The 128,531-nt window shown below is 51.0% G+C and overlaps 5 protein-coding genes across 9 annotated transcripts in view; 3 read left to right on the top strand and 2 right to left on the bottom strand.

The window, feature by feature from the left end:
* The window catches only part of TPRA1 (transmembrane protein adipocyte associated 1), a 14,876-nt gene extending 13,088 nt beyond the window's left edge, over positions 1-1,788 (bottom strand). Inside the window, exons 1-2 of one of the 2 annotated variants that reach the window (XM_025885395.2) lie at positions 1,640-1,777; positions 1,119-1,421 (exon numbers count right to left, since the gene is read on the bottom strand). The gene's annotated coding sequence lies outside the window, so the exon portion shown is untranslated. Of the gene's footprint in view, positions 1-1,118; positions 1,422-1,639 lie in introns of both variants that reach the window. The other variant, XM_073901737.1, reaches the window with a different exon arrangement.
* Positions 1,789-7,438: 5,650 nt separating this feature from the next.
* On the top strand, positions 7,439-27,695 carry MCM2 (minichromosome maintenance complex component 2). Its single transcript, XM_025885490.2, has 16 exons — positions 7,439-7,563; positions 8,524-8,753; positions 11,812-11,987; positions 12,135-12,395; positions 13,137-13,356; positions 13,636-13,843; positions 15,635-15,769; positions 16,093-16,284; positions 22,409-22,502; positions 23,358-23,608; positions 23,729-23,855; positions 24,435-24,547; positions 24,800-25,048; positions 25,941-26,123; positions 26,305-26,460; positions 26,842-27,695. Exons 1-16 carry the CDS (start codon positions 7,558-7,560, stop codon positions 26,950-26,952), a joined length of 2,712 nt encoding a protein of 903 aa, XP_025741275.1. The 5' UTR covers positions 7,439-7,557; the 3' UTR covers positions 26,953-27,695.
* A 12,427-nt stretch (positions 27,696-40,122) lies between these two features.
* On the top strand, positions 40,123-75,773 carry PODXL2 (podocalyxin like 2). Of its 2 annotated transcripts, none has more exons than XM_025885491.2 (8): positions 40,123-40,253; positions 46,400-46,678; positions 62,346-63,127; positions 63,878-63,952; positions 71,650-71,806; positions 72,360-72,421; positions 74,594-74,773; positions 75,245-75,773. In XM_025885491.2, exons 1-8 carry the CDS (start codon positions 40,184-40,186, stop codon positions 75,455-75,457), a joined length of 1,818 nt encoding a protein of 605 aa, XP_025741276.1. In that variant the 5' UTR covers positions 40,123-40,183; the 3' UTR covers positions 75,458-75,773. The 2 variants fall into 2 exon arrangements, with proteins under 2 accessions (XP_025741276.1, XP_073757892.1); XM_073901791.1 differs by having other exon boundaries at positions 40,149-40,253; positions 46,403-46,678.
* Positions 75,774-75,924: 151 nt separating this feature from the next.
* Positions 75,925-83,046, top strand: ABTB1 (ankyrin repeat and BTB domain containing 1). Its single transcript, XM_025884766.2, has 12 exons — positions 75,925-76,078; positions 77,307-77,369; positions 77,453-77,508; positions 78,555-78,699; positions 78,845-79,004; positions 79,093-79,138; positions 79,485-79,601; positions 79,688-79,806; positions 80,284-80,382; positions 80,490-80,657; positions 82,152-82,352; positions 82,431-83,046. Exons 1-12 carry the CDS (start codon positions 76,023-76,025, stop codon positions 82,635-82,637), a joined length of 1,437 nt encoding a protein of 478 aa, XP_025740551.1. The 5' UTR covers positions 75,925-76,022; the 3' UTR covers positions 82,638-83,046.
* Positions 83,047-88,580: 5,534 nt separating this feature from the next.
* Positions 88,581-128,531, bottom strand: part of MGLL (monoglyceride lipase) — a 129,358-nt gene continuing 89,407 nt past the window's right edge. For all 3 annotated transcript variants that reach the window (XM_025885419.2, XM_025885418.2, XM_073901736.1), the window contains exons 4-8: positions 120,439-120,575; positions 118,946-119,056; positions 108,658-108,747; positions 94,951-95,166; positions 88,581-91,618 (exon numbers count right to left, since the gene is read on the bottom strand). In XM_025885419.2, coding sequence (XP_025741204.1) covers positions 91,493-91,618; positions 94,951-95,166; positions 108,658-108,747; positions 118,946-119,056; positions 120,439-120,575 — 680 coding nt within the window. In that variant the 3' untranslated portion in view covers positions 88,581-91,492. The remainder of the gene's footprint in view (positions 91,619-94,950; positions 95,167-108,657; positions 108,748-118,945; positions 119,057-120,438; positions 120,576-128,531) is intronic.

Here is a 128,531-nt window from a genome sequence, read left to right as displayed (position 1 = left end):
GAATTGTGAAGATCAGAATTGTGAAACGCACAATAGCTTCCTCCTACCTCAGGGCCTTTGTGCTGGCCCTTCTGCAGGTCTCATTCAGGGGGCCTCCTTGGAGCCCTCCTTAACCATCTCTCTCAGCTAGCCCACCCTGTGTTTTCTTCACAGCACTTGGCCTCCATCTGAAGTGAGTGGCCCTAGCTGGGTGTTTATGTGTTTACTGGCAGCCCACTCCAGGCTGCTCATGACCCAATCCCCTAGAATAGCGCCTGGCACAGAGTAAGTTCTCAACAAAATGTTATAATGTGGACAGATGAATCTCTAGAGAGTGCAGCCAAGCCCTTCTGGGGAGCAGGAGAAGGATCACCCCGGAGGACCCCCAGCCCCATCCCTACTACAGAGGCAGAAGGCAAAGTCACTCTCCACCCTCCTTCTCCTGTGGAGCCTCCCAGAAGGTCCCTCCTGCAACAGCAGCCCCAGCCACATAAACAACACCTCCTGCCCCTCTCCGGCTTCTGAAGGCCACGGCAAAGTTGGAGGCAGGTCCTGTCCCACTGTTTGTAGACGGGGACAAGGCCCAGGTGCAGGGCCACAGCCTAGATCTCTTCCTGCACAGCCTCAAGCCACAGGGTCCACCAGCCCTGCTAACTGGCCAGTCCGAGCCCCTACAGCTACATGGGTGTGCTCACTCCCCCTCCCCGAGCGCTCTACCACCCCCATCCCCTCCGGGCTTCCCAATTACCCATCGCCTCTCCCTTTGAGTCCTCACCCAGGGGCCCCTTGGCCCTCTGAAACTTCCCCAAGGGGGTCCTCTGAGGCTGCGCCCTGAGCGGGAAGGGGTCGCTCCCGGAGGAAGGGGCAGCGACAGGTGGGTCCCGGTCCAGCTGTGGGGATGCGGGTGGAGGTCCCGATCACCTCCCGGCTCTCCCGCAGCTGTCTCGGGAAGTCACTAGATGCACCCGGGCTCTGAGAGCTCCCTGCCGGGGAGGGGCTGTAGGTGCGGCGGAAGCCAGGGGGCGTCCCTGGAACGGTGGTCCCAACCGCGGCAGAGGGAGAGCCCCGCGGTAGGGCTTCAGGACGCGCGGCGACGGGGCTCCCCTTCCAGGTGTGGCGGGATAAGGTTCCCTCCTTACCTGAGGGCCCCGGGCCGTGCTCAGGCCCCGCCGCCCTGGCTGCTCATCCGCCACCGCAGAAGGCGCCGCCGACCCGGCACAGGCCCCGAGACTCCGGCCTCCAGCCTTCAGCGCCCCGGGCGGGCGGCGGGGCCAGGGAGCGTCGCGCAAGAGCCGCCGGCAGCCGGCTCCGCAGGAATCGGGGGACGGCGGGAAAGGGAAAACGCGGTCAGCGCGCCGGGCCCACCGGCCCCCAGGACGGCATGCAGCCTTTCCCGGCAGCGGCGACCAGAAGGAAGGCGCGTCCTTTTCGTTCGGCCCAAACTGCGAAAACAGCCACAGCCCCTACTTATAGCACTCAGGCCCGCCCCCAGGCCCCAGTAGCCTATAGAAATGGAGCTACACCAAAAAGAGGGCGCAAGCCGCGGAAGAAGCCAATCAGATCCCTAAGAGGCGGGGCGACCCGCTGCCCTCTTAAAGAGACAGGAAGCTGGCACTGCGGGGGAGAGAAGGAGCTTCGGAGTAGGGAGGCTGCTGCGTACCCTGAAGGCGGCAGGATCGCGGACCCGAGAGCTGAGGACGCTGCCGCCTCTTGGCCCCCGCGCCTGCCAGCTGTCAGCAGCTGTCAACGAACCCTCTCGCTCCAGCCTGCGCTCCTCCTCCCGGGCCCGGCCGCGGCCCGACGGTCCAGGGAGGAGCCTCCGCGGACCGCCCCCTCGCGTGCCCGCCGCCTCGGGCGCCCCGCTGCGGCAGTCGGGGGGGGGGGGGGGGGGGGGGGCTCCCCGTGGGGGGGTGGCCTTTGGGCACCTGGCTGAGGAAGGAAGGGTAGGGACAACCCCTCCCCCGGAACGACGCGTTTCCACAGCACGCCACGCTGCCTCCACGTCCACCATCAAAGCGCACTGGCATCCGGGTTTCAGGCACTAATTTTCACAACAACCTTGCAGGGCGGTTATTATTAGTCGCCTTTTCAGAGGAGGAATATGCGGCTTAGAGACGTTAAATAACTTGCCCAAAGCCACACAACTAGGAAGTGGCAAAGCCTAGACGCGGGGGGTTTGAACCGCCCCTCCTCTCATCTCTAACGTCGACGGTTCTTCAGGCAACTTCCTCTGGGAAGCCTTCCGTGATTGCCCCATCCTTGCGCTTCTGACATCTATGGCTGTGTTCACAGCGGGCTCTCCTTACTCTGGCCCTGCAGGGTACCTCCCGCGTCTGAGTCCTCCTCTCCCACCCATCCCCTCTTCATTCATCGTGCTCCAGCCACAGTGCTTTCTGTTTCTCTTCCTTGAATATACCAAAGCTTGTTCCTGCCTCCCACTCTTTTGCATCTGTCCCGGCTGGCTGGCTCCTTGTCACATGACCTCCTTCTTGACATCGTCGCTAAAGTAACTGTGCAGTCTCTGTCACATAATGCCCCTTTATTTCCTTCCGAGCACCATCTCTTTTACATCATTTTATTCATTTACTTGCTTCCTAGTTCATCAGCCATCCTCCACTAGAATTGTTAGTGTCATGAGGACAAAACCATGTTTGTCACATTCCCGGCAACATCCTGAGGCTGACTTGGTGCCTGGTGCAAATTGTAGACACCCACTTATCACAGTAACCCCAAGACACACACCCCATGATAACACAGCTGCTTCACAGCGGGGCTGGAATGAGATTGGCCCCGTTCTAAAACAGGAGAAGGAAGTCACCACCTCATGACCATTTGGGATTCAGTTTGTCTGGGACTTCCCCAGCCTGGACCGTGGTCAGCTCAGTGTGCACAGTTTCTGTATCAGCTGGGAGGAGCTGTGCTCCACGCTGATGCCTGCCTTCCTGAATGGGCTGTGGGGAGTCAAGGTCACTTCTAGAGTTGCCAGGAAGCTAAGAGCATCACCACGATTCACATTTAATTGGCAAAAACAAGTTCTAGGCCACTCCTAATCTCCAGGGGGCAGGAAACAGTCCCTCCAACCATGTTCCAGGAAAAAGAAATGGAATATCTGTGACCCGGCCAAAAGACTACCCTCCATCTTAATTGTGTGTGTCTGTGTGTGTTTTGAGACAGTACAGACTTTCCAGGGCGGGGAATTTGCTATTACTATTGCAATGGACAATTCTGCATTCTATACTCTGAGTTTGGGACCTCGTGTGTAGGTTTCTGCAGGACTTCATTGGTGGAATAACTGAGGGTAACTATTTCCTCCCCCCCCTTCAGGGCAGAATCAGGGTCTTATTCGCTGCAGTATCCCGTACTCACAGGACAGATGTGGTGTCAGCAAAGTTCAAGAAATGGGAGTTTGATAAACAAAGCAAAACAAACAGCACTCCTAAGTGCTGTTCCTTGCCCTACACCAGGCTCGGGGGTGGCCATGCTCTCTGGGCCACGGCTGTTACAAAGCTGGGCTCCTTGAAAGCAAAAAAAAGGGGGGGGGGAATCTGCAAATAACAGAAACAACACGACAGTGCTCAGCTGTCAGAAGAAAAGTTGGTGCAATTAGATAACCATCGAAGCCAAAGGAGCAGCCAGCAAGGCTGACTAGACCTCTGGGATGGGCTGGCAGAATGCCACACGGGTTCCTTGGTCTGTACGAGGAGAGTTTTCCCAGAGGTGAGGGTCAAGTGAAAGCCTCTGAAACTCGTCCCCACCCACCCACGTCAGCCAAGATAGTAGGTAAAAAAAAACAGCATCACCTAGCAGGGGAAATGCAGAGACTAGCGCTACCCATGAATCTAAAGCATATGGAGTTGGGGGTGGACCCCATCATATCCCTAATGAATTCATCAGTCTGACCTTAAAACAATACAGAGAATGGTAGTGGACTGCTGCAGACTCAACCAAGGAGTAGCCCCAGTTGCAGCTTCAGTGCTGGCGTCCTTGCCGGTATGGATCGGCATGGCCTCAGGTACCCAGCGGGGGCCTGAGATCTGACCATTCGTATCAGGAACTGTTGACATTCACAGGGAAAGACAGCCACTCACATTTATGGTCTCTCCCCAGGCCAGTGGTCCCTCTCCTACCTTTTTCATCTTACGGTCCATTGGTTTACTCTATCAATGACATCCTACTAATCTGGCTGGCTGAACGAGAAGTAACAAGTAAATGAAGACCTCGATGAGACATAGGTGTTCCAGAAGGTGGAGGATAACCCTGTGAAGGTGTGGGTGCTTGCCACCTCAGTGGAGTCTAGCGGTCTGGGGCATACCAGGACATCCCTTCCAAAGGACAAATGATCGCATCTTGCACACCCCATTGCAGGGAAGGAAACACAATACCAGAACCTACTTTTTGGGTTCTGGGGCAGTATATTCAACACCTGAAAATTCTGCTCTGACGCATACATGTCTGGGCAACATAAAAGCTTCCAGCTTTGAGTGAGGCTCACAGCAGAAAGGGGCTGTCCCCTAGGCCACAGGAACCACAGACCCTGTCATATTAGAGCCATATGCGGTGCGTAAAGATGCTGTGTAAAATTTACGGCAAGCCCTCGTAGGAAATCCATAATGTACAACCCTAGGGTTCTAGAGCAAGGCCAGGCCACCTACAGCAGAAAATTATATACAAATTTAAAAAGCAATTCTGATAGGCTATGGGACCCTCATGGAGATGACTAGGGGACATCAAGTGACCATGAGACCAGAGCTGTCCCTAATGAACTGGGTTCTATCAGGCTTGGGCTAAGTTGTAAATTCAGGTGGGCCCAGCAGATCATAAGCGATCCACTATAGCTCCACATCATCTACCCCTGTCACACCAGCACCTCTCCCTCATTCACACCTGTGACCTATTGGGAGGCCCCTCATGACCAGCTGACAAAGGGAAGAGGCCAAGCTCAATCCAAGATGAGCTGGCTCCTTATCTGATACAGTGCCTAGACAAGGAGCAGCCATACAGAGATTTTGAGGATGAAATCCACAGGCTGAAGGTGGCAGACTCGTCCTTGATGACATTCAGTGCTGGATGCCTACTGATGTAAGAAAAATAAAGCCCCAAGGTGATATGCATCCAGAGTGAGTCCAACATGGCTGTTCTCTGGGATCCCCAGTTCTCCACTGGGGTCCCCAGTTGTCCATTCCACGAGCCTGTCCACAGGGCTGCCTGTGTGTCCTCAGGACAATGGCAGCTGGCTTCCCTCAGACTGAGTAATCTGATGTAGAGAGGGGGACAGAAAGGGAGAGCAAAGCCACAATCTTTTTATAAATTAATCTCCGAAATGACATCCAGTCACTTCTGTCATATGCTATTGGTCACACAGACGGACTTTGGTCAGTGTGGGAGGAGATTACCTAAAGGTGTGAATATCAGAAGGCAGGGATCATCAGGGGCCATAAGAGAGGTTTAGCCCTACCCTCTTCCACATTTCCATTTCTCCTACCCTCCTCCCATTAGCATGTAAACATGCCTAAGTATCATCTCAAAAAAAAAAAGCCCTTCCTCAGCCCCACATCCCACTCTAGTTACTGCTCCTCTGCCATAGTCCAACTTCCCCGGAGTTGTCCACCTTCACCCTCATTAACTCCCTGCACCCTACTCCTCTACCCACCCCAGCGTGGTGTCCAACACTGATCCAGCACAGACCCGCTCTCGCCGGGGGCACCAGTGGTTCCTGGGCCCTACCAAACTTGACCTCTTGGCAGCTTGTCACCTGCCAACTCCATCTACCTTCTTGACCCCACTGGCAGCAGCCTCTGAGATGGCCCCCATGATCCCCTCCCCTCAACAGTGGGCTGAATGTAGCCACTTGCTTCTAACAAACAGAAAATGGCAAAAGTGATGGGACGTCACTTCTGGGATATGACTTCTGTCTCATTTGGCCTCTCTCACCCTAGCATTCACTTGCTCTGAACAAAACCAGGTGCCATGTTGTGAGATGTCCTATGGAGAGGACCACATGGCAGGGAAGTGAAGAGGACCCCACCCAAGAGCCAGTGTGAAATTGAGTCCTCATCCAACAGTCTGGGAGGAACTGAATCCTGCCACACAAGGGGGCTTGGAGGTGGATCCTTCCCAAGCCAAGCCCTCAGATGCGACTGTGGCCCCAGTCAGCACCTTGACAGAAGAACTTTGAGAGACCCCGAGGCAGAGGCACTCAGCTAAGCCACAGCCAGATCCTGGACCCATAGACATCTAGATAATACACAGTCATTGTTTTAAGCTGCTGGATTCCAGGATAATTTGCTATGCGGCAATAGATAACTAATACAATCCCACCCACCATCTCTTCTCTGGCTTCTCCTCAGCAACTCCCAGTATCCCATCTCCTGTCCAGAGTCCTCTGTTGGTGCCTTCTATGGGCTAGGGTTTCCCAGGTCTGAGGCCTGGGCTTCTCTTCTCACTGCACTCACTCGCTGAACGGTGCAACCACTCTCAAGATAACCTACAGCGGCAGCCCAAACTCTCTCTCTCAAGCCCTGAACATTGAATGGCCTCCTGGATATCTCCACTCAGCTCCCACGTTCAACACAGCCGGAAACAAACTTCTCCTCTTTCCCTCCTGCACTCCCCATCTCAGAGATGGTGCCATTATCCACCTAGTCCCCCAAGCCAGAATCCCGGTGTCTTCCTGGATGCCTCCCTTTTGCTGTCCTCAATACCCAACACGAACAGATTCTACCTCCTAAATGTCTCTTGGAGATTTCCAGTCCTCACGATCCCTCCTGCACCTACACGGGCTTCCATCCAGAGATGCTTGTTCGCTGCACAAAACTACTGAGGGCTGACTGACCTCCAGTTCTGCCCTGCTCACCAAGGGACCTGCCCTAGCCTGAGGTGCTTGTGTAATTGGAGAAAGAACAGCAGCAACAGCCTCCAGCTTGATGCAATCTACCACTACCCAGGACCAGCCGGAGGGATTCCCCCTTCCTGGGCATCACAAGCTGTTTAACCAAAACTACAGAATTGCTTAGAGATCCCCGCTGTGCCATGCCCTCTACATCTTTACAAATGACATTCTTTCTATCTAGAACGCCTCTGCACCTTTGCTTTCCTCGGTGAAAATAACTCCTACTAAAATATCAAATTGTGGCCTTCTACAATCCTGGAGCTGTGTGGGTGCTCTTAAGTATTCAACCTGGGAGCTTTTGGAGTAGTTGAAAGAGACCTTCTGCTCACGAGACCTCAGAAAACAGGCCTCAGTTGCCTCATCTGTAAAATAGCCACAGGGCGAGCGAGGTCACGCAAGCGGCAGGTGGGGCTAGTCCCCACTGCCCCCACCCGCAACTCCAGCTCCACCCCTTTGCCTGGAGGTCAAAGCCGCGCTGAGCCCGATTGCTCTCCAGGCCGGCAGGCGGGGCGCCTTGGAGGAGTGGGCGGGGCCTCCTTCTTTGGCCCGCCCCCCCGGCACGCAGATGAGGCCGACGTCAGGACGCCATGTTCCTTCAGACGCTTCCCGGGCTCGGGAGGGTCACGTGAGCCGGCTTTCGCGCGAAAACTAGTTGTTGCTGGAGTGGCGGCGGGGAGCGTGGCGCTGCGATGGCGGTGAGCGAGCGGGTGTTCCCCGGCGGCCTGCGCGTCTGCCGTGCGCGGGGGAGGCGCGGGCGTGGGGGGCCGACGGGTGGACCCGGCGAGCCCCCATGTCGGCGTGGGCCCGCCGTGCGGGCGGTGCGGGCGCGCGCCGGGACCTAGGGCGAGGGGCTGCGCACTTCGAGTCCTCAAGGCCCTCGCCCCGCTCCGCCGCGGCCGGATCGGGCCTCCAGATGGGGTTGGGTCTCTGGGCTCTGGTTTGGAGCTGATTTCTCCCCTTTACTCCTCCCTTGCGGGGTCTGCAAAGCCAGCGGGCCCCACGCCGCTCCAGTCCCCTTGGGGATGCCTCCTCTCCCGCACCGGGCTGGGAACTCGAATTCCCCAACCCGAGCTTTATGGCCTACCCGACCACCCTCATTTACTTACTCCGCACCTGCTTGTGGGGCGCCCTCTCTATGCCTGGCGCTGGGAGTACACAAGACAGATAAGGCCCCGCATTTTCATGCACATATTATTGTAGTGTTTTTTGTCTCTTTGTCTTATTTATTGTCTGTCCTCTCCACCAATCTGTGAATTCCAGATCTCTTACGTTTTGGTCACTCTCATGTTCTGTCTCCTGCCTCAATGTCTTGTGTATTGTGGGTGGGAAGCCATGCACACAGGAGAGGAGTGTGGGAAGAGTAGAGAAACAGGTACATAAACAAATGAGGTATCCTTAGTGACTTGTCATGGAGAAAACACAGGGAAATATCAGTGCCTGGAGTATTTGAGGATGTGATATTTGAGCTCGTTGCTGTGTGTTGAGAAGCCATTAGCTCACAGAGCTCACAGGAGAGCATTCCAGGCAGAGGGAACATGAGATGCAAAGTCTTGAGGCTGGAGGGGTTTGGAGTGGAGTGGGGGGGAACAGGGTCACAGGTGGAGAGGGCCACCTTATAGGATGCTAAGTCAACCCTCACCTCGGTCCTCCTGCAGGAATCATCTGAGTCCTTCACTGTGGCATCCAGCCCAGCCCGGCGGCTGCGAAGTGATCCTCTCACCTCCAGCCCTGGGCGAAGCTCCCGTCGCACAGATGCCCTGACCTCCAGCCCTGGCCGTGATCTTCCCCCCTTTGAGGATGAGTCTGAGGGGCTTCTAGGCACAGAGGGACCCCTGGATGAAGAGGAAGAAGATGGAGAGGAGCTTATCGGAGATGGCATGGAGAGGTATTTTCATTCAAAGCGGGGTACTCAGCAGATAGTTTTGCAGAGAGCCCATTGTGTACCCAGTGACCTTGCTTTGGGTACAGGGGAAGCAGAGAAGTCAGTATCCTTGCCTGTGAGTGCACCTTGATGCAGGATCTAGGGAGAGACAGACAAGTCCAAGGAACCACAACATAGGCCCGAGTAACTTGCTGTATCATAGACTGGGCCCTAAGGCCTGGGTAAGCCTCAACTCTGTAAGATGCGCACCTCAGGGGATGCAAGGAGTCTCTCCTGTGGTGGACCACATCAGGGATGCCAAGGATGACTTGGAAGAATAGGAAGCAGGCAGCTGAGTGTTTTTCTGCAACTTCAAAGAAACCGGGGTGGGTGGGCGGAGGGGGCACCTGATTAATCAAGATTTCGTTGCAATTCAGCGAATATTTATTACACCTGATCTGTACCTGGCCCTGAGTTAGATAGTTTCACACTTATTAATAAAAATAGAAACATGTATTAAAGGTTATCAGACTTTTTTTTTTTTAAGATTTTATTTATTTATTTGACAGAGAGAGACAGCGAGAGCAGGAACACAAGCAGGGGGAGTGGGAGAGGGAGAAGCAGGCTTCCCGCTGAGCAGGGAGCCCGATGTGGGACTCGATCCCACGACCCTGGGATCATGACCTGAGCCGAAGGCAGACGCTTAACGACTGAGCCACCCAGGCGCCCAAAGGTTATGAGACTTAATGGTAAGGTAATGGAGTAGGCTCTGCAAGGGAGCAGGGTTCGATTTCTCCTGCTGCTCTACCCCGTATTTACAACCAGGATTTGGTAGATACACTAGTAGTAGAATTATTTGAAATGTCCAGAGCCTTATGAAGACTCTCCTTTGGGGCCTTCTTTTACCCTGACTCAGGAGTTCCAAACATGGTGTCCAGGCCATCCCACAATCCATGGGGTGAGCCACCGGAGGGACTTGGAAGGGCTCCCTGGACCTTTCGGATCTTTACTTTAAGTACCATCACCCCAGATGATGAGAGCGGATGTGCCATATGTGCCACACTATGGAAGGAATTGGGAGCCTTTGGACAAATCAGCCAGCTCTGAAGTTTTTACGTGAACATACGCTTTGAATTCTCTGCGGCATATATCTAGGGATGGCATCGCTGGCTCATATGTTAACTCTGTGCTTCATCTTCTGAGGAACTGCTAGACCTTTTTCCAAAAGAGCTCTACCACTTTACATTCCCACGAGTGGTGTATGAGGGTTCTAGTTCCCTGTGGTTCTTGCAGACACCTGTTATTTTCTGGTTTTCGGTGATAGCCATCCCAGTGGGTGTGAGGCGATGTCTCATGGGGGTTTTGATTTGTATTTCTCTGGTGGTTAATGATGTGGAACATCTTTTTATGTGCTTACAGGCTATTTGTATATCTTTGGAGAAATGTCTATTCAAATCTTTTGCCCATTTTATGATTGGATTGCTTGATTTTTTTTTTTTTATAGAGTTGTAAGAGGTTTTAAAATTTATTCTGGGTACAGGTCTCTTATCAGATAACTGATTTGCAAATATTTTCTTCTCAGTCTCACTTTTTTAAAATTTTATTTTTTTTTAAGATTTTATTAGAGAAAGCAAGCGAGAGAGAGAGCACAAGGTGGGGGAGCAGCACAGGCAGAGGGAGAAGCAGACTCCCCGCCGATCAAGGAGCCCAACACGGGGCTCGATCCCCTAGGACCCTGGGATCATGACCTAAGCCGAAGGCAGATGCTTAACCAACTGAGCCACCCAGGCGCCCCCCCCTTTTTAATGGTGTCTTTTGAGGTACAGAAGTTGTTAATTTTGATAAAACCTAATTTATTAATTTTTTATGGACCAATTAGAATTTCACTGAGGACAGAGGACATCTCATGTGACTTAAAATTTTCTCAACGAGTCAGACAAATATCTTTTTACTGAGAACATTTAAGAATTCAGAAATGGATCAGCCCACACATCTACCTGGCTCCTCTGGGATCGGTTTCTGGCATCAGCAACATGGGATTACTTAGGAGTTTATTCAAAAAAAAGAAAAAAAAGGTAGCAGGTCACCCCCAATCACCATTTACTCTGAAAAAAGGGAGAATTCCAGAGGATCATCTTGGGGAGGTAGTGTGGTATCAGAGAACAAGCCTGCAGGTTGTGGTTGGACTGTGTTTTGACACCCGGCTCTGCTGAGTGGCTCTTGGCAAAAGCCCTATCATCCCCAAAACCCTGTTTCCTCATCTTTCAGATGGAGTAATGATGTCTGCCTCCCAGAATTGCAGGGAGGAAAGCCGTCCTTGCTCTCAGTGGGTTCTTTGTCCACACAGCATTCCCTTTCAGATACCTGACAGGTGACATCGTGGAAAACAAGTCCTTGGAGGTGTTGGAGTAGCTGAGAGGGTTGAGCCAGTGGACAGGCATTTCAGAGAAGCTGGTTTGGCTGATGTCAATAGAAGACCTTCCCAGTACTTGAAGGGGTTTGATGTGGCATTGTCTGGGAGGGGAAGGTGCAGGGAGAATTTCTGCCCTCTTGGGGAGGTAGGGCCAGCTGTCTGAAGGACCTTTCTGCCTGAAGGTTTTCTGGTTCTTCAAATTTCTGTTTCTTTTTGGATGCTCAGAGCTGTCTGGAGTTCCCCTCCCTCTGTTTTTTATTATGGTAGATACACATAACACAGAATTTACCTTCGTAAACATCTTTAAGTGTCCAGTTCAAGGGCATTAAGCACACTCTCCTTGTTGTGCAACCGTCTTCAGAACTTTTTCACCTCCCCAAACTGAATCCTACAGTATTTGTCCTTTGTGATTGGCTTAGTTCACTGAGGCCATTGTCCTCAAGATTCACCCACATTGTAGCATAGTCAGACTTTCTTCCTTTTGGAGACTGAATGATATTCCATTGTATGCATAGACCACACTTTGTCTCTGTTGGAGATCCTTTTGGAGCCTTTGTATTTCTGGCCTGGAGACTCCTCTGGCCTGCCCAGGCTGGAGTAGGCCCAGTTCCTGGGCCCGCTTTTGTTTTGTTTTTGATACTAATGGGGTCTGTTTTGGGGCTCCCTCAGGGACTATCGTGCCATCCCAGAACTGGATGTCTACGAGGCCGAGGGCCTGGCCCTGGACGATGAGGACGTCGAGGAGCTGACAGCCAGTCAAAGGGAGGCAGCAGAACGGGCCATGCGGCAGCGTGACCGAGAGGCCGGCCGGGGTCTGGGCCGCATGCGTCGCGGGCTCCTGTACGGTAGGCTCAAATGTCTGCACCTCCAAGGGTGCAAGGCTGGTCCTAGCTTCCAGAGCTTCGGGGGGGGGGGCTGGAAAAGGAGTTCTGGGGAAGGCAGGTGGAAGGCGGTGGGAAAATTGCATTTGAGGGTACCCTTTTGGCCCCCAGACAGCGATGAGGAGGATGAGGAGCGCCCCTCCCGGAAACGCCGCCAGGTAGAGCGGGCCACAGAGGACGGCGAGGAGGACGAAGACATGATCGAGAGCATCGAGAACCTGGAGGACCTGAAGGGCCACTCCGTGCGTGAGTGGGTGAGCATGGCAGGCCCACGCCTGGAGATCCACCACCGCTTTAAGAACTTTCTGCGCACCCACGTGGATGGCCATGGCCACAACGTCTTTAAGGAGCGCATCAGCGATATGTGTAAAGGTGTGGCTTCCACGTGTCCCCGCTGCCTCTCACCGCAGTCTGCCTTGCAGAATTCTTCCTCAGAGGGTCATTCACTTGGGCCTTTAACAGCATGTTTAATAGAAATATGAAGTGCAGGGAATACTGAGCCACTTGCCCGTTGCCGGACAGGAGCTAGCACCTGAAGCCCGAGATGTCCGTCATCGGGCAGATACAAAAAGCATTGCATGTCTGCACTAGGACGCTCTACTGGCTGTCCAGGGATGACAGCTGAACCACAAAAGTGTCTGACGTGCTTAGAAGGTGGCAGATTTAATGTCGAAGTCTGGATTACTACTTTAATCAGAAAATAGAACATCCTGTATACAGGAATTAAAAGGAGGCACTTGGATCTTGGTCCGCTGCTGTACACACCACTCCCTTTTGTCTTGTATTTGATGCAGTTTATTCACAGGTTTCCTTCCTGGTCCTTTTAGGCATTTTGAATTTGCAGCCTTCCTGCACTTATCGTTTCACTTAATGTGATTTCATACATCGTGTGATGTCCGCATTTTTAGATTGGGAAATTGAGGCTTAAGATGTGTCACTTGCTGAGTCACACAGCTAAAGCAGGGCAGGTTTAGAAATCAGGGCTGGGGTTTCCAGCTCCAAGTCAAGGATGGGGGGCGTGGGGGGCAGGCCTTCCTCCTTGCACAGGGAGAGGGAAATTGCCTGCTGTGTCCCCGGCTGAGCTCTGTGCTTAGTCTTTCTTCTCGCCTCCAGAGAACCGCGAGAGCCTGGTGGTGAACTATGAGGACCTGGCGGCCCGGGAGCACGTCCTGGCCTACTTCCTGCCAGAGGCGCCGGCAGAGCTGCTGCAGATCTTCGACGAGGCTGCGCTGGAGGTCGTGCTGGCCATGTACCCGAAGTACGACCGCATCGCCAGCCACATCCACGTGCGCATCTCCCACCTGCCTCTTGTAGAGGAGCTACGCTCGCTGAGGTGAGCCAAGGGCAGGCGAGCCTGAGGCCCTGCATCCTCAGCACCCCGTGGCTCAGCTTTGTTCAAAGGAGCTCCAACGGGGCCATGGGTTTCTGGGCGGGCTGGCTGTGGCCAAGCAGCGCCCTCCCCTCCCGGCACTCTCGCTTGGACCAGGTGCGATGGTGTGGAGCTGGTGGGATCCAGGTTTTCTGGATCCACCTCACTTAGAGTGCTGATCTCTGGAGGGCATGGGTCAGTCATCAGCCTGCAGGCCTCTGATAGGCCCTCTCGTCCCTGCAGGCAGCTGCACCTGAACCAGCTGATCCGCACCAGTGGGGTGGTGACCAGCTGCACGGGCGTCCTGCCCCAGCTCAGCATGGTCAAGTACAACTGCAACAAGTGTAACTTCGTGCTGGGGCCCTTCTGTCAGTCCCAGAACCAGGAGGTGAAGCCGGGCTCCTGCCCTGAGTGCCAGTCGGCTGGCCCCTTTGAAGTTAACATGGAAGAGGTGAGAGTCTGTTCCTGCTGTTGGCTGCTCTTCCTGTCTACGCCGGGCCTTCCCCACCTCTAAGACAGTTGGATGAGCGTGGCAGCCTCGGGAAACAAGATGGACTTGTGCACTGGCCACACCCTGAGGCGAACCAGATCTATCTGGCCAGCCTGTTTAGTTTGGCCCGTGGGGTGTTCTTCAAGAATTCAAGCCAATATTTTAAAACCAGGACATTTTGTTTAAAATGTCAAAGTTGATGGTTTTTCTTTAAAAAAAAAAAAAAGTCTGGTAAAACTGGACTCACTCCTTGTTCAGCTATCTCCTTAGTAAGGCACCTGCTTTCCCATCCCTCACTCCCATGGGGCTTTCCCTTGGCGTTTCTGGTACTTGCCTCGCTGTGGGCCTCTCGTTGGCGGGCCTCTAGATTATAACTAGCTTAGACATTGCTGTGCTGGATTCAGGAGGCCCTGCTGAAAGCTTCTGGGCTGTTTGCCTTTGTATTTGAATGACTTGATCTGTAGAGTCGGGGTCATCGCAATACCTTTGGGGGATGCCCAAACCCCGTTTACTGCCTTGCTGCCGTGCATGCTGGCGGCGAAACTCTCAGCACTGCACCTTTGAGAAGTACCCTAGCTGGGACCCCTTTACCAGAAAGCGCCTGAGAGTTTCTGCTTGTGGCAACCCACAGCCGAAAACACCTGCTCAAAAGCTCAGGTGCACCTTGCCTTGGGGAGGGTGAGCCTGTGCCTTTGCCCAGAGTCTTCCCCTGCCTGTTTAGCTCACCCTCTTTAAGAGTCCGCTTTCCCGGAAGCTCCTTGAGAAAGAAGGCTCTTACATAGGAGCAGGGTTTCAGGCTCTGCTTCTGCACGAGTAATAATTACAGCTGAAGTTTCTGGAATACTTGCAAGGTACCTAGTGGATGGGTGATGTATAATTCAGTTTTCATCACACTTTTTGAGGCAGGTGATATTATTGACCCCAGAGTCACCCAGCTAGAAAGAGGCCCAAAGGATTAGAACTCAGGATCCAGAGCAACTGCTTTTAACAGCTCTATTATGTGGTCTCTTTTCTAGACAATAAGTGAAGTAATGGACATTAAATTGCATAGCACAACATTGGCATGTGACTTTTGGCCATAGAACCCACACTTAGTGGAGCTCACTGTTGGGCATTGATTTGAGTGCTTTGGATGTATGACATGATTTTTTTTTTTTTAAGATTTTATTTACTTAGAGCTTGCATGAGTGGGGCAGGGGGAGCTCCCTGCTGAGCTGGGAGCTCTGTGTAGGGCTCACTCCCAAGACCCTGAGATCATGACCTGAGCCAAAGGCAGACGCTTAACTGACTGAGCCACCCAGGCGCCCCTATATGACGTGATTTAACTCTCACTGTGAAGTTGCACTCGGAGCCTTAGCATCCCTATTCTGCAGAGAAGGCGTAGAGAGGGGACATCACTTGCCCAGGATCACACAGCTTAAGCCATGGAGCTAGGGTTTGAACTTAGCATGGCTGTGGCGTTCATATGCACCAGGGCTTGGCTGCAAGCAGGTACTTGACTGTCTGGCAGTAAGGAAGCATCCACAGGAGTAGTGGTAGGAGTGGGGACCATCCGTGTGTCGGTCACAGCAGTCGCGTTCTCTGCTTCAGCTGTCCGTTTTCTGGTCCGCTGGTGGAGATAGGAGTCCTGTCTGTTCTCCTTCCTCATGGGGCTGTGGCCAGGGTCAGGTGACATAATAAGTCTGTGCTTGGAGGAGTGTGAAGTCGGCCATGCAGAGACAGGCCCCTGTGACCTCTGTTTGTCCCACGCAGACCATCTATCAGAACTACCAGCGCATCCGAATTCAGGAGAGTCCCGGCAAAGTGGCGGCCGGCCGGCTGCCTCGCTCCAAAGATGCTATCCTCCTTGCTGATCTGGTGGACAGCTGTAAGCCAGGAGATGAGATAGTAAGTGGCCCAGGAGCAGGCCAGGCAGCCGAGTTGCTAAGGACATCAGCATGAGCATCTGTAGTGCAGAGAGGGTTGCTGGCAGCGGGAGGGGTAGGCTGAGGTCAGTTCTTCAGTCACTGGGAGGAAGAGCCTTTCCTCCTTTACTGGCCGGTTGGAATGTGGGGGGTAGAAGTTTTGCTTTGGTCTTCCGGGTTACTCATCTCGCTGTCTGGTAGGGAGGAGTTGAGGAGGAGAGATCAGACAGTGGAGGCAGCGGGGGGAAGACCCCGGCCCTGAGTCTAACCCCGGCCCGGCTCTCTGGGTTGTGCCCCCTCTCCCAGGAGCTGACTGGCATCTACCACAACAACTATGACGGCTCCCTCAACACAGCCAATGGCTTCCCTGTCTTCGCCACCGTCATCCTAGCCAACCACGTAGCCAAGAAGGACAACAAGGTCGCTGTGGGGGAACTGACGGACGAAGACGTGAAGATGATCACCAGCCTCGCCAAGGACCAGCAGATCGGGGAGAAGGCAGGTGGAAGTCCGGGTGGGATTGTCGTGCTTCCAGAGGAGGCCGCAGAACCACGGTCCTAATTCCCGGGTCTTGGGGTCTGGGTTCTGCTTCTTCATTCTTTCCCTTCCCAGCATCAGCTCAGTCAGTTTGCCTTGATCTGGGGGGAGGGAGGGGGGCTGCGCTCTGGGGGAGGAGCTGGAATACTGGCTTCGGAGACCCATCCCTCGACAGGATGGGGCTGTGATGAGGAGTCAGTGGATCGAGTCGAGCCCAGGCTCAAGGCTGAAACAGGTGGAGCAGTAGGAATAACTCATCTTGTGAGGGTATCCCCTGGTGTCAGACCAGGGGAGGACCCAACACCCGTTTCTCTGGGAAGAGTGCTACCCCAAGAGGGTTTTAGGGTTTTGGTTTTTTTTTTTTTTTTTTTTTTTTTTTCTTAAATTGTAGACATTTTTGCTGAAGGTTGGGGAGCTAGGGATTTAAGAGCCAGACTCTCAGTTCAGGTCAATCAATGCAGGCTCCATTTGGCTTTTTGAGCAAATGGAATCCTTCCCTTGAGGGCAGGGCCACATCTGACACACTCATTTCCGTCACCTTCACCTGGGCCACCAAGATTTGGGGTTGCACCAGGAGAGGCAGGGGTCTCCCCAGCCTCGGGAGGACAAGAACTTCATTCTGCCAACATAGCCAGTCCTTGAATACCTTGTAGGCCGTGTTCTAGGATCGTGGTGGGAAGTCCGACACAGTCCGTCCTTCCCTTCCTGGGGCTCATAGTTATCAGAATCCCCAATAATAAGAAAACAAAAACGTAGCATTTTTTCACTTAATCAGTAACATGGGAAAAAAGACGCAACCCATGATTCTTCCCAGAGGAAAATTAGTAGTAACACGATGGACATGTTTTCAGAGTTTTCACTAGTATTCGAGCCAGTTTCTGTCCAGGGCTGGCAACCTTGGCCCTCGCATGCATCAGCTGTGTGCACGTGTGCCCGAGCTGCCGAAGGAGCAGTGTGCTTCTAGAACAGTTCGCTAGTGCCCTCTTTCCCTCTGCTGCAGTTATCAGCCACTGCTCTTCTGCTCTGTTGAGGAGACAGGAGCGGCAGCAGATAGAGCGTGGGAGGCAGGATTTGCTTGACTTCAGGCTTTGGACAGGCCAGTCCCTGTGTGTGCCTTGTGCCCCAGATTTCCCGAACTGCCCCTAGTGGCCCTAACATGGAGGGTTGTGCCACACTTTGGTGCGGTGATAGCTGCTGTTTTGTCTGCCTCTGTCCACATAGCTGACTTTGCCAGGCAGACATGTCCCAGTATCATGGTAGTGACTGCTCAAGGTCAGTTACACCTGCACGCTTACACTGTGACTCCCTCAGGGTTGGAGACGGTGACATCTAAACAGAGGTTCTTTAGAAGGATCCCCAGGATCCAGAGGGGATCCTTCTAGAGATGATGACATCTCTAGTACACCTTTCTGAGTCCCATCAGGGAAGCAGGGCTGGGTGATACGAGGGAGTGTTGATCTGTACTGACCCCTTTAGCCCACTGTCAGGGTGGATATTTTTACCAAGAACTCGGACAAAGAAACCACATGGCGGTTTTGGGGACAAACTGAAAGGATGACAGGCTTGTCATGATGGGGCTCATTTGAACTATTTAAGCCAGAGGTTTGCAATTTGGTGGCCTGTGGACCACATGCAGCCTGCTGATGGGTTTTAGTTGGTTGGTTGGTAGGTGGTTCTGTGTTTCCTTTTCTTTTTTGTTCGCTTTTATTTTTGAATTGGTTATCATCTTTAGGAATTGAGATTGCACATAAAAATCTGGAAGCCCTGGTTTTTGGCCGTCCAAGCGTCTGTCAGTGCTAGGTCTTTGTTTCTCTCCAGTGATGACTGATGGGAGAGCTAAGGGGCAGTTGCCCTTGCCATTGGGGCACGCTCCCTGCTGTCTGTCCCAGCCACCCCCTGCTCTGTCCTCTGCAGCCTGATGAACTCAGCTTGCCTTTCGGCCCATTTGGTTTTGTGGGCCGTGGCCGCTGACAGGTGGAAGTAGTCAAGGGATGAGTGCTGTGTCTAACACTTAGATTTTGTTGTAAAGAACTAACAGGAGAATCAGTTTGGGGCCAGACTCCTTAGGTTTGGCTTTTGGCCTAATCATTGGTGTGATCAGATGAGTTGCTCGCCTCTGTACGGATGAGCTGATGGTACGTAGCACCCACGGGTAGAGTTGTTACAAGGATTACGGGGATGTGCTCGTGTGCTGCATGCTCAGCAGCCAGCTGTTTTGCACGTCGGTACAAAATTTAGTTGTACAAAAACTGGATGGGCGTGCCGCCCGGGACAACGGATGTTAAAAGCATAAAGGTCCGTAGGAGGATAAAAATAGCTTAGCTTTAAGGCACGTTCTAGACATTTCCTGTTCATTGTCTCGTACTCACAGTAGCTGTGTGGGTGGGAACTTGGCCACACTTCGTGGTGGGCTGTTCTGAGCGGGGTGAGGGGGGCAGGGGATAGGGCAGTGTGTATTGAGAATTAAGAGCATGAGCTTCAGATTCAGAGGAATCTGGGGTCAGGTCTTGCCTCTCATTTAGGAACAGACAGTTTGACCAGAGCCTTGGTTTGTTTCCTTTTTTTTTGATCTGAGAGAACCAGAATCATTATGAGGGTTAAGTGGAATACTTCATGGCAAGTGTGTCATTCCTTGGCAGGTCTGGGTTTGAGTTTACCTTTTTTTTTTTTAAGATTTTATTTATTTGAGACAGAGGGAGAGAGTATGCATGAGCGGGGGCGGGGGAGCAGAGGCAGAGGGAGAAGCAGACTCCCACTGAGCAAGGAGCCTGACATGGGGCCCGATCCCAGGACCCTGGGATCATGACTTGAGCCGAAGGCAGACGCTTAACCAACTGAGCCACCCAGGCAGCCCTGATTTTTCTTTCTTCCTAGCCAGTACATCTGCCCATTACTGTCTCAGACCAGCTGGGTCAGCGATGGCAGCGTTAGCCTTAGTGTGGTTGCTTCCCTGTCCTGTGTAGTCTATAGGGAGGCCCATCTGGATGCAGCAGGTGCTTTGCAGGAGGGGAGCTGAGCCTGGGCAGCTGTGCATAACAGGCGAGAAGGGGGCCTCTGCTCTTGGTCCTGGAGGGAGACATTACCTCATCCTTGCAGGGGTGCCTGCTATGGGAACAGCCCTGAGAAACAGTCTGGGTAAAGAGAGGTCAGGGACGGGCAGCCTTGCACACCCACAAGACGACCAGGAGGATGAGACATCATGGCGGATTGTCTCTCCTGACATTCCCAGCACAGGTGAGGGTGCAATGGAAGAGTCCTGCATATCGAGCCCTAAGCATCTGCTTGACGCTGTGTAGGTAATTTCCAGATAGTAATAACAGTAACAATCCTATAATGGAGGTGTCATGGGTGCCCATTTTATTGATGAATAAATGGAGGCCCAGGTTCAGTAAGCTGCCATGCAGCATAGCTGCTAATGGCAGAGCCAGGATCCCTGTTCACACAGTCTGGTCTGAGTCTGCGCTCCAGGGACTGCTCTCTGTTCCCTCTCCCTAAGTTACTGCAGCTCGGGAGGACGTGTGTGTTCAGGGGGTACTTGGTTATGGTGAGTTCTGTGGCCACCCACGTATAAGTCCTGGTCTGAATACTGAAGCCTTATTACAGAAACTTGCAGACATACACATGGAGTGGGTACAATGAACCCCGTATGTCCTTCCCCTGGACTCCACCTGCAGCTGGAGTCGGGCCACCCCTGTGTCCTCTATACTCGCGCCCAGTTCCCTCAATGACTGCAGCCAGTTCCCCACACAGTGTTTGACCTACAGCCGTGGATCTGTAACAGGCCCTCTCTACTGCACCAAACCACAGCACCGGGGCCACACTTTAAAAACGAGTTCGTGGTTCCGTGGTAGCAAGTATTTCCTTGGTGTCCACATTTCCCTGATTATCCTACTTTTTTTTCTTTTTTTAAAAGTCTCTTGGAATCGATGTCCAAGTAAGGCCTGCACATTGGAACTGGTTGATCTGTCTCTTAAGTCTCCGTCTTCAGGTCCCCTCTCCCTCTCTTTTTGTGGAAGAATCTGGGTCATCTGTCCTGTTGAGATTTCGACACTCTAGGTGTTGCAGATGGGTCTTTGTCGAACGTATTCCTGGGCCATCTGTTTTCTGTGAATTGTCACTATGATGCACACACATAATCAGTGTCCAGACTGATTTCTTTTTGGGTGGGGTCCGTGGCGAGATGGGCTAGAGGTCTATCCCACCGCAGCACCTGGCATCTCCTTGTCTTTCTGTGATGTTAGCAGCCACTGACAATCCTTGGCTAAACCCACTCATTCATTAGGGGTCACAAAATGACGGTCTTCTAACTCCAAATCCTTCTTCATTTATCTTCTGGAATGCTTCCGCATAGAAAAACTTTTCTTTATTAACTATTGGACTATGCCTAGGTAGAGGTCCTGTAGAAAAAGCGGATTGTGCTTGATCCTTTCCCTTCATTTACCAGTTTTCAAAATAATGAACAGTTCCCCTCCCGTGGTGACCACTGAGTGTCATCACAGATGAGCAGACTTAAATGACATCGAGGCTTCAGCGTTGCAGTGGCCATCCGGGTGATGCCCAGCGGGTCCCTCTAGTTGCCAAGCATGAAGCCCATCGTCCTGAGTCCTATTGGTGTGACCCTGGGTCTCTGATAGCTTTTTTCTTTCTTATATAAGACACGGCAGGTTCTTTTTGCACATTTCCTGCCGAGACATGGGATCAGCCATTTCTCCAAGTATCCCCATGGGGAGTAGAATTTTCTTTCAGTGGGAAATAGTATTTAGAGAGGCCAGCCTCTATAGACATCAGCCTTGGACCACCGTGCACCAGTTAATGCAGTTCTGTGTCTCCTTGAGCTGGGTTTTACAGAAAATGTTAGGGCCAAGGAAAGAACCAGCAAAAGTGTCCAAGTGGAAACTGACCTCCATTCCTGACTTATTATATAAAGTAACAGCAGGAGGCATTTCTGGCTCAGTACCAGTGGTACTGGCAGATCCTCTTTCCAGAAGGACCTGCTAGTCATGCCGCCCCCTGGCAGCAGTGCAGAGTGGCCATCCGCAGGATAAGCTGCTGACCCCTGACTCCAGCTCTAAGAACGGGACATCTCCCACCTTCATGCTTCAAGGGAGCCCCGAGGGAGCGGTTCGTCCGTCTGGCTGGTGGGCAGGCAGGACAGCTGGATCCAGCCCAGTGGCGGGGCGGGGGGTGCCCTCCAGATTTTCAGCACTGACTTTCCTGCTTTGGTGCTCCCTTCCCCCCAGGCCTGCGGTACAAGCCGCCTTGGTATAACCTGTAAGGGGGAAGGAGGGGCATGCACTGCTTCTGTGGAGTCCCTCCATGCAGATGGCAGAAAGGTCAAGAACAGTAAAAGCGCGCAGGAGATGGAAGCTGCTTCCTACTGGCAAGACATTTCTTTGTTGTCTCTGGTTTCATCTTTAAAAGTCATTCAGATTTTGAGATTCTCTCTTTTCCTCTTCTCTCTCACACACAGATAGATGTCTCCGTGACTTACCAGTTGAAATGATGACTTCCTGGTGGGCCCATCTCCTGAATGTTCCATATTTATCATATTTGGCTACCACAGCATAGCCGGGAGCCAAGCACTTGTATAAACTTGTATAAACCTCTCACTTAGGGCCCACCCAGTCCTCTGAATTGGGTTGTGATACCTGTCTTCCATTTGAGGAGACTGAGGCTCAGGCAGCCACAGAGCCCGTGGGAGGTGTCTTCCTACATCTGTATTGTCAAAGCCCACCCTCTTCCCACACATGGCACTTGTTTCATGGGCCTGGGTCTTTTCTCCTTTCTGTGACCTTTGGGTAGTCCTTTCTGAAATATGACCAAAAAGGGGGTCCGACTGGCGTTCTGTTAAGCTCTAAAGTTCTGTGATTCTCAGGAAAAGCCAACTAAGGCCAGCCCAAGGTCAGAGGGCAGGGCTTGGTGCTGGGGCCTGGTGGGATTGCAGCAGCCGTGGTGTGGGCACTCTGGGGCTGGAGACATCCCTGTTCCCTAAGATTGGAGCTGGTGGGGGACCTACCGTATGTGGGGCGTTGGCCCAGACTCAGAGCAGATGTGCCCCTTCTCACTGGCTCTCCCTCCCTTGCAGATCTTTGCCAGTATTGCTCCTTCCATCTATGGGCACGAAGACATCAAGAGAGGCCTGGCGCTGGCTCTGTTTGGAGGGGAGCCCAAAAACCCAGGTGAGTGGTGGTGGGCGCCACCCCCTTTCCCTCTGCATTGCAGGTACCAGACAAGGCAGGATTTTGCATTTAAAGGTTGGGTGCTTGGGGAAAAAGTACATGTTAGCAGATGGCCAGACCATGTGTGGCATGGTCATTGTAGGGAGAGCGTAGCCTGTGGCTATGGTGCCTTGGGTGGTTTTAACTATAAAAATAATACATGAATATGTAGAGATAATTACATCCTCTTCTTAAATTGTTAGAAGTCACAGAAAGATGGAAGTCCCCGCTGTCCATGGTTTCTAATCCAGTCCCCTCCTGGTGGGTCACTCCTGATCAGTGTGGTTGGTGTGTGCACTAGTGGACCATTGCGTGGCCATTCACATAGACTTACACGTGTACTTACAAAATAATACAATTCTGTGGCATGCATGTATTTCTGTTTATAGACACAGTATTTCCTGTACCTGTGTGTAAGTGGTTGCGTAAAAATACTCAACTTACCTCTTCCTGCTCATTAGCATGTGTGGGGCATCTTTTTGCACTGGTGCATACTGAGCAGATTTATTCCCATAAGAAACTGTATCAAGGTCCCTATAGCACAGCGTACAGAGCTGTTCTTCTCAGTGGAAAACATCTGCATTGCTTCTAGTTTCTTACCTTTCCCAAGAGCGTCTTTATAGTAGCGGCCCTGTGCCCCCATTTCTCTGGGTTCAGTTCTCAGAAGTGGGATGGCTAGTCCTAGGGTCTTGCATCCCTTTCTAGAAAATATGCTTTGCAGTTGGCATAAGCAGAATGAGAAATTAGAGATGACCCGGCTATGTTTGGCACCCCTCCCCTCCCTTTCATCCCCGTCTCCATCCCTGCCTCCTTCAGGGGGTAAGCACAAGGTGCGAGGCGACATCAACGTGCTCTTGTGTGGAGATCCTGGCACAGCCAAGTCTCAGTTCCTCAAATACATTGAGAAAGTGTCTAGCCGAGCCATCTTCACCACTGGCCAGGGGGCTTCAGCCGTGGGCCTCACGGCATATGTCCAGCGGCACCCCGTCAGCAGGGAATGGACCTTAGAGGCAGGAGCCCTGGTTCTGGCTGACCGAGGAGTATGTCTCATCGATGAATTTGACAAGGTGGGTCCTTGGGCCCCATGGCGATAGGTTTCGGGTTGTGTTGGCTTAGCCCTGAGTGGGGAAACAGGTGTTAACGGGATAGCGGTCGGGGCAAGCATCACACATTTGAACCTCCTGCAGATGAACGACCAGGACAGAACCAGCATCCACGAGGCCATGGAGCAGCAGAGCATCTCCATCTCCAAGGCTGGCATTGTCACCTCCCTGCAGGCCCGCTGCACCATCATTGCCGCGGCCAACCCCATAGGTACACCGGGCACGACAGCCACGGGGGTTGGGGCCTGCCACAGGGAGGCCTCACCTTGCGGGGGGGAAGCCTGCAGCGTCCCTCGGCCAGTCCCGAGGTCTGAGGAAGGAACTGAGCATCAGGAAACCTTTCTCTCTCCCGCAGTTCTTGCTGGGGGTGCATGGAAGCAAGACTTGGGGTCTTTTAAGCCATGTTCTTAGAACCAGTTTTGGACATTTTCCTCAGAAGACAAGAAAAATCTAGTGCATTATCTAAGTTCGGGCGGAGTTGGTTGTTGATCCAGTCAGCATGTGGGCAGGGAGCTCAGGCACTACACCCACCTTATTCTAGGCTTTTCCTGCTGGGAGTTGATTAGACTTTTAGTCTAAAGGCTCTTTCAGGCAAGTGCTCCAGGAAAGCCCTTTTCCTTGTCTTGTCAAGAATGCCTGGCAGATGCAGGTACTGAGCATCCTTCCTTTTCCAAAGTCTTCTTTCTCTTCCGTCCCTGAAGCGACTTGAGGTTGGCAAGAACTTTGTGCTCAGAAGAAGAGCAGATCGAAGGAGCATAAACCCTGATGGAGAAGTGCCTTTGTGTTACAGGAGGCCGCTATGACCCCTCGCTCACCTTTTCAGAAAATGTGGACCTCACGGAGCCTATCATTTCCCGCTTCGATGTCCTGTGTGTGGTGAGGGACACGGTGGACCCAGTCCAGGTACACAACCCCATGTCCTGGGGCTCGTGCAGTAAGTTCCGGGGACCTTGAGTGAGGCTTGGGGCCTTGTCATGTGCACCGGTGACCCCCAGCCACCCACAGCTGCCTGGCACATAGTAGGTGTCGGATGATACTGTTGTGGGAGTGTCATTTTCCAGCACCTGCAGCTTTCACTTCTTCCAGCAAGCCGACTTACTCCAAGCCAGGTCATGAGACTCACCCTGTGACTTGCCCTCTCCCCCCTTGTCTTAGGATGAGATGCTGGCCCGTTTTGTGGTTGGCAGCCACATCAGGCACCACCCCAGCAACAAGGAGGAGGGCCTGGGCAGCACTGGCACCCAGGAGCCCGCCATGCCCAATACATACGGTGTGGAGCCCCTGCCACAGGAAGTGCTGAAGAAGTACATCATCTATGCTAAGGAGAGGGTCCACCCGAAGCTCAACCAGATGGACCAGGACAAGGTGGCCAAGATGTACAGTGACCTGAGGAAAGAGTCCATGGTGAGGGCCCAGGGTGCAGCTGTGGGGTGCAGTGCAGGGAGGGGAGCTCAGCAGAAGCTTCTTTAGTTGTGCAGTTCGTTAATCTAAGAAGCGCTAGAGCTGGAATGCCTTTGAAAAATGATATGTAAATACTTTGGCCATTTTGTTTCAGGTGGAACGTAAACATGCGTGCATTTGTCTACCTGGGTATGGGGCCAAGGTCCCTTGAGTGTTGGCCGCTGGTTTTAATTTCTGTGCTGACTTTGTGAATCTCACCCAAACATGGTCTGAACAAGCATCAGTTCTTTCATGGTGGAGTGAAATACAAAGGCAGCTTGCATGCGGCTGGAATGCAGAACTTTTTTTTTTTTTTTTAAGATTTGTTTGTTTATTTCAGGGATAGAGAGCTTGAGCCAGCGGGGGGAGGGGCAGAGGGAAAGAGTGAATCCCCAAGCTGACTCCCTGCGGCAGGGCTCGATTTCACGACCCTGAGATCACGACCTGAGCTGAAATCAAAAGTCGGCCACTCAGCCGACTGAGCTACCCAGGCACCCCTGGATTGCAGAATTCTTGCAGATTGGTAGGTCTCACCCACCTAACCCAGACAGCAGCTTCTTTGGTTTTTTTGTTGGTTTGATTTTTTTTTTTAACTTTCCAACTTTATGAGGTTCTTGGAGAGCATTTGACTTAGTTTTTATACAAACAGCTTTTTTCCCCACTTACGTTGCACAGGTGTGTGCAGCACTTTCGCATGACAGAAACAGGTTCAGCTGGCCACAGACATCTCGGACTGGGCTGCCCATGTGAGCCTGGGGGAGAGAAGGTGCGGCGGGATGGCGGCAGGCCGCGAGTGTGTGGCCGCCATAGGAGCCGCTGGCCGTGCTGACAAGACCGGACACTGTCCTTCCTGCAGGCCACAGGCAGCATCCCCATCACAGTGCGGCACATCGAGTCCATGATCCGCATGGCAGAGGCCCATGCGCGCATCCACCTGCGGGACTACGTGATCGAGGATGATGTCAGCATGGCCATCCGCGTGATGCTGGAGAGCTTCATTGACACGCAAAAGTTCAGCGTCATGCGCAGCATGAGGAAGGTGTGTGAGAGCTGTGTGGCGGCCACGGTGGGCATCCCGAGGCTCTGGATCCGGGCTCTCTTGTCCTGCCTGGCTGCTCAGGCAGGTCGTGACGGGAGCGTGGCGGGGACTGGTCATCCTCTAGTAGCCTTGAGGGTCCTGGTGAGGAAGGGCATCATTTGACTTTGGCTGTTCTCTGCAGACTTTTGCCCGCTACCTTTCATTCCGGCGTGACAACAATGAGCTGCTGCTCTTCATCTTGAAGCAGTTAGTGGCAGAACAGGTGACGTACCAGCGCAACCGCTTTGGGGCCCAGCAGGACACTATCGAAGTGCCTGAGAAGGACTTGGTGGACAAGGTACGGGCCCAGATGGGAGGGCGGGCTGCTTCCTGGGGAGCTGTCCGGCATCTTTGGGGGCAAGAAGTCCTTCAAGCTCCATCATTAAGCGGGCAGGCCTCAGATGGGAGCCACGTATGAAGTGTTCATGATGGGCTGAGCCCGGTTCTGTGCAGTTACACTTGACCATGGTGAGTCCTATTACTGCCATCCCATCTCACACAGGAGACAGACACAGGCAACTGGCAGAGCTAAGGTTTCAAGCCCTGTGTCCCGACTCCAGACCCTGACTCAGTTTACCACCACCACGAACGGGTCTTAGACATTGCACCGGCACAGAGGCTCTGCTGCAGACCAGCGGAGGCTCATTTTCGTGGCTCACTTGACGTTTCCTCTTTTCAGGCTCGTCAGATCAACATCCACAACCTGTCTGCTTTTTATGACAGTGAGCTCTTCAGGATGAACCGGTTCAGTCATGACCTGAAACGGAAAATGATCCTCCAGCAGTTCTGAGGCTTGGGGCCGTCCACAGTAGCTCGCTGAGATGCTGGTGGGACCAACTCCACACTCTCAGGCTCACAACCCAACTGCTGAGGGACTCGGAGAGAGCGTGCAGGGCCCGAGGCTGAACCATCCAGCTCCCCCCACCATTTCCTGGGCTCAGGCTGGGCTTGGAATGAGGCTGTTTCTTTCTTCACCTCCACTTTCTGCTCCTCGTGCCATCTTGGGTGGGCTCACTTTGCCGGTGTTCTTCTTTCCCCTGCTCGGCAGCCCACCGCCTACAGGAGATTGGTCCCCACTTTGTTCCTTGGGCCAGAGTCCCTTGTGTTCAGGGTACCGCAGTCCGTCTTAGATGACCGAGCACATGAGGGTGTTATGAGAACTTGTTGCCCTCTTGGTGTGAGTTCCGGTCCTGGATGCTTCTACCACTTTGGCCAAAGAGCAAGTTCAAGGTATTCGTAGTGTTTTTCTGAGCTCTGTCCTGCAGGTTTCTCTGGGCTTCTGTGAGCGGAGAAAATGTGGGCTGAAGAGCACACAACATGTGGCCCAGTGCCTTCCGCACCCCCAGGGCCAGGGATTGCTGTGGTCGAGAGACGGGAATGAGGCTTATTCCTGGTACCAGTTGTGCCTAACCAGGACTGGCTGTCACCATTCCTGTGCTCCTTTGTTTTCTCCTACTAGCCACTCCCCATTCTCTCGTTGTACATTCAATTTTTGTTCCTGTAGTTTTTATTTTTAATAAAATCTAAATAGTGGTGGCTGTTGGCCTGGATTATATCTTCATGTCATCACACAGGCTCTCCACTCCCCTTGAAGGCCTTTCCCATCTTCCATTTCTGGTGTTTGTTGGAGGTAGATTGGTCTGTAAGAGCTGTCTTGTTTGTGGGCGTGCAAAAAACAAAAATGTTGTGGCTTTGCCTAGGGAATTCAGTTGGTAATTGCTGCCTCTGTGATGTCTATGGAATCCATGAGAACAGAGAACAACAGACTTGTACACCTGGAGGGACTGAAGGTAATCTGGCCCTGCCTGCAAACGGAGCTGTGGTGTTCATCTCCACAGCATCGCCATCTAGCCTCTACCTGGAAATGCCCAGCTCTGCTCAGCTGCTCTCGGGGTGGGTGGACACCTTCAGTTCTTAGTGTTTCTTAACCTGAGATGAAGCAGAAATGTCTCCCTACGGCTTCTCTCTTGTCCCAGTTGTCCTTTCTGGAAATTTCCAGGATGAGTCCTTCCTGTGTGAGTCCTGCAGGTGTCTGATGAACCTCGTATGTTTGATTTCCTTACTCAGTTCCTTGCACATACCCTGGAGAGTCCAGTAAGGGGAAGGCCCTGAGGAATGTGGGGAGGTCTCTAAGGAAGCAGTCAAGTACTGGGAAACTGGATGGGGGACAAGAGGGATGAGGAGGTGGCCCTTGTAAAGGTGAGCTCTTTAGGAGGAAGAATGGGAAGGAGCCAGCCCCAAGCAAAGAGCAGTCCGTGTGGCTGAAGCTTGAGGGTGGAGGGGAAGAGCTGGGGCAAGAGCGGGGCCTTGCAGTTGCAGCCTGAAAGGAAAGATTTTCTTTACACAGCATATTTCTGACACCAGATGTGTGGGTTCTCCACGCCACTCAGTTTACTTTACAGTCACACGCTGGGTGGCCCACAATTTTTTTTTTTTTTTTAAGATGATTTGAGAGAGTGCATGAGGAAGCGGGAGGGACAGAGGGAGAGGGAGAAGCAAACTCCCCACCAGGCAGGGAGCAGGGAGCCCCAGATGGACGTGGGACTGGATCCCAGGACCCCTGAGATCATGACCTGAGCCAAAGGCAGATGCTTAACCGACTTAGCCCCCCAGGCGCCCCTGGGTGTCCTACAATGTAAGGCAGCTCTGACACTACCTGGAATCAGCATGCAGACCCCACAGGGTAAGGGCTTAGTCCCATAGGACTGCACCCACTTCAGACACGTTGCAAGTAGTGGGGCCCCAGGTCTCCCACACTTAGGTCCAACTTGCCTGCAAATCAGAGATTCCCATGACCCCGTCCTCAGGTTTGATAATTTGCTGTAACAGCTCACAGAGCCCAGGGCAGCAGCTGACTTGCTATGACCGACTTACTATGTACTGGGGTGCAAATGATCAGTCGGATGGGGAGAGAGACATAGGGCGGGTCCCAAAGTGTACTGTGTGCAGGAGCTTCTGTCCCTGTGGAGTCTGGGGTGCGCCACCCTCCTGGCATGTGGCTGTGTTCTTGTTCACCAACGCAGAAGATCCTTGAACCCTTTCAGTTAGGGGTTTTTCTGAGGCTTCATTACATAGGCATGATGATTAAATCATTGGCCATTAGTGATTAACTCAACCTCTAGCCTTACCCTCCCCAGAGGTCAGGGGCTGGGGCTGAAAGTTCTGATCCTTTCATTCCAAGGTTGGTTCCCATGGCAACCAGCCCTCATCCCTTAGGGGTTTTCCAAAAGTCACCTCTTTAAGCTCTGGTGTAGTTGAAAGGGCTTGTTAGGAATAAGGAAAGATACTCTCTTCACCTTTGTTACTTGGAGCTTCAGGAGCCAAGATAAAACCAAGAAAATAGAACAAAAGATGCTCCTATCCTCTTATCACTTAGGAAATTACAAAGACATTAGGAGCTCTGACCAGGAGCCCGGGGGGAAGACAAAATATATATACTACACATTGTCCTATTCTTTAGAAACCAAGGTGAGAGATCTGATTTTTTTTCATTGAGATATAATTGACATATAACCTATTAGTTTCAAATGTACAGTGTAATGATTTGATCTTTGTACATGTTGCAAAGTGATCACAGTAAGTCTAGTTAACATCCATCACCCCACATAGCTACAGATATTTTTCTTGTGATGAGAAATTTTAATGACTTTCTTCCCCTTAGCAACATTAAAATCTACCACCCAGCACTGTTAACTGTAGTCACCATGCTGTGTACTGTATATTTTTACAACGCTACCCGACAATATCACACAGACCTAATAAGGGCTTGAGTCTGACTGCAGGAGCCAGCCCTTGAGGGGTGGTAAGCAGGGGAGTAGCAGGGTTTGGCGTGTTTTACAGGAGCTCCTGGCCCCTGTCGACTGCAGGAAGAAAGGAGGAAGAGGGGAGTAGAAGGCTCTGGTGCCGCCTGTAGATGGCAGTGGTCTGAACTAGGGGGCGGGGGAAGGTGGATGCAGTTTAGATGGATGTTGCAATTTCAGCAAAATTCAGTGATGGATAAGAAGTGGGAGAAAAGAAGAAACTGTGGATAATGATAACCAGGTTTCTAGCTTGAGAAACAAGTTGAGGTTTAGTGGGGGGAACCAGGAGCTTCACTGTGGGTGTATTGGCTGGAAATGCCTTGTAGACATTAAGTAGCAGTGGAACTTTGCAGGCAGATTTGAGCCTGGACTGCTGATAAGAGTTTCGGGCATGAGCTATACTCATCTGACAGCCGTCATGGTGGGCTGGGTGTAATCATCCAGCAGAGCGCAATGAGAAATGAGCACTGAAGGAGACTTGAGGGCCCATTATCTGAACCAGCAAAGGACACTTAGGAGTGGGCAGAAGGCGGGAGGAAAATGAAGGGAGGGGTGCTTATGGAAGCCAGAAGAAAACAATTCAGAAAGGTTGAGGTCAGTTGGGGCCAACATAGCTGTAAGTTCAGGTAAAATGACAAGCCTGTCCACCGTACTAAGTTTCATTGCTTCTAAGATGCCATCTACTATAAAAATCACCATTATTTTATGTGCTAAGACAAAAATGCTAACATTTAGAATGATTAGATGCCATCAACCATAACACATCCCAGCTTAGAGATGCTGGGGAATTGTTTCAGATACGCATCTTGAGTGGAAATGGGGTATTTGTGGTAACATGGAGGCTGGTGGTGACCTTGATGAGCACTGTTCATAGAATAAGGGGGAAGTAAGTGGTAAGGCAATAGAAGTTGCATATCTAGAAAAGTCTTGAGAAGTTTGGCTTTGAAGGGGCAGCAGGGAAATGGGCAGCTGTCAAGGTGTATAGGATTGAGGGAGTTTATTTTAGAACTGGATAATCAAAACTTGTATTCATGCAATAAGAGTTTAATGGATTAATCTGAAAGAAAACAGTGAAAAAGTAAGATGTCAAAGGATGTGATCCCAAATACGTAAAATTTAAAAGTATACTGATACTACATACTGTTAGTGTGTGTGCATGTGTTAAAGATAATACAAAGCAGGGGTTCCTGGGTGGCTCACTCCATTAAGTGTCCGAGCCAAAATCATGATCTCAGAGTCATGAGATGGAGACCCATGTTGGGCTCTATGCTCAGCATGGAGTCTGAGATTCTCTCCGCCTGCCCCTTCCCTCTCCCTTGATCACGCATGCTCTCTCAAAAAAAAAAAAGATAATACAAAGTGTACGTTTATGTTCTTGTGTTTTTTTACATAACAGGTTTATTGAGATAAAATTTATATACCATATGATTTAAAATGTCCAGTCCAATGGTGTTAACATATTTAGAGTTGTACAACCATCATCACAATCAATTTTAGAACATATTCATCACCTCCCCAAAACCCATACCTGTTAACAGTCAACTCCCCTCCCGTTCACTCCCCTCCCCAGCCCTAGGCAAACACTAATCCACTTTCTGTCTCTATGATATGCCTATTCTGGACATTTCATATAAATGGAATCTTAACAATACACCTTATTGTGATGGGCTGTTTCCACTGAGCATAATGTTCTTAAGTTCTATCCCTATAGTAGCCTGTATGAGCACTTCATTCCTTTTCATGGCTGAATAACATTCCATTGGATGGATACACCACATTTTAGTACCTACTCATTGGTTGATGAGCATTTGGGTTGCTTATGACTCTTATGAGTCATGCAACCATGAACATTCCTGTAACAAGTTTTTGTATGGACATATGTTTTCTGTTCTCTGGGATCTGTACCTAGGACTGGAATTGCTGGGTCGTTAGCAACTCTAGGTTTTAATCTTGTGAGGAGCCACCAGCCTGTTTTCCAAACAGCTGCATCATTTTGCATTCCCATCACTAGGGCATAAGGGTTTTGATTTCTCCACATCCTGCCTAACACAAGCTTTCTTTTTTTATTTTAGTCATCTCAGTACAGGTGGGGTACTTTCTTGTTGTGATCCAGATTTGCATTTTCCTGAGGCTAATGAGGTTAAGCATCTTTTTCTGTGCTTATTGGCCATTGGTATATCTCCTTTGGAGAAGCACCTATTCAGATTTTTGCCCATTTTTAATTGGCTTGTCTCTTTATTAATAAATTATAAGAGTTCTTTATGTATTCTAAACACAAGTCCCTTATCAGATTTATGACTTGGTTCCAAATGTTTTTTTCCCATTCTGTGGGTTGTTTTCACTTCCTTGATGGTGTCCTTTGAAGCACAGAAGTTTTTAATTTTCTCAATTTCCAATTTTTATATCTTTTGTTGCTTGTGCTTTTGATGTCATCTCAGAAACTATTGCCTAATCCAAGGTCATGAAAATATACCCCTATGTTTTCTTTTAGTAGTTTTAGTTTTAGCTCCTACATTTAGGTCTTTAATCCATTTAGAGTTAAAATTTTTTTAAAGATTTATTTATTTACTTACTTGACAGATTGACAGCAAGAGAGGGAACACAAGCATGGGGAGAAGCAGACCTCCTGCTGAGCAGGGAGCCCAATGCAGGGCTCGATCCCAGGACCCTGGGATCATGACCCGAGCCGAAGGCAGATGCTTAACGACTGAGCCACCGAGGCACCCCTAGAGTTAATTTGGGTATGTAGTGTGAGGTGTAGGGGTCCAATTTCATTCTTTTGCATGTGGATATCCCTATGTCTCAGCATGATTTTCTGGAGACTGTGTTTTCTCCATTGAATGCTTTGGCACTCTTGTTGAAAATCGATTGACCATAGTCAGGGTTTATTTCTAAGCTCTCAGTTTTTTTCAAGGATGTGTTTATCTTTGTGCCAGTGCCAACTTTGTTTTTCTTTCTCAAGATTGTTTCGGTTATTCTGGACCCTTTGAATTTCCACATGAACTTTAGAATCATCTTGTCAGTTTCTACAAGAAAGCCAGCTGGAATTTTGATGAGGATTGTGTTGAATCTGTAGATTAATTTGGGGATTGCCATTTTAAAGGCTTAGTCTTATCCATGAAAATGGAATGTCTTTCCATTTATTTAGGTCTTCTTTAATGTCTTTCAGTAACATTTGTAGTTTTCATAGTAAGCTTTGTATATTTGTTCCTAAGTATTTTATTCTTCTTGATGCTATTGTAAATGGAATTATTTTCTTAATTTCATTGCAATTTGTATTAGTTTTCTATTGCTATTGTAACGAATTACTGCAAACTCAGTGGCTTAAAATAACACACATTTATTATCTCAGTTTGGGAGGTCAGAAGTCTGGCATGGATCCCGCTGAGCTAAAATCATGGTGTCCATAGGTCTATACTCCTTCTAGAGGCTCTGGTGGGAAAATTTATTCCCTTGCCTTTTCTGACTTCTGGAGGCTGCCTGCATTCCTTGGCTCATGGCCCCTTAGTCCACTTTCAAAGCCAGCAATTGCATCACTCTGTGCTAGGCTTCCATCATCACATCTCCTTCTCTGACTTTGACCCTCTTTCTTCCTTCCTCCTTCCTTCCTTCTCTCTCTCTCCTTCTCTCTCTCTCCTTCTCTCTTCCTTTTCTTTCCTTTCCTTTTCTTTCTTTTTCTTTCTTCCTTCCTTCCTTCCTTCCTTCCTTCCTTCCTTCCTTCCTTCCTTCCTTTCTTTCAAGTTTATCTATTTAAGCAATGTCTACACCCAATGTGCGGTTCAAACTCATGACCCCAAGATCAAGAGCCACATACTCTACTAACTGGGCCAGCCAGGCACCCCTCCTTCTTCCCTCTTTCAATTGTAAGAAACCTGTCATTATATTGGGCCCACCTATATAATCCAGGATACTTTCCCATCTCAAGATCCTTAACTTAGTCACATCTGAAAGCCCCCTTTGCCATGTGAGGTAATGCATTCACAGGTTCTGGTGATTAGGATGGGGGACATCTTTGGGGGGCCATTATTCTGCCTACTACACCAGTATATAGAAATACATTTTATTTTGTATATTGATCCTGTATCCTGCTGAATGCATTTATTAGTTCTGATAATTTTTTACTCGATGAATCTTTAGGATTTTCTATACACAAGACTATGTCATCTACAAATGAAGATGGTTTACTTCTTCCTTTCTAATCTGGATGCCTTTTGTTTAATTTTCTTGCCTGATTGGCCAGAACCTCTAGTACAATATTGAATAGAAGTGGCAAGAGTAGACATCTTTGTCTTGTTCCTGATCTTAGCAGAAAAGTATTCAGTCTTTCACCTTTAAGTATGATGTTGCTGGAGGTTTTCATAGGTGTCCTTTATGAGATTGAAAAAGTTCCCTTCTATTCATAGTTTAAGTATTTTTTCTTTTTATCATGACAGGGTGTTGAATTATGTCAAATACTTTTTATGCACCTATTGAGATGATCATGTGGGTTTTGGCCCTTATGCTATTGATATGGTGTATTGCATTAGTTTATTTTCAGATGATTTTCAGATTTTGAATTACCCTGCATTCCTGGGATATATCTCAGTTGGTCACAGTGTAAAATTATTCTTATCTGTTGCTGGATTTGGTTTCCTAGTACTTTGAATATTTGTGCATCTATAATCACAAGAGATATTGGTCTGTAGTTTTTGTTTTTGTTTTTCTCATATCTGTGCCTGGTTTTGGTATCAGAGTAATATTGGCCTCATGAGCTGACAAGTATTTCCTCCTTTTCTTTTTTTGGAAGAGTTTGTGAAAAATTGGTATTGATTCTTCTTTAAATGCCTGGTGTTTATTTTTATGTAGTTGTAAAGCTCAATCACTTCATTTGTGCATTTTATGATTGATTAATATATTTCCCATATTACTTACCATTACTTAAAGTAGCTTTTAAAGATTATTACATTCAGTTCTTCAGTCTAACTGATACGATGATATGAAGTATGGATCTAACTTCATGTTTTCAAGTATAATTGACACAACACCATTTACTGAGTGAGTAGCTATTCCCCACTACTTTGAAAAGCTTGCTTTTTTTTTTTTTAAAAGATTTTATTTATTTATTTGACAGAGAGAGACACAGCGAGAGAGGGAACACAAGCAGGGGGAGTGTGAGGGAGAAGCAGGCTTCCTGCAGAGCAGGGAGCCCAATGCGGGGCTCGATCCCAGGCCTCTGGGATCACGACCCGAGCCGAAGGCAGACGCTTAACGACTGAGCCACCCAGGCACCCCGAAAAGCTTTGTTTATCATAAATTTCCATGTGTACTGAGGTTTGTTTTTGACCTCTCTGTTTTATCTCATTGATTTATGCATCTATTCTGCTTTTAATACCACACTATTTTAATTTCTATATTTTATACTATGTATTGTTAAAAATTTCCTTGGCTCTTCTTGGATGTTTTCTGTTCTAGATGAATTTTAAAATCATCTTGTCAAGTTCCATAAAAGAGTATCTTAAAATTTTTTTGTTGGCATTGCATCAAATTTTATTAATCTGACATCTTTACAGTATTGAATCATCCTATCCAGGGACAAGATACATTTTTGCCTTTGTGCTGGTATATGAAGCTCTAGCATTTTTTCCATTTTGTTCTCATACACCTAGTTTTGTTTATTCTTGGCTTGTTGTTGTTGTGAATGGGATCTTTCCTCCTCCTATTTTTCTAACTGGTTATTGATGATACATATAAAGTTATTGATCTCTGTACATATCTTGTATCCAGAAATCTTGCTGAACTCTTTTTTTTAATTATTTATTTGTTAGAGAGAGTGGGGGAGGGGCAGAGGGAGAGAATCCCCAAGCAGACGCCCTGCCAAGTGCAGAGCTTGACATGGGACTCAAACCCATGAACCATGATATCATGACCTGAGCTGAAACCAAGAGTTGGACACTCAAACAACTGAGCCACCCAGGCACCCATTGCTGAACTCTTATTAAATGTTTTCAATTAGTGTTTATGTTGATTGTCTTGCATTTTCTCAGTATACTTGCAAATAATTAGTTTTACCAAATTTTCCCCAATATTTTTAATCCATTTCCTTTATCATGCCTTATTGCATTGTCTCTTACTTACAAATACTCAATATTTGTGTTAGTAATGATTATCCTTTCCTTATTCCTCGCTTAAATGGGAATGCCTCTGATGTTTCTTCATTAAGTTTGGTGATTGCTGTAGGTTTCTGGGAGATATCCTTTTTGAATGAAAGAAGTTTCCTTCTATTTTTTGTTTACTTCTTAAAGTTTTTGTTTGTTCCTTTTAAAAGGAGTAGGTTTTAAGTCTCATCACATGCCCCTTTTGGGGGCATCTCTTGAGATTTTTTTTCTTGACTCTTAATGCAGAGAACTATATTAGTGACTTTTGCTAATACTCAACCAATCTTATGTCCCTGGGTTAAGCCCTATTTAATCATAATATATTTTTAGTACATTGCTGCAATCAACTTGCTCATATTTTCTTTATGCAAGTTGCATCTGTGTTAAGGAAGTTTGGCTTAGGGTTTTTTCTATTTGTATTATTCTTAGTTGGTTTTAGCATTGGGGTTACACAAACCTCATAAAGTGAACTGGGACACTTTCTAACTTCGCTTTGTAAGAGTTTATACATTGAAGGTTTGACAGAATACACTCATTCCAAAAGGGGCTTATGTCTTTTTTAATGGTTGATTTTTTACTGTCTTTTAATTTTCTCCACTGTTATTTCTTTGTTTAGCTTTTCCACTCTTTGAATCAATTTCAGTAATTTGATCCTTAAAGGTATTCAATTACACTTTAAGTTAAATATCAAGTTTTGCTTATAATTTTGAAATCTTATTTCTAGTTTTGTTCCCTTTTTCATTCTTAATGGTATTTACTTATGTCTTCTCTTTTTTATCTTATACTAAAGCTTTGACTGTTTTATTTATCTTTTCAAATAACAGGCTTTTAGCAATCAGTTCTACTGGGTTTCTGTTGTTATTTTAACAACAATAAAAATTTATTGATCCCTGTGTGTGGAGTGTGTGTTTTTGTGTAGCTTAAAGCTTCTTAAATTGAATTCTTAGTTCATTTACATTTAGTACATTTACATTTAACCTGTGTTTTTTTCCCCTAATAAATGCATTTACAGCTATAAAACCTCTGTGAATTGTTGGCTATATCCTATGGATTTTGATGTGCAATGTTCTCACATCATCATTAATTTCTAAATAGACTAAAATTTATATTGTGATTTACTCTTTAACCTAAGATTATTTAGACAGGTATGCATTTTGGATTGTGGTTCCCTCCATCAGTTAAATCTCACTTGCTTTTTATCTTCCAAGCATTTCTTCCTCATTTTAGACCACCAATTGATCCCATCTTGTTTTCTAGTGCTGTTTTGGACTTAGGTGTATATATTTATCTTTCCTATCATTTCTAGGATTCAAGAGCAAGAGGGGAAAGCAGGAACATGTATTCAGTGTACCAGCAGCATGATTTCACATCCCTCAGTTTTTTTCTTTTTTCTTTCCTTTTTTTTTTTTTTTTTTTTTAAGGTGGAGGTTCTGGATCACATTCGTATCTAATGAAAATGATTCAGAGAAAGAAAAACTGACACTGTCAGAAAAGGGATACCTTAATATGGAAGTCCTTGAAAAGGAGATAAAGAATACAATGATGGAGGAGACTGGCCAGTGATAAAGAGGGGATGTTTCCTTCATTGTAACAGAGGAAAGAAGGAGATAGATGACAGGTCTAGATGCACCCTAGTTTTCTCTTTTCCAAGTTAGATACTTCCAGTTTTAACAGTTGGTTTTCATGACATCTTTCTGGATTTCTCTTCTGTTACTTGGTTCTTCCTAAAAACAAAAAGGTTATTATAAAAATATAATGTTAATGAAGTTCAAACAGTTCAGAATAATAGGACTATTAACTTCCTTGTTCTGGATAATGTACTCATTTTAAATCCAAAATTACTTTACACTTTGTAGCCATTACCTATTTGTGGGCTTTTTGTATAAACTGCTTTTTTTAAAAAATATTTTATTTATTTGACAGTGAGAGAGGGGGAAAGAGAGAGAGCGTGCACAAGCAGGGGGAGCGGCAGGCAGAGGGAGAGAGAGAGGGAAAGGGAGAAGCAGGCTCCCCTGCTGAGCAGAGAGCCTGACATGGGGCTCAATCCCAGGACCCTGGGATCATGACCTGAGCCAAAGGCAGATGTTTAAATGACTGAGCTACCCAGGCACCCCTGTATGAACTGTTATAAATTAGGTCTCCTTTAACTTGTACTTGCATAGAAAATAGCACCCCAAAACACAGTCAACATAATTCATTCTCCAAGTTCTGTTGGTTGCCTCTGGAGTGTTTTCTCAAATCTGCTATGCCAGCCCTAAGTCAGACTACCATCTGCCACTGAGACTACTGCAGCATTCTCTCCACTGGCCATTTTGCTCTTCCTCCCTGCTGCCCTCAGAATTCTCTAAAATACGTGCCTTCTGTTCCTACAGAAGAAATGGAAGCCCAAACTTAAGATGTTCAAGATCTTTTACTATCAGGTCCTCACCTACTTTTCCAGAGCCCATCATGTCCATTGACTCAAATGGCCTATGGAGTTTAAATTGACCATGGGCTAAATAAAATGATGTAGTCCTGTTAATTAAATGAGAATATCTTTACCTAAAGTTTCTAATTTTATGGTACTGCTTTTTATTATATTCTTAGACCAGTCACTTTCTCCTTGTGTTTCACTTCCTCATTTATAACGTGAGGGCTTACTACTTCGTACAGATTAACCAAGAACTCAACAAGATATTTAGCTCATAAGTCATCTTTCTAATCTTCTCTCCTGACCCCATGCTAATCATGAAACTCAGTATCCCCCTAAGTATGATATGCTATCTATTACCATACTGTGCTACATTTTCTTCATGTTCTTTCCTTTGCCTGGGATCCATTTCTGCCCTATCCCTCTCCTCCCCAACTCCTATTTCTCCTAAGTATTTAGGGGAGTCCTTTGGGATCATCTACAATACCTAGTGATATACCCTTAGAGGGATGGGAATATAATTTGAAAAAGCAGGTTCAATATAATAATTTATTTTAAAGCAATGTTTTCCGAGTATACTACACATAAAGTAAAACTCCAGGAAATTATCGCTGCTGCAGATGTTTAAATTTCACTTATCCCCAAAGGCTCAGGACTTTTTTCTGTTCCTTAAAGAGGCTGAGCTCCATCCTAACTCAGCAATTACTAATGGACTTTTCTCTCTGCCTGGAAGATTCTCTCCCTAACCCGACTTCCTACCTGATACTGATTCATCCATCCAGGTGCCAGCTTAAATGTAGTTTCTTCAGGAAGGCATGTGTAAAGGCTCTTTTCTATACTGTCTCATATTCCCTTATACTTCTTAACAGACCTTACTACAATTTAATCATGCAATCATATGTGTGTCCTGTTGGTCTTCTTTAGGTTTGTGTTCTCCATGAGACTAAGCCCTGAGGATAAGGGTTGTGGCTGTTTTGTTCACTACCATGGTACCTGGCACATGAATGAACTTTAGTTGCCAAAAGGGATCAAACACTTCACAAAAGTTAAGAAACAGTGCTCTGATAGTGGAAAGTCCATAAAAAACAGTTGAGGCAACCAAGGCGCAGAGAACTTGCCCAGCTCAAGTGCCCTTGAGAAGCCTTCCCTGACCCCACTCCTCCTAGAGTCCCTATTCAGCCTCTTGATGTAGGATTAAAGACACTCTTCGTGTCAACAGAGTCAGGGGTCACTCCTGTTTGATCAGTGTCCTTCCATGCAAGTGACCACCCGCGGCCTTTTGGGCACTCAGGAAATGTTTCCTGTGGACTGGGTGACTAGATGGCTCCGACGTGCCCTCCTCCTTCGCTGCACCTCGGGCAGGTGGCCTCTGCTCCCGAAGCCGGGAGGTGCGAGGCCGGGACCTCCAGGTGGTCGCAGTCGCGGCCCCGCCCCTCCAGGCCTCTGCGGTGCTGATTGGCCGGCTGGGCGCCAGGGACTAAGCAGAGGGGAGGCCGCCCGCGCGCCCGCCTCGTCTCCGCGGGGGCGCGCCCGCGGCACGCGGCTGGGAGGGGCCGAGGGTGAGTGACAGCCACGCGGGCCAATGGGGCGGGCGCGCGCCGCCGCCGCCGCCCGCGCGGCCCCTGACGCCGGCCGAGGCGCCGCGCCGCTGCGGCTGCGGGCGGCGACGGCTGCACCATGGGCTGGCTGCTTCGGGCCGCCGGGCTGCCGCCGCTGTTGCCCCCGCTGCTGCTGCTGCTGACTGGGGGTGAGTGCGCGCCGCGCGGGCGGGCGGCAGCGGGGCCGGGACAGGCGGGTGGCAGCGGTGACGGCGGGCCGCGGTGCTGGACAGCTCCTCGGCCGCCAACAAAGGGGCAGGCGCGCGAGGCGCGGGAGCGCGGGGCTCGGCTGGGCTGCTGCGCGGTCCGCGACACGCGCGCTCCCAGGGCCGGGGGGGCGTGGGGCCACCGCGTGTGCCTAGTGTGAGAGCGGCTCCCTGGCACGGGGGCGTGCGTGTGCCCACACAAACACACATACACACACACGCAGGGGAGGCGCGCTGAGTGTGGCGGCGGGCGCGCCTGCACGCGCTCCCTGGGGGCTCTGCTCAGGGGGCCTTTGGGGAGGGCGGGAGCACTGGCGAGAGGAGGGCGGACCCTGGCTGCCAGCTCCGCGACAGCCACACAGGGATGGGGAGACGGAATTTACAGGTCCCGTGTGGTCACCACAGCGAGCGTGGGCGCGGGTGTCTTGCGGCTCCGAGGGGGAAAGTGCCAAAGAGCCGTACACACAGCTGCTGCGACAATGAGGGGGGTGTGTTTACGCGCGTGTGGTGCTACCGGACAGGAGGGAGGGTGTGTCATTGTGAATGGCTGTCTAGACTGCTTGGGCAACTTTATTAGGAGCTGACAAAAAGAAGAGGTATGACAGCAACCAGGTCTCTGCTTGTGACAGTGACACTGCTGGATAGCCTGCGCAGCTGCCACGCAGGGATGAGTGTGAGAGACACTCTGAGATGTGGTTTCCATTCAGCAGTGCACAAGGGCAGTGTGTGTGGGCGATGACAGGTTGGGAGGGGGGGGCAGGTGTGAAATAGATGTGCCTGTGACAGAGCCTGCTGAACACCTTCCCAGCGGCAGACACGGAATTCAGGTGTGTGCCTGGAAGGTGGGCACAGGGTATGTGGCAGCCTCCCGGATAGGCCACCACCATTGAATGGGGATGGGTAGAAGTGCTGTCTGCAAAGGTGGGTCAAATAAGGACATGACTGAACAGCTTCTCCCTGTGGCCAACACAGCAGAGGGGAGAGTATGCTATGAGTACATATTAAGGGGCGATTGCTAATTGGTGTTGGTGGAAAGACACACTGAAATGAGTGTGTGCGCCCATGTGTGTGTATGGTTTACATGTTCACTTATCAGATGGCCTTGAGTGACTCCACTTCTGATGGACACAGAGGAGTATAATGTGTGTGCGTGTGTACGTGGGAGTTGACCTGGGACACTGGCTACTTAGTCACCTCCCGTGAAGTTAACCCCCAAAGATGCAGGCACAGGTGTGCATCTGTGTGAGTGAAGGAGAGGCCTTTGAAGGGTCTCTGCCCGAAGGGGGAGAGTGGTCTTTGCTTGATGGTGGCAGTGAGATGGGCCATTGCCATGGGCCCATAGTGACAGAATCCCAGGGAAAATGACTGGGAGGGGAAAGGGGCCTCATGCTCCTGAGCATGCCCTGGGAAGGGTCAGTTCAACGAGGGTACGTTTTTGCCACCATCAGTCCAGAGATGGGTAAGGACCTAAGTGGTGTGCACAGAAATATGTCCATTGGTATTTGTCTCATGCACTCACACACACCTATGTCTATGTTTGCATAGCTTGAATCCTCTCTGGAAGAGGTGAGATTGAACAAATAAATTATATATTGATTAGTCTGCTATTTCTTTGTGCAACAGCCACACCAGAACTGGCAAGCAAAGTGTGTTAAGACCCATGCCCAGCTGTGGCTAGCCATGGATGACTGTGGGCAGCTTTACTCCTTCTACGTTCCCTCCCACCTCCTCCCTCCCCTACACACTTCGTGATGTACATTATTACCTTCCTCTTGGTGACATATGTGTCTGTTAGTATGTCTCTTTCTTATATACCTTTCTGTAGACACTCTTCAAGAACCCTTGGGCATTGCTTCTCGGACACATCCAGACACACACATGAGTGTAAGTGTGTGTGTGTGTGGTAGGGTGATTGTTCTAGACAATTTCTGTTGTAGCTGACACTTAAGGGTGTGGGGGCCGTGTGGCAGATGCTGCTGGGCAGCTCCGGTATTGGTGTCTGGCAAGGGCTTAGGGAGAGCTGTACTTCAAAGCTGCTGATGAGGGGAAGGGTAGGGGTGCAGCTGATGGTGGAAATCAGAAAAGGATGTTTGGATCAGGAGCAGATTGCAGGGGAGATAAAACATGCAGATTACTAAGGCCTTGTTTTTTCACCCCCTGAGATATAAGCCTGCTTTCTTTATCTCTTTTTCTGAGTTGGGGTCAGATTTTCAATTCTTTGAGGCTGGTCCCCAGATTGTTTTCATGTGCCTTCTTTTTCTCTCCCTCTCTCTGTTGGGAGTGACGAAGTATCAGAAAATTATAGGTGCTAGAGAAAAAAAAAGAAAATCAGGGGTGCCTAGGTGGCACAGTTGGTTAAGCGTCTACCTCTTGGTTTCAGCTCAGGTTGTGATTCTGGGTTGTGACATTGAGCCCTATGTTGGGTTCTGTGCTCAGCATGGAGTCTACTTGAGATTCTCTCCCCTCTCCTGTCTCCCCCCCCACTCGCGCATGTGTGTGTGCGCGCGTGTGCACACTCTCTCAAACTAAATAAATAAATCTTTAAAAAGAAAAAAGAAAATCAGTCACAGAGAAGGTAATTCTGAAATTTTAAATCAGATGGAGTCTCAATTAAGGCAGATTAATTATCAAGTTCAAAAGCAATTATACACAGAATGCTTAGGGTTCAGCTACTATTTTGGTGGGCAAGTTTGAAAATAAGCAACCTCTCGAAATTACCTAAATAATTACCCATTGCCAAGGTTTTTGAAAATATCAAGGTCTATATAAAGAAAAAATAATCATCACAGGGAAAAAGAACTTCAAGAAAATGGAACTATTTACTGGAGAAGGAATGAAAACCCAGATTCCTTTTTTCACACACAGCTTTTCGGCAAGATTATCAAAATCTCTGTTCATTCATATCGGATGGTTGGGAAAGGAAGAGAAGGAGGGAGGGGGGAGAAGGTGGAAGGAAACGGGGGCTTCTCTGCCTGACAGGTGGAGGAGAGACGTTCAGAGAATGGAGAAACTCACCTCATTGTGGAAATGGTAGGGCGTGGTCCCAGTGAACTCACCAGACCTCACTCAGTCCTCTGCACAGAGAGCTTCACTGACTACACAGTATTTGATTTCCAGAGGTGGGAAATCAACAGGACTCCTGGTCGGACTTCCTTTGAGAAGGCTGAGGCAGTTTCCTCAAGATCCACGCTACTGTGGAGGCCTAGAAGGGACTGACTTCTCTCCCACCATACCCCAGTTCAGCTCTGAGAGAGGCAGCTCTCAGGTTTTTGAAGAAGCAATGCAAGTTTGAGCCTCCAGCGGCTAAAATCCCAAGAATTCCTAAAGAAAACCAGTTTGCACTTTTCTAAAGAGGCTGACATAATGTCTTCCCAAACATACCCACTAGAGGCTGGTGTCTGTTGATAAAGGTTTTCACCCAATGGCCCTTTCAAAGATTGGCTGCTCAGGTGACCTGGAGATCTGTAAAATGTTTATATAATTATTACAAACATTTCTTGTCAGTTGACTTTTTTCTTTGTGAACTGTGTTTTTTCCAGGTAAGTTTATCGCATTTGGCTCCCACAATCTTGGGGGTACCACTTCTACAAAACAGGGCTGTTGTATTTGCTGGTATCACATTTAAAACTTACACTACACTTTTCAAACAATGGTCATTTTTGAGGTGAGAAACCAGCTAATTACAGCACTTCTGTTAACTAGCTATTTGACCTTAGGTCCTGAGCTCTCCCTTATTTCACCTATGAAACAAGACGGTTATTTGTTCATTTATTCAAACACCTATTGAGTTCCTATCATTTTTCAGAGACTGTCGAGGCACTGGACACTCCAAGTTGACTCAGACACGAGACACAGTGAGTGAGGAAAGGAGGCCGTAGATGGCCTGTTACAGTTTGAGAGAAAAGTAATTGGTTCAGAAGGCTGTGGTACTAGGTGTGGTGCCTAGCCTAGACGGGGAGTGGCCACGGAGTAATTCTCAGAAGCCGGGGCCGGAAGCAGGAGCAGGAGCTGGGCAGGTGGGCGCAGGTAGCCCTAGGCATTACCTCTTTCTGGTTAAAGGCTTTTTGAGGTTTGGAGGCTGTCCCATGTTTCCACCCATCAGTCCTTGTTTTGTTTTGGATTTTGAAGTCACGTAGAATAACTCTGGTCTTTATCATTCACATAAACCTTTTATTTTAATATATTTGAAGATACTGACCATTGTCTCTCTTGAATGTTCTTTTTTCCTGGCCAAGAATGTCCCAGTTCTCTGTTCTTTGTGAAGGATAATAATACTTAGATTTCGGAAGTCTGCTCACTGGAGCACTGTTCACATAGAGCTTACCTCGTTTGAGACCCCTGCCTCCCTGAGGGCTGTGGAATTTTTGCTTTACAGATGAGGACACTGGGACCCCTGATGGAAAAGCAGCTTACCCAGAGTGGCTCACTCAGGGAAGGCAGAACGCAAACCTGCTTCCCTGGCCCAAGCTCTCTCTACTAGAACATCCTCCTGTGTTTGATTTCAAGACCTGTTTATCTTCATCCACACCTTTTAACTGTGTTAAGCCCCTTTCACTCGGAAGGCTTTCCTTTTGATCAGATGTTGTGTTCATGGTCCCGTGTTGTCCGACCATGCATACATGGCATGCTCAGTCTCCACCATACTCTGGGTGCCGAGTTTAGGGCTTACCACGACTTCATAGGGTGGTTGTGAAGAATCAGTTTCAGATAACGCTTGCAGAGCATTTAGCACACAGCACCAATAGTGTTAGCTCTCATTTTTTATTTATTTTTATTTTTTTTAAATATTTTATTTATTTATTTGAGAGAGCTAGAATGAGAGAGAGAGCACATGAGAGGGGGGAGGGTCAGAGGGAGAAGCAGACTCCCTGCTGAGCAGGGAGCCCGATGTGGGACTCGATCCCGGGACTCCAGGATAATGACCTGAGCCGAAGGCAGTCGCGTAACCAACTGAGCCACCCAGGCGCCCTCTCATTTTTTATTTTAAGCATCGTGAAAATTTTCCATAAACTATTCAGGCCAGGGCACAGTGCATAACAGGGGGAGAACAGGACGTAACTCTTTACTGCATCGTTGAACATTAGTTTTGGAAAAGAAAATTTGGAGGTCATTTCAACCACCTTCCTTATTTTTTGTGATGAGGAGATAGACCCAGAGGTTTTAAGCAACTTTCCAGAAGACACAGAGCAAGTTAGTAATATTTGTGTGACTAAGCTAGCAATTAAGGTGTGAAACTGGCCAATAGTGCTGTCTTCCTCTTCTTAGTGAATGGAGGTAAGAGAGACAGAAAAAAGATACCCTTTAATTTATTGGGTTTTGTTCGTTTGTTTTACAAATTAGGAGAGAGGGATCCAACGCTGGCTGAGTCTGACCTGCAATCTCACATAGTCTTTAAAGACTGTTCTGGAGATCGTATTGCTGAAATACAAATCTCATTCTTAATGCAGTTTTGGAAAATGTTCAGCTTAGGACAGAAGCCTGGGGAACAGAGTGCACACAAGGTCCTTCAAAGCAGGGACTTGTTCTTCACTGCATTTGTGCCCTGAGCACCCAGCACAGTTGTAGCGAAGATGGGTGCTGGTGGCCATTTCTGAGTGAACAAATGCCCAGCAGGTGCTGAGTCAGATGAACCTCACTCTCTCCTGCCCACCTCCCTTGGTCTCTCTTTTGCCCCTGCCATGGGGAGGGCTAAACAGCTTGGCCTTTGTGGAGTAAGAACAGCATCTCACAATCCCCTGGCAGCCCCTGGGTGTCAGGAGTGTCTCCCCACAAGTCCCCACCGGCACCCTTGGGTTCTTTGCTGTTGGAGACATGTCTTTTTTTTTTAAAGATTTTATTTATTTATTTGAGAGAGAGAGACAGAGGTAGTGAGAGAGAGCACGAGTGGGTAGGAGAGGGAGAAGCAGGCTTCTTGCTGAGCAAGGAGCCTGACGTGGGGCTCAATCCCATGACCCTGGGATTATGACCTGGGCCGAAGGCAGACACTTAACCGACGAAGCCACCCAGGTGCCCCTGGAGACGTGTCTTGACCCTGTGGCAGGCTGGCCTTTCCAGCCTCTCCTAACTATCTGGCTTTTATGTCTGTGCAGGAGTGTCCCTGGGCACGTGTGCAGCTGGGTCCGATGAGCCTGGCCCAGAGGGCCTCACCTCCACCTCCTTGCTGGACCTCCTGCCACCCATGGGCCTGGAGCCACTGGACTCAGAGGAGCCCAGTGAGGCCATGGGATTGGGAGCTGGCCTGGGAGCCCCTGGCTCAGGTTTTCCCAGTGAAGAGAGTGAAGAGTCGCGCATTCTGCAGCCACCACAGTACTTCTGGGAAGAGGAGGAGGAGCTGAATGACTCCAGTCTGGACCTGGGACCCACTGCAGGTAGCTCTTCTCACCTAAGAGTAGGTGCTCATTGCAGCAGGGAGTGAGGCTGGCTAGGCAAAATGCCAGAGGACCATTTCCTTGCTCCGATCACATCTCTTGTCTCTTCCCGCCAGCTTTTACCATGCTGCTGCCCGCCTTGTACATGAGCCAAGTCTCTGGGACCCCTAGTATCTTACTGGTCCCAGAGGCTCTTTTCTCTTTAACATTCGCTTCTGTTTAGGGAGCCCACGTTCTGTGCTCATGTAACTCCATATAATGCAACAGCCTGGGAGTGAAACTTTCTCCCCATGTAAACATGCAAAAACTGCTGCTCAGAGCGGTTAAAAGCCTGCCTAAGTTCATACAGACGCTCGTATGCTCAGCCATGATCCAAGCTGAGGCTTCCCAAGGTCTAGGGGTGCTGTTTCCCTGCTGCGCTGTATCGTCCCTGTCGAAGGTTCCTGTGCCCCTCCTGCGGTCTCTCTGACTGCCAATCAAGGCACCTCCCTTCTCTCGGTCACGCCCCAGAGCTGGTTCGTGGGTTTCCAGAGCATGGCTGATGGACCTGTGGAGGCCAGCCACCTGAGGCCTGGGGCCACGCTGGAATGCATGCAGTTAGGGGCTGGATGCAGACGTGGCGGAGCACGCTCGCCATGCTCCTGGCTTCAGCAACTGTGCACGTTCTTGGCCAGCAGGAGCCTGTTTGTAAATGCTGGACCGCCACATGGTGTGTATGCTCACCCGTGCACACAGTGGCAGGCTGTTACAGAATGTAGTTCAAATTTTTCTCTTTAGGGTATATAATATTTTGGATTTATGTCCTCTAATTATGAAAATAATCCCTGGAAATTGTAGAAAATACGAAAAATGCAAAGAAGGAAACAAAAGTCACCCATAATCTCACAACTAAAAGAGAATTACTATTAATAGTTTGGGATACATCCCTGTAGTCACTTATGTGCCAAATTGGAATCATAATGTTTTCACTTAAATATTTTTTTAAGATTTTATTTATTTGACAGAGAGAGACACAGCGAGTGAGGGAACAAAGCAGGGGGAGTGGGAGAGGGAGAAGCAGGCTTCCCTCTGAGCAGGGAGCCCAACGTGGGGCTCGATCCCAGGACCCCGGGATCATGACCTGAGCCGAAGGCAGACGCTTAATGACTGAGCCACCCAGGCGCCCCTCACTTAAAATATTTAATAAATGTATTTCCACATCGTTAAATATTCTTTTTAAACCTGATTTTTGATGGCTACATAGTATTTCATCATGTGGCTCATCATATGTATAAAACCAGCTCCCGGGCGCCTGGGTGGCTTAGTTGTTAGGTGTCTGCCTTCAGCTTGGGTCATGATCCCGGGGTCCTCGGATCGAGTCCCACATCGGGCTCCCTGCTCGGCAGGAGGCCGGCTTCTCCCTCTCCCACTCCCCCTGCTTGCGTTCCTGCTCTCTCTGTCTCTCTCTGTGTCAAATAAATAAATAAAATCTTAAAAACCCAGCTCCCTATTGTTGTTGAATATTTAGGTTGTTTCCAGTTTTAATGTTGCTAAAACTATCATTATGTATTTTTGCACTTCTCTGTTTCCTCATGATAATTTCTAGAATAAAATTGCTAGGTGTAAAGACGTATCAATCGGCATCCCACCCGGAAAAAGAAGACACAACCAAACTAAGATAGTCCAGGGAGGTTTTATTTGTAGAACAAGGAACTTAGAAAGGCATGGGCAGGTGATAGGCCAACCACAGAGGAGTCCAGGGCCTGTGGTAGTGGAGCACTCAGTGCCCCTACACCCAAAGGGACTGAGGGAGGGATGGATGAAAGGAACCAGGAGGGACAGAGAGTGGTGGAAAGCAAGTGATCCTGGCAAGAGCAGTGACCCAGCAGGGGAGAAACCAGGGGAGGAAATATCTGATCCCCTTTCCTCCCATCTTCCAGGATCCCTGTCTCTCTCTCTTCCCCTGCCTCTGTTGAGTCTGGTCGGGAAGCAGGGACATGGCCTGTTGTGGTGACTCTTGGGGTCCATCTCCTGGGGCAGAGGACAGGGTAGAGAAGGGTAGAGAGAGGATCTGGAGGGGATGGAGCACGTCTGCCACAAAGGATAGGAATCTTTCCATAGGCTTTTGTTAAATATTTCCAAATCAGCCTCTAGAAAGGTCTTTCCAGTTTGCATACCCACTGGAGGTGGGATGAATGCCAGGTTGTTGGACCCTTCACCCCACTGCATTTTGTCATTTAGAAATCTTGGTCAACTTGATAAGTAAATTAAAATGGCATTTGATTCCTAGTGAATGTTAGCATATATGTGTGTGTGTGTATATATACATATTCTGACCACTTACAGTCCTTTCCAGTTTGAGGCATAGTATAATGAAGAGCAGGCTCTGGCGTCAGGCAGATTCCAAGGTTTCAGCACCAACAATTAACAGCTATGTGATTTTTGGCAAGGAGCAACCTGAGCCTCAGATTTCCCATCTAGGAAATAGTATCATAGAGTTGTGAGGTTTAAATGCAGTAATTCATTTAATGCACTTAGCACAGCACTTGGTACAACATAAGTACTCTGTATTACCTATTATTACTTTTCCATTTTTTTCTATTGAGGCTTTAATTTTTTCTTACCACTGTACCAATCCTCATATAAAAAGGATACATTCTCTGATATATATAGAAAGCATTTTTCCAGTTTATCAATTACTTTTTTATTTTACCAATTTTTGACATAACATTAATTTTTTACAGACTTGACAGTCTTTCTTTTGAAATGTATGAAATGTTTTTATGTGTTATTCTTTGCTTTATGTTTAGAAAATCCTTTCCCTCCCTGAGATATATGCATCTTTATTTCCTTTATTTTTTTCATCTTAAATTTTTGCATCTAACCCTTTATTCTAGCAGTAATTTACTTTGGTTTGTGGTATAAGATAGGGATTTAGTTCGTTTCCCCCATAAAGCTAGCCTGTTACTGCAGCAGCACAGATACATAGATAAATCTATCCCCTCGTCATGGAAAAGAAGCACTCGACAATTAGATGTACTTGGGTCTTTTTCTGGGCTTTTCTTCTTGTGTAGACTCTTGAGATTCTAGTCTGGGACAAACAGTCGTTCCGAGGGCCTCGGCCAAGAAAGCCATGGCGCTGAGCCTAGGACCTTCCTCAGGATCACAGTGGGATGGCCCTGAGGCTTTAATGAACTCAAATTTTCTCTGCCTCTCCCTTCCCTTTGCCTCCTTTTCCTCTCACTTCGTCTCTCTTCTCCCATTAGCCTCTCTGGGTCTCTTAATGGTGAAAAGAGCTGCCATTCATTGAACATGTGTTCTGGGCACTTTGCATCCATTCCTCTCCTTGTGCCAGCTCTACGGTGTGGTCTGTCTCCTCATCTCTACTAGACGCCCTGAACGACTGTGAGATGGGGACTCAGGTGCCCTGCATGAAAAATGGGCAAGAGCCCCGGAGGAGGGGGTGGAAGGAGGGCTGCTTTTGCCAGGCTCCCTCGTCACTCACCTTCCCGCTGGGCCCTGGCCTTTCCTCGGGTCGGTCTTTTCTCTGTACACCCCCAAGGCAATTTGTGAAAACACAGTACCCACAGGATGAAAGCAAAGCGTCTTAGTACTGCAGAAAATGCTCTTGGTGTTCTGGCCCAGCCTTCCCCTTGGCCTCATCTCCTTCCCTTCTCCTGCTTGCATCGGTTCGTTAGCCTGTTGTCATCCCCACTTGGCAGATGTGGGACTGATGCACAGGGAAGCTAAGTGCTTTAACAAGGTCACACTTGGTATGTGACAGAGCTGGATTGAGAATCAGTGTCTTCTCAGGCCTATTCCCTGAGCCTGTGGTGCCCTTCCTCCTGTCCTGTCTGCCTGGAGCACTCTTCTCAATCCCAAATGCCTGGCAGACTTGTCGTCATCATCCTGCAACACCCAGCTCAGAAGACACAGTTTCTGAGAGGCCTTTTCATCTCTCCCAAGTGGGCAGGACTGCACATGGTTGTGCGGGTGTTGCCCTGTCCAAGGGCACCTTGCCAAGCAGGGGAGTTCGGGCTGAAGTGCATCCTGCACACTACTCACCGGGTCAGGGGCTGGATGGAAGGAGTGCCTTTTTCTAAGTCATCTGCCCGGAGGGGCATCTCTGTGAGCTAGCAGTGGCCCTGACGTGAAGCTAGTTGTTCCTGCTTCTGCACCCTCACAGTACCTTGATAATACGGTGTGAGGCCATAACAGAGGCAGAAAGTGTTCCAGGTGTGAGGCTCATTTGTACGGGGACGTAGCCCAGAGAAGACAGTGTCCTGTGCCTCTGCCCTCTGCTGCTCCTCACCCTAAAAGTCCGAGGCTTCCATCTAGGGTTCTCTGGAAGGAAGGAGGGCATTACCTCTTGGGGTTTGCTCCTCAGGTTGGAGGAGACTCAAGGAACCTTCAAAGGGTCTGCCTGGAGGAGGAGTCTGTCCAGAGGTCAGAGTGACCATGCTAAGTGCCGTTCTAACACACCCCTTGGGGACATGGATATATCTGTTCCCAGGAGCAATGACTGTTGAAAGCCATGCTGTGGATGGGCCTAATCTCAGACCCATTACCTTCCTAGTAATTATGATATTGACCCATATACGAACACCTGGCATGTGCCAGGTGCCATATTAGGTGTTTCAATATATTATCTCATTTAATCTCAACAGAAACAAGTATATATTGTTACTCCCATTTGACCAGTGAACAAACTGAGGCTCCAGGAGTTTGCATAACAGTCTAGCTACTAAGTGTAAGAATCAGGAATCAAACCTGAGTTCTCAGACTCCATAACCTTGGCTCTTTCGATTAGGTTGCCTCTCAGCTCAACGATTTTACTAAGGACTAGCAGTAATGTCTTATATCTTATGTAGTAAATATCACCATCTTTTTCCATAGAATTTTCTCTTTGATAAGCTCATTTGAACTTCACAACCACTCTGTAGGGTCCACAGGCAGGAGTTGTCACTGCTTCACAGATGCTCAAACCCAGGCGCAGAGAGGGTAAGAGCTTTGCCCAAGGCTGCACAGCTTGCTTACGGGTGGAGCTGAGTCTGGAGTCAGTGGCTCCTGAGCGCCTGGGCCTGGCAGCCTGCTGTGGGAGCACAGAGATGGTATGTGTTAGAGAGGAAACCATGTGTCACGAGTACTTTGCTATACGTCTCATTGCGTTTGTTGGACCTAAAAGAGCCAGAGCTGGAGCCTTCCTTCTCCTCCAGTGACAATCCTGAGGTCCCACAGCAAAAATAATCACTTGTCTTTCTGCTTGGCTGGTGACGAGCGGTGTGACCTTGAGCAGGTTCTTTGTCCAATCTTGGCTTCAGTCTCTCCTCTGTAAGTGAGGAATGATAGATCGAAGCCTTTTCCAGCTTTAAAATACTATGGTTTTCTTTTTTTTTTTTTAAAGATTTTATTTATTTATTTGACAGAGAGAGCGAAAGAGCACAGCAGAAGGAGAGGAAGAAGCAGACCCCTTTCCGAGCAGGGAGCCTGATGCGGGACTCGATCCCAGGACCCTGGGATCATGACCTGAGCCGAAGGCAGATGCTTAACCATCTGAGCCACCCAGGCGCCCAAAATATTATGGTTTTCTGACATTTCAGGTGAAAAGAGTGGTCTCAGCCAAATAGGGAGAAAGAAATGGAATGTAGATTGCCGCTCCACCAGCTAGCATCAAGCCAACTTAAGACCTGATCGAGTAATTCAGGCAAGATTGTTAATGATTAAGAACAGTTTCCCAGGTTACCCACTCACCCCAGGGCTGTCTCTCCTGTCACCCTCCACCCTTCCATTCTCCAATATCCTTAATAAAATTCTCTGCATGCAATTTTAATTTTCCTAGTGAACAAACTAATAAGTGTTCTACAAGAAAAGCGATAACTCTTTGGGGTTGGCAAATTCTAGAAACGCAACTCAAACAGGCTCACAGGCCTGTGTGAAAAAGGGGGTGTTGATTGGCTAGTAACTGCAGAACCCAGGCAGGTGGGATCCAGGTGTTGAAACGGGACATCAGCACCTGCCTTGCTCCATCGTGCCTCGCCTTCCCCAGCTGGCTTCTTTCTCAGGCACGTTGTCCCTGTGTGGTGGCTCAGAGAGCCCCCAGTCACTCCAGTGTCATCTCCTTTCACTCAGCAGCCCCAACAGAGAGAGAACTCTGCTTCCCCAGCACTTTTGGGAAAGTCTCAGGATGGAGGCTCGTTTGTTTGCCCTGGGTCATGAACCCACTTACGACCCAATCCTGAGGCCAGAGGGACTGGGTTCTCTGGTCCAGACTGGCTCTCAAGCACCCCTGGAAGCCAGGGGGTAGTGCCCCACAGTCCTGGACCAACAGGAGGGGAGTACATGCCAAGTGATGGTTGGGCATAAAGGAACATTCATGAGTGCTTATATTATTATATAAATCATATTCACATCATTTTTTTTAACCTCACAGCAGCCCAATGAAATCCATAAAAGCAGGCATCATTAGGATCACTGTTTTATAACTAAGGAAACCGGCTCAGAGAGGTTTAAATGTGGCACTAAATCACACAGGTAATGAGTGGCAGAGTGAAATCTCAAATTTGAGATTTCTACTTTAAGATCTGCTACCCCTCCATGTGAAATCATTCATTAGACCCCTTAAATTACTATTGCCTGTGATGAATTTTGTAGAAAGCAGATCATCAAAGCCAGTCTGCTGGGACCTGAAAATGATTCCTATGCATTGATATCGTAACTGCTGTTGAATGATTTGACCTTCTGGGTCACTGCACACACATCAGGCATGTTTGCTAAGAAGGCCAGCTGACAGAAGCACTTGCACCTAGATTCCAAAAAGAAAAAGATCTCTGTACTTTTGTTTTACACTAGTAATAAGTATCATTATGTGAAAATTTGAAAATGCAGAAAAGAAGAAAGTAAAAACCACTCCTAATCCCGTCAGCCAGAATTGGCGAATGTTAACATTTTGGCGTATATCTTTCTGGAAATTTTTCCCATATGGGAAATACGTAAAAGATGCTTTTATAAAAAATGGAATTACAGTGCACAGGTCCTGCTGTTTCACGCACCAGCATCTCTCCAAGTCAGCTAACGGAGCTGTCTGCCCTCAGTTTTAAGGCGGGAGTAGTCTCCCAAGCCTGGCCCAGCTACCACCCCTTCAGTCGGTGGCCTGCTGCCTGAGCGCTGGATGGCCTCCAGTCTTTTGTTCTGTGAGCTGTGCCATGTTGGGAATCCTTGAAACCCGAGTCATTATGAGCATCTTCATTGTTTCCTTAGGGTGCATTTCTAGGAGTGAAATGACAGCTTCAGAATGTTTGTTCTTAAAGCTTTTCATTCATGTTAACCCCCCACCCCCAGTGGGGCCTGATTTCCATTCCTGTCAGTAGCAGATTGAGTACCTGTTTCCTGCACTTATCCAATACTCGGTATTATCTTTAAATAAATACGTATATTGTTAAGTTGGCAGCCCCAAAACTGTATCATTTTGTTTAATTTACATTTCTTTGATGACTACTGAGGTTGACCATTAAAAAGTCATTTTTAATTATACTGAAAGCTTCCCCCCTTGCACCCCTGTTTTATGCAAGTCTGTTGTGAATTTCGTGAGTGTTTTATTGGTTGGATAGCTGGCTTGAGTGTTGCACTCGGGGCAATTTTCAGTGATTTGACATTAAGCAAAAGGGACATTTAAAGTGATCTTCCAAGGCCACTGGCTTGGTGCCTGTCTTAATTTCACGTCTTAAACAGGGGAGTCAGTTCATTAATATTTCAGCGGCTGCCAGGGGTCATCCATGAGATTATGGCTACCCTGGAAGGCAGAAACGAAGTCCAGTGTGACCTTGATGAGCTGGGGAAAGAGACTTACAAAACTGATGAAACATAGGAGAGAGGAGATGCAACACGATCTATTTAGGGGACAAAAGCCAGCCCCCAGAGTGAGATTAAAAGAAAAAGAAAAAGCCTGGAGAATCCAAGTTGTCCAGAGGTCTGGAGCTTCATCAGAGTGGCCCCCTGCTGCCTCCAAGCCGCCAGATCATGTCCAGCGGGGAGTTGCTGTGTTAAATTCAGACCATGCTGCCTGAGTCAAAAAGCCTTACTTTCCAGCTTGCATCAGCTAGCTTCTAGCTCGTGAATCTTGTTCGCTTTTCAGCAATTCACTCAGCAAAAATTTATTGTGTACCTGCCAATTTTGTAACCACTCTTAAAACTGTGGTGAATCCAGAGTTTCCACAAGAGATGAAGAATGACAGGGGGAGGGGGTTGAGAATGAGGGATAATCCCAGTTGTTGAGCCCCAGGCAAAGGAGGCTCAATTGGAGCAACTGAGAAAATATGTAGGTTTTTATCCCCAGGAAGATGCTTCCCAGAAGTTCCTCACTTAAGCAGATAAAACAGAAATGGGTTTAAGTTGTAGAGGAACCACGGCAGTTGGGTTAAGGAATTTGGGGAGGAAAAAAAAGCCACCAACATAGAAAAGCCTCTTTAAGGAGGCATCTTCTTGAAGAGGGCGGCAACCCATCTTACCTAGACTTAGCCATTTCCTATCCAGATGACCTCCCAGGTGCCTTGAGCTAGAACCCCTAGGTCCTTGGAGTCCCATTGCAGGAACACCTGCCTGCAGATTCACCTGCAGTGAGCTCGGGGTGTGGAGTGTGACAGCAGCTTGACTTTAAGAGATGGCCTCAGGGAGAAGAGCATGTTTTCTGGGCGAGGTGATTTGAATGCATCATGTCATTTCACCTCAGCCTCAAGGTCCCAGAGGGGTGGTGGGCGGGCCTAGAGGCTGGTCACCCAGCATTCTAGCCCCTGGCTGCAGAACCTTGAAGCTGAGCCTTGAGTCCTTACCTGTCAACTAGTCTGGTGATTCAAGCCCAGCTTCCAAGAGATGGGCCATGGCCTGCAGTGCAGATGGACAGGGAGGGGTGATGCTCCTGCTGTCAGTTTGCTCCTCCCTGGCGTCTGAAGCCAAGTCTGGGCGTTGGCCTAACTGAGCAGGCATGTCTTCAAAGACTGGCTTTAATCATGTACAAGCCTGAGTTTTAAAACTTTACAGCTGTGATAAGTGTAGTTTCACAATTTAGAGCAAGTGTCCTCCCCTATGTGAGCTTTTCTTTTCCTTATCTGTAAAAGGAAGGCTGTGTCCTTTGGAAGCCTGATTTCCCTCGGACTCTGGGGAAGATGTAGTTTCCAATGAAGGCCACCAGGGGGTACTGCAACTTCACAGAGCTGGCACCCTGTGTTCAGGGAGGGAAGCTGTGGAGGCAGGGGGGAGAGGTTGGCGGAGGTTCCAGGCATTCGTCGGCTGTCTGACCGACAGCAAGGAGACTGAGCTGCCCGTCTCCTGAGTGTCCTTGCAGCATAGCCACTCCCTGACCTTCCATGCTCTGAGGCCAAGCCGGAGCCCCCTCTGGAGGGTCTGAGCTGTGGGGGACCTTTCACCTCTCTTCAGTGTCCCAGCTGTTGCTACCCTCCTGGGGGCAGGGGACAGGCTTTGACCGGCTTTCCTGCTGTCTTGAGCATGTCTCCTGGGCATCGCTGCTTGTTCACACTTGTGTCCAGGTATGGGGTGTGCAGGGAGTGCTCTGCAGGTACACCTTTGTCCCAGACAGGTTTTGGGGTTTGCGGGACCCTCCTGTCCTGACTCTAGATGCTGAAGTAGGTGGGATAGGAAGCAAAGCCTAGGGCACTAAGCAGGACAGGCTCTCCCCGTGTGGAGTCACAGCTGTTGGTGACAGCAGTGGACAGGGCTCAGGACATACCACTGTCACTGCACTGGGAGACCAGGGGCTGGGGCAGCCACCTGCCTTGCCGGGCCCATTGTGCCTTGCCTACTGTGGTGCCATCCTCTCCGGCATCCCTCTCCTTTTCCATCCCCCTGCTTTTCTTTTCTCCCTCCATTGCCAATTCACCCCCTTATCCCCTCTCCAAAATGACTGCTCCAGCTTCCTCTCCCAGGCCAGTGTTGCAAGTCTCTGGAAGCCTGGTCTTCTTTCCTTGGACACCTTAGTGGGAAAAGCACGTTCTTCCCCATCCACTAAGATCATTCACCTCTCACAGCAACTGTGTCCCTTCCTCCTGGAGCCTTTGGAAGCTCCTAGCCCAGGATGACCTGCCCTGTCCCCTGCCATGTTTCACTTCTCTTCTGGTGGCCCTAGCATGTTCACTAGCCAGTACTTAAAGTGATGCATGCTCTCTCCCTCTCTCTAATTCCTTATTTAAAAAACAATTTCAAATTTACAGAAGATTTGCAAGAATAATCCCCATACACCCTTCACTCAGATTCCCTCAGTGTTAACATTTTACCAAATATGTGTATATACTTAGAGACATACAATTTTATTTCTAAACCATTTGACAGTAGGTTATAAACACAGTGTCCCTTTACTTACACTACATACTTCAGTGTATATTTCTTAAGAACAGAGACATTCTCTTACAGAATCACGGTACAGTGACCATCAGGAAATTAACATGGATACAATAGAGTTTGATGACAAACTGTATTCAAACTTGCCACCCCCCCACCCCCCAGTGTCCACTGTAGCAAAAGAAAACAAAATTATTTTTTACAGTTCACTGTCCAGTCCACACTCATGTACTATGTTTGTTTTCATGCCTTATTTGCCACTTTTATTCTGGAAAATTCTTCAGTCTTTCTTTGTCTTTCATGACCTTAACATTTTTGAAGGAGATAGGCTAGACTTTTGTAGACTACCCCTCAATTTTGTCTAGTGTTTCCCCATGATTAGATTCAGGTTCTACATTTTTGGCAGGAATATCACAGAAGTGCTGTTGTATCTTTCTCAGTTCATCAGACCATGGTTCTACTCTTGGACTGAGCATGGTTTCTTTACTTGTTAGTCTACACTCATATTTGGATCTAGTCCCACTACCCACTCTTCTGGCATCCCCGTTTTCATCCCACCTGGGTCTGTCCCCCAGCTACTTAGGTTCTACTTCCCACCACACCTCTGGTTCATAGTCTTTGTCCCCACTGGGTCTCTCATTAAATTCTTGTTCCTGTGTAAGCGACCTTTCTGATACTCAGATCATACCTAGGCTTGTCAGGAAAGCATCGATCCTTTCCTGCCCTGCCCTCTTCCCTGGATTCACTTTGACTTATTTACCACTCAGGTGCTTATCCCGCTCCTCAGCCTGTGGAGCAGACTCCCAAAATGGTGCCATTTTTCCTATTATGATTTTACAATATAAAAATTAAATGATAATAAGAAAGAGGAGGAGGTAGAGGAATACTTAAAATCAATCAGGCATTTGCTGTGTAGTGTGGGCTGTGCCCAGGTTTTATCTCAGTGCATCCTGACCATAGCCCTGGGTGCTAGGTACTGTTGTTATTTTACAGATAAGGAAAAGGAGACACATGGAGGTCAAGTGCATGTCCAAGGTCACACAGTGGCCAAGCAGTGGAACCAAGATCACACAGTAAGAGAGGCAGGAATAACTTTGGATGATGAGAGGTGGTTAAAAAAAAAAGTAGGAAAAAAGTCCTGCTGAGTCTGAGTGCCAGGGTGTGGCATTTAGTGATTTGTCAAGTCTCTGGAGATGACAGGGCTGGATAGGGTAAAGGCTTGGTGGGAGATGTAAATTTGGGAGTCTTTAGCAGAGAGGCAGTAGATAAAGTCTTTGGGATCCGTGAACTCACTGAGAAAGGAATGCAAAAATGATGAGTCAGGGGCTGGCTATCTGGGAGTGATCACAGGTAGGGAGCCTAATGAAGGAGAAGTCTGTGCCATTGGAGGCTATTTTTTCTCCCTAAAGGGACAGGTCCTGGGTTCAGGAGGCAGAAGGTGGCAGGGTTCACCAAAAACACATTGCTCTCTTTTCTGCACTGGGTCAAGCAGGCACTGTATTAGGTGCTGGGAACGTAAGGATGAATAAAATCACCTTGCTCAGCAATCAGAGTTTGTAGTCTCGTAAATCCTATATTATTCTTATTTAGGACAGTAGAAGAGTTGTTGTTTTTAATGCCATTGGTGTGTAAGATACATTTGTCAGAACTATCTCCAAAACGCAGAGTATCAGTGCTAGAAAGATCCTTAGAACTCATATATACAAGCATCCATTTGTCCTATGAAAAACGGAAGCCCAGAGAAACCCAGGGACTGACCATCACTTAGACACGTAAGTTGGTGGCTAAGTCTTCTGGCTGCAGATCCCGCCACCCACAGCATGACCCCTGTTGTTGTCCAGCTTAGTTGAGGGAATTCTGTTGGGAGCCAGGCTATCTCTGGAGGGATAGAGAGCTCAACTTGTAGAAAGTCAGCATCACATTGAGTAGAGGGATTATTTAGTCAGCTTGCCCTCTTGGGAACTCCCCTACCTCAGTGGGATTCTGGTGGAGTGCACCACCATCCACCATATTCCTGGCACATTCTAGGCTTTACTGAACCTATTGGCTAGTTCAAGTACTCTTGAGGGTTTCCCATGCACTTTGCCTCTAGACTTGACCATTTCTGCTACAGGCATGACTGCCCCCACAGTCAGCCAGAGTGCCCCCTTCTTACTGTTAGTCAACCAGTGCACACAGGGTATCAAGTCTACCTTGGGGTCATCTCTTGAACCTGTTCTCTCATCATTCCCAAAGTCATCACCTGTGTTTATCTCTCCCGGAAATTGCAGCAAGCCCGCAACTCTTTTCTCTGCTTTCATTCATCCCCTCTCATCAAATTCTTGCACATTGCTGTCAGGACAATCTTCTAACCATAAGATCTCATGATTGTAAGGGATTGTATATGTCCATTTCCCCAGCATCCATGTGACATGCTATTATATCATCTTCCTGTCAAGTGGCCATCCAGCCCATTTCAATTATGTTTTTATGCATTGCATTTCAATTTTAAACAGAAAGCGCTTATTTCTATTGAAGTAAAATATTTTTATTCTTTTATATACTTGTTTTATGGGTGTAATTTCCTCGAGTCTCTCTGGAGGTGTTAATAAGAAAGGTTTCTAAGTTCCCTTTGTTTACTAGATTAACTCTTCTCTCAGAGATGGGTTGCTTTGCTTTCTCTCCTTCATGCTTCTTCATGAGCCTGGCTTTCCCCTAATGTCCTGTGAATCTTGATCATTCTTTCATGTTTATAAAGGTGATACTAGATTTCTCAGTATTAGAGGCTGGTGTGGGTCTCCGCAGTATTCTGTGTTCTCTGTTCCATGAGGATACCTCTCCCCTGAACACCATGGCTGTTTGCTTTGTGTGGGGAATAGGTAAGCTTCCCTACAGAGTGTGTGCAGGGGATGAGGAGTGGAAGATGTTACCAGTCACTTCTACTCAAAAATAGTATGCTTAACAAAAGAATATTTTAATTATTCATTTAAATATTATAGTGGGTTTTCAATTTTCACTAAGATCATTCAGCTTCTAAAAATTGTACTTTTTCTTATAGGGAGTCAGTTTTTCTTTTTGTAATAATTCTCAGAGCCATATGGATCCGTGTTCTAATTTGAATGCTTATTCTCTAGGCCCATTGCACAGCTTCCCTCTAGAGATTTATTTTCATGACTTCCTCTCATATTTCTTGATTCCATATCTTCTTTGGGTTTCTTGGAGAACTTCCTTAAGTACTTCTCTCAGAATCCGTGGATTGAAAAACCTTCAAGTCTTTGTATATATGAAAATGTCTATTTTGTAATCACACTTGAATGATAGTTTAGTTGGGTATAAAATACTGGCTTCAAAGTACACTTCCCCCAGAATTCTGAATGCATTTTCAATTTCCTTCCTGCAGTCTAGTGTTATGAATTAGAAGCTTGGAGATAATTTGATTATCTCTTTATTATTACTTTATAGTTAACCTGTTTTTTCTCTGAGAGCTTTTAGGGTCTTATCTTGCTCCTTAGAATTCTGAAATATCATGAGGATGAGGCTAGGTGTGAGTCTTTTATCTTTTACCTCAATTATATACCCTTTCAATGTGAAGATTCCCGCTGCTGGGCGTGGGAGATTTTCTTCTTGTTGGTTCTTCATTCTCTCCATTTTAAGCGTTCTTATCTTTTTGGAAATCATGTTAGTTAGATATTAGACCTCTTGCACTCTTTTAACTTTTCTCTCTTGTCCTCTTACTTTTGCTCTGGTGGCTTTTCCTTGACTTTTTTCTTCCAGCTGTTCTATTGAATTTTTATATTTTGACAATTTAATTTCAGTTTCCACAAACTTTTTTTGTTTACTTGATTCTCTTATTAGCCTGTTCTTATTTTAAAGATTTATTTATTTATTTATTTATTATTTATTTATTTATTTGTGAGAGACAGAGAGAGTGAGAGAGAGAGAACACGAGTGGGGTGAGGGGCAGAGGGAGAAGCAGACTCTCTGCTGAGCAGGGAGCCCAATGTGGGGCTCAATCCTGGGACTCCAGGATCATGACCTGAGCCGAAGGCAGACACTTAACCGACTGAGCCACCCAGGTGCCCCATAGCCTGTTCTTATTTTAGGGATGCAATATCTTTGGGTCTCTCTGAGATACTAACTGGAATTTAAAAATTATCTGAATGTTCTATGTTCTGTGTCCTCGCTGCTCCCATAGTTGTTCTTTCTCCTTAATTCTGTTGGGAAGAGAGCCTCCCTTCTCCACTATCTTTCCTAGTGTTTGTCTTGGCTGAGCTGTTATTTGGTCCTTTGATCTCATCTGCTATCCACATTCCCAGAAATTTATTTAAACCTTTAAAACTTGAATTTGACAGTTGAAAAGCCATTCTACCATTTGATAGAAATTTTGAGAGAGGCCCTTAAACTGCCTCTTTCATGTCTAAAGAGTATTTTGAAACAGTCTTTGATGTTTATTTTGCAACAAATGGCAGCCAATTAAAGTTGTTACCTAGAAATAGCTTCTGTGTTTTGAATGAATCTCCAACAGAACAGGCCCATGACTTTGCTATGTTGTTACCCTGAAGACGCCTAGGCTTCACTGAGAAGCCAGAACAAGTCCTGCTGTCCAGGAGGCCTCCTAAATTCTGCACTTCAAGATATGATTCCCAGGAATGGCAGGGAGGATAAAACTCCCCCCTATCACCGCCAACAGCAACCCTGGCCATTTTGGGAGGCTCTGGGCTCAGCCAGTGGACTCTGTTGAGCTCTCCTGACATTTTTTATTTCCCAGCCAGAGCTTAAATCTCAGCAAAAGAGCACAGTTTAGGAACAATTGTCATAATCTCTGTGTCTCGTCTGTCCCTGTGATCAGAAGGTTCTCAGACCTCATTCGAGGGTTTTGCTAAGAGGCCTCCTATTACAACCATTGGGAAAGAGATAAAGGGAACCTTTTCTAGTGAGTTGTCTGGGGTCTTGGCAAACTCCCCAGATGAGGAAACACAAATGCATTATAAGAATGATAGAGATGTTAACTTCTCGTCGTGGACTGTTAACGAGGGCTATCTCCAAGGGGTGCGGTCATACATACTTACTTTCTACTTTATACATTCCTGTACTCATAGAATTTTAGTGGCAGATTTGTGTCATTTTTTTCATCATGAAGGAAACAGGGACTAGCCTGGCCCCTGTCTACCCCACAGTCTGCCCCCCACTCCCACACCATCCAGCCTTATTTCCTACTCCTTTCCAAAAGGACTGGTAATCTGACTCCCCACTGTTCCCCTGTGGGTCTCATGGTTGCTTTATATTATCTGCTCAGTGAATACTGAACAGATCAATGATGGTTGATGAAACTAGCGAATGAGGTTTCTGTCTCTGTCCTTAGACTACGTCTTTCCAGACTTGACTGAGAAGGCGGGTACAATAGAAGACACCAGCCAGGGTCAAGAGGTGCTGAGTCTGCCCTCCCCCTTGCCCAAGATGAACCTGGTGGAGCCACCGTGGCATATGGCTCCTGGAGAGGAGGAAGAAGAGGAAGAGGAGGAGGAGGAAAGGGAAAAGGAGGAGGTAGAGAAGGAAGAAGAAGAGGAAGAAGAGGAGCTGCTGCCTGTGAACGGATCCCAAGAAGAAGTGCAAACTCAGGTCCACAGCTTTTCTCCCACCAGCAGCAGCCAGATGCCAGGGGCTGCCAAACACAGGCATGAAGAATCTGGGGACCAGGCCTCCTCAGATGTGGAGGTGGGGAGCAGCATGGAGCCCAGCCTGTCACCACCTGCAGTCACCCCAAGTACAGTGACCCTGGGGGGTCAGGACTTCATCGGCCAGGAGGCAGGGGGCGCAATGCTACAAGCCGTAGGGCATGGAGTAGAGTTTGAGGCCCCTCAGGAAGCAAGCAAGGAGGCCACTGTGGGAGCAGTGGGGCTGGCTGGCAAGCAAGGGGAGGTGCCATCCTTGGCATCATTCCCTCAAACAGAAGCTCCCAGTGGGGCTGAGAGCCCAGATGAAGACCCCCTTTACCTTGGAGCCTCAGCCTCTTTCCCTGTGGCCCCCCGAGATGTGGAACTGACACCTACCTCTGCTACCTTGGGGCAAGAAGACCTGAGCCAGCAGCCCCAGGAAGGACAGGCTGCCGAAGCCCAGTCCAGAATACCCTGGGATTCTACTCAGGTAAAGTGAGGGCACATGAAGGCCATCTGGCTGCAGCTTTCTCTAAGGAGCCTGGTCATCCCCTGGCTGCACAGTGGGGCTGAGAGGGTCTGCCAGGCTGGGGTGGGAGGCCCCTGTATAGCATGTAGAACCCCAGCAGAACTTTTGGGATGCACACCTCCTCGCCCTGCATGGGTGTTCTCACCACACTTCCATGCAAAGTTCCTGGAAGAGCTCGGCTTCCCTGGCCTGGCCTTGTTCACAGCTACTGCTGCCACCTGGGGCCTTCCCACTGCCTGACCTGTGCCCCCACCCCCATCTCCACCCCACCCCTGTACGTGCGTTGCCCTCTGCTCTCCTCCTCACGCCTGCCCAGCACGCACGCCCAGGCCAGTGCTCACACCTGGGAAGGGACAGAAGGGAAGGGAGGCCCAAATTGCCAGCCTGTGCATCTGGCCTGCAGGCCTGTTTTCGTTTGACCTACGGAACATGAAACCCCTGCAGGGTTGCCACTGAAGGCCTGTAGCTGGGGCAAGCCCTGTCAGGCCCCTCCTCTCATTGAAGACATCCTCTCTGTGGTCCCTGGAGACATCTGGGTTTGTGAGCCTGGCGATGCCACCCTGCAGAGGCTGTCAGCTCCCATCTAGCTGTCATGAACCTGCAGCTGGCCTTCCCCTTCCGGCTTCTCAAAGGGTTTCCATCTGTGCTTTCTCTGGATGCCTTTCCTCGTGCCTTTGTAACTGTCGCCCTTCTTTTTGTTTCACTGTCCAGGTGATCTGCAAAGACTGGAGCAATCTGGCCGGGAAGAACTACATCATTCTGAACATGACGGAGAACATAGACTGTGTGAGTGCCGAGCGAGGTGGGGACCATAGGGAAGGATGGACGTGGGTGGGCCGGCGGAGTGTGGGCAGAGGGACCTCATGGGGCATGGGGAGGGGCTTAGCCTAACCTAGGGGAAGAGCCAGCCCCCACCCTTGTCTAAAACCCATGTTTAAATTCCTAAGGGCTCTTTTATTCTTGCCCTACTCTGTTTAATTTCAAGGAATAGTTTTGTTCTCGTGTGCAATGTCTTATCTCCTGGAGGATATTGAAACAGTCTTTAAACAGTTGCTTTCCTTATTTGTTAGTTTTGGCCTTGGTTTTCTCACATGTCTTTGCTCCTCAGATGTCTGGTGGGTTCTTTCAGAGCTATTTAAGGAGGGCCATCAAAAAGCTGGTTGAAGCTTTGAGCTTGGAGTGGGGTTTGTTAACTGTGGCTTCTCAGGTGGGTGGACTGGCTGGGCTATTTGACAGTTTTTAATGTCAACATTTTTAGGTCCTTCCTCTTGGGCGACTAGATTCTTTGAAAAAGGAACATCTGTCCTACTGGGAGCATAAAGGGCTGGTTGCCAGTGTTCTGGGAGCCAAGGTGGGGATAGGGCTGTTCGCCTCAGTGTTAGAGCAGGTGCGCATGGATAAATTCATTTACTCCCTCTTTGAGTGTGAGCCCCCTCCCACAGTTGTGCCCCGTGTCCTCTGGGTCAGAGGGCCTCTATTTTACCCTCTTTGCAAAATCAATTTTCAGTCTTCTGCCAGGGGACAGGGACATTTGTCAGCTCTACAGTGCTGGGGAGAGGAATTAGGGATCCAGCTGCTTCTTAAACGGCCTTTCAAACAGTTTTCCTATTTTTAGAACCATTTTCATCCTCCCTTCCAAAGGTAACCAGTGCTGCTTATTCGAGAGCATTTTAGTTGGGAGTTTGACAATGTAAGTGTGATTGCTTCTCAGCTTGTCCCATTTTGGCTTAGGATTTGGCTCTTTGGGGCTTGCTAGATTAGGAAATCCTAACTCATCCGTATGCCTCCAGTGCCCAGACTTTGTTGCTCTTGTTTCCTCTTCCATTTTGTTTTGTTTTTGTCTTTGTGGTTTTAGACCTTGAAAAAATTCTTTACTCTCGTTTAGTGGGTTTGGGGAAAAGTGAAAGTCCGTGCGTGTGTTTCATTCAAAAGTGACCCAGGAGGTTGTTTTCTTTTTTCCCATTATAAATAAATAAACAAGTGGATTTTTTTAAACATGATTGATACATTTTAATCTGTTGCAGTGATTATTTATTCTTCTTGATGCTTACATGCCCCATCTCTGGCCAGTGAGAGCCTCTTTGAGTTGGCTTCTAAGTCTTTTTGACCAACCTGTTACTGTTTGATAGCTTCCTTGCTTTCTGGTGTAATAAGGTGTTTGGACTCATCTTGTCCTTTCCTTCCCCCAGACATGAAATCATCATTTCTCCAAGCCCTCATTCCTTTTATTGGGAAATGGTACTTGGAGACCACAGTATGGGTCCTTGAGACTCTTAAATTTTGTATATGCATATTTGAACAATAAAGTCTAAAGATAATGTCTATCTTTTTTCCAAGTAACACATACATATATAAAAATGCTTTCATTCTGCTTCCCCCCCCTTTTTTTTAAAGATTTTATTTATTTGACAGAGAGAGACACAGTGAGAGAGGGAACACAAGCAGTGGGAGAGGGCGAAGCAGGCTTCCCGCTGAGCAGGGAGCCCTGACGCGGGCCTCCATCGCAGGACTATGGGATCATGACCTGGGCGGAAGGCAGACGCCTAACCACTGAGCCACCGAGGCGCCCCGCTGCTTTCCCTGTTTTTGTCTTGTTAGTTTTTCTCATTTACTATTTGACCTCCGCCTAATTAATCATTATTTTTTTTCATGATGGATTTTTTTTTTATCGTGGTAAAAAATCTAACAAAAATTGATCATCTTGACCATTTTTAAGGTATTACAGTGGTGTTGAGTATGTTAACATTGTTATGAAACATATCTCCAGAACTTTTCATCTTGCAAAACTACACTCTGTGCCCATTAATCACTCTCCCAGGCCCCCAGCCACCACCATCCTACTCTCTGTCTCTAGGAATTTGGCTTCTTGCATGTCTTACAAGTGGAATCATACAGTATTTGTTCTTCTGTGACTGCCTTATTTCATTTAGTAGAACATTCTCAAGGTCCATCCATGTTGCAGTGTGTGTCAGAATTTCTTCCTTTTTTAATTCTGAATAATATTCCATGGTATGTATAGACCACATTTTGTGATCTGTTTGTCCATCAATGGATATTCATGTAACTTCCCCATCTTGGCTATTGTGAATAATGCTGCTATGAACGTGAGCCCACCAATATCTCTTTGAGACCCCATTTCAAAACCCGTACACACCCAGAAGTGGAATTGCTGGATCATATAGTACCTCTGTTTTTGATTTTTAAAGAAATCCGTATTGTTTTCCACAGTGACTACACCATTTCACATTCCCACCAGCGGTGGACAAAGGTTCCAGTTTCTCCACATCCTCACCAACAGTTGTTTTCTATTTTGTGTGTGTGTGTGTGTGTGTGTGTGTGTGTGTGTGTGTGTTGTTTTTTAAAGATTTTATTTATTTGAGAGAGAGACAGTATGGGAGGTGGGGGGGCGGTGGGGGGGAGGGAGAAGCAGGCTCCCCACTGAGCAGACCCTGGGATCATGATCTGAGCTGAAGGTGGCTGCTTAACTGACTCAGCCACTCAGGCACCCCTGTTTTCTGTTTTTTTTTTTTTAATAGTGGTCATCCTAATGGGTATGAAGCAGAATCTCATTATGGGTTTGATTTTCATTTCTCTGATGATTAGTGATGTTGAGCACTAGTCATTATTATTAACAGTCAGTGATTATTTTGCTTTATCAATATATTCGTTTCTTTGCTTACACATCTTTTCACATCCCCATTCCTTTCTTGTGAATTTAATTGCCTTCTTCCTGAAATATACCCCTTAGCAGCTCTTTCTACAAGGATATATCTGTATCAGCCCTTATTAGTATAAAGAATGTCTTTAATTTTCTCATGTTCTTTTTTTTGTAGCTTTTTGTTTTGATATAATTTCAGAAGACTGGTACAAAGAAATCCTGTGTATCTTTCAGCCAGAATCACCAGCTCTTAGCATTTTCCAAACCATCTGAGAGTAAGTTGAGACACATTCGAGATATAGTTAGGTTTATTTGTTTCTGTTTGTATTCAGTTTTGGATTTTTTCCCCCTCACCCTTGTTGATTTAGTTGTATTTTTGAGCATGTAAAACACTACTATGGCTCTAAGTATCTAAATGACACAAAAATGTATGCTTAAAGAAACACCCCTCTCCCCCATCATACCTCTTGCCCTCCATTCCCACCCACTCCCGCTAGGTGACCAATCTCATTAGTTTCCGGTTATCCTTCTGGGTTTCTTTTTATAAAAATAAGCAGATAGATAGATAGTTTCTTGCAGGAGGGGTAGCATACTATTTATATTTTTATTAGTTTGCTAGGGCTGCCATAACAAAGTACCACACTGGGTAGCTTAAAAACAAATTTATTCCCTCACTGTTTAGAAGGCTGGAAGTCCAAGATCACGGTGTCCGGAGGATTAATTTCTCCTGAAGCCTCTCTCCTTGGTTTGCAGATGGCCATCTTCCCTCTGTGTTTTCACATCATTGTCCCTCTGTGCTTGACTGTGTCCTTAATCTCCTCCTCTTGTAAGGACCCCATCAGATTGGATAGGGTCACCCTAACGACCTCATTTTAACTTAATTGCCTCTTGAAAGACCCTGTCTCCAAATACAGTCACAGTCTGAGATACTGGGGGTTAGACTTCAACATATGAATTATTGGGGGGATACATACTCAGTCCATAACATTATTCTTTTGTATTTTGCTTTTCTTGCTTAACAGTATATGCTGGAAATCACTTTATGTTAGTGCATGGAGATTATTCTCAATCATTTTAATTTTACAACTGAATAATACCCCATGATGTGTATGTATTATAGATTATTCATTAAATTTCCTTTGTGTGGGCATTTGGGTGGTTTCCAGTATTCTGCAGTTACTTACAAGGCTGCATTGAATAACCTTGTGTGTATGTACTTTTGTGCTGTTGGGATGTATCTTCAGAGTAAATTCCTGGAAGTGGGATGGCATATGCAGTTTGTTAGATATTACCAATTTCCCATTTCTCTCTCATTCTCATTAGAAGTTTATTGGGCCTTATTTTTCTATCTATGATGTCTCTTAACACTTTTATGTTTTCTCTTTTTAAAATTTCTCTGATGAGGGGTGCCTGGATGGCTCAGTCGGTTGAGCATCCAACTCTTGGTTTCAGCTCTTCGGAGTCCTGGGATTGAGCCCCACGTGGGGCTCCATGCTCAACGGGGAGTCTGCTTGAGGATTCTCTCTCTCCCTCTGCCCCTTCCCCTGCTCATGTTTTCTCTCTCTCTCCAAAATATTAAATCAATCAATCAATCAATCTCTGATGCATTCTGAGTGATTTCCTAGCTTTAGCTTCCAAATTAATAACTCTCTTCAGCAGTGTCTAATCTTCTGTTTGATCCATCCATTGAATCTTTAGTATAGATAACTGTTTTATATTTTTAGAATTTCTCCTTGGTTCCAAATCCCTCCCTTTATTCTTCATTTTGTTCCCTTCTTTCATTATGGTTTCTATTCCTTCATTTTCTGAATTATTTTAAGTATATTGATTTCATGATCTCTTTCCTTTTGTTTTAGTAACACGACATCCTGGGATGTCAGTTCTCCTGTTTGGCTTTGTACCTTGTTTGCTTGTATGGATCGTTCTTCATTATTGTGATCTCCTCTTCAAACCCAGGTTGTAAAAGAGTTCCAACAGAGTGGTTTCAGGGAAACTTTGGGAGTTCCAGGAGTCCTAGGTCAGCTTTCATATTAATCTCTTGGCTTGAATTTTTATATCGTGAAGGACTGCCATTTGGACTCCAAACCCAGGTGAAGCATAAGCCTGGGTTTTTAAGTGATCTTGGATAACCTTTTTCTCCTACCCATGGACCCGGGTAGATGGCAGAGCCCATTACAGCTCCTCCAGGAGATCAGGAATATTTTTGAATCCCCATTTCACTGAAAGGGCTGCTCTTTGGGGCTTCAGGCTCCATCCTGGTAATCTGCTGTAGTTCTTCATCTCACGTGGGCCAAGAGCATGTAAGCATTTAAAGCCAAGTCTCCAACTCCTGGGTTCCATTTCTAGGCCCTGGACCCCCACGAATTGCTGCAGCTTTAGCACCTGCTTACTCTTCTGGCTTTGAGTTCCTCTGTTTCTGCCTATATTTCCCCCCGCCCCACCCAGTGTTGCTCTGTGTTTGTAGAAGGTGGAAGCTCTACATACAGCTCTATTTGCTGTATTGCCACAAGTCAAAATGATGGACTGGGTCATATGTCCCTTCCTGTTTGCCATAAGAACCAAACCAGACACTTGGAGGAGTTGCATATAACTTCAGCGTTGGAAATGGGTGCTTGGACAGTAGCAGGAGAGCTGGAGCCCTGACTGTGGGAGAAATGGTGTGATGTGAGGGAAGGACCATCCACCCAGGAGTCAGCAGGGAAGATAGCATTGCACTTAAGAAAAGTTCTAATGACTTAGAGTATACATCCAGAAAAGCACACAGATCATAAGTGTGCAGATTGATGGATCATCACAAAAGGACGTAATCAGCCCCCAAATCAAGATACGGAACATGATCAGCACCGCCAAAAGCCCTTCTCATTCTCCTTTCCAGACACTGTTCCCTCACGGGAAACCATTTTCTTGATTTGTAACCCCATACATTGATTTTGCATAGTCATTTAGTAGGTAGTACTTTGTGTCTGGCTGTTTGCCCTCAATGTTCTGTCTTTGAGATTCCTCTAGATGGCTGCATGTAGTGAAGTTTGTTCATTGTGCTTCTGTCTAGTGTTCCATTTATGTATCCACTCTAATGTTGCTGGGCCTTGGAGTAGTTCCCTGCTTCAGGGGGGGAAACAGGCTCAGAGAGGTGCAGTATCGTGCTAAGGTTCACAGAGCTGATGAATGGCAGAACTGGGATTTGAACCCAGATTTATTTGATTCCAAATTCAGGGCTTTCTCCCCAGGCCACTGACACTCAGTTCCCATCTACAGAATAAATGGCGTGAAATATGTAGTCATCAGATGCTGCCAGAATGGACATTGTGGGTCTGTGGGCTTAAGCCAGGCAGACATCTTGACCCAGAGAATGTGGGGTCTGCACACATGGGGGATCACAGGCCTGTGGCATGGGGGGAGGCATTGCCTGTGGTGGGAATGTGCTTCTTTTGTAAGCAGGGAGGCTGCTGGGTACAGTGTCTGCTGCTCAGGCAGATGCAGGTGTGTACCCCAGCCCTACACACATATGCACACATGTGCACATGAAAATGGTAAGAACTATTTTGGGAACAGGGCTTTCCTAGCTGCACGTGGCTATCTCCAGGTACCAGTTTTCTCCCAAATTCAGAACCGAGTTGGCTTTCTGTTCAGCCAGTGAATGCCAAGGCTCGAGCTTGCACCTGGCACTTGCCATGGTAACAAGGAACTTGAGCCCCCTTGGTGGCCTTTAGGTTGGGATGATGACCAGGAAGCCTCGCTAGCTTGGGCTCTACCAGAAAGGAGATAGGAATGTCAGGGCCCCACATGATCTGGTGAGATGCCTGGATCTTGCAGGCAGCCCTGGCTCAAAGCTCTAAGGCAGGGCACTCAAGAGAAAGCTCAACAGCGGGGATAGGTGCATTGCTGGAAGATTTGGAGACCAGGAACAGGGGTCAGTGAAGGGAGAAGGCTGCTGGAGAGGAGCCTGGGGGTGGGGAGCAGCCGCAGGGCCAGTGGAGGGTCTCTTCCGTGATGGGAGTAGGTCAGTGGCCTGCCTGGGTTTCTGCCACTCACTGAGTTCCTGGCCAGTACCTGACTCTTGTTCTTGTTTTTTTAAATTACATAATCATATATACACAAGGTTGGGAAAATCTAAACAGTACAAGAGAGTGTCAGATGAGAACAAAATCTGCTTATATCCCTCCTCCTGCCCCGGCCCTACTTCCAGGAGTTACCATTTTAACCATATCTGTTTTAGTTCCTCTGGTCACCAGTGCCACCATAAGAGTACTCAGATAGCTTTCTTGACTCCCCAACTTCGGGCTGTATCTCTGCAGTGACGGGCAAGAGGTGAGCATGTTACTGCTCCCCACCTCCGCTCCTGGGTTTGGTGTGTATCTTTGGTCTGTTGCACGCCTGACCTCCCAGTATATTCATCCCTTGCACTGTACACTTGACTACTCAGGCCCGGCCAGCAGACTTCCGTAGGCCTTCACACACTGCACACCCACTTCCCAGACTTGTTGCACGTGAGTGTATCTGTCCCCAAGCTCAACGGTGAGTATCCCCAGGCAGGCCCCACACCCTCCTTACGTGAGAGGGCCAGGCTGGAAGGAGCACCTGGATGCCCAGTGGATATGTGTCTTGGTGTTCCCACAGTTCTGCCCAAAGGCCAAGCTCAGAGTCTCTTGATGGTCTCCAGATCTGCAAGAGCAGTCCCCTCTGGAATAGCTGGATGGTCTTTCCCAGTGTTTGGCCACTGGGAGGTTGGAGGTTGGAGGTTGGAGTGGGGACTAGACCTGGAGGTAGGGGCTCAGTAGAGCCCTCACCCTCACTGGCTTGGGGGGCTCTCTTTCCGTCCTTGTAGGAGGTGTTCCGGCAGCACCGAGGGCTACAGCTTCTGGCCCTGGTGGAGGAGGTGCTGCCCCGCCATGGCAGTGGCCATCATGGGGACTGGCACATCTCCCTGAGCAAGCCCAGCGAGAAGGAGCAGCACCTTCTAATGACCTTGGTGGGCGAGCAGGGTGAGCGGGGGCAGCACATGGAAGGGAGGGCCCAGGGAGGCAGTGTTAAACCAGCACCATTTCCCGAGGGCCATGGGAAGTCTGCAGAACCACAGGAAAGCACACAGACAGGGCTTTGACCTTGGACCCTAGGATAGCAGGAAGAGGTAGTGGTTGGGCCCCTAGTGTAGGGTTCAACTGGAGTTGAACTGAATTTCTGGAAAAGAGGAGGAGGGTGTAAACGTCGGGACCAGGAGGGGAAGAGGTATGGTTTCAGCACCAGAGGAGACAATGGGCACTGCACACTGGTGGGGTGCGGAGGGGGCGAGTTCAGAACGCAGCAGTGTGGGGCTGTGGGGTGACCGCCCGGTGTCCCACCTGTCACATGGCAGGCATTCACTCATTCCTTTGCAATGAGGCCGCATAGGAGAGAGGGGGAGTGCACACACCATGGGGTCTACTTGTGGTCAGGAGGGGGAAAGCAAGCCTCTGGAAGCTCAGGCCAGAAGCTGTCCCAGGGAGATGGGGGCGCCCCAATGGCCAAGGCTGTGCTGATGATGGTGTCTCCCCCCAGGGGTGGTGCCCACTCAAGATGTCCTTTCCATGCTGGGTGACATCCGAAGGAATCTGGTGGAGGTAAGAAGGCAGGGAGCTCTGGGAGCAGGGCTGCCTTCCCTGAGGGTAGGAGATAGACTGCATGGTGGTGCAAAGGAGCAGGAGACAGAATCTTGCTCTGCACAGCTCCTCCTTTCAGTCCTCCTAAGACACAGTTGCCGTGGGAGAGACCGAGTGCACGAATGTGTAGGAATGTGTGTGCACCACCGCACAGTTTGCGAAAGGGCCCGGAGGGGGTGGTGGTCAGGATAGGACTCAGAGGGAAGGGGACCTCTGAGGGGGATCTGGACAGGTAAGTGGGAGTCTTGTGGGTAGGTGGGAATTGCCCTAGGAATTGGGCAGAGGCCTGGTGGGCTAGGAGAGCGTGATGCAGTTTCAGAAACCACAAGAGAAAGCACGACAGGTATAGGTATGCTCTGGAAGCCATCGACCAGGCACATCTGGCGGGACAGGGCTCGGGCTCAGGGCATGGCCCTGCCATCTCGAGGAGCACCTCTGACTCAGTCCAGTTGGCCAGCTGCATGGCCAGTCCTGGTGACATGGGCTGAGGAGCAGGCTGGCCAAGCTGTCTTCCTGCACAGCCAGCCACCCCTGTGTAGGGCTGAGCAGAGCCAGGGTCTGGGAGGGGAAGGACCCCCTTGGTCCTCCTCTTTGGTCCTCCTGCTCCTTGTTTTACTTTCTCTGCTAGGGAGGACCTTGGGTTCCTCGCCTCCTTTCTTCAGGACAGCCACCATGCCAGCTCCTTACTGTGAAACCCAGTGACCTGGTATCAGTCCTCTCCCTTCTCCAAGGTTCTGCAGTGTTTCACAGCTGGGAAAGATGAGCTGTGCATGACCGTGCGTCCTATCTCCTTATCTATCACACACAAGGCGGAAAGGTGGTTGTGCTGGTGGTTTGGGGTTTTTTTGATAAGCACACTGAATGCTTACTAAGTGCCAGACTGTGCTGGGTTCTCTCACTCAGCCCTCAGTGCCAGCCCGGGCCTCGTGAGGATTAAATAAGGTACCTGGTTGAGTAGTGTTGGTGCCCTATTTAAGATGAGAGCTGTAGCCCAGAGAAGGGAAGTGATTCACCCGAGAACGCACAGCCGGGAAGCAACAGAGCCAGGCTTTGGACCAGGCCTGAATGACTTAAGAGCCCAGGCCTTTAAGCATGATGCTGGCCTTACTGCCTGGATGGCTACCAAGGACCTTTCCAGTTGTGAAATTCTGGGTTCATGAACACGGGGTGGTGGGGGGTGGGCAGGTGGAAACTTGGGCTGGCCTTCATCTTTTTCCCACAGAAACTTCCTGCCTCTCCCGGCCCCTGGGTGTTCTAGCTTTGCTGGACACTATTCAGACTGACCTGTTCTGGCATATTTAGCAATTTCGTTGGTGGGTGAACCTAGCAAGAGAAACTGATCTTCGATAACTAAAAAGTCAATAGAGAAAAGTACTGGAAATAGGATGTTCACAGACACCCAGGAAGAGATGAAACCTGGCCTCAGATAGGGGAGTCCTAGGCAGAAAGGGAGGCTCCCAGGTCTCTGCACTGGGAGCTAGTAGACAGCACCCTCACCCTGGCACCTGTCATCTGATGAGGATGGCACCTCCCCTTCCCTGCTCTCTGCTTGAGATGCTGATTTGTGGAGAGAGCACCTGCCTGGCCCAGTATGGGCACAACAGCCTCTAGGCTTGAGAAGACCAGCCCACCCAAGACAGCTTGCAGTGTGGCAGGGGTACTGACCAGCCAAATGCCATTGGTGACCACCCACTCTTATGGGAAAAGGGAGGAAGCTGGGAGGCTGGTGGTGGCCCAGGATGTGGGCTGTCCCCAGCATCCTGTATAGCCCACAATGGTCAGAATGATGCCAGAACACCTCCACGCCCAAGGTGGAAGCTGTGTTCCAGGGACCTGAATCAGTAGTGGAGTCAGACTTCTGCCCCAGCAGGGACACGGTCAGGGCAGAGCCATGGGGGGATGTGAGCAGAGGTTGAGAATGGGGGCATGGGATCGAGAGGCTTGGGGCTGCTCTCAGGTGAATGGATGGGGATTGGGCAGAGACAGGGAAAGAGCCCCAGGTGAGCACAGGTCAGGAGTATGCCAGCTCTTCTCAAAGCCTGTGCCCTGTCCCTGAGCCCCAACCCCACAGCCCCACGGGGAGCCCTGACACCCAGGACCTCAGCTGAGGAAACCGGCCCCTCCCACCCCCAGATTGGCATCCAGAACTACTCCACTACAAGCAGCTGCCAGGCACGGGCCAGCCAGGTGCGCAGTGACTATGGGACGCTCTTTGTGGTGCTGGTGGTCATCGGTGCCATCTGTGTCATCATCATCGTGCTGGGCCTGCTCTATAACTGCTGGCAGCGCCGGCTGCCCAAGCTCAAACATGTGGTGAGCATGGGGGCACGTCTGCAGGAGGGCTTGAGCTGGGGGTGGTGCCTGTGGAGGACAGAGTACCCAGCAGGGAGACTCACTGTCCTCACTGCCAGGTGGGGTGGCAGTAATGGTCCTGGGACGAGGGGGTCTGTGCCTGAAGCTGCTTGTCCCAAGCCTAGCCCCCAGTTTGTGCCTCCTGTCTGCAGGGCACCAGCCCCGTCATAGGTGCTAGGGGTGCAGTGGGGGGCTGTGGGGAGGGATCAGATGATGTCAGGGTTGTTTAGTGCAAAGGATCATCAGGAGTTTGGTTATGGGAACAGAAGGGAATGGGCATCTATCGAGGGTCCGCTGGGGGTTCCCTGTGTAGGGTTTCACAGACCGGGGAAGGAACAGTGAATGGTTCCGGTGCCGTGCGCCCGGAGCTGTTCGGGCAGGTGGGGGCCTGGGTCGGGGCGCTAGCCCAGCGGCCCTCTCCCACCGCCGCAGTCACACGGCGAGGAGCTGCGCTTCGTAGAGAACGGCTGCCACGACAACCCCACGCTGGACGTGGCCAGCGACAGCCAATCGGAGATGCAGGAGAAGCAGCCCAGCCTGAATGGCGGCGGGGCCGTCAACGGCCCGGGGGGCTGGAGCGCGCTCATGGGGGGCAAGCGGGACCCCGAGGACTCGGACGTGTTCGAGGAGGACACGCACCTGTGAGGGCGCCCGCCCGCCGGCAGCTCTGGCCCGCTGTGACCCCGCGACCGTGCCCTCGCCCCGTTGGGGCTGCGCCGGGACGAGCGGGGCGGACCTGGAGCGGACAACCGCGCCTCCCCTCCCCTTTCGGCCCCGGCCGCTCTCCCGCAGCCCGGCCCTCGGTGCGGGGTCCTCCCGCTTCCCACCGACTCACGGAACAGTCTCGGCACAGCCCTCCCCATTTCCACCTGACGCCCCGAAAAGCCGGTCCCGGAACTGCCCCGCTTCCCCGGCCACGCCCTGGGACCCCCATTAAAGCCGCCCGGAGACCGCGCCGGGCCCAACCCGCTTGCCTGCCGGACTCGTTCTTGCTCCGGGGCGGGGCGGGGCGGGGCGGGGCGGGGCGGGGCGGGGCGGGGCAGGGGCGGGCGCGCAGGGGGCGGGGCGGCGCGGCCCGGGTAGGTCCTCCGGGCGCCAGGCGCCGCTGCGGAGCGGGGCGGGGCCGCGTGTGTTTACATCCGGCCGGGGCGCGCCGCCGCCGCCACTGCTGCCTGGGTTCGTTCGGCCAGAGGTCCGAGCCGCCCGCACCATGGACACCAGCGACCTCTTCGCCAGCTGCAGAAAAGGGGATGTGGGCCGAGTGCGGTGAGGACCCCGCAGCCCCCGGGGCGGGGGCGGGGTGGGAGGGGCGCCCTCGGGGCGCCGCCGGCCCCGGCGCGTGCAGTGGACAGGAGCACGCCTGTGCGCCGCCGCAGTCCTGGCGCCGGACCCACCACAGACAGTCCCACGAGAGCGCCTGGGCGCCCAAGCAGGCGGCCGAGGCAGCTTTCCCAGCCGGGGTGCGCCAAGATGGAGTGCTGGGGGTGTTTTGCTCCCTGGGGTCCAGGAGGGCTTCTCAGAGGAGAGGACTGCTACGCGGAGCCGCGGAGAAGTGGGCGGAGAGGAGGGTCGTCCTCTGAGCGCTCGCGACCGGGAGGTCAGACCCCGGGGCGGGCCTGGGACTCCAAACACCTAGGACCCAGAAGCAACCTCTGATCCCCCGGGATTTGGAAACTCCTAAATGCAGTTGAAGCAAATCTGGCGCTGAAATCGCCGTAGAACAGGGAGTGACGGGTGCCTATTTGGGATGTGGGGCATCTCACTTCGTGGGCCCTTCCCTCCCTATTACCTGTATCTGACCCACTACTAGCTCCCTTGGGCTGGTCCCAGGCTTCCTGACTCCCACGGCGTCCCTGGTCCCTCCCCAGCATCAGGTGTCACCTAGGAGTTAGCTGATAACCCCCAAAGCTGAGTGCAGCTCAAGAGCTCTCCTGGCCCAACTTGGACATCTCTCCCAGGCTTCCTGCCCTCAGTGATGGCTTCATCACCATCCGTGATGACCGCCCCCCTTGCCTCCCACGTGTCATCAGCTACCGTGTCTCCTGCCTTCTGCCTTCTAGAGTCCGTTCGCCTCTCTTCCCGCTTTCGCACCACCAGGACACCTGCAGCAGCCTTGTCCTGGGTCTCCCTACCTCCAGTCCCCCTGTCCGGTCTGCTGGTCCAAGCAGCCAGCGGGCCCTAGCAGAACAGATGCGCATCACCACCTCCTCTCCCCCAAACGCCTTCAGGCCAGAATCTTGGCCTCCTCTGCTCTGGGGTCCACTTCTGAGGCTCAGCGTTTGCCTTATGAGTTCCCGTCTCTACAGCTCGTCTGCCTGGTGCTGGTCCCTTGGCTTCGAACGCCTTTCCTGCTTTGGTCTGCCTGTCACCTGCCCTCGCCTGGGGGAGACTTCCCTCAGCCAAAAGGGATGTTTTCTTTCCTTCCCCATCCTGTGGGTTTCCTCACAGACAGGGAGCCTGTCCTGACTCAGGCTCTGACCCCCCCCCCACCTAGGTACCTGCTGGAGCAGCGGGACGTGGAGGTGAATGTGCGGGACAAGTGGGACAGCACCCCCTTGTGAGTGCCGGGTGGGCGGGGGCGGGGCGGGGGGCTCTCAGGCCTCTCGGCTGCCTCCTGTGCTCCTTGTTTCCCTCCCTCAGGTACTATGCCTGCCTGTGTGGGCACGAAGAGCTAGTACTCTACCTTCTGGCCAACGGTGAGAGAAAGGGCCGGGGCTGTGTGTGTGTGTGTGTGTGTGTGTGTGTGTGTGTGGTTTGCATTTGCAGACGCCCTCGAGTCCTGTCTTTGCATCACCCCTGCACACACCCAATCAGCAAGTCCTGCTGGTTCTGCTTTTAGAACCTATTTTCTGCCTTGTCCACTTCCCCATCTCCACTGCCACCACCCAGCCCAATTACAGCATCTCTGCCTGGCCCCAAAGCCAGCCTCCTCTGGTCTCCTGACCGCCCCTTTTGCCCCACCTACAATCTGTTCTCCATAATGCGTCCCAGTGGGTCTCCTAAGTCTGATAGGCTTAAAGTACTCCAAAGACTTCCCGTTGCATTTAGCGTAAAACTAGAGTGCCTTGCCAGTCTTTGTGCTTCTAAGTGACCTGCTCTTCCCCCTCTGGCCTCACCTCCTTTGGCTCCCCCATGTCCTCACTCTTCAGCCACACTGGCCTCTCCGGTGCTCCAGCACTTGGGCACTCCAAGTTTGCTTCTACCTCAGGGCCTTTGCACTTGATCTTCTTTCCATTTAGACTGCCCTTTCTCAGATCTTTGCACGGCCGACTTCCTCATTCCATTCAGGTCTCTGCATGTTGTCACGGACCCAGGGACCTTCCATGGTCTCTACGTGGCAGTCACAACCACTGTTACCATTTGCTTTGCTTTCTTTTGCTTCATAGCACCTGACATTTATTAACCTGTTTATTGGCGACTGCCCCACTAGAGAATCAATTTAGTCAGCACAGGTATTTGTCTGTTTATGGCTCTGTCTCCAGGGCATAGAACAGGGCAGTCTCTGAGCCTGCTTTGTTTGTAGTCTGTGGTACCCAGATGTGCCTGTGTGCCTAGGCCCTGGCAGAGAAGATGCTAGTGTCGGTGTGGGCCCAGGGTATTTGGAAGGGGCTCCAAATTCCAGGGCTGGGCCCTACATGTGGGAAGGTTGCAGGGGGAGAGATGAGGATTTCCCCCAGACCCTCTCCCAGCCGTGGTGTGCATGTTCCTGACCCTGCTGACTGGTGAGCCCTGCTGCCCCTAGGAGCCCGCTGTGAGGCCAACACCTTTGATGGGGAACGCTGCCTCTATGGGGCACTTAGCGACCCCATCCGCCGGGCCCTGCGCGATTACAAGCAGGTGACAGCCTCCTGCAGGAGGCGGGACTACTATGACGACTTTCTGCAGCGGTGAGATGGGGTGCAGGGCTGGGTGTGTGTGGAGGGGGGCGGTGATGTGGAGCTGAGGGCTCTCCGGCAGGGTGGGGTGGGAGCCGCTGTGGTAAGACTGGGGAAAGGTGCATGCTGAATACCCCCTCCACCTACCCCTCCCCAGGCTTCTGGAGCAGGGCATCCACAGCGACGTGGTTTTTGTGGTGCATGGGAAGCCCTTCCGGGCACATCGCTGCGTCCTGGGCGTGCGCAGTGCCTACTTTGCCAACATGCTGGACACCAAATGGAAGGGCAAGAACGTCGTGGTCCTGAGGCACCCACTGGTGCGTCCCTCCCAGGGGCAGAGGGACAGCAGGGGCTTGTGCTGGGTGGCCGCCTCTGACCTCCCCTCCTGGCTATCTCTGCTTGCAGATCAACCCCGTGGCCTTTGGGGCCCTGCTGCAGTACCTGTACACAGGTGAATCTCTGGGCCCAGGGTGGGCGGGCAGGGGGGGCGTTTCTGTACAGCAGCAGACTCAGCTGTAGCCTTGGGCCCTCCCTTTACCTCCTGGTACTTACCCCTGCAGTGTGGGGCGGTTCCAACTCCCTCCTGGGTGGGCTGGGAGACAATGAGCTGGTGTGTCTGCTCAGGAAGAACTTGTCCCATCTGCAAACTGAGCCCTTTCCTGTCTGTCCTGGGGCCTGTAGAACTCAGGCAGCAGCTCCTGAGGGGAAAACCAAGGCAGCAAGTAGACCTAGGAGTCCCAGTGCTAGGGACAGCGGAGGGCTCCTCTCGGGCCCTGAGCCTCCCATGCCGCACCCAGGCCGCCTTGACGTCGGTGTGGAACATGTTAGCGACTGCGAGCGCCTGGCCAAGCAATGCCAGCTGTGGGACCTGCTCAGCGACCTGGAGGCCAAGTGCGAGAAGGTGTCCGAGTTTGGTGCGTCCAGACTTAGGGTCCAGGGCATCGGGCGGGAACTGGCGGGGCCCACTTGGCTCCCTGAAGCTGTACTCTCCCCTCCACAGTGGCATCCAAGCCAGGCACGTGTGTGAAGGTGCTGACTATTGAGCCCCCCACAGCAGACCCCCGGCTTCGGGAGGACATGGCCCTGCTGGCCGACTGCGCCCTGCCCCCTGAGCTCCGTGTAAGCACATGGCGTTCTGGGATGGAGCCCAGTGTGGACATAGCTGTGGTAGACAAGTCCCACTCTTGGGTTCACCCTTGTGTGACCCGGAGCCAGTCACTTCCCTTTTCTTTCTTTCTTTTTTAAGATTTTATTTATTTGAGAGAGAGCGTGAGCACAGGAGCAGTGGGAGGGACAGAGGGAGAGGAAGAAGCAAGTTCCCCTGCTGAGCAGAGAGCTCCATGCGGGGCTCAATCCCAGGACCTGAGACCATGACCCAAGCCACAGGCAGATGCTTAACCAACTGAGCCACCCAGGCGCCCCGGTCACTTCCCTTTTCTGGGCCCACTTTACTTTTGTTGTTTGTGTTGTACTCAGATCTTCAAATGGGGCAGCAGTCCACCCTTTGGGGATCAAGCTAGAACAGGCTTTAGACTGGGGCTGGCCCCTCTCCCTTGTCCCACCTGCTCTGAGGGTATCTTTTTTCCCATCCCCCAGGGTGATCTCGGGGAGCTGCCCTTCCCCTGCCCTGACGGCTTCAACAGCTGTCCTGATGTCTGCTTTCGGGTGGAAGGTTGCGGCTTTCTCTGCCACAAGGTGCCGTCCCTCCCCCCCCACGCCACCACCCCCTTGCCTTAAGTCCCTGGCCAGCTGTCTGGGCCCGGGCCTTGGCCCTCGCCCTTCCTGAGCCCAGCCTCCCCCAGGCCTTCTTCTGCGGCCGCAGCGACTACTTCCAGGCCCTGCTGGACGACCACTTCAGAGAAAACGAGGAGCTGGAGGCCTCAGGCGGCCTCCCGGCCATCACTCTCCACGGCATCTCACCGGACATCTTCATGCACGTGCTCTATTACATCTATAGCGACCACACAGAGGTGCGGGGCTCAGGCCGCATGCGCTGGGCTGGGGGGCATGACATTCGGGACAGGGCCACAGCCCGGGTCTCCACGGGGCTTAAAGGGAGGACCTGGGTCCTGTTTGGCTCCGTGGGGCTGGTTTTCTGGGAAGCTGGAGAGGAAGTGTGGGACACATTTGGATTTGTCTTTCAGGCAGAGGGGACCTCAGTAGATTCCAGAGCAGGGATTAATGGCAGGAGCCACATCATGAGCGCATGCCACATGGGGTCCCCGAGTTCTCCAGTTGGTGGGAGGGTAGGGAGAGTAACCCTGAATTACCACAATAGTGGGGAGCCCTGAGCTTCCTGCCTCTGGATAGCAGCCCATGCCCAGGGTTCTGGATTTCTGTCTCCTGTTCGCTTGTTGCCTCACTGGGTCTTCAGCTGCCCCAAAGCATCCCTAACGTGTGGGTGATGGGGCAGCTGGAGCTAGTGCCGAAGGGGTGTGTGTGTGTGCGCGCATGTGCGCGTGCGTGTGTGTAAAAGGCCACTGTGATAAAGTAGAGAGAAGTTTGTTTCTCCTTCATGTCTGAGGTGTGTGCACCAGGGCAGGTGGCGTACTGGGACCCAGGCTACCCCCTCCATCTGTCACTGTGACGTGGCCTAGGGCAGGGGTCTGCAGGCCCTTTCTGAGGACTAGGCATAGGTGTCGTGTGCCTGAGCATCTTTGTCGCGGCCTTTCGGCGCGGCCGTCGTGCAGAAGCACCATAGCCGGGGTAGGAGTGAGCGACTGTGGCCGTGTCCCACTGGCGCTTCGTGACAAAATACAGAGCGGCCCGGACCCGGTCCACAGCACCTGAGGTGGTATTCTCCTCTGCATCTGGAGGTCGGGGTACAGGCTGACTCACATGTTAGGAAGCTGAGGAAGACGAGGCAAGCAGTTTCTTTTGTCCTAGGCCAGGTGGAGGCCACACACACCAGTTCTCCTGTGGCTCTGGAGAGAACTCACTTAGTGGCCGTACTTGCCAGCAACGCAGGCTGGGACATATGGCCTCTGGTCAGGAAGAAGGCACAGGGGACAAGCTGGGCTGTGATGTTAGCCCTGTGCTTGGCTCATGTAGCGCCCCCATTCCCATCTTCTGTTTCCGATGACAGCCTTTTGAGACAGGCCTGGTTGCACCTCCCAGAGAGGAGGAAACAGGCACACAGAGGTGAAGTGACTTGCCTAGGGTCCCAACAGAATTTCAGAACACGGGTCTGGGTGATTCACAGCTCAGTCTCTTTACCCTGCTAAGGCCCTGCCTGCACCAGGCCTGCAAGCCTGCCTGAGGCCTGGGAACCCCAGTCTCCTCCAGGCTCTCTGGTCCCACAATGCCTGCAGCAATCTGCACCACCACCACCACCACCCCCCACCCCGAGGCATGGGTGGGAGCTCCTGCCCTGCCTGCAGCCTCCACCCAGCCTTGCGGCCGGGACCCTGAGTGGCCTTGGTGACCTCGGGGCACACCCTCCCTCACCCCTTCTTTCACTGCAGCTGCCCCCCGAGGCGGCCTATGATGTGCTGAGCGTGGCCGACATGTACCTGTTGCCAGGCCTGAAGCGGCTGTGTGGCCGCAGCCTGGCGCAGCTGCTGGACGAGGACAGCGTGGTGGGTGTGTGGCGCGTGGCCAAGCTGTTCCGCTTGGCGCGCCTCGAGGACCAGTGCACTGAGTACATGGCCAAGGTCATCGAGAAGGTGGGCCCGCGGGAGCCGTGGTGGGCGGGGCAGGCTGAGGGCGGGCGGCAGGCGTGCTCTGAGCTGGCCTGTCCACAGCTGGTGGAGCGGGAGGACTTCGTGGAGGCTGTGCGGGAGGAGGCGGCGGCCGTGGCTGCCCGGCAGGAGACGGACTCCATCCCGCTGGTGGACGACATCCGCTTCCACGTGGCCAGCACGGTGCAGACCTACAGCGCCATTGAGGAGGCGCAGCAGCGGCTGCGGGCGCTGGAGGACCTGCTGGTGTCCATTGGCCTGGACTGCTGACTGTCAGCTTGTAGCACGTGTGGGCCGCTGTGTGTGTACGCGCGCGTGCGCGTGTACAGCTCGTCTTTCTGTTCCTTGTTACGTTGAGGGCATCGTGGTGGGCTGAGGGGGCTCCGTGGGGTACCCCTCCCACTACATGCCTGTGGGCCCCAGGGGAGGGTCAGGATGAGCCCCCTCCCCCAACACAAGCCAGCCCCCAAGGCCCTGGGGCTGGGCACTGCTCAGGGAAACCTGGGGTGGGGGTCTCTTTGGGCCTCCCTCCCCCAGGCCCCTCCACACCCCCGCTCTCCTGGCCCTGGCTTGTTTGCTTCCAAGCCAAGCCAGCAAGCAGGCTTCTCTGAGGAGCCGAGGTGGCCCACAGGGAGCAGAGAAGTCTGTGTGTGGTAATAAAGCTTCATTTGCCGTGGGAGCCTGAGCCTGTGTCTGGGGTGGGCACAGGAGCAGGAGTTGGGGAGGGCCAGGGAGGAAGCTCTGGATTTGGAGCCCCTCGTCCAAGCTGGGAAGGCCTCGGTGCCCAACAGGGGCTTCTCGGGGGCTGGCGGGGTGTGTCTGTGGGTCTGAGTAGGCAGGCCATCTCTGCAGGGGCCCTGAGCTTCCCCAGCTGGGCCCAGCCTCGCCAGTGGTGGGACTCCCCTCTGGCCCATCTTTTGCCTTGAGCTCCTCTTGGCGAAGTCCGACCCACCTCCCTGCCCTCAGTGGTCCTGGGGGAGGTTTAGTGGGAGGCTGACTGAGCGATCACAGAGGCTGCTTCCCCCTCAGACAGGCAAGGACCGGCTTCCAAGCCAGACATATTTCTAGCACTCATTTGTTGAGCACCGCCTGTACACCAGAGGCTGTTCGTCTAGCTGTGGTCTCACCACCAGCACCTGCATTTTACAGCTGTCAGGACTGAGGCTGGGTCAGAGGGGCGAGGCCCCGGTCAACCCTGCAGTCCCAGGAGGAGGGCCAGGGAGGAGGGGTGGAGCTGGAAGGGGTTGGAGGAGGCCCAGTGACCCCAGCTAGCCCCAGCCTGGTTCCCTCCACTCCCCAGCCCACTGGCTGCTGGCTGTGGGGACTAACCTCCATCTGCCCTCAGCCCAGGGCCAGCCTCCTTCTTGGGGCGGCCTCCTGGCCCCTGCCACAGGGGCCGTGACATTATCAGGGATGTCAGAGGCAGCTTTCTCAGGATACCCTGTAGGCTGCCCCCCACCGCAGTCCCTTGGGTCCTGCGGCCCAGGCAGCAAGCACCCTGAGGCCTGCCCCCTTCTGCCCTGGGAACAGCAGTGGGTGTCCTGGCGCTCCCTGCAGTTGTTCTGCCCTTTGTGCCTTTTTACTCTTGTCAGTTCCAGAACTTCTGGGATCTTTTCCTTAAGCCCCTCTGTGCTTTTCATCCATATTGGTCTGGCATGTTGCTCACATGTGGTCAGCTGTAAGATCATTTGGGTCAATTGAACAAGGTACCCAGTAGGTAAGAGGGTGATTGGTGTGGAGGAGCGGAACTTGCCAAGTAGACAGCGGGGCCTGCTGGGTGGAGGGCAGGGCTTGGGCATGGGCCTGGGAGCCTGAAGAGGCCCAGGATGAGCCTGGAGGAGGTCAGCATGGCCAGGGCCCAGGCCCCCACTGCGGCCAGAGTTCCCACCCTCGCTCTACTTCTTACTGCCTGGTCACAGCTCCATGCCTCAGTTTGCCCAGCTGCCTCCCTCCTCGCTTGGGGCATTAAAAGTGAGTTCCTGCTATTTGTGGAGGGGACCACACCGGCCCAGGGAGTGAGCTTGTTGTGTATTTGTGAAATGCTGGGCTCCACCCAAGGTGTGGAGGGAGGGACAAGGAGGGTGCAGCAGGGGCTGTCTTCAGCTTTGCAAGGTCATTCCGCTTGCTGTGGGCACCCAGGCAGGAAGGGTGGGGCCAGGCTGGTGGCCTAAGAGCCACAGGTCCCACCTGAGACCGCACACTAACTCCACGTGTGCCAAGGTATGTAGTAAGAAGTTTAAACATTAAAAAAAGTTTTTTTAATTACGATGCATTTTTTCAAAAACGATTTTATTAGAAAGCAAGCATGAGGGGGGGAGGGGCAGAAGGAGAGGGAGAGAGAGAATCTCAAGCAGATTCCGTGCTGAGGACAGAGCCTGACGTGGGGCTCGATACCACGACCCCAAGATCACGACCTGAGCCAAAACCAAGAGTCAGATGCTTAACCGACTGCACTACCCAGGCACCCCAATTACGATGCATTTTTTAAAAATAGATACTAGGGATGAAAGTGAACTTGCATAGCAAACACATCTTTTTTACAGCTATTACTTGAAAGCGTATTTGTTTTATAACAGATTGTAAGTAAAAACCTAAGTGAGGAGGTTTCAGGGGAAATGCTCTGGATGTGGTACTTTGCAGGTCACCGAGAGAGCGAGTCTGGGGAGCTGTGCTGGCCAGGGAGGCAGTGGGGCCGGGGGAGTCCATGTGCCTGGGACCGTGGCCGGTCCCCTCAGCCCCTGGGCCACAGGGGCATCCACCAATTACCTCATCACACCTTCCTCCTTTTCTCGGCTACTTATGGTCTACGGTGGGGAAGGTGTTCAGTGCGGTGTTGCAAACAGGAAACAGTGAGAACAGCCTCCGGGAGCCCAGCGGGGAAGGAAATGGTAGTAAACCGGTGTGGCCGAGCTTCCGGTGGTCCTGAGGATGCTCGGTGGTGGCCTGTGTACACACGGGGGGTGCGGGGGCTGTCTGCCTGCCTGGCGGTGCTCCCTGGAAGCCCGGGCACAGAAACACAGGGCCGGCTTCCAGAGTGAGAGCTGAGGGTTTCATCTGATTTCTATGTTTCCATAGTGTGGCTGTATTGCATTTAGAATTAAAAAGCACATCTGTCCCTCAGGTAGCAACTTTAATTTCCTGCCGAGTGAAAACATATGTCCATGAATTTTATTGGGAAAGCTAAGCATTCTATCCCAACTCAAGATACTCACACATTTTTCACAGAAGGAAAAATAGATCAGCTGAGCGCTGACCAAAGAAGCAACAAGCACAGCTTATACGAAGAGGTAATGTGGGGATGGCTTGTCGCACCCCCAGGGAGAGAAAAGGAGCCACGGCGGGCTGTGCGGGGCAGGCGAGGCACTCTCTTCTCAGGTGTTGTGTGCCGAGTCGTGCTGGAGCTCAGAGAAACATCAGGAATCCCGATCCTGTCTTTATTTAAAATGCTATTGGGTTCATCATGCATTTTTTATGTTACTTTTAATTTAAATCACATGAAAGTATGACTTACCTTGTTCATGAAGATTCTTGGTGCCCCTTTTACATTGTGTCCCAGGCAAGTGTCTTACTTGGCCTCACCCTGGTCCTGGTCCTGACCCAAACAGTCATTACATGAGGCAGGTCTATGATGAATATATAACATATTTTCTCAACCATCGATTAAAATCTTCCCCACTTGCAAAGAAATAAAAATTTAAAAAAAGAGAGTGATGGCTCTGCATATGTTCTTTCATCCACCTGGAAAACGGCACAGCCTTTAGTGCCCCGTCTCACTGCCAGGACCCAAGGGCTGCCGCTTGTGGGGGAAGGCTGCCATCTGGGCCCTGGCATCACATGGTTAGGGGTGCTCTTGCTAGCACTAAGAGCAGCCTTCGTCCCTGAGCAGACATTTTGAAGGCATAAAAATTTCTCGCTTGGGAAAAGTCTCACCGGCAGGCCTCAGAGGGAGGGCTGGGGCCCTCAGGCTTCTGGGAGTTTCTACTTCTGAGCCAGGAAGCCACCCTCAGGCTGTACCAGGTCCTCCTGGTGGTTTAAGATCTGAGCATTGCATCTGCGGGCCCTGCAACTGGGGCTTTGTTGCCCGCCTTCCTCCTCTGGCGGGGAGGGGGATCCTGCACCAGGGTCTAGGACACCTGGGCTGCGGCCCCGAATCTGCACTGGCTTTGAGCCAATCACTGAATCCCTCAGAGCCGCAGTTTGCTGACCGGTCTGAATGAGGTGAACACTACCAACCACCTAAAGCTCATGTAAAAATTCTGTGGGGCGCCTCGGAGGAAGTTCCCACCAGGAGTGGCAGCTCAACCAATGTGAATTTCACTGTGAATTTCCATTCTTTCCTGGAAGATAGAACAGGGACAATTTGGGGCATACTTTGTAAGCTTTTCTTATCTGTAGCATGTTGGAGATGTGCATGTGTTCTTTGTTCCCTCCAGATCCCTTGGCCCTCAAGGGTCACCAAACCTTGTTGATTTAACCTCTTCAGTAGCCACCGATTCCCTTCTTTGCCCCCTGTCCGGGCCCCAGGACCGGGCCTCACCTCCAGCTCATTCTCGCCCCCTGGTGGCATCTTCCAGGCAGATACTGACCCTGGGCCTCCTGTCCCTGAAAGCCTCAGTGCAGGCACTTTGTTCTCAGGTAGAGTCTGTGTGCCCCCTGATGCCGGAGCCTGTCCTGTTCTGTGGGCACCTGGCCCACCACCTCCCGGCCTCCCATGCGTTTCTGTGGGCACCTGGCTGTGCCACCGGGTTCTAGATGTGAGCTGAGATACTAAGTGCGGTCTGGCTTATTCTGTGAAAGGTACATGCCTGCCCCTTTCCTTTCTTACCCTCCTATGGGCTGGAACAAGGGCGCAGTCGCAGGAGCTGGAGCAGCCATCTTGGACCATGTGCTTAAGACTTCCCTGCAGTGAGAGGGGAAGGTGGGAAGAGAAAGGCCAGGCTGCCCCTCCCTGCTAGCCTCCATTTTGTTCATGGCTGTGCCCTCTACCTGAGGCCACAGCCTGACAGGTGGCCGCCCCTCTTACAGGGGCAGCACTGTGCTCCACCAACAGCCCCTCCATTCAGGGCTGTGGGCTCCCTGTGGCTGGTCCTGACTCTGCACCAGCCCCAGTGGACACCTTCACTGCACTGTCCTTGGGCGCTGCTGTTGGTGCCAACCTGAGCTCCCTCCGCCCTCAAGTCCTGTCCTGAGCCCTCTTGCCACAGGACCTGTGCACCCCACTGCCGTTCATCTTTCTGCTCTCCTGCAGGGCCGCCTCCGGGCTGGTCCCCTGTGCTCTCATCGCCCCTCTTCCTGCCCCAACTGTTGGGCACTGGCGTGGCAGGTTTGTGTCCATCTGTCCTCATCTTGGGGGGCAGCCCCAGGGCCTGCATCGTGCCTGGTGCAGCAGGCCTTCCCTCCCTCAGCCCCTCCCTCCCTCATTGAACAAGTTTGGAGACCAGAGGCCTAATGCAAGCCCACACACACCCTCCTGCATCTCAGTTCTGGTGGAGGGACAGAGCTACTGTGTGGTCAAGCAGAACACAGATCCTGTCAGATACAGCAGGTGGGGAAGGAGCCAGGGTGGGTGTGCTGGCTTTAGGAAAGGCCTCCGAGGTGGCCAGGAGGGACTGTGGTGTGTGTGGGCTGGTGGACACGGGAGGAAGAGGGTGAAGGCTGGGAGGCCACGGGCAGGTTGTGAGCGAGAAGGGCCACCTCGGACTCAACATCCCCTCCTGTGGCTGTGTGGGGAAGGCAGGAAGGGCAGCCCCTGAGGAGGGCGCTGTCGCCCTCTGGCGGGAGGGGAAGGAAGTAGCAGTAGGGCCGGAGGGAAGTGGCCTGTAGCCCTACCCTGGAGGCGGAGGTGGAGGCAGAGCTGACTGCGGACACAGGAGTGGAGGAGGGCGTGCAGAGCCCTGGGTCCCGCAGCAGGAGAGCTGAGAAGGGCGGGCAGCCGAGGGGGAGCCGCCTGGGTGGGGCCACAAGGGGGGGGCAGCAACCATGGAGTCTAGAGCTGGGGGCGGCCCCAGCCAAGTCGGGAGGAGAGAGCACGCATGCAGTCTACTCCGGGCACAAGTCCCCGAGAACAGAGGAGGGAAAATCCAGTCCCTACCCACAGGCTTGGGTCAGATGACTGGCTCAGCCCAGACAGCAATACTGGCCTGCAAGAGGGCCTGCTGTTCTCTGTACAAGGAGCACTGCGGTCTCGGATCGGACAGACGGACACCACCACCGTGCAGAAAACACCCGGTTTATTAGGATTAACTGTGGCATACATGGTTCCTTTGATAGTTCTGAACTGATCATGAGTCCCCAGTAATGGTACACACAGAGGGATGCGGCTGAGCTGCAGAGACAGTAACTGGCAAACTGCTTAGAAGATCACGGTGACCCCAACGGGTTTATGTTAGTGATTGGTGAAAGAGAGAAAAGTAGCGTGGGACCTTGACACGGGTGCAGAGCAGAGCAGGCGGGTTTTCCTGGCATCCTTCAGTGCTCTCAAGGCACGCCCCGGTGCCCCCCAGAAGCTGGGCGGGGTAACCAGTGACCACCCCGATCCCTGCAAAGGAGCAAACCCTCCCATTCCCGCTGCAGGGGGCATCTTTTCCTAGAGAGACTGTCAGGCATGAACCCCATGGTTTCTGTATGGACCAGCATGACTCCAGAGGAAGGTGATGCACCCACACCAGTGCTTGGGCCTAGGGTCCCGATAGGTGCGCATCTCCTGGGTCCTTCCTCTCACCTTCTCGAGGCCGGGCCAGGTATGACCTCGCTTCCCTTCCAAACTCAGCTCCTCGTCGTGGTGAAAGCCTGACTCTGAAGCTCCCAGTGTCAGCACGGAGCCGTCCACACTGAGAATGAACTCAATTTGAGACTTGCACAGCTCCCCCAGGACAGGTGGGCCCATGGCCCTGGTGTGGCCCCAGGTGGGACTTCACACCAGCTGGTGTGTGCCTCCCACACCTGCTCCCATTCACAGCCAGTGTGGCCACGTCCCCGTTCCCTCCTATATTAGGAGTCAGTCCTGTTTCCAAATAATTCTTTTTTCTTTTTAGTATTGGCAATTTTTTAACCTTTAACCAGATATGTAAAGGTGACTGAATTTGTCTCTGTCAGAGCTTTCATATAAATAAATTCATGAATCCAAATGATTCCCGGTCAAACCATGTGCCTGATATTTAATTTGAGAAATGGCCGAGCCGGCACATGCTCTGGGAGAGGCGGCGGGGGTGGGACGCGCAGTGACTTTGCGTGACCCGCGCTATCACAGCTCTGAGCGAGAATTCTGGGTTCAGGGGCGTCTCGAGGTTTGGGGGTTTGTGGGTTTGTGGGTAGCATTTCTGCTTTTCCTCAGCTGAGGAGCAGAAACATTCACACAGTGGCACAGCTTGAATAGGCGGGGGCTGGCCTTCTCCCTCGGTGCATTTTTTACATTTTTCTCATCCAAAGAGAAGCCAGAGAGGTGAGATGGGGCAGTGAAAGTCTCTTTCTGTGGCCATGGGCCCTGCCCGCCCCCGCCCCCACCAGAGGGCCAGGGGAACACAAACCTCAGCCCCCAGGCCTGCAGGACTTTCCGTTGGGGGCCGGGGTCTGCCCGCTGGAGGGTGACTAGCACTTGGCTACACCATGGTGTGGTCAGGGCCCCTGGAAGGCAAGCAGGGGGACCCCTTCTCTGGGGACCCGGAGCAAGCCCCAGAAGAACAGGGCGTGGGTGAAAGGCAGCAGTTCCCACTGCTGAAGGAACACGGTGGGAGCCCCAACTCCCAGCCTCCAAAGTCAGAGGGCCTGGCAGGAGAGCGGCCGCCTCATCCCGGGCCTTGAGGCCCCTGGACTGCACCCCGCGGCCGAGCAGGTGCCCCCTCGTGGTTCCACCCCCTCCCAGGGTCATATGTGCACTAAGGAGCCTCCTGAGGTAACAACAGTCCCTTTTGAAGGTGCAAGTCCTCCGGCAGTGGGCGGTGATCCCCATTTATTGCTGGCGCTAAGTGAGGGCCCGGGGTGGGCAGGGTGGTGTTGGCCCCTGAGAAAGGCAGGCCAGGCGCTGCGGGGCCCTCTGCTGGGAAAGGCGGGCCCATGCGGCCATGGCCTCCGGGGCCTGCAGCCCTGGGCAGGGCCCCCGCGTCGGGACTCTCTCTTCTGCCACCAGAGGTAGCTGTGCTGCTGGCACGGAGGCTCCCAGGCAGCTACGGGCCCAGGCAGGGATAGGCCCGGCAGCGCCCACTGCCGCCGCTCGGGGCCCCACTTCCCGGGGCTGCACCCCAGCACCTCAACCTTGGGCCCTGCGGCCAGCCTGTCCCCGTCTGTGCAGGGGCATCAGGCTCCAACGCCTTCAAGCCCCCCGTGGTCCCACCCACCCACCTAAATAGTCTCTGCTTTAGAAGATACATTATATACTAGACACTTCATCTTCAACACAGTTACCCTCTCACGGTGTCAGGTACTGTTAGTCACGCAAGGAAAGGCAGTCTCTGAATATATGTAAAGCACTCGGTGGGCAGCCTCAGGCTCCCTGGCAGCAAGGAGGGGGTTCCCGCCCAGTTCTCTTTCTGGGCCAAGCCTCCTCCTGTCCCAAAGCCCAGCTCCAGGCTGACCAGGAGCTGACATGGGTCACAGGTGGCTCCTCCTGCCAAGGAAGCCCCGGGCATTTTCTGGGCCTCGGAGGGCACGTGCGTCTGCCCTGGGGGAGCTGATACCTGCCACCTCGTCCCGCGGCCAGAGAAAAGCCACAGAGCGGGGCCAGTTGGGGAGGGTCCTGGGGTGGGGGCTGGCGGGGAGGGCAGGAGTGGAGACTCCTCCAATTATTGCAGTCAGGTGTCTGAGGAACACCAGGAATTCCTGGGAACCTGCGGGGCGGGGGGGGGGGGGGGGGGGGGGCAGGGCAGAGGCTTCGCTTGGTTTTAAGGACATTGGAGCACATTCCGTCCCCGGGAAACTACCTGTGGCCCTTCTCTGTTTTTACACAAAGTGTCTACCCCTTACAGTAGACCCAGAAGCAGACAGCCTGGTATAGGACAAAATTGTGCTAGGGATTCCTCCAATTTGTGATTTCCTCCCCCCTCCCCCTGGCAAGCCACATGTGAGAAGCCAGCTTCCGCCCGTCCTCTGCCCACTTCCCCGACCGTGGGCCGGCCACAAAGCCGGTGCGCTCAGGGGGGGGACCCTGTTCCCGCCGCCCCTGTCCTTTGGGAGACCCACAGGTTTATTTCATGGAAGACGGAGTTGGTTACTTCAGGAAGCTCTTTGTGGAGAACATGGTAGGCACCTTCGTAAATCTGCAATCAGGAAAGACAGGAAGTCAGGGCCACAGGAGGGGACAGTGCAGGCAGGGGGCCGGGGGCAGCACGGCCAGTGCTCCAGGTGCGCCCCGTGCACCGAGGGCTCCCTTCTTTATGCTGCCATTGCCTTCTGATCAGATGATGGTTCAAATACATTTAAATGTCCCATCATGTTCTAGTGCTCCCTTTCTTAAATCAACTCACACCCTCCCTTGACTCTCTTTCTCTCTCTAGCTACAGACCCGTCTATGCCTCCATCTCTAAAGGGTGATTTCTACTCTCTGTCTACACATCCCCGCCTTCCATCTGGTGCTCAGCTTATTCCAACCTGACTTTCACTCCCACCAGCCTTAGCGAATGTTCTTGGCACGGGCTCCAGTGACCCTCACATCGGAGGAGTGAGGGAACACTGTTTGCTTTCATATGATTTAACTTCTCAGCTTCATTCAAAAGTTGACCAGAGTTAACCTTCTAGAAACACTCTCCCCTTGTGGTTTGCACTGCGGCTTTCTACCCTCCTGGTTGTCTACCTGCCTCGGTAGCAGCCCCGTCTCAGTCTAGGCTTACCCATGGCCTTGCTGACCTCTGCAGGCTGGCGTGGCCCACAGGCGTGGCCGTGGCCCTCCTTCTCCCTCCCTGGAGTAATCTCATCCGGTCTCGTGGCTTGAAAACCATCCATGTGCTGGTGATTCAGGAATTTCTATCTCCAGCCAGACCTCTCTCTGAACTCTAGATGTGTGTATCTGACTGACTGCCACTTCCAGTGGGACTGCTAAGAGGCACCTCCAAATTTCCTTTTTTTAATACTGTGGTAAGAAACATAGCATAAAATTTGCCATCTTAATCATTTTTAAGTGTACAGTTCAGTAGTGTTAAGTATATTCATGTGGTTGTGCAATAAATCACTAGAAATTTTTCATCTTGCAAAACTGAAACTCTGGCCCCGTTAAATTCCCTGTCCTCATTCCCCACTGCCCTGGGCAATCACCGTTCTACTTTCTATTTCTACGGTTTTTTGACTACTTTAGATATTTCACACAAGTGGAATCATACGGTACTTTTTCTTTTGCGATTGGATTATTTTGCTGAGCATAATGTCCCCAAGGTTCATCCATGTTGTGACGTGAGTCAGAATTTCATTCATTTTTAAGGCTGAACACTATTCCATTGTTGGTCTAGACCACATTTGATTTATCCACTCAACCACTGATGGACACCTGGGCTGCTTCCACCTCTTGGCTGCTATGAATAATGCCTCTATGAACGTGGGTGTGTGAGTATCTTTAAGAGACCCTGCTTTCTTTTCTTTTTCTGAATTCTCTTTCTTTTCTTTTTTTCTCTTTCTTTTCTTTTATCTCTTTTCTTTCTTTCTTTCTCTTTCCTCCCTCCTCCTTCCTTCCTTCCTTCCTTCCTTCCTTCCTTCCTTCCTTCCTCTGGAGAGAGAGAAAGAGTGGGGGGGCAGAGGGAGAGGGAGAGAATCTTAAGCAGACTCCACACTCAGCGCAGAGCCTGATGCAGGGCTCGATCTTACAACCCTGAGATCATGACCTGAGCTGAAATCAAGAGTCAGATGCTTAACTGACTGAGCCACCCAGACACCCTGGTCTTTTTTCAAATTTCTAATGGGACTCTCTAATAGGTAGCTCAAAATGGAATTCTCAATATTCCCTAGCTCTCTCTCCCAGTGTTCCCCATTTCAGAACACATGCCGCGAAGTCTACCACCCGGAGCTCGCCCTGGTCCCTCTATTACCGTCCCTCCCGGCTGGCCTCCGCCCTCCACTCCTGTCTCCATATGGCAGCTGTGAGGATGCCTGGAGAACTGAAGTCAGCACAGGCCGCTCTCCAGCTCCAGACGCTCCTGCGGCCCCCATGGAACGGAGAGAAAACGTCCTGACTCTCCGGTGACACAGGCCACCACTCCCTTGACTGGCTCACAGCGCCCCCTGTTGGCTGCTTACACACACCGCGATCTCGCCAACCTGGGGTCTTTGGGCTCGTTCTCCCTTGGTCAGGAATGCTCTTCTGCCGTTCTCCCCGTGCACCCCATCTGAAGTAAGAGCTTCACCATTCCCTCTGATCACCCAGCCCACCCATGGCACGACACCCTGCATCATCATCCTGGTCAGGTTTCTGTTTATTGCTCATCCTGCTGGGACACAGGCCGCACGGGAGAGTCGGACTTGGCCTGTCGGTTCCCCCGGCCTGGCACAGAGTAGGTGCCCATGAGTAGCTGAATTAATGATAAACTGAGTGGTCTTCCTGGAGGCAAGGCCAAGGTGGGCAGCGGGAGGCTCCCTCCCCGGCTGCAGTTCCGCCTGCCTTTTCACGACCTCCGCCACTGACACCAGCCTGCTTTCCTTTCCCTTTTCTCCTTTCTCTTCATCCACGAATTTGCATCCGCTGGTTGGTGTGGGACGGGGTCTGCACTTCCTAATGGTACAAGGGGAGCACTTGATGGTTGGCAGGGATGCGAGCACCTTTGTCAGCGAGGTGCAGGGTGGAGAGGGCCGGGGGCTCGAGCAGAGGACCTGAGTTCGAATCCCAACCCCATCACTGAGTAGGTGTGCACTCTGTGCAACTTGCCTGCTCTCCTTATAACCGAGCAGGAAATGGCCATGGACGTAGGGCCCCCACGTGTGGTTGCTCAGGCTGTGGCGGCAACGGTCAAAGACATGTCTGCTCAGGAAGGCGCCCCGGGGCTGTGTCTGCCCAGCCAGCCACACAGAGCCACCTTCAGCTGTGTCGCTTGATGGGTACACAGCAGGTGCTCCTCCAGTGGGGGCTCTTCCCCGTTCCACCAGGCAGACAAAATGGGCACATCTTAAGCCCACGACTACATCTGCCATTGCGAAAGGCGCTCCGAGATGGTCCCTTGCAGTTTGTTGTGTCTGACACGGCCACAGGTGCCGTCCCCTCTGCGGGACATGCTCTTGAGTCCCTCGCAGACCAGATCCCACCAGGGCCCCCGCACCTTTTTGCTCAGAGCCCCTGGTGGCAGCAGCTGGGCTGCAGCTGTTGCTGCTGGTGCAGAAGGTCAACGTGGGGCGGCAGGCAGAACGCACGCCCTTGACCCTTGGTCACGACAGAGCTGAAGACATGCCCTCGGGAGGCCTCTTTTGCTCAATGCCCGGCTGTGGGTGCTCTTCCTGACCTGACAGCTTCTCAGTGTTGTCTCCTTCAAGCTCGGTCACGAGAACGGTCAGCTAGTGGCTCACGCACTCCCTTAGAATTAACAGATGCCTAGGATTCCTGGTGCTTATTCCCCAGGGGGGCCCCACGGGGTGCCACCCTCCCCCTGCCTTGGGGGAGTGGGGGGCAGCTGCTCACCTTAAGTGTCTTGTCCTGGCTCTTGGCGGACTCCATGAGCAGGTAGGCTCCTTTGCTGTCACAAAGGCCATCGGCAGAGCCCTGGAGCAGCAGGAAGGGCAAGGTCAACTTGGGGAGGGCCCGCTCCACCCGCGCGATGGCGTTGAGCAGCTGGATGACGAAGCACACCTTCAGACCTGCCCGGCAGTTGAGCGGGTCCGAGTTATAAAGGTCCACCTGCAGGTAGAAGAGAGAGAGAGAGTTCCATCAATCTGTGGCTGGGGGGCAGGGGGGCTCCCGTCCAGAGGCACAGACCTATTCCCTGGTAGTCTTCCTTCCGCTCGGGCCTGAGTGGCTGATTCCATTCGAGTGAGCTTGGTCTGGGGTGTGGGTGCCGAGAACGGACAGCATGGCCGGCCCTTCCAGAACCCGGACCTGCACAACTTCTGGTGCCTCTTCTTCCGGGCTCTACTGAGTTCCACATTCACACATGTGCCCACAGACAGCTCCAAAGCAGGCGTTTGTCATTTAAAAGATGTGAGCAGCATCATATTGTTCGCTTTGATGATTTCACTCAGGAATAGCTTTGAAGATGTTTTGGTGTTAGTTTGTGTGGATTTTGTTTTCTTCCTTGACTTAGTGTCTGCCTGTTTGGAGTGGGTAAGGAGCCCACACGAACTGCTGGAAGGCCCAGGGCTGGCAGGAGGGGTCCTGAAGGCACACAGCAGGGCCTTGCCCCACGAACTTTAGGAGCAGCAAAGCTCACAGCAGGCCTGGGCTGCAGAGGTTGCCTGCCACCCTGACAAGGAGCCTGTTGCCACCCTCGGGCATGTCTGCCCCCTCGTGGGATGTGCCTGGAGGCACGTCCTCCCTCCTAACCATCAGCCCACTGGACCTCTCCCTGACACTGTCCCTGTTCGTGGCTCATAAGCCCACCCAGGCTGCCCTGGCAGCCTGTCTTGCTCTCTCTAGCCCAGATTAGTTTCTGCCTTGACTCCTCCTGCCTTTGAGGGGACAGTGAGCTGCCCACTCACTATAGCCTGAGACGGGGCATCTGTCAGAATCTGGATAACAAGTTTCTAGAATTCTCTGAGGCTCATATGGGCAGGTGTGAGACCACAACGCCGCTTCACCCACTTTCCTCCTCCTTGCCAATGGGTTCTTTCTTAGGTAGTTGGAGAAGTGCCCTGTGGTGTCGGGACCAGGTGAGGGAGCAGAGAAGCCATGGGGACAAGGTATATGGGAACAGCTGTCTCGTGAGACCGCCAGAGTATCCACTGTGTTCTGACTCTGATTCTACGAATGCAGGGCCTCCATCTCCTCTTCTTCACTACCCCCTACAGGGCCTGGGCCAGAATCCTAGATCCGTGCCAAGAGGAGACTGGCCGTCCTGGGTCACCCCTGCCATCCCCAGATTCCTTCCATGCTGGGGGACTGAGCATGGCAAACCAGACCATTCGAGAAAAGCCACACGAGAGGGATTCGCCACTCCCTGCAGCTGAGCTGGCGTGACTCCTGCAGGGCCGGACCATCTGTCTGGGGGCTGAGAGGTTGGGACTGGAGGGGGCAGTACGGTGGCAGCGCGTGGCCACAGCAGGAGATCACTCAGGGTCTGTGAGGAAACCTGCTTGGGGAGAGGGCTATAGAGTCTACGAGAGAGCCCTGGGCTGGAAGTCTGTCGTAAACTGACTCCAACAGGAACAATGGCAACTGCAGCACCCATGACCCGACACATACTTTGTGCTCAGCATGGGGCCAGGGTGTCACATGCAGGATCTCATTTGGTAAAAAGAAATAAGGATAGCTAACATTTATTCTGAGTTCTCCTACAAGTTTGGCACTAAGTGCTCAACCTGTTTCACCTTCACGACCTTCATAAACATGCTATATGAGGAGGAATGGCTCTCGTGATCCCTGTTTTGCAGAGGAAGAACCTGTCATTAGTTTCCCCAGTCTTATTCTCCCCTATAAAGCCCTGGGTGTTTAGTTGGGAATACTACCTCTCAGAATAAAGGACTACACTTCCCAGCCTCCTTTGCAGTGGTGTCATCATGTGACCAAATTCCAGCCAATAGGAAGCGAGCAGCAGTGCCAGGCGCACCCTCTGGTCAAGGTTTGTCATCCTGTTGCCCCTTTCCCTCCTCCCACCGGCGAGGGCAGAACACGGGTGGAGTAGGGAGAGAGGTGAGACCACATAGACGAGAGCTGAGCAAAAAGATGGGTGCCGGGGCACCTGGGTGGCTCAGCCATTAAGCATCTGCCTTCAGCTTGGATCATGATCCCAAGATCCTGGGATCGAGCCCCGCATTGGGCTCTCTGCTCCGCAGGAAGCCTGCTTCTCCCTCTCCCACTCCCCCTGCTTGTGTTTCCCCTCTTGCTGTCTCTCTCTCTGTCAAATAAATAAATAAAATTTAAAAAAATAAAATTAAAAAAAAAAAAAGATGGGTGCCACTGGCCATGAGAAGTCACTGTGCAGAGGAATAAGCCTCTCTCCTGTTAAACCCCCATTGTGTGGTCTGGTCCCAGCAGGATGGTGAGCCTGGGCTAACAGTGCTCCATGTGAAGCTGCAGGGCCCTGCTTGCCAGGAATGTGTGCTAATGAGAGCACAGGGCCAGAGCCCATTAAGTCCTGCCTGAAGCCACCCGACACCTTGCCCTGCTGACCCAGACCTACCCGGGCATGCGAGGGCCCTCCAGGAGTCTGCTCCTGGGTTTAATTGCTCTGACAGTCCAAGTGGCTCCCTGCCATGTCTTCCTGCTTCCTTTTTCCATGTCTTGATCACGTAGGCCCTGTTTACACAATGGTCTATTACGGGCTTGGGGAAGGAACCAGCAGATGTGTTGGGGAAAGGGCAGGCCCTGGTGTGAACCTGGGTGGAAGGCAAGGGGCAGAGGGAAACTGGGACCAGCAGGGAAAGGAGGGCCGTACCATGTGGGAAAACTGAGGCTCAGAGGGCCCAACCCTCCCTCCCCCCGCCAAGTAACCCTTCTGGCCTAATCATGGCAGACTTTGTTTTTTGAGAGCTTAAGATCTAAATCTGCCCAAAGTCCTTTTAGGGTAGGGATGTGTCCTGTCACCCCCAGGAAGGAGATGGACAGGGCTCTCCCTCCTAGCCAGGTCCAAGCCCCGATCACTGGTCAGCAGAACTAGCCCATTCAAAACCAGAGACCAAAGAGTCAGTCCCAACAGATGACTTACTGTATGATCCCATTTCCATGACATTCTTTAAATGACAAAATGAGAGAACAGGTTAGTGGTCGTCAGGGCTCGGGAGAGGTGAGATGGGAGGGAAGTGGATGTGGCCATAAAGGGCAACATGGACAGATACTGTGGTCATGGGGATGTTCTGGGGCTTGACTGTATCAATGTCAGTATCCTGGTTGTGATACTGTCCTAGGGATTTGCAAGATGTCACCACCTGGGATCCCTCTGTATTATATTTTTTTATAAGTACATATGAATCATAATTATCTCCAAATAAAAAGTCTAATTAAAAACACATACCAAAGAGCCAGTCTTTGGTACTATCTTTCACACCCAGCTCCCTCCATTTTTTGGACCACAGCTGGTCCCTCCAGCTGAGAACAGTGTCTGCTGGCAACACACCAGCCAGAGGCTGATCTGAGTCCAGGCGACTGAATTCTTGCTCCAGCTGAATGACTTCTGGGGCACCTCCACTGGCTGAGACTTGAAGTCCTTTTTCTTGGGGTAGTCGACTGAACGATATGAGGAAGACCAGAGGAGTGAGGACCACCAGCCCTGACACCTCCTAGCTGTGTGATCTGGGCAAGGCTCTTCTCTTCTAGATTCAATTTGCCAATCTGTGAAATGGGATAATAGTGGAAGTGCCTCGGGAGATTCAGTGAAATGATAAAGCCCCAGTGCCAAGCCCAGGTCTGGTCCACAGTGGTGGTGATGATATGTGGGTGCATCTGAGCCCAATACTGGGAAGCAAGGGGAGGAGAGCCACTCTTTGCTAGAAGTAGAGTGGAGTCTGCTTCAGAGACCCCAACCCACATGGCCTCGGGTAAGGCCCTTCTCCTTCCTGGGCCTCAATTTCCCCGAGAATCAGAGATTCTCCTTGGGCTATAATCTCATAAACTATGAGTATTTTCCTGGCCTCCTGTGTGTGTTTAGCGATCCTCTAGTACCTCATTGTTTTCTGAGGCTCTGAGGGCTGTCAGCAAAGTTGAACTTGTGCCAAGCGAGGGATGTGCCAACTGGGACTTCTGACTTCTGCCCCTGGTCCCTCTATGGAAAGAAAACTTTGCCCTAAAGCACAGTAAATATAGCTGCAACCCACAGCAGGGAGTTTTCTTAAACTTTTGGTTGAGCAAAATATAGGCCCCACCCCTACAGTCAACTCTCTTGACGCATTTTTAGAAAACCAGTCTGTGATGAAAAGCAAAATTAATTTTTGATTTGAATTATATTAAAAATAACTCACATACTGAGCCCTTAACTCTGTCCCAGGTGCTATATTAAGTGCTTTACTTGTATTTGCTCATTGAAACTTCTCTGGAACCCTATGCAGGGACTAGTATTATTACCACTGTTCTATACGTGAGGAGCCCGAAGCTCAGAGGGGCGATGTGACTCACCCAAAGTTACACAGCAAGTAAGGGGCAGAGCCAGCATTAAGAACACAGGTCGTTGGGCTCCATATTAGCCTTCTTAACCACTCACCAGGCTATGCTCCCTGTCCAGAGAAGAGAAAGTAAAGGTGGGTCTTGTGCACTCAGATGGCCAGGAGCTGTGGAAGTGGCCCTCCCCAGAAAAGAAAGGGATGGATCCCTGGTGAGGACCAGAAACATCTGGGCCTGACAGATAGTGAAGTGACCTGGTGGGTCCCAGAGGTTGCTTTCCTTCACAAGCTGCTGAAGAGGATGGGGGCACCCTCGGGGCCCAGACCCACAGGACATGGTCTCCCACTTCACAGAGAAATGTAGCCCTGTAGGCCTAATCTCCTGTGATTTCCCCTGAGTACCCATAGATGTGCCTACGGCTGGGGCTTTTTGGCCCTCCTTCCCTCGGAGCTCTCCCCGTCCCTCTGGAAGCCTCCCACGTCCACCTGTGCTTTAGAGCCCGTCCGTCCTGGGGTCCCCACCTCCTTCCTCCATTGTTTAGTCTCTGTTAATCCAGCTGTTCTCTTCACGGGAAAAATCAGATCACCTTCTCTGGCCTGCAGGGGAGAGGGGGGGGGGTGGCAACTCTATCCAAATGATCTTTGGGAAACCCTGGGGGAGCCTAAAATGGACTGGCAGGTCTTTGCAGAGGCAGTCCATTCATGCTCCATCTTTGTCTTGAATGGTGGGAGAGGCGATCTGTAGTGGTGACAACGCCGTCCTCCGTGCACCGGCTTCCCTCTCCCCCCTCCAGTGCTTCTCCGTCCGGCCTGACGCTCTTCGCCTCACTGATGTCTACTCGGCTTTCAGGCCTCCGGGCCGACTTCACCCCTTCAGCGAGGCCTTCCTCCCCAGGCTCTCAGGCTCGCGGCCCCCCACCAGCCCCACACAGGCCCCCCGACGGCGGTTAGGTGTTTGCGCGCCTTGCACTCAAGCCTCGCCGCCCCCCCCCCCCGCCCCCCGGGGCAGACACTGGGCGGCTGAACGCATGAGCAAGCCGACCTTCCTCCACCCGCCCGAGAAGCCACCCTCTGGGCCCTGGGTGGCCCCTGGGAACCTCCGCAGCAGGCTCGCTGGCCCACAGCTGGCGGAGGGGCTGATCACAGCTGGAATGACACCAGGAGGCCTAGAGGAAAAGGTCCCTCTTTACTTCATCTCACGAGGAACGGCTGGGCATGACAGAGGAACCCCCACCCTCCACAAAAGGTCAGCTCTCTGGAGCTGCTGGCGGTTGCTTTCCCTGGGGCTCGTGGGGCTGTGTTCTCATGACTGCCAGGCTTGTGGAATATTCTAAACGCAAATAAGAATTTACCATCAAAATTGGCCTGAATACGGAACATACTGAACGTGGAAGACAGCCTCGCCTGGGGCCGCCAGTGCAAGCTTGCCTGTCCACGTGTCCTCTCCTGTGCCATCTTCTGTACCTACAGACTGCGGCTGCCCCTGACATTTCCAGTTTCCGGAATGCCCCTTCCCGTGTCCTTCCTCCTGTCTACTGGGGAGGCTCTGCTCCCTCTCGGGGGCCAGTTCCAGTGTTTCCTCCCATTGACCCATGCCCAGACACCACTGGGGAAGCTGGCACTTCTGTCCCCAAGGCTCTGGTATCTGTAAGGACAGATGTGGTAATGACAGCCCCCATCTCTGTGGCGTCTACACCGCACCGGGCTGCAGCCTGGCCCCCAAGGCGCCCGAGGACCAGTGACACTGAGTGTGGTTTCCAAGGTCATGCTGGGGCACAAAGAAAGAGACAGAGTCGGGGAGCTGGGTCTGGACTTAGGCCTTGTTGCTGCAAAGCTTATGCTCGCCCCACCGAGCCCGCAGCCTACCTCTTTGTCCTCTACCAGAACCACTGGTGTCTCTTTCTGTCCCTATGACCCTGGAAGACAGGGTGGCTCATCAGGTATTCCCAGCCTCTGGCTCAGGGCCTGGCCCGAAGCAGGGGTTCCATGAAAGTTTGCTGACCTGATGTGCCACCTGCAGGATGGCAGAGGGGAAATGAGGGTCTTGCCTAACTTGGCCCAAAGTCTCCCCAACTCGGTCAACTGAAGGCAAGCCCTGTTCACCAGGAGCCCCAAGGCTATGACTACCAGAGTAGGTGCCCAACATTGGTGCTTGAAATTCTTGAGCTAGACAAGAACCATCAGAAATAAGGACACTGCAGTTCCCTTCTGGATATAAAAAGGATTAATCGGGATCAGCCTACGTGTATGAGTTACCACTTAATCAAGAGCATGTGAATTACTTAACATTCTTTCCCAAGAATTACTTTTTCTATTAAAGCTTAAACTCCTGGACATTCTGGTCTCTGCCTTTTGGAGCCATGAGCTGGGCTGGCACGTCATGACCCTGGGCACATGGGCGCAGGCGGTTTGCACAAACCCACAAGTCTCTGGGGCTTCTTTCTGGAGGGCTGAGGGTCTTCACAACCACAAGTGATGCAGACAGGCAACCCTGCTTGCTCCTTTGGAGTGGCATTCCCTGAATTGTGACCCCAGACTCACATACAGCTCCTGAGTGGTCACCAAAAGAAGGGGAAAAGCAGCCACCATATTCTCCACCCAGTCACACCACAGCCACCTCTTCAGAGGCCCGGGAACTGAATAAACAGTAAGGGGAACAGGAAAGCATTACAGGGATCTTACAGGACCACCTCCCTAACTGCTGGTCACAAAACAGCAAGATCACATGATCGCAAGTCTTCAAACCAAAATTTGGTGGCAACTAAGGAAATCAGAATATGGTCTAGATAGAGAATGGGGTAGGAAATTATTGTCACTTGTCCAAAGTGTGATAATGGCATGGGGTTACATGTAATTATCCTCCTCTGGGTTCCTTCCTCTTGGGCAATACACGCTGAAGTATTCAGGAGTTTAGGATCCTGGTGTCTGCAACTTTATTTTGAAAAGGTTCAGCCAAAACAGTGTATCTACTTCATGACATTGGATTGGGCAATGACTTCTTGAATACGATATCAGAAGCATAGGCAACATAAGAAAAAGGTAGGTAAGCTGGACTACATCCAACCTTCTGTGCATCAAAGAACACTACCAACATAGTAGAAAGGCAAGCCACAGAATGGGAGAAAATACTTGCAAACCACATACTGATAAGGGGTTAATATCTAGAATATATAAAGAGCTCCAACAACTCAACAACAACAAAACACAAAAAGCCTAATTAAAAAAACAAAAAGGGCTTGAATAGACACTTCTCCAGGGAAGATACACAAATAGCTGATAAACACATGAAAAGATGCTCAGCATCATTAGTCATTAGAGAAATGCAAATCCCTTTGGGGCATAAACCCAAAAGTATCAAAAACAGGGTCTCGGAAGAGATATTTGCACACCCATGTTCACAGCATCATTATTCACAGTAGCCAAGAGGTGGAAGCAATCTAGGTGTCCATCGGACATGCTCAGCTCAACGGCCCTTACAAAAGCAGTTCTGACACATGCTACAACATGGATGAGCCTTGAGGACATGGTGCCAAGTGAAATGAGCCAGTCACAAACGGACACATACTATATGATCACACTCATATGAGGGCCCTAGAATAGTCCAATTCATAGTGACAGAAAATAGGATGGTGGCTGGCAGGGGCTGGAGAGGACGGGGAGCAGAGAGTTACTATTTACTCAGGACAGAGTTTCCGGTTGGGAAGATGAGAAAGTTCTGGAGACGATGGTGCATATGGCTGAACAACCCTGTGAATGTACTTCATGACCCTGAACTATACATTTAAAAATGGTTAAGACGCTAAATGTTATGTTCTGTGTATATTACCACAATAAAATTTAAAAGAGATAAAATAGATATCCATATTGATATTTTCATATTTAAGCACGGATTAAACAAGCATGGCAGAATATTTCCAATCGGTGCATCTCAGGGAAGAGCATAGGGGAGGGCATTGTACTACCATGATGACTTTTCTGTAGATTTGAAATTTTCCATAATTAAAGCTCGAGGAGGAAACTCCTTTCCCTACACTCCCGGTTTTCAGGTTGGCCAGTGGGAGCCAAACATCCCTTGGGTAGGCTTAGGGCAGAGAGACCCCTGTGGGCAGAGTCCGCTGTTTGGGGCTTGTGTCTGGCTGGGCCATTTATGCCAAGGCTTAGCAAGTCAGCTGCATCCAATCCTCACAAAAATGGGGGTCCAGATCTTAGCTCCCAGGTGGCTTCGAGGTGACGGAGGGTGTCTTGAGAGATCTTGGCCCAGATGGTATTCCCATGTAAACCCAGCCGAGCGCGCAGTTTCTTTCTTCTTGGATCACATGAAGGTACTTGGGAGAGAAGCTACAGGGCAGGGAGAGCACCTCGTGGTCGTGGGTCTGGCTGGCAGCTGGGACTAGCCCTGACGGTCTCCCTACTGACTCAGTGGCTTGCCTGCTGCCTGCAGGAACCTGCCTCTCTCAGAGCTGGTGGCGGGAGGAGAGCTGTGAGCAGCAAACATGGGGGGGGGGGGGGGGGGGGCGGGTGCACAGACACCTCTCATGCAAGGCACAGGACCAAGTTAGACCCATTCCTGTGCTCCCTGCTGGCCACTCCCATATGGAGACAGACATGCCAAGAGACATTCTAACGGCCCGTTATTTTTTTGTTTTTTAAGGTGTTAGTAAATTATTAGCTGCTTCAAATAGACAAGTCCTCTGCGGGGAATGTAAGCTAGGAATGATGGAGAGTCACTAAATAAAATCAGCAAACCAAACCGGGCATACTGGAAAGTTAATAACCGGTTCTCAGAGGGGATTTCTGTGGGAGGCTGTGTCCTGGGGACAGAGTGGGAGGCTGAGGCCTATCTTTAGCTGTGGTGACAATTAGTCAAAAGCCTCAGCGATGGCCGAGCTTTCCAAGTCCTGGCAGGAGCCTTCTGAGGGCCAGGGGCAGATACAGCCTCCCCGCAGTGGGGCTAGGAGCCATGTGGGCAAGAGGGGCAGGCGAGCCTCATCCTCAGCGCGGGGCACCTCTGAAACGCTGGGTGGGGGTCTAGGGCGGCGCCCCCCTGGAGGAAGGAAAGGAAGAGAGCTGGCCACTGCTCACAGCAATGCGGGTGCCTGGATCTTGCCATATGGCCTCACCGGCAGGAGTGCCAGCAGCCAGGATGTGCTCAGAGGGCAGCCAGCGTATTTATAGAACACAGAGACGTGGTCCCAAAGACACACTGCCTCAGTGTACACACAGCAGATGCCCCTCGTAGAGGATATGATCATAATCACAGCCCTGTCTTCCTCCCAGTCTCTACCCAGTTCACAGGCTGGCGATCAGAGAAAGCAGTGCCTTCTGTGCATGTGGAATTGGGTGGTTATCAGTGGTTTGAGGGTGTGAGGAGATCGTCAGCAACCTCCCCCCTTCGCCTCTTGCCCCAGCGTCCTTGGCCGGAGAACTATTTAGAACATCCAAGGCTTCTCAGAGTGGGAGGGATTCATCATATTGTGAAAACCCCACGGTTGAGGGTGGAATGGTGAATACGTCAGCACTCTAATGTTCTGACCAAGGATGCTAAATGTGTAGACAAACATAAAAAATGCCCGAGTGGCAACTTCTTTGTTCTCAGGATTTTAATGCCAAGGGCACTTGGCTCAGAGTAGAGAGATCTGGGCTCAAATCCTTACTTAGTAGCTGCGTGTCCTTGGGTAAGTGACTTGCTCTCTCTGGGCCCACGCTCCACAAATGCAAATAGTGGTAGTAAGACTGACTTCCGGGAGCTGTGGCAGGACACAAGGGCTAGGGTGTGTGACTCGGAAGAAGGGTACGGCAGTGGTGCACTGGCTGGTGCTGGGACAATGTAAGGCATCTCGGCCTGTATTCCTGGAGGCTTCGCACGTGCTGGGAGAACGGGCCTCCATGGGCTGGTGGCCATGACGCCTGGGTGGGTTGTGAGAACACTTGCCACAGTAAAGCCCAAATGCAGGTCGGGCTTTTGACATTTGGATGACAGAGCTAGCCTACTTCCCAGAGACAGACTTCCAGATCTTCCAAGAGCCTGAGGCCCCTTCCACCGGGTCCTGCTTTAGTGAGCTTGTTAGGCGAATGTCTCTTTTCTTTTGGGGGCTTTTATAGCTGCAGGCTTCCATGGGAAATATCTTAGCTAAAGATGGGCCTTAAGACACCCTGATGTTAGATCCGGGGAGGTGCCTTTTCTGAACACATTTTCCCCCTGGGCGTTGCTATTTTTAAGGCTCAGGCAGAATGTTCAAAGGACTCGGAGTCTCAGAGCTGCAACAAGCAAGGGGCTGATTCTCTCCACGGAGGGATGGGAACTCTTGCTCCTTGTTTATTCCAACTGGAGTCCAGCCTTCCCTCCGAGTCTTCCCAGCAGGGAAATGGATTAGCATTTCTAAAGATTCACCCCTTTCGCCTGACCGCTCAGAAACCCGAGAATGCGGGTGCGCAGCGGAGGGGTGCGGGCTGGACGGGGCGGGGGGGAGGGACAGGGAGGGGAAGAGCCTGCTCGCTCTATGTTCACACCAGACTCCTGTTTTCTGAAGGCCTTCAGTGGAATTTTCCATTATCTCAAGAATTAGATACAAGCTCTGAAATTTGCTCCTTTTAAACAAAGAGGGTTTGGAATCACGTCATTATCTTTTCTTCCCCCTTCCTTTTTGCCCAAGTACCTTCAGGTGTAGGATAAACAATTTGAATTTGCACCTGGACGTTTCATCTCAAAGATGTCAAAGGGAGTGTGCGCGCTCTCCCTCATTGTTGTGCTAGCACAGCTGAGGCAAAGGTAATTGGTCTTACCAGAGATTGCACATTCAAGCCAGAGCCATTATTCGGGACACCGGCAGGTGGAGAAGCCTCCGTCACAAAGTGAACCCCGCACACGGGCCACAGCCCACAGCCACGGGCTGTGTGCACCTGCTCTTGTAAGGCAGGAAAAAAAGCTTAGTGATTGTCCATGGTAGCTAGGAGGAGGCAGCCAAGCCTGGCTTCTCAATCAGATGGGTTCAGCTCTGGCCCTGAGGAGTTGTGCCCCTTGGACAACGTAAACCCCCACTTACCACTGAGTCCCAGTCTCCTCATCTGTGAAACGGGGTTAATGCCGACCTCATTCACACACATCAGGATTAGATCGAACAGCACTAGTTTGACTTCAGTGTTTCTGGGTCCTAAAGTGGTGCCTTTTCACTGTATAGATTGGCCTTTTGAAATGAAATTTTTTTTCTTTACTCACATATTCTTTGATCCTGGGGGGTCAAATTTGGCCCCAAAATGTGGCTTTGGGAGGTATTGTAGATTTTAAAAGTGGATTAAAAGTTTCAATTGAATGTGGATGACTTGGGCAGATGGGACATCCCAGGGGAGCCCCCTACAGGCCCCGCCACCCCCTAGGGTCTCTTGCCAGTGTCATTTACAAACAGGTGGCCCTCAGTGGTCCGGGAGTCAGACCTCTGATCAAGACTTCTTCCCACACATTAAGGCCAATCCCCATTTAGTTGTCTACTCTCTAAGTGACTCGTTTTACAATGAAGTTACAACCTGAGTGCTCAGGTCCTGAGGAAACCCAGGAAAGCCACGGGAATACCAGAGCACCCCACTCCATTTTCCAGGAGCCCTGCAGAGCCAATGATTCTATGGTTTCCAATTCCTAAGGTAAGAGGGGAAACTGAGGCAGAAGAGTAGCAAAATGATTTGCTTAATCCTGAAGATAATTCTGGTATCTTCCAGAAGCCCAGGGTTGCCTCCTGTCCACTGGCCATGAGCCCACCGGGCTCCCTGCCCCCACAGAGAGAGCAGGTGGAGGAGCACAGCCACCTAAGCTCTCAGGCTAGCCCCTGCAGCTCACGTGCAACATGGGGTTGCTGTGTGGCTGGATGAGCTCCCGGCACCTGTCCCGCCCCCAATCAAAGGCAGAGTGGAAGGTGCTGGACTTCAGCTAGATGGGAATTGGGCCGGCTCACTGAGCAGTCTCTTAACAGACCAATCCAAATCTCTGGGGTTTTGGACTATACTCAGACACCTTATCTCAGGCACACAAGTTGACCTTGACCTCTTGTCCCTGCTGACCTTAGTGCCTAGTCCCAGAGGTGGTGACATTAACCAGATAGCAAAACCTCCTGGCTTCTCTCTCTCAAAGCCACCTTGCCTTTTCTGAGCTCCTTTCAGCTGGTTTAGTTCTTAGAGAAGGTAGCCCAGCTCTAAGGTAGCCCCACATCCAGGGGCTGTGATGGATTCTTGGCAGGGCAGTGGCTCTTAGGAGAAGGGGTTCACAAGGTGCCTTATGATCTGACCTCAGTTTACCCCTTGCCAGTCACCTGCTGCCCTCTCTGCTGTGGCTGAACCGAACTATTGACTGTTCCGCAAATGAGCTATCCTCCCTTCGTGCCAGGTCTTTATCAGCACAGTTACCTTTGCCGGGAACCCGCTTCCTCTGAAGCCCCTCCAGCTCTGGCACCAGCTTCCACCTCCCAAGCCATGGACATACGACTTTTGGCCTGGCCTGCATCCAATCTGCTACCATCATCCCAATTTGCCCCCCAGGAACTGCCCTTCTGTACGCTGAGCCCATGAGGTTGGATGGGGTCAACACCACTCCTTTTCCTGAACAATAAGTCAGGCCTGGACAGTCTGCCAGTAAGAATCAGCCCTGAGACATTTGTTGGCTTTTCAACAAACTGTCTTTCTGCTGGGGTTGCTTAGGTAAAGCTGCTGGTGACCATCCTTGCTTCCACTTTGGGAAAGATTGCCTGGGAATGAAGCCAAACCAGGGGATATGAGAGTTGGGGAGAGACACATGGTGAACAAGACTTTTGAGCCCCTGGATCCAGCCATGCCTGAAGCCTTTAGTTCCATCCACCAATAAATATCTTTTTGCTTGAATCACTTTGAGTTGGGTTTCTGTCACTTGCAGCCACAAGAAACCTGGCTGATTCACACAATTTCATCTGATTTGCTCCTTTGCATGTTCAGGGTACACCTGGGGCATCATAACCACCTGTCCCTTCCCACCCAATCCTGAAGCCACATGGCACCTCATGCATCTCCGTGTCCCCATCACTTCACGCAGGGCCTCAGCGAAAGGGTGGGAGACAGCCATGGATGGAACTACCACTCAGTTTCCCACCGGCGCTGGTCCCCCCAGGTTTTCAGAAAGACTCACCTCCGTCTTATTCCGAGAGAGCATACTGGAGTCAATTGGGCCCAGGGACATGTTTGGCAGGACAAGGTTGAGAACTTTCGCAGCAAAGACCTAGTGGGGAGGGGAAAACAGGGGGTGTGAGTTCAGTGGCATCCATGTCCAGCTCTGCCCACGGGACAGTTTACAATAAATTAAGAAAAGTGACGCCCAAGCTGAACATCAGCCAGGTTCACCTCCCAAGGCTGAACAGCCTGGGACTCCCCCTGCTCTGATTCAGACAGCCTCTACTTAGTCTGGCTCGGATCTGTGCCGTGGTTGAGCCGGGTGGGAGGTGGGCCGCCGTGGCTGACGGCAGGAATGCCATGTCTATTTTTTGCCTGCTCCGGATCCTGTGTGGCCGCCCTCCCTGCAGTCCCTCATCGCTTGTGGTTTGGAATTCTTTGCAGGAGCTGCCCAGCTGAGTTCTTAGGCACAAGTCGCTTCTCTGGGGTTCCTAAAAATACACAGCAGGAGCAGAATCACCCAGATCACCTGTGAAGTGGGGGAGCTCGGAAGACCCCAGAGGAGCCTGCTCTGATCGGAAAGAATCTGTGGATTGCCTTGGTTTCTCTTGGAGGGAAACAGAAATAGTCACCAGCCTGATCAGGAGATGTGTGGCAGAGGGAAAGAGACCTGATTTGATCCCTGGCTGTGCAGTCTGGCACACCTGGACACAAGATCTGAACATAGCGGAGCTTCTGTTTCCTTAGCTGCCAGTGGGGACTTTGGCACTCCCCCTGAGGGCCACTGTGTACAAAAGCTGGCACACAGTAGGTGCTTAATCCATGCTCCTTGAACTTGAGCCTGATGCGGGAACAAGCCTCGCCTCCACACCCCATCTCTCCGGCAGGATCTGGTGTTTGCCCAGGAGCCGTGTGAGCCTGGATCTCACACTTCTGCCTGCCGAGGGGGGCTGTTCTCATTTCTGCACTGTGCACAGACACTCAGGGGTGAAAGATGCTATTTTACGAGTGAGCTGTGACATGCTGAAATTAGAATCGCATGGAAGGTGGTGAGTGGTGAATTCTCGGTCTGTGTGGAAGGCACACATCACAGAGCTGAGAGGTGATGTCCCCTCGGTACCCTCAGCGGGGGCGAGGGCACTAACATCTACTGAGTGACAATCTTTGGTGTGTTGCACACAGCTGTAGGTGCCCGGTCTTTTTATCTTGACACAGATGCCGTGAGGTGGGGGTTCATCCTCACTGAACAGACAAGGAAACAAGGCCCAGCCATGCACCCCGCAGCCAGCTGGGAATGGGGACAAGGGTCTGGGCGAGACTGCGCTTTCCTCTCACGCCACTGGCCTTGGTTACTCTCTCTCCGTATGAGTGTAAGTGGGGGCCTCCACTTTCTTGTGGATGACCACACACGGCGGTCACTGAGGCTCTCTGTGGAGACATTGCTGTACACCGCCCCGCCCCCCCAACCCACTTAACACTCAGAGCTATAAAACATCCCGTGTCCTCAGGCTGTACAAACAGGATGTCACCTCACACCACTGTCTCTCAGACAGGGAGATCAGGCCAGGGATCAGATCCATGCTTCAGGTAAGGATGGGAGCTCCCTGCCTCGAAGACCAGCCTCGCTCCCTGCACCCCATGCCCTGCGGTCCAAGCCAGCAAACCCCATGCACGTCAACTCGCTGCTGTCGACGTGCCAGGCACCACACCGAGCCCTGAGCTGACTTGTGACAGTCTAGCATAGAAATAGAAGGGAATCCAACTTGGAGCACTGGGGAAGGGCCTGGACTCGGCCACACAGTCTGCGGCCTCATGGGATGGACAGGACCTGTGGGGTGGGGTCAAGAGTCAAGGCGGGGTCGTGGGCCAGCCCCACAGACGAGCACAGGACCGGGACAGCTCAGAGTTCGGGGAGCTCTGACAAAGGAAAGGGTTTGGGTGTTTCCAAAGGTCTATGAACTCCAGGAATTGGAGGTTTCTCTGGGAACCTGAGTTGGGATCTGTGCTTTTAAAGGTTAAAGAAAAAGTTTAAATGAAGAGAAAATATAGCAGATGAGGAGCGCATTGCCACACATGGCGGGGAGGCAAAGCGCTGTGCCCCGTGGCCCCCATTGGGCTCTGACGGCATCGGGAGCGTGGCCTCTGTGGGACTTATTTCTTCCAGTGGGACTGGCCCAAGGGCGACATTGTTAGGGAAGAGCTTAATGTGTAGCCCAAAGCTTGCACAACGGGCGTCTAGACCTCTCGCCGTCCTCAGCGGCTCTTGCCACAGCTCCCTCACTGGGCCTAAGGGTGGACGGTTGACCGTGTGTGGCCCTGCCACGCCTCGGAATCGCCAGACACGTTTGGCCTGTGTGGCCATCTGGTCTGGCCCAGTCTGCTTGAGGACACCGCTGTTTTTCTACCCTTCAGTTTCCTACCCATTCCCAGATTAGATGGCCTACAAGCTCCGCAGCCCTGCTGGCCTACAGCGAAGTGAAGGAGGGAGCCCACACAGCATCCATGCCAGCACCCTTAAGCCCACCACCTGATTGCTTGTTTGCCAACAATTTATGTTTGTGGCCATCACCTGATTCTGCGTGGCCCCAGCCCACAGGGGCCAGCCAGTGGTGAGGAGACAGACTTACCTTCATCTTTGAATCTATGCTCCTGCCATTGGTGTTTCTTAAACCAAAACATTTATGCCCCAAAGTGCGAAGACCCCCATTTCCAGGAGAAGATGCTGACGGTTTAGGTTTGACAAGGACCAGAAAAGGCAGCGCGGTGGCTCTGGATTCACAGGGCTGAGGGAGGGGACCAGAGGGCCAGGAAGGACCCCACCGGCTGGAGAGGAGCACTGTCCTCTCTCTGAGAGAACACTTCACTTTCTCTTAACAGAGGAACTTTCTGCAGCTAAAGGAAGCTTTTAGGAAAAGAGTCTTGGAGGAAAAATAAAAGAGGAGGGCCATTTCTGGAGAAGTATTTCCTTTGTACAAAATGAACAATGCCCGGGGCCTCTGGGTGGTTCAGTCGGTTAAGCGTCTGCCTTCGGCTCAGGTCATGATCCTGGGGTCCTGGGATTGAGCCCCGGGTCAGGCTCCCTGCTCAGCGGGGGGGGGGGGGGGGCCTGCTTCTCCCTCTCCCTCTGCCCCTCCCTCTCCCCCCTTCATCACACTCGTGTTCTCTCTTGCTCTCTCTCTCTCTCTCAAATAAATAGTCTTAAAAAAAACAAAACACAACAAAACAAACAAAAATCCCCAAATGAACAATGGCAGGGTCTGGTCTCTGGACCAGAGGAAGACGGCACTCTTGTTGGAAACTTCTGGTCCTTCCATCCAGTTAGCACACTGGCGGTGGGCACGGCACCCCCACCCGGCCCTCCGCCTTCCGGATAGTCCGTGGCCTCCCTGCTCTCCCTGCTCTAAGTGTGGTCCTTGGACCAGGAGCACCAGCAGCACCCGCAGCTCCTGGGGACTCTGGCCTATTGGATCTAGGGCTGCATTGTCACCGGACCCCAGGGCATTCTTGTGGGCTGTGAAGGTTGATGGGCGGCCATCACAAATGCCTCTTCCCAGGACCCACCCTGAAAGATTCTGATGGAATTAGTCTGAGGTGGGGCCCTGGCGTCAATAATTTTATTTTTTTTAAGCTCCCTGGGTGATTCCAGTGTTCAGTCAGAGTAGAGAAAGTGCCCCTGTCCCATCCTGGTTTGGACAGGGTTGGGGTGGCACACAAATATCTCTGAAGGGCATGCTGTCCTTTTGAAGGAGCCATGATAAAAGCTGTTTGGACGGCCCTGACCCTCAGCCCTTTTTCTAAAGCTGCATGGTAAGTTTCACATCACATTTCTAACAAGACGCAATTGGGTAAAGGCAAATCTTTGGATGACAATAATGTAGCTTAAAAAAAAAAAAGAATTAGTTGATTAGCCTCTTCCCCACAAAAAAAATCCAAGAAGGTTGCAGGGGGAGGATGCTTGGAACAGTTGCAAAAGATACTCCCTTTCCCTGCTGTTCTTTCAGAGGTGGTTTATTCCATTGGCCTAAAGGCTACCGGGGGAGGAAAGGGTGAGGCAGGGCGAAATGAACCGAGCAGGGGCAGCGGGTTGATTGGTGTGATGCCGAGAGCCAGAAGGGCTGCGAAGGGGCATGAAGTAAGGAAGGGCCATGTAGTAAGGAAAGAGCGGGGCTGGAAAGGGCCTGACAGAGCCCACACCCTGAGGATCCATTTTGTTCAGGCTCCTAGGCGGCTGCCGCTGCATCCCACCATGATCCCCCTGAGCCTCCGCCACCAGCCGGCAGAGCCCCCCATCTACTTCCAAGGGGAAGGTAAGAGAAGTCTGCAGAGGTGCCAGGGAGGGGTGCTGCTCACCCATAAAGAAGTTGGAATCGAAGAGAATAACCTCGTTGCCAGTTCCCTCAGGCTCTTCGGATAATCCTGCAGGAGTGTGGAGAGAGCCTCGGGTTCAGCTCCGGGAACGGGCGACCCCAGACAGCCCCCCTTGAGGTGCGATCCCCCACAAATCATGACCCCCTTAGGCTAAGTCAGGTTTGTGCCACCCAGTGGTGCTGACTCAGCAGGGACCCCAGGTCTTATCACCGGAGGATAATTTGGGGGCAAAGACCTACAGCTAATGGGCCCAAAGTTGCTAGCCCCCAGCCCCAGAAAGAGAAGACTGAAAGCCAGGCAAATTTGGATTCAAACTCTGGTTCTGAATCACCAAGAAGGTCTATGGTCCTCAGTTTCTTCATCTCTCAAATGGGGATAATGAAACAGACCTCGAAGGGTTGCTGGGGAGGTTACCTGAGACCTGGTTCCCAGAAAGCTCCTCCCTAACTGCCCTTCTGGCTTCTGGCCCCAAGAGAAACTCAAAAATACTCCTTGGCTGACTGAAGAGAGAGCACCTGCTGATGTTTTTCAGAGTGAAGGTTTCAGGAAAAGTGTGACCCGCAGCTTTGCAACAAACGTCACAGTCACAGCCAGAACCCCAAACTATTGCATCCCCCAAAAAGGACAACTCTCCCAGAAGCGAGGCCCACCTCCCGATGAGCAAGGGACTAGAGTGTGTCACCAGCCCTTGACATGCCCTTGGGGCATTCCTGGATGAAGTGCAGCGCCCATCACTTTAAATACTAGTGACTTACACAAATGCCTCTATTGATCCAAAAGGTTTTAATGGCTCCCTAAGATCATTTTTAAGCCTCTGCCACTGAAAGACTTGACATGAAGGAGGGAATTATAACTGCTATCTTCAAAAGTGGCTCCAGCAAGCTGACTTGTGCAAAAGAGGGCCAGAACGCCAGGCCTTCTGTGAGGGTGACATCCGTGCAAGGGTCAGCCCAGAATCTTTTTTTAAAGATTTTATTTATTTATTTATTTATTTATTTATTTATTTATTTATTTGAGAGAGAGAATGAGAGAGAGAGAGAGAGCATGAGAGGAGGGAGGGTCAGAGGGAGAAGCAGACTCCCCGCTGAGCAGGGAGCCCGATGTGGGACTCGATCCCGGGACTCCAGGATCATGACCTGACCTGAAGGCAGTCGCTTAACCAACTGAGACACTCAGGCGCCCTCAGCCCAGAATTTGTTGGTGGTGGAGGAACGCACCCTCAGGCCAGCTGAGACTAGAAAGTCCCTTGTGCCTTTCCCGTAAGCCGAGCTGGGGAGGAGGCAGCCGGTGCACCCCGCTGTCTGCCCCGTGCCTGACGCATCGCAGGGGCTCCCCAAAGATGTATTGGAGAGATGACTCGTTCCTTGAATGCCAAGCGTCTAGAAGTCTGAACCCCCAGCTCCGACGGCGCAGGCACCTGTAGGACAGAGGTAACACTGCCCCCCCCCCCCCCCCCCTCGCCCCAGGCTCATCACAGCGGCCAGATTCACAGGCCAGTTCAGGACGGTAGTTTAAGTCCTGGTCCCTGGGTCTAACTTTACAGCAAGTGTGAAAGAGTGGCCATTTCCCCTGCTGCCTCCTGTTTCCCCTCCGCCCCCAGCCCCCAGATTGTCCCCAGGGCTTTCTGGAGCCCAGTGACTACAAACAGATGAGAATGCGCTCAAGTCAAGCAAAGCTGACGGCAGGCATGCTTTGGGGTGAAAGGGAGCATCCTGCCTTGCTCGCCCGCCAGGGCTGGGGCACAAGCTGACCTTGAGCAAGACAATGGGCCTCATGTTCTCGTCTGTGAATTGGGAATGACTTTCTCTCCTTACTGGGTGGTGGCGGAAAGGAACTGAGACAGGGAGGGTCATGTACCGAGGGCCAGGTTGATGGGGAGTGGAAGCATCTGGAAGCTCTGGGCTGGCTCCTGCATCCCTGACCCTGGATCCCAGGGGACAACCTCCCGGCAAGGGGCAGAGAAGATCATTTAGTAGATTACCCTCCTGGCAGGCTGAGCCCCTGCCCTGACCCCAGGCACTGCCCAGGGGGAATTCGGGTGTTCCTCATCACCCCCCCCTGGAAAAGTGAGTGGCTCTGCAACCTGTCCCCAGTCCTGCATGCTAGCCCAGGGCAAGGCCAAGCGAGGACAGCCAAGTCTAACTCACACACCCTACTAGCTGGGCAGCCAAGGGTTTCGCCTCTGTTCCCTGGGAATGACTCTAGCCCTGCTGCCCGCAGGGTTTGGGACATGGAGATAATTCCCAGGAAATGGCCTCATAAGCAGCTGAGGCTCGTTCTGATACTGGATACTGTTTCCAAATCTCTCCTGCTGTCCCTTCCCTTGTGCAACCACATCCTAAACACAGTGTTTTGGGGGCCAGAAGCCTCTGTCCTCCTTGTCTGTTCTCCAGGCTAAATATACCCCAGCTTGTTGAAAAAAGAGTATAGAGGTAAGACCAGATGTGCGCAGGTCTGGCAGGGTGTGCGGGGGGCGGTGCGGTCTGGCCGGGGAATCGGTGTTCCCACATTCCAGGGGGTGGGGGCTGTCCCCTTCCACGTGCCTGTCTATACTCAAAGACTCGGGTGCCTCATTGCTGCCCACTTTGATGATTTGGGGAATCTCTCCAGCAGGAGTTTGTTGCCATGAAACAAACCATTGGCACAGTCCACGGGCTGAGCTCCGGGAGAGGAGGCACGAGGCCAAGACTCGGCTTTGTGCTCTGTCGCTTGGCCCCGGGAAGTCCCCCTCCTCCACCTCCACTCTCTCAGGTGGGGGTGGTCTCTGGGAAGCTGTCTATCTCGGAGGTCTGTCACGGAGACCTCACCTAATCCAGGACCTATCCTGAACTATTCCTGTTAATCCTGATAGGATGAACTATTCCTGATAATCCTGAAGGAGCCGCAAGAGTAAAACAACCAAATTAAAGCCAAACCCACAAAAACGAACAAGCCAGTCAAAAGAACAAGGCCAGCGGAAAGCACAGAGAGGGGGTACTCTCATTTGTGTAAAACACAGGAACGAATGGAGCGCGCCCATGCGTCCCAGTGGATGGAGACTCGGGCCCCGCCTCCACTGGGCAGAGAGACTGCCTGCTGTCTGTCCCCTCTTCATCTTTCAGAGTTTGAACACTGCGAATGTATTATTCTAACGATGTTTAAATTTTATACAAAGATTCTACGAGACACTTTTAGGAAGGCCGTCACGAGAGACTAGATGTGCGCAGGGTAATCAAGTCACCTGGGGGCAGGGAGGCAAATGAATCAGAGACTCTGTCAGTCAAAATCGCCCAAGGCCCAGGGGCAGCAACAGATTTCATGGTGGGGAGGATGTGTCCTCAGGTCTGTGGGCAACAGGAAATCCAATCTGTCTTGGTTAAGAGGAGGAGACCAGCACCCCCAGGGACGGCTGGTTCCTGATTTGACAAGGTGATCTATTAGCGCAGGGCTCCGGGAGGTCACGCTGGCAGCCTCCCCTGCAAGTTCCACCTCTGCTAGTGACTCTGAGGGGGAGGCTTGTGGCCCTGCTCCGGGCCCTGCTCCACTCCCTTGTGCATTTTATCTGGAAAGTCCCACGGTCGCTGGCTGGTCTCTAATGGAGAACGCCCATGGCAGAAAATACCTATTTTCTTCTGTGGGGAAACATCCTAGATGGAGAGCAGACAGCCCCGGATTCAAATTAATCACCCAAGTTGTGTGATCCTGGCAAGTCATTCGCCCTGCGCAAGCCTCAGTGTTCCCATTCACAAAACAAGGGCACAGCCTCGCCCGAGGGCGATAACACACAGGAAAGCTGGGCACATGCTTGGCGCTCACTGAACTGAGTAAATCTTCCTGAATCAGAGCACATTGGGTGCTGTGAGAATTCCCCTCTCCGCTGTGACCCTGGTCTTTCTTGTTCTACTTGGAAAAAAACCCTCGATTTGAGCAATTTGGCCTCATGCTATATAATCACAGTCATGATGGGAGCTGTCCAGGAGGTCGCGCATCCTCTTGCACATGTCAATGACCATGAAGTAGCCCGTCTGTGCATTACCTATGGTTCTGGAAATTACCTTCATTTCTTTCCATGGCATAGGCAAGGGTGACTTCTGCCTCCACTGCTGTCCTCCCACACAGCCCTGAAATTTACTAATGATAGTTGATTTCAACAAGTCAGGGGTGATTTGCCTTCAAATGGGGTAAAATTCAAAGAAGCTAGGCATCTCTATGCTTCTGCAAATTAAGTAAATCATTGTTCTCTGGTTAAACTATCAGGTACTTCCAGGTTTCTCTCTTGCTCAGCCTGTCTCCATTTCAAATTGGTGACATCTCTCTATCTAAAGGAAAGCCTCTCCACAGGACCTGCCCACCCATCTCTGGCTGTGGGCTGGAGGAAACACTTCGAAGACATTTTTATAAGGTTTCATTCCCTGTGCTGTGCGCCCCTATTTGGGTCCTCGGGAGAATACTGAAAGCATCAGAGCTAAGGCAATTATTTAAATGTCCTACCGTCATTTGATGGTGAGGCCAGGGAAAGGGGGGTGAGCCGTGGGCTGATGGCTACCCAGTTCCCCATGGCCCCATGACCCCCACCTCACCCTTTGAGTCCTTTGAGAGTCCTGACAACTGGCTCAGACAGCAGCCCCACCTGGCATTGGCATAAGATTAACCTTTCCCTGGGGATCCATGCGGTTGGGATTCTCCACTTTCATTTGGTTATGTGCTCTCTTAAACCCCAGGCCCCTAAAGGATGAGTCCATAACATTCACAACCCACGTTCACAACAAGCAGTCCCGTGACGCCATGCTTTCATCTCCTTTCTCAGAGAGAAAGCACCTGTTCTGCTCCTAGGTAGTGCAGCTGACCCTTGAAGAATTCGAGGGCCAGGGGTGCCAGACCCCTGCCCAGCCGAAAACCATATAGAACGTCGACTCCTCCCCAAATCCAACTACTACCTACTGTTGACTGGAAACCTTACTGAGAACATAAACAGTTGGTTAACACATATTTTGTATGTTGTACGTATCACACATTATATTCTTGCGATAAAGTAAACTAAAGAAATACTGTTATTAAGAAAACCATAAGGAGGGGCGCCTGGGTGGCTCAGTCAGTTAAGTGTCTGCCTTCGGCTCAGGTCATTGATCCCAGGGTCCTGGGATCCAGCCCCCCATCGGGCTCCCTGCTCAGCGGGAAACCTGCTTCTCCCTCTCCCTCTGCCCCTCCCCCCGGCTTGTGCACACTCTCTCTGTGAAATAAATCTTAAAAAAAATAAAGAAAATCATAAGGAAGAGAAAATATATTTACAGCACCATGAAATCCATGTATAAGTAGGCTCATTGTAGTTCATACCTGTGTTGTTCCAAGGTCAACTGTATTTGTTAGCTCATTTGCCATGTCCAAGGAGCTCGAAGTTCCAGAGCCAAGGGAATGGACACACATGCCATTGCATACCAGTATAACCGGGACAACAACATGATGGCTAAAACAAGGGGATGCATCCCTAGAGTCAGAGGGAAAAGTGCTCTGGGCCAGAGCAGAGCTGCCGTGAGTTCGCCTCCACGTCACCGTTACAAATTGCCTGCAGTTCCACTCATTGGGCACTTTTGGCTCAAGCTGGCAAATATTCAATGAAAATCAGCCCAGGCCCTGAACACAGATTGTTAACAAAGGTTATTTTGCTGGATTCCTAACCCGTGTCACCTTTTCCCTGTTTAACTGTCACCAATAAAACAAGCACAGACAGGAAATGATTCTTTTTTCATCTCTAAGGAACAAAACACACCTGACTTTAGAAATTATGGAACCCCAGTGGCAACAATGTTTGATATTTGTCCAAACCTTCACACAGTAATGCATGAAAGTCCAAAAACAGACTTTGACCCTTTCGCCCAGACTCTAGCTATAAAAGGATGTCCTTGTGGACGCCCCAGGTCCCAGGCACTGCAGGACTCGCCCAGAACTGGAAGTCCGTTTACCTTGAAAGTTGTTGCAGACTCAGGACTGGCAAGAACCAAAGGCGAAATGAGGACCATGCCGGAGAAGTGGCTTGGCCTCTCCACGGCTGTGAGGATGGTGATGGCACCTCCCTGCAAAGCAAAAACAGGCCAGGGTTGCTGGGTGCTGGCTTCCGCCAGCACACATATTTCTAATAAGCACCATCAACGCACTCCTCTGAGCTGCAGGCCTGGCCTGGAGCCCCGGGGAGGTCTACCTTGGAATAGACACCATGAAATGTTGGATAAACTGGATCTGCAATTATTTTATTACACATGTTTTTTTTCTCTGGGTTTTCCAAGAGCAAACATTTCAGAGAGATATAAATAAGGTTCCTGCTTGTGGGCTGCAAGTTAAACAACACATTCCTACTTCATTTCAAGCCAAAAGCTGGCAGACCCCCAATGCATCCATTCCGTCAGCCTTAATATGAGATTTTTGTTTTTGTAATCAGATTATAAGAAGAGATTGCTCTACTTTTCTTTTTTTTCCCCCTGGTTCGGTCAATGTCCCAGAAATTTCGGTTCCAAGAAAAATACTTAATGAGCATGGATGGTGCTGGAAGCATGAGGCTTTGATTGGGGGCCTGAAGCTGAGGGTAGGTGGAAGCCAGTGTTGAAATCACAAAGGCTTACAGAGGCTGGGCAGGTAAGAGAAAAACACAGGAAGCAAGACAGGCTATGATAAAGGGGGCGGAAGCCCTGCCCCAGAGTGAAAAGTCCCCCGCTGCACCCCACCTTCACATTTCATCAGTTCAAAATTCTCTGCCAGCCAACCTGTCAGGTTGTCCGGGGGTAGATGTGCCACCAATTTGCGGGTCATGGATTTAAAGATTATACTTGGTTGATTCTTAGGGGATCGTATACATTTAAAAGGTGGAAAAGATTTTGAATGACTTTTAAGGAATTGTTTCCCTGGGAGAGACTATATCCCCAGTTCCCATTTGTACTGTACAAGCGGGAGCAAGCACCCAGGGTTTGGGCGCTTTCCCTGGGCTTCTCGCTGACTGAAAGCCATCTCTGCTCTGAGAAATGGCTCTGCAGGGAGAAGTGCCCTTGGGAGCCTCACTGTGAAATGGCACCGAGGGGCTAATAGAACTGGAAAAAAAAGATTGGTTTCCTAAGACACCCCCCCACCAGAGCTCCTCAGGAAGGACGGGCAGGCAGCCTCCTGGCGCCTTGGGCCCCGATGGGAAGCCCCCTCTGGGGCTGTCTCCAGGACGCTGAACCCGGCTTGTCCCGAGCACTAAACTGCCCCGGAGCTCCAAGTGCAGGGCACGCAGAGGCGGGTGTGCCAGCAAGGTACGCAGAGGCGGGTGTGCCAGCAAGGCACGCAGAGGCGGGTGTGCCAGCAAGGCAGAGAGCGGATGGGGTGGAGAGCCCCTCTCCTTCATCATGGGGTTCTCACACCTCCTACCCACAGTGAGGCTGGGGACCGGGCTTGATTTGGGCAGGGTCTTCGGTGGTCTACTTACCATGGAGTGGCCCAGAAGGAAGACAGGAAGCCCTGGGTAGTTTTTCTGCATGGTATCCACGTGCTGTAACACGTCCCTGATGAAAACTTGGAAGTCAGACACTACCATTCTCTCTCCCTCGCTCTGTCCGTGGCCAACTGGAAGGGACGGGAGATGAGAGACCTGCAGTTACCGGGAGGCTATCTGCTGCACAAGCTCAGTGGTTTCCCCGCCACAATTACCCGCCACTCTTGACTGAGGACCCGAATGTATCATCCCATGGAATCCTCTCTTTCCAATCACTCTCCCTCGTGGGAATTCTCTTCCCGTTTTACAGCTTTGGAAGTCGAAGCACAGACTGGTTAAGGACCAGTGCCCAAGACCACACAGCTGGGAAGTGATATGCCAGGATGTAAATGTTGCAAAGCCTGTTCACGCAGCCAGGATGCCTTCCTTGTGGCTGTTTCCAAGGAAGGAAGGACAGGTGCACAGAGTCTCACCAGGCCTGATTTTCTACCAGTGGCTGGGAGTGAAATTGACAGGACTCAGAATTTTCTGGGGGTTTTCCCAGCTCCTTAATCCTCACGGTTGTGTTTCTTTTTTGTTGTTGTTGTTTGTTTGTTTGTTTTGGGTTTTGGTTTTTTTTTTTTTTGCCTTTCACCAGGTAAAGTGTTGCATCCTGTCACCTCACTTTACAGCTTTCAGTGATGACAATCTGACAAACACACAATGAGATAAAATAATCAAGTGTGTTTGCCAGAAGTCTCAATGAAGCTGCGATAAAACTAGGTCACAGCGTATTCCTCCTGGATTTTATGATCTGTCGCATTTCTGTGCTGTTCATTTCCCCTTGTTCTTTTCTTAGGGTCTCTCCACGCTTTCCCTCTCTGAAGGACATCAGTCGCTATAGAAACAGCATGCTGGCGGCTGCAGCTTCCTTATTCAGGGTGCAAGCAGCTCACGCGACTGTTTGAAAATCACAAAAAAGAAAGAGCTCCCAGAGAAGAGGGGCCACACAGCCAGAGTATCTGCCCAAACCCTTCCTGCCACCTCTGCGGGGGTGTGGGGGGCGGGGAGCAGATGTCACAGAAATAATGATGGCAACACTCATTTCACAGATAGAAAGGGTAAGGATTTACTGCCTAGAACTGACAGGCTGCCTGCACCTCAAATTCAGGTCACTGGGCAGAGGGCAAGCTCCAGTTCCCTACTGTCCTGCTGCCCGCCATGCGCCCCGCCCCCACCCTGCCACCTCTCTTGACAGTCACATGGTGCCCAGTGCCCACCAGCTGTCACCTTCTCAATGGCACCCTCTGCTCCCTTGACCCCTGAGGGTTTTTTCCCTCCTTAAATCTATTTTTATTTTTCTATTGTGGTAAAATACACATAATACCAAATTTACCATCTCAACTACTTTTTAGCATACAGTTCAGTGGGCTTGAGTTCATTCACGGTGCTGTGCTGCTATCATCACCATCCACGTCCAGAACTTTCCCGAATTAAAACTCCATACTCCTTGTTATGGTCTGAATTGTGTCCCCCACCACCCCCAAATTCTTACGTTGAAGTCCGAGACCCCTGTAGCTCAGAATGGGACTGCATTTGGAGACAGGGCCTTCAAAGAGGTGATTTAATTAAAATGAGGCCATTCTGGTGGGTCTTAACCCTATCCTACTGCTATCCTTATAGGCGGAGGAGATTAGGACACGGGACATCAAGGGCATGCACACAGGGGAAAGACCATGTGAGGACACCGAAGGTAGCCATCTGCAAGCCAAGGAGAGAGGACTCGGAAGAAACCAGCCCTGCCAAAACCTCAATCTTGGGCTTCCAGCCTCCAGATGTTTGAGAAAATAAATGTCTGTTGTTCAAGCTGCCCCATCTATGGTGCTTTGTCATGGCAGCTAGAGCGGACTAATACACCCATTCCACAATAATTCCCCGTTCTCTCTGCCCCCCATCCTTAGAATATAGTTCAGTAATGATATGCCACAGTCCTGTGCTTAAAGTTCAAGTTATTGCAAATATGTCATAATTATTTCCTCTGTATGCTTATGTTACTAATTTGATATATAATTAGATTTGTTAATTTCAAAATAAATTTGTTTCCAGCTATAAGTTTTGCTTTTCAATTTTCTTTTCTGAATAGATACACATTGACCTGGTACAACAGTTAGAAATTTATAAAAAGATTCATCCAATGAAGTTTTACTTTTTTTTTTTTTAAGATTTTATTTATTTATTTGACAGAGAGAGACACAGCGAGAGAGGGAACACAAGCAGGGGGCGTGGGAGAGGGAGAAGCAGGCTTCCTGCTGAGCAGGGAGCCCGACGCAGGGCTCCATCCCAGCACCCTAGGATCATGACCTGAGCCGAACGAAGGCAGACGCCTAACGACTGAGCCAGCCAGGCACCCCTGAAGTCTTACTTCTATGCCTATCTACTCTACCTGTCCTCTCTTGCTCCCTATGGTTAACCATTTTAATTATTTTCTGGTTTTCTCTCGAAGCATTTCTTTTTTGCAAAAATACATTGCAATGCATGGTATCCCTTTGCATGAGTGAATGAAAGTTTCTGCAAGCAGTCTCTCGTTGAAAAATTGTGTGCTAGCCAATCTCTTGTTTATTAAACAGCTGGCTGTAATAAATAGCCTGGGGGGTGTTCTAATTCACTTTGGTGAAGGGGTGCCCTCGGGGTATATGTCTAGATGCCGGATTGCTTGGTTGAAAGGTACGTGCCCGTGTCACTTAAGTAGTTTCTGCCAAATTCCCCTCCACATGGGATATCCAGTCTTGACTTGATCACCCAGGTATGAGAGAAGGCCGTCTCTCTCAGCCTTACCAACAAAGCGTGTCGACTGGCGTTTGGGTTTTTACCCATAAGATAGGGGAGAAAGTATAGTTTGAACATCTCATTCTTCAAGAGCCAGTTGTATTTCTTTTGTGGTGAACTGAGAATTCATGTCCTTGCTTATTTTTTTCTGTCTTGCATTTTGTCTTGATATTTAAGAGCTTCTTCTATATTAGCTGGTTTTTTGTCCTTTAACTTCACTTACGTTGTGGTTAGCTGTGCAGGCGATTCTTACTTTTAAATAGCCAAATAATAAATCCTTTCTTTTTATGGCTTCTGAATTTTGATTCTTGGTTATAAAGGCTTTCTCCACTTCAGGGTTCTAAAGGGTGTCGACAGTCATATGTTGTGAGTTCTTGTATGGTTTCATTTCTTTTTTTGTTGCAACAGGTACATAACCCAAAACTACATGCATCGCTTCTAAGCGTCCAGCTCAGTGGCCTGAAGGACACTGACAATATTGTGTAACCATCACTTCTATTGAGTTGCAAAATGCAGATGGGTCTTAATTGTCTTAACAAAAGTCCTGAAGTCATTACTTCACTGAATTGTGAGGTCATCCTTGTCATACGCGACAGTTCCATTTTCACTTGAATCTAGTCTATTTCTGGATTTCTGCTCAGTCCGCTTATTCGGGAGTTAGCTCCTGTTATTGAGCATTACAGTATCTGCCTATCCTTTCTACGGATTATGTGCAGGAGGCCCCGGGCACTTCCCCAGCTTGCCCTTGTTCCTGTCCGTGGCTCCCATGCTCTGACTCTCCTCCTAGTGTAGATGTCTCCTAGCTACACAGTCTCTGGCTCCTGGCTCTTTCCAGAGCTGCAGATCTGTTTTGACAGCCCCTGGTCCGAAAGATTCCCGATTGTCCCGTGGCTCCTTAAAACTGCTTCCAGACAGGCTCTCCTCCTGGCTTCCACATGGCGCTTCATGGCCCCATCATCTTTCCAAATCATTCAGGCCCAAACAGCACTGTTGTCTTTGACTTTAATTCTGTCCCTACAGCTAGCAGCTGATCCCCGATTCCTTCTGGATTTCCAGAGGCACAGCCTCCTGAATCGGTCGCTTGCGGGGGCGGGGAGGGGGAGGTCCCTTTTGGGTTTCACCAGCCACGGCCTCCTGACTAGCCTCCCTGCCTGCCGCAAGCTCTCCCAGCTCTAACCTGCTCTGCACTGCCCTGCTCCGCTTCTGGAAGCTGCTCTGATCCTGCAGTGGCCCACTTTCCAGAACTCGGTCTGCACATTCCAGCCCAGGATTCAGGGCCTCCACTAAAGGCTCCAACACGTCCCTCTGCCTCAGGAGAAACGTTCCTATAGCCCCACTGATACCCTCCTGCTCACTGTTGCTCAGAGCACACCCATCCCTCCTGCCTCGCGCCTCTCAGGGAACAGCCAGCCCCTCTGCGGCGGAGCCCTCACTCCTGTGCCAGGCCAGGAGCAAAGCCCTTTAAGACCAGGCACCAATCCTATCACTTCCATGAAGTCAGCTGTGATCCCCTGGAAGCAGGTGTGATTTTTCCCTTCCCCCAGAGCATTTCTTGTCTTTGTCACATGTGAGTTGATGAGACTTTCCCTTCTTTCTCTCCTCCAGCACCATCCCTCCCCCATGCCCTGAGGGTCCCTGGAGCCAGGGTGACAGACAAAAGCTTCGATGAGTGCCTCCCCCCCCCCACTGTACTGTGCAGTGGAGGATTCTAAGGCGAGTCTGGCTGGACTGGGCAGAAGAGAGTGCTGTGCGTGATTAGTGATGTCTGCTATGGACACGAACTAAGGAGGAAGTTCAGCGTGCATGTACCCCATATTCACCAGGCTGTCCTGGCAAGCAAGGATCCCATTTTACTCATCTGCACTTGCCTCAGGGCTCTGTGCATAGACCTGGCAGAGGGTAGGTGCTTGATTAATGCCTGTTGAAATGAATTGTAGGCAGTATTTCCATAATGGACAGGCATCAAAGAGATTTAACTCCAGGACTCTGGCTACAGTGGATGTGATACATTTCCTTTCCCACCATGTAGACGGAACCTACTGAGCAACAGTCTGCACATGCAACTCAGATTCTTCTTCCCCTGTATCTTTTTAAAGAACCATGCGCCACAGACCTTGATCCCACATGCTTTGAGTTTTGTTTACCTCTATGTACTATTTTATTTTTTATTATTTTTTATTTTCTCTATTTTGACGCCTTAACATTTGACCCTAGAGACACTGCCCCTCCCAGCGTTCACCAATTTCTAGAGATGGGAAAGAACTTACTGTGAGCTAGGCTTCCATATGCAAACTGACCACCCCAGAGCCCCAGCACCCCTCCTCTATGGCGCTCGCACTCCAGGGCACTAACCCCCTGCCCTAAGCACCCCAGAGCCAGGTACCGGATAACGAGGGACAGCCCTGCACCCCAGAGCATGCTGAAATTATTCAAACCAGTCAATCTTACACCTGCTTGCCCTGCCTCACCTGGTCCCACGTTTCCCCCTCACTCCCTCTGCCTCCTGATGACCCTGGAGCCACATCTTCTGTTTCTGGGGCTCTGTGAACATAATTAATTATTATTTCATGACAGTCATTTCTGTGTCTGTGTGTCTCACCATACCTGATTAAAACAAGTCTTAGGCAGTCTTAAACATCTAGCACTGTATTTGATAAAAAATAAGCACTTAGTAATTCTCTGTTGAATGGTTAAATAATCCCAGTCTCTCTTTGTCTCATACATAATCTTTCTATTTTCCACGCTACTATCATGTGCAAAAGAGATTGCTGGGAAATATCCAGAAGGCTGATAATCCTGTTAATGTTAGAATGGAAAGAAATGAACACCCCACTTGCCTTTTATTAGGGAACCAGTCCTACTTAGTATTCATTTTCTTATAGAAAAAAACGCTGGTAAAATACAGCCTGAAGTAAGGGAAGAGAGAGTAAGGGTTCACAAAGCAGGAATAACAATGCCTGATACTTGAGAGGCAGTTGATAATTTACAAAGCCCCTTTCCCAGGGTTTAGTCCATCTGATCCTCACGACTCTGTGAGTTAGGGTTCCAGTGCCCCATTTTCTAGCAGAGGAAAGGGACCCTCAGGCAGACTGGATGGAGCTCGGGCCCGCGGTGATTCAGAGTCCAGACTCCACATCCAGGGCTTTTACTGTCAACGGCTCTTTGGGAAACATGGGCAGGAAGCGGGAGGCTCAGGAGCTGGTAGAATGAAAAGAGAAGCCCTTCCTCATAGGGTAAAGAACCTGCCAGGAGCACACATAGCCGGTACCTTCCCTCCGGGCTTGTGCCCGGGAGCTGCTCACACCTGAGGCAAGTCCTGGGAGTGGCCCATCAGCCGCTCTCAGGTGGGGCAGCTAACTCAGGACCAAGGATTTGGTCTCCCTGGGAAGATCCACTGGTAAGAGGACAGGCACCTCCTCCCACCACAATTAGGGTATCGACCCTGCATTCCTGGCCAACCCACTGGAGGTCAGCAAGCACCAGGCTGGTGGGGGGGGAGGACCCTTACAGGATGTGTAGTCAGGCCAACCAGAGAGAGGATCATCGTGGAGCCTCTGGCCTTGAGAACCATGTGGCTGGACCAGCAGGAGCCAGAAGTGGGTGTCACAGCTCCTCAAACCCAGAGGGAGAATCCACTGCGGCTAAGCACCAGAGTACCACAGACACTGCTAGGAGCAAAGGTGAAGGCCCTCATGAGGCTCTAAGTCTAACGTAATCACTAACTCATATATGTTATAGGAAGGAGAGAAACCAGTACAGCCACTTCGGAAAACATTTTGGCATCTCATAGGGTTGAAATTCCATACTTTACAACCCAACAATTCTACCCCAGGTATAAATAAGCCCAAGAGAAATTCTTGTGCGCGCCCCCGGGGAGACAGGCATATGACTGTAGCAGCCTGTTAGAATAGCCAGAGATGGACATCTTGTAGCAAAAGGGATCATTCTACAGTCAGATGAATAAGCTAAAGCTACATGCAGCAACATGGATGAACCTTAGCAAGACAATATAAAGTGAACAAAAGGAAGTCATCGAAGACAGCTTAAGTGTGCAGTTCAGTCGTTTTCTATAAAAGCTAAAAACAAAAACAAAAACAAAAAACCACCCAAGCAAAAGCAAACAATGTATTTTTTGAGTGCCGTACCTATGTGATAAAAGCATAAAATAACAAAGCGAGGGAATGAAGCACACAGTTTAAGATGGTGGTTACTTTGTTTACTTGCCCACGTGCAAAATTGGTAAGCCATGTACCCATCTCCTAAAGTGGCTGGTGGGATAAATGAAATAGTATAACCTACTGGGCATACAGCAGGTCTTCGGCGCATGCTAGCTGTCACCCTCCCGGCCCTACATCCAGTTCCAGATGAGAAAACTCGTGAACTGTCTTGGGGCTCAGCACTCTTCTGCACCACCGTTCTTCCGCACATCTAACCTGCATTTCTCACACTTACAAAGATTTCCTCTTGTCCAGCTGTCCAAAGATATGGAGGACAGCTGGTCTGCCTCCTCAGGACAAGCATGGCTTTCTTAGAGATGAAGCATTAAATAAACTTTCAGCTCAGTTTCCTGCAAACTAAAATTCCCGAGGTTTAACATGTAACAGACCCCTTTCCCCCTTCCAAAACATTAGATCCGTCATGTCCTCCTCCCAATTCCAGAAGTCCCCATGTGATGCTCTTCAGCTGCTTGGAGCTTAGGGTAGGGTAAACATGACAAAAACGTAGAAACGCTGCAACCCAAGTTCAGCTGCTGTGGCAACTCGACCAAGGGCTACTTTGAAAAATCCAAGAGGTATGCACATGGGAAAGTGCATTGCTTTAAAACAAGTGCAGATTCATTTCTGCAAGATGTGAGATGCTATACTTTTAACATATACAAAGCGGAGCTTACTGAAAGCCTTGGAGAGATGCAAGCACCCACACGACCAGCTGAGGTCAGGGTCCCAGAGCTTTCAGAGAAGGCAAGAGGCGGGCCAGCATGTTCTCAGCCGCACAAAGTAAATAAGTTGCAAATTCAAGATGCACACGTAAGATGTTATGAAGGTAAAAAGAAAAGAGACTCATTTGTTAAGCTTTTATTTTTTATTTATTTTTTTTCCTAAAGATTTATTTATTTATTTATTTGAGAGAGAGAATGAGATAGAGAGAGCACGAGAGGGGGAGGGTCCAAGGGAGATGTTAAGCATATTTTATTATACGCCTGTGCTTGTGCCAGCGTCCCGGGCCTGTGACCCCTCCGGTACGGTGATGACAACTCTAACTTGGAGGGTCACCATCCAGTG

This window comes from Callorhinus ursinus, unplaced genomic scaffold (genome assembly GCF_003265705.2).
Source record: "Callorhinus ursinus isolate GAN/ISIS: 27379988/994484 unplaced genomic scaffold, GSC_fseal_2.0 scaffold15, whole genome shotgun sequence".
Classification (NCBI taxonomy): Eukaryota; Metazoa; Chordata; class Mammalia; order Carnivora; family Otariidae; genus Callorhinus; species Callorhinus ursinus.
The sequence above is the reverse complement of the archived record's forward strand: the minus strand, read 5'-3'. Positions and strand labels throughout refer to the sequence as shown.

Bases quoted from the DNA above. Each gene is read 5' to 3' on its own strand.
- ABTB1 (XM_025884766.2), top strand. From the start codon at position 76,023: ATGGACACCAGCGACCTCTTCGCCAGCTGCAGAAAAGGGGATGTGGGC. The intron at 77,370-77,452 runs GTGAGTGCCGGG...TCCCTCCCTCAG, and splicing joins AAGTGGGACAGCACCCCCTT to GTACTATGCCTGCCTGTGTG. The intron at 79,005-79,092 runs GTGCGTCCCTCC...CTCTGCTTGCAG, and splicing joins TGGTCCTGAGGCACCCACTG to ATCAACCCCGTGGCCTTTGG.
- MCM2 (XM_025885490.2), top strand. The intron at 11,988-12,134 runs GTAGGCTCAAAT...TTTGGCCCCCAG, and splicing joins GCGTCGCGGGCTCCTGTACG to ACAGCGATGAGGAGGATGAG. The intron at 24,548-24,799 runs GTACACAACCCC...CCCTTGTCTTAG, and splicing joins ACACGGTGGACCCAGTCCAG to GATGAGATGCTGGCCCGTTT.
- PODXL2 (XM_025885491.2), top strand. From the start codon at position 40,184: ATGGGCTGGCTGCTTCGGGCCGCCGGGCTGCCGCCGCTGTTGCCCCCG. The intron at 71,807-72,359 runs GTGAGCGGGGGC...GTCTCCCCCCAG, and splicing joins GACCTTGGTGGGCGAGCAGG to GGGTGGTGCCCACTCAAGAT. The intron at 72,422-74,593 runs GTAAGAAGGCAG...TCCCACCCCCAG, and splicing joins TCCGAAGGAATCTGGTGGAG to ATTGGCATCCAGAACTACTC.